The sequence below is a fragment of the Oryx dammah genome, unplaced genomic scaffold, assembly GCF_014754425.2.
Source record: "Oryx dammah isolate SB20612 unplaced genomic scaffold, SCBI_Odam_1.1 HiC_scaffold_8, whole genome shotgun sequence".
NCBI classification, from domain to species: domain Eukaryota; kingdom Metazoa; phylum Chordata; class Mammalia; order Artiodactyla; family Bovidae; genus Oryx; species Oryx dammah.
In genome coordinates this window covers 37,062,925-37,186,802 of record NW_024070192.1, presented here as the reverse complement: position 1 = coordinate 37,186,802, position 123,878 = coordinate 37,062,925, and the positions used below count along the sequence as shown (strand labels likewise).

The 123,878-nt window shown below is 52.6% G+C and overlaps 5 protein-coding genes across 8 annotated transcripts in view; 1 reads left to right on the top strand and 4 right to left on the bottom strand.

The window, feature by feature from the left end:
* Window positions 1-5,325: 5,325 nt before the first annotated feature.
* On the top strand, window positions 5,326-43,014 carry SPNS2 (sphingolipid transporter 2). The gene is made up of 13 exons (XM_040243710.1): window positions 5,326-5,839; window positions 20,985-21,050; window positions 30,825-30,961; window positions 34,941-35,092; window positions 35,329-35,395; window positions 36,924-37,066; window positions 37,364-37,516; window positions 37,641-37,830; window positions 38,157-38,222; window positions 40,047-40,145; window positions 40,241-40,404; window positions 40,830-40,876; window positions 41,430-43,014. The coding sequence occupies exons 1-12, from the start codon at window positions 5,470-5,472 to the stop codon at window positions 40,870-40,872; spliced, it is 1,650 nt and encodes a 549-aa protein (XP_040099644.1). The 5' UTR covers window positions 5,326-5,469; the 3' UTR covers window positions 40,873-40,876; window positions 41,430-43,014.
* Window positions 42,884-58,597, bottom strand: MYBBP1A (MYB binding protein 1a). 2 transcript variants are annotated; one of them, XM_040243707.1, is made up of 26 exons: window positions 57,709-58,597; window positions 57,433-57,531; window positions 56,639-56,722; window positions 56,475-56,549; window positions 56,267-56,374; window positions 55,135-55,310; window positions 54,815-54,982; window positions 54,608-54,725; window positions 53,256-53,551; window positions 52,913-53,023; window positions 52,252-52,377; window positions 51,877-52,044; window positions 51,653-51,752; window positions 49,550-49,646; window positions 49,311-49,462; window positions 48,907-48,993; window positions 48,673-48,828; window positions 48,403-48,579; window positions 48,148-48,308; window positions 46,989-47,241; window positions 46,634-46,759; window positions 46,491-46,559; window positions 45,836-45,949; window positions 45,531-45,632; window positions 44,258-44,406; window positions 42,887-44,095 (listed from the first exon to the last, which is right to left on the bottom strand). In XM_040243707.1, the coding sequence occupies exons 1-26, from the start codon at window positions 58,078-58,080 to the stop codon at window positions 43,513-43,515; spliced, it is 4,227 nt and encodes a 1,408-aa protein (XP_040099641.1). In that variant the 5' UTR covers window positions 58,081-58,597; the 3' UTR covers window positions 42,887-43,512. The 2 variants fall into 2 exon arrangements, with proteins under 2 accessions (XP_040099640.1, XP_040099641.1); XM_040243706.1 differs by having other exon boundaries at window positions 42,884-44,095; window positions 49,311-49,646.
* Window positions 58,598-59,127: 530 nt separating this feature from the next.
* Window positions 59,128-62,335, bottom strand: GGT6 (gamma-glutamyltransferase 6). 2 transcript variants are annotated; one of them, XM_040243708.1, is made up of 4 exons: window positions 61,843-62,335; window positions 61,044-61,246; window positions 60,841-60,954; window positions 59,128-60,534 (listed from the first exon to the last, which is right to left on the bottom strand). In XM_040243708.1, the coding sequence occupies exons 1-4, from the start codon at window positions 61,971-61,973 to the stop codon at window positions 59,513-59,515; spliced, it is 1,470 nt and encodes a 489-aa protein (XP_040099642.1). In that variant the 5' UTR covers window positions 61,974-62,335; the 3' UTR covers window positions 59,128-59,512. The 2 variants fall into 2 exon arrangements, with proteins under 2 accessions (XP_040099642.1, XP_040099643.1); XM_040243709.1 differs by having other exon boundaries at window positions 59,799-59,943; window positions 60,837-60,954.
* An 11,461-nt stretch (window positions 62,336-73,796) lies between these two features.
* On the bottom strand, window positions 73,797-88,762 carry TEKT1 (tektin 1). The gene is made up of 8 exons (XM_040243705.1): window positions 88,661-88,762; window positions 86,779-86,985; window positions 85,101-85,266; window positions 82,655-82,783; window positions 81,968-82,111; window positions 79,452-79,674; window positions 74,857-75,053; window positions 73,797-74,056 (listed from the first exon to the last, which is right to left on the bottom strand). Exons 2-8 carry the CDS (start codon window positions 86,966-86,968, stop codon window positions 73,849-73,851), a joined length of 1,257 nt encoding a protein of 418 aa, XP_040099639.1. The 5' UTR covers window positions 86,969-86,985; window positions 88,661-88,762; the 3' UTR covers window positions 73,797-73,848.
* Window positions 88,763-107,907: 19,145 nt separating this feature from the next.
* Window positions 107,908-123,878, bottom strand: part of SMTNL2 (smoothelin like 2) — a 21,617-nt gene continuing 5,646 nt past the window's right edge. The window contains exons 2-8 of one of the 2 annotated variants that reach the window (XM_040243703.1): window positions 121,135-121,225; window positions 120,382-120,618; window positions 119,664-119,739; window positions 118,573-118,752; window positions 117,451-117,568; window positions 117,011-117,162; window positions 107,908-108,854 (exon numbers count right to left, since the gene is read on the bottom strand). In XM_040243703.1, the coding sequence (XP_040099637.1) occupies window positions 108,728-108,854; window positions 117,011-117,162; window positions 117,451-117,568; window positions 118,573-118,752; window positions 119,664-119,739; window positions 120,382-120,618; window positions 121,135-121,225 (981 nt within the window). In that variant the 3' untranslated portion in view covers window positions 107,908-108,727. The remainder of the gene's footprint in view (window positions 108,855-117,010; window positions 117,163-117,450; window positions 117,569-118,572; window positions 118,753-119,663; window positions 119,740-120,381; window positions 120,619-121,134; window positions 121,226-123,878) is intronic. The other variant, XM_040243704.1, reaches the window with a different exon arrangement.

Below are 123,878 nucleotides of genomic sequence, written 5' to 3'. Positions count from 1 at the left end.
TGAGTGTCTGGGCATGAAAGCAGGTGTTGATAGGGTCTGCATGATTAATCTGTTCTTCCACCCTGACCTCAGGCTTGGAGGGTTGAGCACACACATTGAGATGATCACCCCAATCCTGGCTTGTTTCCCTGCAACACCAGACATCGGTCTGTTTCATTCTCTGAAGACTCTTATCTCTCCTCCATGCCTAGATGAGCCTGTGAGCTTGTTGGTTTAATGCACTCTCTAACAGAGCTGGCAGGAGGCAGTGAGAGGGTGCTGGAGCCAAGCTTTATCCTGTACAGGGAGGTATGGGACTACATCAGTTAAGGTTGTAGGCTGATATGCAACAGAAACTGATTGATAGCTTAAGCAAGAAGGGGATTTGTTGAAGCACATCAGGAGCTCACAGCATCTATGTGGAGATTCAGGAGCCAGGGCTCTTGGGCCATCTTGCTGGGGGACCTTCACCAGAGCTCCAGACAATTTTTCCCTATCCTTTTCCCACCCTACTCAAGATTTAAAGCCCTGAATGGGAGAGTCCGATTGGATCGTTAGCCCATGCCTTGATTTATATATAGCTCCATTAAGACCAGGAAACCAGGATGCATTTAAGAGCATCAAAATAAAACAGCAATGAAAGAAAAAAAGAGATCAAATATATGTATATTTATTTATTTATTTATTTATACAAATACCAATGACTGTGTCCATTACAGTGATCTTGGGCAGGCCACTGGCCCTCTCTCAGATGCAGCCTCTCGTGGGACAGGGAAGAGGCCAGACTCAGTGTCCTTCAAGGGATTCTTCATTTCTGAGAGTCCGAGTCCATGATCAAAGGAGATGGAAGCTTCTATAATTCAGAAAGTGTTTAAAATGTTCAAATAACAGAACAGGAGCTTCTCTGTTAGTGGGGACTCAGAGCCATCTGTTCTGAGCAGGGAGAGGCAGAGACGAAGTGTTCTGAGCTGGGGGGTGGAGGGGCTCCAAGTCCCCTGCTTGGCAACAGCAGGAGCAGAGAGGAGCTATCCTCTCCCTACCGTTGGGTGGTGACCTGTAGAGAAGGTAGTCAAAGGGTGGATGTAAATGGCACATGGAAGCTGATGGAGGGTGGAGTCAAAGAGGGAGAAAATGCCTTTCGCAGGCCAGGAGAGGAATCTGGCTGGTTTCTGAATCACGAAGAACAACAGATACGTGATGCAAATCACCACGCACTTCCTGAGTTGCACCTGCTAAATGTCATTTACCCATTCACTCAACAAACATTCTCTGAGCCACCTCCTCTGCCCTGGACTATGGAGATGAATCAGATAGTGTTTGAACCCTCAAGGCTCATGATCTGTTGTTGGGCTGGTGAGGGGGAGCGGGGGACTGATGTACAAACATAATCAGCACAATGAGTTTGGTGCGATGGAGGGGTACACAGGGTACTCAAGTAGCCTAGAGGAAATGACAATTTCAGTAAGTAGGTCAGGGAGGGCTTCCTGGAGGAAGTCGCATCTGTGCTGGGTTTCTGAAGGACAAGTGGGAGGAGTGAGCTAGGCAGAACCAGACCAAAAAGCCAGGGGAGGGGGTTACCTAGGTGGCGCTCTCCGTGGTCCTGAACCATCATTGTGTTACCAGGACAAGACTTTTGCGTTGAGGGTAGGGGGCAACTAGAGATGATTGCTCCCAATTCCTGCCACTCCTCTGGGCTCCAGAAAGTATCATAACTATGAGTGAGTCTAGGGAGTTCTATTTTCAGTTTGGATGAGTGTAATTTTGAGAGAGGGACAGTAGGATCTGAGGCTGGAGATTGGCATGGGTCATGAAGGGTTGTTGGAGATCATGTTAAGGAACTTTGATATTTTTTTAAAAATTTATTGAAGTATAGTTGATTTACAGTATCATGTTAATTTCTGCTGTACAGGAAAGTGATTCAGTTATACATATATATATATATATATTCTTTATGTTCTTTTCCATTACGGTTTAGTATAAGATATACAGTAGGACCTTGTTGTGTATCCATTCTATATATGATAGTTTGCATCTGCTAATCCCAAACTCCCACTCCATCCCTCTCTCACCCCCTCAGCCCCTTGGCAACCACAAGCCTGTTCTCTATATCTGTGCATCTGTTTCTGTTTCATAGATAAGAATTTAGATATTTTTAGTCTTATAGTAGTGGAGAGCCATGGAAAGGTTTTATGCAAGGTAATGATAGGGTTTGTATGTGTGACTTAGAAAATTATGGCAAGAAATATGAAGAAAAGACTAGAGGGGAATGTTGGAACAGGTGTTGTTGAGCTTTAAAAGGGTCCAAGTGAGACATGAAAGGTTAGAGCTAAGTCTGTGAGCAATGAAGACATTTGAAGATATTAAGAAAAAAGGGAATGGGCCCTAGAAGTGGGAGTTGGTGGGAGCAGGTTGAGGGGAAAGATGACGAATTCAGTCTTGGATATGCTGAGTTTAAGGTGCTGAGGGTGTCTTGGGGGGAATGTGCAGGAAACTGTATATAGACCTACTGTTTGGAGATGAGGTCACATCTAAAGATGGAGGATGGGATGTCCTAGGGATGTGGATAATTGTTGAAAGCCCAAGCACGAGTGAGAGGCTGCCGAGGGAGGGTGTGCCATGTGAGCAGGGAGGAGACTGAGGCTGAGCACTGGAGACACTCCTGTGTAGGGAGACGAGCAGAGATGAGGTGGACTGAGCTCCCAGCTAGCAGACGTGGGGGAGTATTTCTCTGAGTGTGTTCTGCAAAGCCGTGGTCATCTTCCAAGATGTTCTGTGGCTTCATACACATGGGGAGATGGCAGCCTGTACCTCCCCATGGGAGACTCCCAATGTACACTCTCAGATTAAAGGCTCTGGAAAGTTCCTCAGTGAGGGAACCTAATGCTCTATGTTTACCTCACCATTTCCCAAATATACTCACCCTTGGGACATAGACCACTAATGTCCTGTGCCCTATTTGTTTTGAAATTATGATCTAAACTTAATGAATGAATATTAGAAGGCCCTTTAGCCATCATTGACTTCAGCCTCCCATTATGATGAGGAAGCTCTGTCCTGGAGAAGCTAAGAGAAGCTACTGCCCCCATTCCTGTGGGGCAGTAGAGGAGACACTGGATTAGAGGGTAGACACACCCTACTCTCAAGGTTTAGTGCAAGCCTCATCATTTACTGGGCTTCCTTGGTGGTTCAGATAGTAAAAAATCTGCCTGCAGTGCAGGAGACCCAGAGTTCACGCCTGGGTCGGGAAGATCCCCTGGAGAAGGGAATGGCTACCCACTCCAGTATTCTTGCCTGGAGAATCCAATGGACAGAGGAGTCTGGTGGGCTACAGTTCATAGGGTCACAAAGCCAGACACGACTGCACAACTTAACACTTTTACTTCATCATTTACTAGGTATGTGACCTTAGGTATATTACTTTTCTTCCTTGGGTCTCTCTTTCTGGTTAAGAGCTAAAACTGCTCCCTGGGCAGGGCTGTGGCTGAAAGGATGAGGAATTTGGGGGAGTGGGAAGGGGACCATGGTGTTGGGCTTAGAGCCATGGTTCTGCCTTCTGCCAACAGTCCCACAGCTGGCCACATCCTCCGGCTGGGCTCTGTCCTCTACCTGGCATCATCACATCATTATGAAGGTCAGTGCCAGGGCTCAGTCCCAACCCCACAGAGCTCCTAGGTCTGTCCTTTCCTGTTTGATCACCTGCCATTCTGGGCCACCCAGTGGAACTTCCGACATCCAGCTTTGCAGGCCTGCACTCAGCAAGCTGGAAAGAGGCAGCACAAGAACTTTCAGAATGAAATGTTTTCCTAACCCTCTCGTCACAGTCATTCATACCCAACACGATGATGCATATTTTTAGTCACTTCGCAGAATTTAAAACACACCTCGAAGGCACCAAGAAACACCAGCTTGGGGATTAACTCTGCTCACAAGAGACAGTGGGGCGGACGTGGGGAGGGCTGCCTCGTGCTGCATCACCCGTTGCCTATGCCATGACTCACTGTGGCCGACACCTTCACGAGATGCACCTGCCCATGGATGTGGGATCTGGAGCAACCTGTGGTGGGAACTGAGCTCCCAGCCCAGGTATTGCACTAACCCCAGGTCAGTGCCAACTCTGGCACCTGCTAGCTGCACGTCCATGGTGGGGTCCTCTCTGGCCCCTGGAACCTGTATGTGGAACACAGGACATAATTCTGGTTCCCCAGGCTCTGTCTCGTTCTAGCATTCAGCCCTCAGCCCTTTGTACAGGATTTTCTTTTCAGTCAAAGCTGCAAACTCATGAACGGGGGACGGAGCTTACCAGAACCACAGCACCTCTGAGATGCGTGACAGTGGAGAATGTATCCCGAACACAGAAGCTACCCTGCCACTCTCCACAGGGGATGGGGCTCCCCGCTCCCCCAAGGGAGAACCTGAGGGACTTCCAGGCCATCTAAAGCCTATCCTCCTATCTACTCCCAGAGAGAGAAACTGACACCAGTTAGGGATCTTGTCTAGGGTCATGCCACACACCAGGGCAGAACTGAGTTAGGGCCCAGCTTCCTGTCTCCCATTCAGGGCTTTGTCATGCGCTGCTGAAGCCTGATGATTGCGGTTACTGGGCCCTCAGGGTACAAGGCCCCCTTTTAATGCCCTGTTTCCAAGGTGTCCCAGTTGGAGCCCTGTCTCTCCCTGCCAGGGGCTGCCTCTCTGTGGGGCATGGGTAGGGTCTCGGTGTGCACACAGGAATGGGTCCAGGGGGAGGCTGGGGGCTGGATCTGAGTTTCCATGGGGAGGTGGGCGACATAACCTTCTGTGTCTGGTGAAGCCCTGGACCAAAACCCCCACCGATCATGCTTCTCGGTTCTTACAGTAGCCCTCCCTGAACTGATTAAATCATGGCGGGTGCGTAGCTGCTGGAGCGGTCACGGGCTCTCCCACCCGGGCTCGTGACTTAACCATCTGAGACCCTCTCTCCAAGATGTCCACATGCCCTGAGCTCCAGCACCCCCAACTATCGCCCAGACTCTCCCCTGCGGTAGGGGGTGGAGAGGGAGGGCACTGAATGGGTGCCAGGGAGTCCTACTTCCCGCACGCGGCCCCTAGCTCCGTGGTTCCCCACAAACCCCCTCCGGGTCCTCGCCAGCCTCGGCGGCCGCGCGGCTCCGGCGTGACTGCGCCCCCGTCGGGCGGGAGGGGCTCTGCGGCCCGGCCCCCTCTCCGCCCCCCGGGGGCAGCACGTGTGGGGCGGGGCTGTGGCCCGAGCCCGGGGCTGATTGGGCGAGAGCCTGGTGGGCGGGGCCGGGCCGCAGCTGTCAGAGCGGCGGCGGCGGCGACCGCGGCGCATCGGGCTGAAACGGTGGCAGCGCTGCAGCCGGGGCCGGAGCGCAGGAGCCGACGGGGCCCGGCCGGGATGGTGCAGCGGGGGCTCCTCGGCGCACACACGCACTGAGTGGGCCCAAGCTGGGCCCCGCGCCCCCCGCGCCCCCCGCCGCCCCGATCCCGGCCGGCATGATGTGCCTGGAATGCGCCTCGGCGGCGGCGGGCGGCGCGGAGGAGGAGGAGGCGGACGCGGAGCGGCGGCGCCGGCGCCGGGGGGCGCAGCGAGGGGCCGGCGGTGGCGGTTGCTGCGGGGCGGGGGCAGCGGGCGCTGCTGGAGTCGCGACCGCCGACGATGAGGTGCAGACGCTGTCGGGCAGCGTGAGACGGGCCCCTTCCGGACCCCCCAGCACCCCCAGCACTCCCGGCTGCGCAGCGGCTGTCAAGGGCCCGGGCGCGCAGCAGCCCAAACCAGCCAGCTTGGGCCGCGGGCGGGGGGCAGCCGCCGCCATCCTCAGCTTGGGCAACGTGCTCAACTACCTGGACAGGTACACCGTAGCAGGTGAGCGAGTGCCCCACCCAGTCCGAGAACCAGGACCCTATGCCTGGAGGTACCCCGGGGCAGGCCCCCTATATCCAAGCCTTTCATGGGGTCCCTAAGGGCCTTCGCCTCAGGTACCACTGGGCAAGTGATGCCCCCAAGACCTACTGGTCCAATCCTGGGACCGCCTCCGCACCCCCCGGGCCAGGGGTAAGGGGAGTCCCCACCCCTGGAGTAGCCCGCGCGTCCTCGCCAGCCCTTGACGTCCCATCCGTTGTCCTCTTCTCCGAGAGTCTCCTTTGCGTCTCTCTGCGTTCTGGCCTTCGCGACCCCTCCCGCCCCAGCCTCAGGTTCCTGGGCCTCTCCTCCCCTTCCCCCAGCCCAGGCTGGCTGTCCGTCGGTAGCCGGTCAGTTCCTTCCTTCCTCCGCCGCCTCCACTCCCCTACGTGCGTGCCGCGAGTGCGCGCGCCCCTTGCGGGTGTGCGCCAGAGGAGACCAAGTGTGTGCTCGCGGGCGGCGCGGATGTGTGTGTGAGCGTGTGAGCGCGTGGCTGACAAAGGCTTGGGGCTGCGGGGAGTGGAGGGAGGGGCGGGGCGGGTCCGCGGCGCCTGGGGACCCAGGATGCGGTTTGCAGCTGGCCCTGGCTAGAGGCCTGAAGACTCTTCCCCCTCTTCTCTGTCGCTTGGGGCCTGGGGTAGGGCGCAGGCCACTGGGGCAGGAGAGGGACTGCCTAGTCCTCTGTGAGCGTCTCCGGGAGCCAGCCTCCTCAGGGAGGGGGTAGGGGTGGATAGAACAACTGAGTTCTCGCCCGGAATCTGCTCCTCTGTGCTTGGTGTGTGACCTTGGGCCGGTCTTAGCTGGTGTTTAGGTCTCTTCCCGGTTCTGAGGTGGTTGATCCTCAGACCCTCTGGGGATGAAAGAGCCTTCTGGGAATTCTAGTCTGCTGGCTCCCCTCCCCCAGTTCTCAGGGGTCTGTGAGCAAGGACTTTTCCCTAAATTGAGCTGCTCCTGGGTGGGAATGGTGCAGCCTTAAGAGAAAAGGACTTGGGCCAGACTTGCATGTGGGGGTTCTCTGCCATAGGAGAGAGACTAGTGACTGAATCCCTGACCTCCTGGCCCGCTGGCCCCAGAACCTGCCTAACCACAGCTTAGTAAAATCTGCAACTACAAAAATGAAAAAAAAAAAAAAAAAACCAGGGAGAAATTTTGGACAGACTCTACAGAGAACTTTGTGCCCATGACGAGGGGCACCTCCTGGCCTAAACCATAAAGCATGACGCCACCTGGGCCCCCCTGCCCGGGACTCAGTCTCCCTGTCTGTTGAATGGGGTTTTGTGTCAAGTGGAAGGGAGAACTCTGCTGGGAGAGCAGAGGCTTCTGCTTTCCCCGACTCCCACTTTCAAAATCTTTTATCTCTCTGTTCCTCTCTGGGGGAAGTTGAAAGGGGGTACCCCTGGCACAAGTTTCTGGGGCGAGCTGTCCCCAGGGGACTCTTACTTTGGTCTGGTGAGCTGGAGTAGTCAGCACCATCCAAGCACACCAGCCCATCTCATGCATGTGCCATTCTGTCTGGGACCTGGGAGCCTAGGTGCCACCCAAAAGAGGGGAGAAGTCAGAGAACATGGGTGGGGGGCGGGGGGCGGACCTGCGAGTAGTGCAACATCAACTTCTGTCCACAGACGAGCCAACCAAGGCCTTTGTCCACAATGGCTCAGAGAGGGCACGACAAAACTGGCGTTCCATCTAAATCCATCTACTTGGTTCCCACCCTCTCAGCTGGGCAATGAATGGCCTGCTTCTGGCTCTGTCACACCAACTTGTCTTTTCAGGCCCCAGACCCCCCCCAACCCCCCGCCCCACCGACCCACACTCTGACATTCTTAGGGAAACCAACTCTGCTTAGTGGCTGAGGTGGGAGAGTGGGATCAAGGAGGGCTGGTACTTATCTGCCCCCACCCCCACAGGGGTCCTAGAGTCAGAATGGGAGAATAAGATAGGAAATTTTTGGTAAATTGGTAACAGGGGGTAGAGCAGTAGGGAGGAAGGTCCTGAAAGCTCTGTGCAAACACTGCCTGAGCTATGTATCCCCCTTCTGTCCCGCCAGGGAGGGCCGGGAGCTCCTGCTCCACCCCGCCCCCAGCACACAGCACACACAGATTTCCTCTCCGGATAAGCCTGGCTCCCTCCCTCTCTCTTTACTGTTGATTCTCCTACCACCACCCCCTTGTTGCCAAGTTCAGTTTTCAGGAAGATTTACTGTCTCTATGGCAACTACTATGGCTTGATGTGTCTTGGGAGGCGGGGGGCGGTTTGGGGGGATCGCAGGGGAATGGTCATCTCAGGCTTCAGTCCACCTGTTGCTGACTGTCCAGCTGGGACAGATGAGGCAATGCTGATAGTCCATGGCTCAATCATCTTGGATATTTGCACCCACCTGATCCCTGAGAACCTCACCATCTGGCCCTGGCTCCCCCATCAAAAAAAAAAAAGGTGGGGGGGAGATTTCCCACACTCTTCCTTTCAATCCATCCTGTGCATTTCTGTTTTCATGGTATAGACCAGCTTGGTCCAAAAGAAATATAAGGCAAACCACGAATATAATTTAACATGTTCTAGGAGCCACATTTAAAAAAGTAAAAAGAATAGATGAAATGAATGAACAACATTTTATTCCACTCACTGTATCCAACATCATCAACATAGACGCTCCTGATGGGATAGTTTGCCTACTTTTCATGCTGAGTTTCAAAACCCAGTGTGTTTCGCATTTATAGCACATGTCAGTTTAGACTAGCTGTATTTCGGGTTCCCAATAGTCACAGTAGTTGGGGCCACCACGATGGGTAATGAAGGTCTAGAGTCTTTGATGCCAGAGTTCATGTCCAGGCTCTTCAAATTCCCAGCCGTGTGACCTTGAGGATGTCGCCTGGGCCTTCCAGGTGATCACTTCCTCCCCTCTACCACCCAGGGTTGTGGTGTAACTGGGAATGTCTCTTATGCCAGGGACAAGGCCAGACTCCTAGGAGATCTTCACTTTTCCTTGCTCTTCCATGGCTCTGCCCAAGCTGTGGCCCAATCATTGTGCCCTCCTATTTCTCACTTTCTCACAGTTCCTTTTAGGATTCCTTGGCAAATCCCCCGCTTCTTCGGCAGGGCTGTTCTCCATCCTGGGAACTCCGGTAGGTTCTGCCTCCATCCTAGCGTTCCCAGCGCCACTGCCACAGGGTGATCAAGCTAATTACGGCCTCTCCTCTTTCTCCTCCTCCCCATGAGAACCCCCTGAGGGCAGCAGGCCTCAGAAGCAGGTGAGAAGGGCCAGGTTCCCACTCTGGCTTTTCTTACTGAGCGTTGCTTCAGCTGGATGGAACTGAAGTAGCCCAGAAACCACCTCTTAACCCTGCCTTCCACCTCCCTGGGTGGATGGGGACGCAGATGCTGGGAGAGAGCTGGCATTTATCCAAGGTCACATGGTAGGGCGGAGCAGGATCAGAACCCTCCAGTGTGGTCTTCTCTCCAGGGCAGGACAGAGCATGCCCCCCTGCTTCTGACCTGGAAAACTGGACACTCCGCTGGCCAGAGCGGAAGCCCTCCGGGCAGATGAATTTCAGCTTAGTTTAACAGCAGCAGTTTGAGCTCCCCTAGGGCACACGGCTCCCACTCCCAAGGCCCCTGTCAGCCTGGCAGCCACTCACTCTCCATTCTGAGCCCACTTGTGGCTGCCAGGTCAGGAGAAGGGGTGGAGCCTCTCATTTGAGGGTCCTGAGTCTCACCTTACCAGGCAGCACCATGGTGCCTGAGAAGCCCGTGCCCCCGGGCTTCCATTCTTCCATCTGTAGAAGAGAAGCAGAGCTGAGGATGTAGGAGGCAGCATTCTTTCCCTGGAACCAGGCCCAGCAAGAAGGAGTTGGCATGGCCCTGTTCATGGTTGCTGAATGACTATTTGAGAGCTGAGATTCTCCCCTAACTTCTCTGGGGGCACCTGTTCCCTTCCTGAGACCCAGTTTCCTTCCCTTTGATCCAGCCCCTTGGCACACCAGGCACTTGAAATCGGGTGGAGCAGGGGCTGGTGAGGAGGAGAGGCAGAGCCCTGCCCTGGGGGAGTCTTTTCTGCCAAAGAAGCTGAGACTGGTATCCATGGCAACTGCTCACTAACACAAACCCAGAAGGAGAGAGGAGTACAGGGACCCAGCCTGGAATGCAGGCCTGGCAGGGACTGGGGGCTTCCCCAAACACCTGAGCTGGGTGCAGGAAGGGCCGCCAAGCATGGGCTCTTGGTTCTTTTTCTTTTTTTTTTTTTTTGTCGGCTTGGTTGAATCTGTCCAGAGCTAACACTTAGGGGAACGGGGGCTCCAGGCCTTCTGCAGTGTCACCTAAGTGTGTAGAAGCCAGGTCAGTCCCCATGCTCCGTGGCTCTCTCTGTGGATAAGGATTATCAATACCACTCCTGCCCTGCCCCCTCAGGTGGCTTTGTTTGACCCCTTGAGTGGGCCCTGCCTTGGTCACCACCAAGTCAGCACTACGTCAGGTCTGCAGGGCGGGGTGTCCCAGGGCCGCATTCCAGAATGGCTGTCTGATAGGTCAGTGTCCAGGTGCACTGCTGGGCCGGCCTGGAATGTCAGCACCCCAGTGACTAACCACTAGCAGCCCATTTTCAAGCTCCTTTTTCCTCCTTAGGCACTTTCCGGTTGGATCTGTTGGCACCTCCTTTGTGCCATTTTCCTGTTCGAGAAGTGCCTTGAAACTTACTACCTTGGTTTTGGAACTCAGGGCCAGTGACCAGCCCAGCCTGTGCCTTTGTTTCCCCTTTGTGAATGGGGCAGGAAGGCTGCAGAGTATAGTCTGGGCTGAGAGGGAGGTTGCGGGGCCAGAGCTGCTCAGAGAGGAGTTTCGTGTCCCTTCCCTGACAGGAAGTGGCTTTTGTTCCTGCCTGGGTGTGAAGTGAAGTTGCTCGGTCGTGTTCGACCCTTTGTGATCCCGTGGACTGTAGTCTACCAGGCTCCTCTGTCCGTGGAATTTTCCAGGCAAGAGTACGGGAGTGGGTTGCCATTTCCTTCTCCAGGGGATCTTCCCGACCCAGGGATTGAACCCAGGTCTCCTGCATTGCAGGCAGGTGCTTTACCGTCTGAGCCACAGGGAAGCCCTGGGTGTGGGGACCCGAAATCCTGAGGGTAGATGAGGTTGAGAGCACAGGAGGCAAAGAAGACACTGTCTTGATCCCCAGGCCCATGGGGCTGGGCTCCCCATGGGCCCTGACGATCTCCTGGGCTGCTCCTGGCTTTGTCAGAGTTGCTGTGTGACCTGAGGCAGATCCTGACCTTCTCTGAGCCTTGAATACACAGTAGAAGATTTTGTTCCTCTTTTTCTGTGGTCAGGGTCTTGCTCCCAAGGGTACTATGGAGCACGTGACTTGGTCTCAGGGACTCTCACCTGCTAGACTTCAGCTTTGCCAATATCTCCCTTTCCCAAGATAGCCAGGTCTGTTTCCCTGTTGCTGCAGGGGCCAAACTTAGTTTTTGCTTACGGGCCTCAGTGGTGCCTCTGCCCTCCTTCCTGGAAGTCTTCCCTATGTCCCCTCCACTCTGTCCCACATCCACCATGGCACCTACCCCTGTTATAGGCTAGCTGTTTCCCTCCAGCCTCAAGGACTGCTGAGCCTGGTCACCTCTGTGACCCCAGTACATGTGAGGGATGGGCATAGGCTTGGCGCTTGTTGGCCGACTACGTGACAGAATTGAGTTGCCCCAGCCTGGCCTGACCCCAAAGCCCATCCTTCCGGGCTGAAGGGGCACCGGTAGGTTTGGATGACCCTGGACCAGGATAGGCCCCTGTGGCCGAGGCTGGGGCTTCTCTTGTGGTGGCCGGTGCTGCCCTTTTGTGCTGACCAGGGCTCACAATGAGCTACAAGCCTCGTGTCTCCAGGAAGGAAGTGGGGGCAGTGGTCAGTGTGGTCCCTGTCTGCCCTGCCCGCAGACCTGACAGTGGGCTCCCTGGCTCCGTGCTGGGCAGAATGGCTCCTGTACATGCAGGAGGGCACTGGGGTGGTTCTGCCTCTTCTGAAGGTGGGGCACTGGAGGTGCAAGGCTGGTCCCAGGTCACACTGCCAGGTGGGATGAAGCAGGACGCTGGTCCTCTCTGGTCCTGGCCCTCTCTTGGTGGTTGAGAGGTTGGTGGAAGGAGCCCTAGATGAAGATGTGGCTGAGGGCAGAAGCATTTCTTTTAGAGTGAGAAAGAAGCAAGAATGATGCACTAGCCAGAGTTTGGAGGTTAGCGGTGCGGGCCCCATCTCCTGCCTTGCCCTCAGTTCTCTGCCTCCGTGGTGACCTTGCTGGGGTCTTCTCCTCTCCCCCACCCCTCCGTCGTGGAGTCTTTATGATCCCTTCCCTGCCCAGCATGGACTTGCCAAATGGGATCTTTGACTGCAAGGAGCACAGTTATGCTTTATAAACTGTGCCTGGGGTGGGATGTTGTTACTTAGTCACGCACTGTTTGGAGCACCCAGGTGAGAGTGGCTGGTGTGGATGTTGAGAGGGGGCTGGCTGCAGCCTCTTTTCTGGTGTTTTTGGGGGTGAAATGGGGAGCACAGGCCAGATCGGGGAGCTTGGAGGCCAGCTCAGCCTACCTCCCGCCTGGTCTTCTGTGGCCTGTTTCCTTCATCTTCTGAATCTCAATTTTCCATCTGAGAAGTGGGAGTGGGCGTCGCCGGTCAACCTTAGCCCGCTCGCACAGCGTACAGGGAGATGGCTGAGGGTTCGTGGGCTTGAGCCATGCCGTTCCGAGGTCTCTTATCTCTCCCCACCCTCTCTCCCCCATACCTTCTTGGCCTTATCCTGGGTCTGTGTCCACACAGGCCACACCCTCTATGGGTCACGATAAGGGTGTGACCACCTTGTCCCCGGCCCCTGGTGGTCTTGGGAGTCCTTGAGCCAGAACAGGGCCGGAGAGGCTGAGATGGGAAAGGAGTGGCCCTGCAAAGCCCCCAAATTGCTAAGGCTGAGTCCGGTTCCAGGAAAGCCGGCCCCAAATGATAGACCAGAACCACAGGCCAGAGGCCCAGCTGCCTGTCTCCGCCCACTCTGGGCAGAGAGGCTTGGTGGGGAGTAGGGGATGGGGTAGGGTGTTGGGGGAAGGCTCTCTGCTCTCCTCAGGCTGGCAGGGTCTGCAGGCAGGGCTCTGGGTAGGGAGGGGTGCTATGGGTGCTCTTTAAGGGGCCAAGTATGGAGTCTAGGTCTTCTAGGGAGAGGCTGAGACTGTGAGGCTGGGGTCCCATCCTCACGGTCCCTGCAGAGATGACCACTAGCCTGTCCTGACACTGATGATCCAGATTTGTAGGCAGACTTGGGGGGTAGGAGGGAGGGTGTATATAGAACAAACTCGATTAAGATTTAGGATGGACACAGCAGAGATGTCTAGGGATTCTGGGTCACTCTCAGATGGGCAACCTGGGCCCCAGAAGAGAGGCCAGATGCTCCCGGAGGTCACTCAGCTTGTCCCTGGGGGATCGGGGGAGGATCTTGCCCTGTGGACACTCTGGGGGCAGGTAGAAGTGAGTGTGCTTGACAGCCGGGTCCCTGGCTGAGGAGCTGCCTTGGTCAGTCCCTTTAGGCTCAGGAAGGAGGGGGTGGGTGCTGGTGGGGCCAGGCTGTGGTTTCTTAGCCTGAGCCATTCAGAGCCAGGTCAGCAGAGCCAGGCCCTCAGGCCCCTATAATTACCGGGGCGGGAGCTACGGCCCAGTATGGTAGCAGGGGTGAGACTTCCAGACTGAGCCAGCTGTGAGGCTTCCAAAGGGGACCAGGGTCCCTCTGAGAGGGACCAGCCAATGGCAGGCGGCACCCGCCATCTGCCCCCATTTTGGAGAAAAGAACACTGAGGTGGGGGTTCCCATTCTCCAGAGACTCATCACAGGGCGGGGCTCTTGCCCCATGAGTTAATGATCTGTGATCAGGTTTATAAGGCCTATAACACTTATTGATTACCTACTATGTGCCAGGCACTGTTCCAAGCGTTTTACAGGATTAACCCATTTAAACTTCACAACAACTATATAAAGCAGATGTTAAAATTTATTCTTGTTTGGTATATAGATATACATATATATATATGAATATTACTCAGCCACAGAAAAGAACAAAACAATACCATTTGCAGCGACATGGATGGGCCTAAAGATTGTTATGCTGAGTGAAGCGCATCAGACAGAGAAAGACAACTATCATATGATATCGCTTATATGTGGAAACTAAAACAAATGGTACAAATGAACTTATTTACAAAATAGAGTTACAGATATAGAAAACAAACTTATGGTTTGTTACCAAGGGGGAAAGGCAAGGGGAGGGATAAATTTGGAGATTGGGATTGACATGTATACTCTGCTGCTGCTGCTGCTAAGTCACTTCAGTCGTTCCGACTCTGTGCGACCCCATAAATGGCAGCCCACCAGGCTCCCCCATCCCTGGGATTCTTCAGGCAAGAACACTGGAGTGGGTTGCCATTTCCTTCTCCAATGCATGAAAGTGAAAAGTGAAAGTGAAATTGCTCAGTCATGTCCAACCCTCAGCGACCCCATGGACTGCAGCCTTCCAGGCTCCTCCGTCCATGGGATTTTCCAGGCAAGAGTACTGGAGTGGGGTGCCACTGCCTTCTATACTCTGCTGCTGCTGCTGCTAAGTCGCTTCAGTCGTGTCCGACTCTGTGCGACCCCGTGGACTACAGCCTACCAGGCTCCTCCGTCCAAGGGATTTTAGTATATATAAAACTCTATTCAATACTCTATAATGACCTATATGGGGAAATAATCTAAAAATGAGTGGAGATATATGTGTGTGTGTGTGTGTATATATATATATATATATATATATATAAATAAATAACTGATTCACTTTGGTATCACTTAGAACTAACACAATATTGTAAATCAAGTATACTGTAATAAAAATTAATTAAAAAAAATTAATCCTTGTTACAGAGGAGGATACTGGCACAGAGAAGTTAAATTACTTGCCTGAGATCACATAGCAGGGAAGGTGGAGAAGTCAGGATCTGAACCCAGAGCCCATGCGCCTAGGAGTTCAGCTATGCTGCCTGCTACTCTGAAAGAGGCAAGGTGGACTGCACTGGATGATGAGGCAGAAAGAGACCTTGGAATCACGTCCCAACCTTGCATCTGAGGCTGGTCTGAGCTGGGGGCTCCTGACGTCAGTGTGGATTTCCTCTTACACCACAGCCTTTTGGAGGACTCAGTGATGTCAGCAGGTTGGGTTCTGGACCTGGCTCCTCTGGGGGTGATTGAGGGGCCAGCAGTGATGAGGAGTCACTGTGAATATCTGTGACCAGTCAGATGGATGAGTCATCCAGCTCTGGGGGTACCTCAAGCTTACAGGCATCTCTTCACTAAGAGCCCCAAAGGAAGGAGCTGGGGTGTGGAAGAACCTTGGTAGACATGAGCTTGGATCTGGGCCCTGGATGAGGTGGAGATTAACAGGTGGAAATGAACAGCCCAGGAAGAGGGCATGGCTGTGTCAAGGCTTTGGAGGCCTATGGACCATGATGTGCAAGCCACAGGGGTTCAGACTACCCAGGCTAGTGGTTTCCAGTTAGCTGGACAGTGTGTTAATAGATTCCTGGCTCTTTCTTGTAGACAGGGTGATTGTGCAGATCTGGAGCATGGAGGCCTCAAATGCGAGACGAAGTCTGGGCTGAATTTGGGTGGTAATGCAAAACCACTAAACCCTAGTGCGGCAGCCACGCTCAATGAGCTAATAATTTGCTTCCACTCTCAGAACAGTGTCTGGCATGTAGTGAGCCCTCCGGACACATTAACACCCATATTACTGTTGTCGTTAGCAGTAGTATTATGCACAAGGGTCCTGGGCTGTGTATTTTGAAGACCCCTAGGTCTCCAGGAGATAGTGAAGGACAGGGAAGCCTGGTGTGCTGCAGTCTATGGAATCGTGAGGAGTTGGACATGACTGAGCAACTGACCACCAACAACTTAGATGACTCTGAGCCCTGGCCAGAGCTGGCAACTGCTGGGCCACAGCCTTAGCTCCTTGAGTCCAGAGACTGTCTGTGATCTCTGAAACCCCGGCCCAGGACTTAATAAGAAGCTGATAAGTGCTTGTGTGATCAGGCTGCCTGAGGGGTGCTGGGTGAATGGGAGAGGCTAGAGGCAGGGAGTCCAGGGAGAAGATCGGTTGGAGACAAAGAGAGAAAATCCTGGGGACCCATTCATGGGAGGTGAGGGGGTGTCATGGCCGACTCCCAGGTGTCTGGCCTGGGGAGTGGACCAGGTGGTGGAGTCGTGGAGTTGGGGTCCAGGTGACTGTGATGCTGAGGGATGAGAAAGCCTGTGGGACTGAGCCACCAGGAGGTGGTTGGCTTCAATAGAGGATGGAGGTGAGGACATTGAGTTGGGAGGGATGAAAATTCTTCTATGAACTTTAGCTATGGAAATTCCCTGGCAGTCTAGAGGTTAGGACTCAACACTTTCACTAATGTGGTCTGAGTTCAGTCCCTGGTTGGGGAACTTAAAAAAAAAGAAAATAAGAACTTCATCTGTGAAGTGTTGGTCAGTCAGTTGTGTCCAACTCTTTGCGACCCCATGGACTGTAGCCCACCAGACACCTCTGTCCATAGAATTCTGCAGGCAAGGATACTGGAGTGGATAGCCGTTCCTTTCTCCAGGGGATCTTCCCCACCCAGAGATCGAACCTGGGTATTCTGCATTGCAGGCAGATAGATTGTTTACCATCTGAGGCACCCTGTGAAGGAGGGAGAGAAAAAGACCCACTGGAGTGGGGAGGAGGCAGGACTGTTTTTACCACCAGGATCAGTGAGAGGTGAGTGCGTTTGTGGGCTCTGCAGGAGGCAGGAGTGAGGGAGGTGCTGACAGCCCAAGGCAAGCCAGTGGCTAACCCAGGGCCAGCTCCCAGGAGGCAGAATGGGCAGCTGGCCTTGGACAAGAGGCGAGCCCCTTGGAGGTTTGAGAGGTGTAATTAGGGTCAATGGGTAAGAAATTCAGGTGCTCCTGCTTCTCCAGAATGTGTTTTCTTGGCTCAGGGACAAGGACCCTGTGGACAGAGGACAGTCGTGGCTGTGGATTTGGGGTGACTGCCTGGAGCAGCCTGGATCGGGAGCTGTGGCCATGGGTGGGGGGAGCTGTGTGTGGGATGGAAGCCCCACCTTGCACACCCTGGGCTGGTGGAATGGGCTGGGTCTGAGCTGTAGGAGGCTGCTCCTGGGCGTGAGGCCCGTCCTGTGACCCACTAAACCTCAGCCTCCAGGAAAGAGGCTAAAAATAAGGCTGTGGTGAAGAAGGGAGGGGGGTTGTGTGGGTCCAAGCCAGCCTGGAGCCCAGAGGAAAATCTGAGACAACCGTCCGGACTGCTGTGACACACGCTTCCCGTGCCAGCGGCCAGTGGGATCTCACCCGCCTGTGGCAGTGGACCTTTGCAGGCCTGGAAGAGGGAAAACAACCCAGAAAGGCTTGGGCAGGGCCTGACCTGGAGTCTTACAGCCCGCCCGAGGCCCTGTTCCCTGTGGGGGGGGGCGGTTCTCTGACTTTTTGCCTGGAAATTCAGGCCTTGGACCCAAGGCTGGATTGCAGGGGGCTGCTGGGACAGGGGCATTCAAAGCTTCCTGTGCCTTGGGGTCTAGACTGCTCAGGAGTTCCCGGGGGCCCTGGATGCCCATCCGGATGTGGTGAAATATTCCTCCCCCTTATGAAGCACTCTGTGCAGTGGAGGAAGTCAAGGAAGCCTTCCTGGAAGTGGAGGCAAATGCTGAACCTTAAAGTCATGGGTAGGGAAGTGCATCCAGTCAGATGGCTGGGATGTGCCTTGGGGAGGAAGCAAGAATGTTTTGTTTCTTAAAATAACTTTATTTAGGGCTGTGCTAGGTCTTCATTGCTGCGTGAGGGCTTTCTCTAGTTGCCGTCAGTGGGGCCTACTCTCTAGTTGTCGTGCACGGACTTCTCATTGCAGTGGCTTCTCTTGCTGCAGAGCTCTCAGGTGCAAGGGCTTCAGTACTTGTGGCATATGGGCTCAGTAGATGTGGTGCACAGGCTTAGTTGCCCTGAGGTTTGTGGACTCTTCCCAGATCAGGGATCAAACCCATGTCCCTGCATTGGCAGGCAGACTCCCAACCACTGGACCACTAGGGAAGTCCAAGAGTGTTTAGATTTGCTGTGGACACGTGCCGCCTTCATTGTGACCAGTTTGATATGGGCTCCCTACCAGAAAGTGGGCCTGGGGTTACTGCAGAACCACGCCCTCCTCTGGGCTGTGGGTGGGGACCCAGTACAGGACCCTAAGGGAGTGATACCCTCCTACCATCTCTCTTTTTTTTAATATTTCTAATTGGAAGAAAATTGCTTCACAATGTTGTGTTGGTTTCCGCTGTACATCAGTCATATATATCCCCTTCTTCTCCTACTGTCTCTTGGCTCTCCCCATCCTTCTTTTTGCCCAGTGCCTAAATTGTGACAGTCTCTGTCCGGGGTTCTAGAGATGACTTGCTATGGTCCCAGCTCTCAAGGGGCTCATGGTCCATTTGGGGTGGAGGGTGGCGGGGAGGCAGGCACCTGTCCATCTGTCTGAGCTTCTCCCCCACAAACAGTCCCTGGGGGTTGGCTGTGGGCCCAGCCCTGGGCTGGGGAGGTGGGGTGGGCAAGAACGAACCATGCAGAAGCCATGGGACAAAAGAATGAGCTTGGGTTTTTGGTAATAGACCTGGTTTCAGACCTTGCCCCTGACATCTTGTGTGCGGTCTGACAAGCTATATAATTTCCCGGCGCCTCGGTTTCCTCATATGTAAACTGGGGATGATAACTCTAGATCATCATGGGTAGGAGGGCTAGAATTACCCCTTGTAGAGTCGCACACAGTGCCTGGAACTCAGCAGGAACCAGCAACTAGGGGCTTTTTGCTCCTGGCCGCAGGGGGTCCAAGGAGTTCATATCCATGTCCCTGTGTCTTCTCTGTAGAACAAATTGATCCTAGTGTGACAAGCGCTAAAACAAGGATGGACTTGGGAGAGTGGGGGCAACGTGCTCTCCCCCTTTGGGGAGGGGGAGAAATCAAGGAAGACTTCCCAGAAGAGGAGGCATCTAAACTAGTTTTGAAGGAATGGCAAGAATTAATTCAGTCAACAAAATTGCACCAGGGTAAGAAGAGACAGCAGGTTTAGTTAGGGGGGGCCATAGGTAGATTGGGATGGCTAGAGCAAGGGGGTAGGGGTTGATGCCCTGAGAAGTGAGGCTGGAGGGTGATGTTGGCAGGGCTGAAGCTACAGCCCCATGGCCTGATGAAGCCAGGGGAGGCACCGGTGATAGTGATTATGTGAGAGAGGGCTGTGATCAGATCAAAAAGCTACAGGCACGGGCTCAGGACTGGGAATGGGCTGTGAGGTGAGGAGGTGAGCGTGGGTGGCTCCCCGAACTCAGCCATGCCACCCATAGCCTCTGATGGAACTTCAGGCCTCGGAGGTCCCACTTGATGGCTCTGCCATCCACAGACCCAGGATTGGCCCCTGGTTTCTGCCTTCGAGGTAAAATCGCAGCCCGCCCCGGTTATTAAGTCGTTAGCTGGGTCTCACACAGCCTCTTCATTATGGGTAATTATGGTGAATCCTCTCTGGGTATTAACAAGGAGGAGATCAGCTGCTCTTGACTGTCAGGCTGCTAGAACAGGAAATCCCTGGGCATTCCAGCCCTGGGTTTTGGGTCTGGGGGACAGTGGCATCTTCTGCAGTGCCGGCCACTGGACGGGATCTTCATTCTGTGTTTGGCGATTCCACTTTCAACCATTTCCCTGTGACTTTGAACTTGTGGCTTAACCTTCTGTGCCTCTGTTTCCTCATCTATCCAATGGGATGATAGTACCAGCCATCCAGGGTTGTGTGAGGGCTAAATTGATAAAGCACTTAATGCTCAGTAATATGAACCACTGGAGAAGGAAATGGAAACCCACTCCAGTTTTCTTGCCTGGAGAATCCCATGGACAGAGGAGCCTGTAGGTGGGCTACAGTCTATAGCGCCTCAGTGTCGGACAGAACTGAGCGACTAAACAACAACAAAACGACAGTATGAACCACCATCATTTTAGATGCTGGCATCAGCATCATCGTGTTGAATTGTTCTAGGAGTTCCCAGAAGGCAGGCTCTGGTCCCTTCCTCTGTCCCCTGAGTGGGGAGCTCCAGAGAGAGGCCCTGTCTCCTGTCTCCCCTCTTCCTTCCCAGTACAGACGTGCAGTGGTTAGGGGGCTCTGGCCTCCTGTTGTCCTGAGATAAGCTGAGGCAGAGGCCCTGGGGCCTGTCGGGGCGGAGGGTTGTGCTTACCCAGGAGCCCTGGTAGAGGGCTACGTGAGGTCAGGGGGCCCAGGACGTTGCTGGCCTCCATACATCCAAGGCCCTGTCCGTCCACAGCTGTCAATCGTTTCTAATTGTCCTAGTTACCAACCCCACTGACGCTCCTAGTGGGAGTGCAGAGGTGGCTGGAAGTTGGGTGGAGGGCAGACATGGCCTCAAGGGCCCCCATTCCCCCAAGAAAGCAGGCCTGGAGCCCCGCCTGCTTCCCTCTGCATCTTGGCTCCTCATTGGAAAACTGGGGGTCCTATTATACTCCCGAGGCCAGCTGGGGGGACGTGTTTGTGCACACGTGCAGGTGAGCAGGTATAAGCATTGCCTGCATGCTCTCACTACCCTCTCCTTGGTCAGAGGGCTTTCCCTGCAGCTTTCAGAGGCTGCCTATCCACTCTCTGGGTTGTGGGCTTCGGGGTCTCCCCTGAGGGCAGGGTCCACCTTTGGGGTTCCAGCACCTAGTCTGGGGCTGGGCCACAGGTGGGCAAGAGGCCCAGGCTGGCAGTAGGAGGTTTGGTTGCCCTAGATGGGCTGAGTGATCATGGAGGAGCCTCACTTGTCTGCTCCTCGGACCCCACACTGGCTGAGTGCAGGGTTAAACACCGCAGGATGGACGCTTGGCCTCCATGGCCCCCAGTGGCCTGGCTAAACTGGGCAGGGTGGAGTTCTCTAGTTGGGGCCAGGCTGGGCCTGGAGGGGTGGAAAGAGAATGACTGGGTAGAGGCTGAGGGTCACCTGGGTGGGGCAGAGAGGTGTGGGTGCCCTGGGCTCAGGCATCTCCAATAATCACCCTCTGTCTTCTCCTCCCAGGTGTTCTTCTGGATATCCAGCAACACTTTGGGGTCAAGGACCGAGGCGCCGGTTTGCTGCAGTCAGGTGAGGCCCGTCTCCCATCCTGGTCCCCCCACCTGGCTTTCTACCCAGTGGGGATTCCCTGCCCATCTCTTCCGTGGTCCTGACTTGCTGAAAAGAACGTGAGCTTCGTGTCCAACATCCTACCTTGTCACTCACATAAGGCACCACTTCTCCCAGCCTCTGATTCTATTCTTGTAAAACAAACAGCACCTGCCCTCAGGGCTGTGGGTAAGAATGTAGGCACCTGGGAATCACCTCTCAGATGCCAAAGCAGGAAATTCTAGCTGGTCAGCCTTGGAGCAGTTTGCAGACCTAGGGCAGAAGCCTGAGAAACCTGGGTCCCAGATGAGACCTGGGTCTGAGGTTCTCTGCCCCTCTCGCCTGGGATCCTGGCCTTGGGACTGATGGGGAGGCAGGGCCCATCCTCCCTGGGCCAGGGCAGGCTGGCAGGTGATTATGCAGTTATTCCAGCCTCTCTGCCCCTCCCTCCAGGGTCCATGTCAACCTTGCACCTGCTCAGTGGCCCTGTTGGACCTGAGCTCCTGGCCCTCCCATAGGCTGTGGCCCTGCTGGCCGTGCCCTCAGCAGGACCCCCAGGCCGGGGCAGAGACTCGGAGCAATGTTACATCCTAGGGCTGGTCCTGACCCGGCCCTGACCTTGCTGTGTGGCCGGTTCCCTTGGCCCTGGTTTCCTCGGGCTGTGAGGCCCAGTTAGATGTGGGGGAGAAAGTCTGTGGTCTGCATTCCAGTCTGGGAACCCCGTCCCCTCCCGAGCTCTCTGGGGAAGCAGGGGTGGAGTGAGCTGGCTCCGTCCAGGAACCTGCCTGACCTGTCTGGGTGGCATTCCAGCATGCCCAGTGCCAGGCCTCCTTGAGCCACAGCCACTCAGCCAGGCTCCGTTTCTCACTTCCCAGGTGGGGTCTTCTGGGCTTAGAGAAAAGGCAGATGAATAGCTCCAGGGTTCAGTCCTAATAGGTGAGAATGGACAGAGCTGGGACTGGGGCAAGTCTGTGGGGCCCAGCTTCTCCTAAGGGCATCCAGGTCCCCCCTGCCTCTGCAGACATCACCTCCCAAGCCCCTCTGTGGGCTCCTTGCCCCCTCCCTGCCCTTGCTTGGCCTCCTTTGGCTGGGTCAGAGCAAGTCATCCTGCCCTGGAGCCTGGGACAGGTTCCTCCAGCCTCCTGGGCTCCAGGCAATGCACTGACCAGCACTTACAGCCTGGGAGATGGGGGAGACCGAGGTCAAGCCCGATGGGACTGTGGGAGGGAGCAGGCTGCCAAGCTGTGAGGGAAGGGCAGGAGGGAGCCTCATCGCCCATCCTCCTCCCTCCAGAACCCCTGAGTCACTGGGGACTCAGCCCAAGCTTCATCCCCTTCCAGGCTGCTGACTGATCTTCCCCCGCTCCCGCCTCCTCCATTCAACCCCCCATTGATGGAGGTCAGGGCCAGGGCATCCACCCAGGGAGAGGGTGGGAGGGCTGCAAGGGTCGTGGCTTTGCCACAGTTATGCCCTGGGCTGTGCCTTTCTTGGTTAAGAGAGAAGTCATGGCAGCCCCTACTTATCCCTGGTCACCTGGCTGGAGGTGGACAGACCACCCACAGCATCATCATCTTTGATTCGCCCTCCTCCAAGCTCCCTTTGGTCGGCTTCACTTTCAGGATGGAAGCATAGAGGTCAAGAGAGGGGAAGTGACTTGCTTAAGGTCTCATGGTGAGAGAGTAGCAGGCCTGGCATTGGGACATCTGCGTATGGGGTCCTCTTGGCTTGGGAGGGGACACAGACACTCACTGGATTGGTGAGGCTTGTCCCAGGCGTCAGAGTGTCTGGCGTCTCAACATTCTTGGGGTGAGTGCCTCTGGGCCACGGTGAGTATTTCCAGTACTCTCCAAGACCCTCTAGTTTTCGCCCTGTGGTCCTCATCCCACCCCTCACCCTGGGCACCAGCTGGGAGGGCTCCCCAGAGTGTCCTTGCCCTTCTGGCCAACTGAGCCAAGAAGCCAGGTGGGCTGGACCAGGACGTGACTCATTGGGCTACCAGGCACATCATCTAATTGGCCTGGGCCCCAGGCACCTGTCTCTTCCCCAAGCACTGATAAGGTCGGAGCCAGGTGGAGGGCGCCAGCCAGGTGTTGGTGCTTGCCCAGATCAAAGGGCCAGGGCTGAGAGCTAGGTTGCCTGCTTATTTGTGGGCACCAGGGGCTGCCCGGCCAGGAGACAGGGTTGGGGGGCAGGGGCAGAGAGTTTGGCCTGGGCCTGCCCGTGCTGTTTCCCCTAGGGACCAGAGCATGAAGGCTGGTCTGGGAAGAGCCTACTTTTGGCAGCCCCCTCGCGTATTGCTGCCAGCTCTGAGCCGGCCCCTCAGCTGCAGCAGCCATAGCTCAGCCTCTGGGAAAGCCCACAGCAGAAGTACAGCTCTTGAGTCTTGCTGTCTTGGGAAGTCAAGAGTCCCCATAGCCTATACCTAAACGGGCAGCTTTTGCTAAACCTACTGCTCAGCAGACCCTGCGCTAGGCTCTGCCTCGGACTCAGTCCTTGCATGCAGGAAGATTCCTTGTATTGATGGGAACAGAAGACATATTTAGTCCCCACCCAGTGGAGACTGTGGGAGCCTGGGGTGGTGGTGGTTGTAGCAGAGAGCGTGGACCTAGCTGTGTCTGGTGGCAGGTCAAGACTTCCCCGAGGAGGGGACATTTGAGTGAGGCTTTGAAGGATGAATTGGAGTTTGCTCAGGGGAAAGCAGGGCTTCCCAGGTGGCACAGTGGTAAAGAATCTGCCTGCCCAGGCAGGAGACGTAGGAGGCTTGGGTTTGATCCCTGGGTCGGGAAGATCCCCTGGAGGAGGGATGGCAACCCACTCCAGTATTCTTGCCTGGAGAATCCCATAGACAGAGGAGCCTGGCTGGTTATAATCTGTGGGGCCTTTAAAGAGTAGGACGTGACTGAGCGCATGCACACACAGGGGAAAGGACTTCGTTAGCTTGGTGATCTGTCAGAGTTTCCCCCTTCCCAGCTGGATAAAATATGTCAGGAAACATTTAAATGACATAGCTGAGTTTGAAAGCTAAAGCTAGCAGGGACATTTCCAGGTGATAGAAACAAAGAGTTGAACTCAGAAACAGGAGAGGGAGCTGGTACCAAAGCCAAGTGGGGACCAACATATGTCTTAGAAGCTTGTTACAGTATTTTTAATGTAAACATTTTTATCACAAAGACTTTCAGATATACACAAATCATAGAATAATGTAACAGGTTTCCATAGATCTATCACCCAGATTCATCAAAGGATGACTAATCTGGACCAGTTTCCAGACTTGGGGGTATTCTTTACTTTGAAGATTGTGCAGAGCAGATTTGGGTCCCTGTGTTTTTAGTTGATCACCAATATATGGGTGATTCAGTTTCTGCCCGGGGTTTCCCTGATTTCAAGCTATCTACCCAGGCTGATGGACAGTTTTTCCATCTGTGAAAAGACATCGCTTCCTTGGTTCAGCATTTTAGCAGGGAGCCGAGTCTAGCTCGTGCTTTGTACAGGCCTGGGAATTCTACCCACTTCCACAGACAAGCATCTGTTTTCAGGAATCCCAGCAGAAATAAATTCCACACTGCTCCTTAGGGAAGCTGTCATGACCCAGGACTTGCCCAGGACACAGGTGACAACTCCCACTGAAGACAAACCCAAATTCAAAATGAAACAGAGCACACAGGGAAACCCACATTCGTGGGAGAGAGTCCACCAGCTCCGAAAATGGGGAAACCTGCTCCTAAAGAATTAGAACAGACTCATTTGAAAGGACTTTACGTTCGGTATGTTGAACACTCAAAGCTCTAAAGAAAGAGTAGAATTTTTAGGACTGGAATAACACATTATTTAAAAAAAAAAAAGAATAAGGAGATGTTTAAAAGCCCTAAATTTGAAATTCTGGAGTGAAAAATATAAGTATAAAATGAAAAATAATTAGATGAGTTAACAAGTAGACTAGACCCAGTTGAAGAGAAAATAAGTGAACGAGAAGCTGGATCTGAGGACACTGGCATAAATGCAACTCAGGGGAGCAGGGAGTGAGAATGAGGGCTGTGCTGTTGCTGGCTCTGGTGTGAATTTTGTCGTGGGGAGAGCTAAGGTGAGCCACTGGGGACAGCAGGCGTGGTCTGATGGTATGGAGCATCTGGGTTTTGTCTGGAGGCAGCGGGGAGCCAGAGAAGATAGCAGAGCAGGGCTGGTCCCTGCAAGGTATGTGCCTCAGGAGGGTCACGCTGGGGCAGAGTGTGGGAGCGGATGGCGGGGGAAGGCAGCTCAGCGCTGGGGTTTGTGGCATCACGTGGAAGGGCTAGGATTCGGGGGCAGGGGTGCAGGGACAGAGGAAGGGCCAGCTCAGACTGAAACCAGACGGCGCCTTTGCTTTGGGACTGAGTCTCCCTCCCCACTTCAGCCAGCCCAGCAATATCCTCCAGCTTTGGCAAAAACTCAGGTTCTGCAGGCAAAGTTGGGCAGCCCCCGTGGCTGTCCCGCCATGGCCCTCCTGTCTGAAGGGATGCTGGAGAACCTCTCTTCCCGAGGCCTCAGCGGCCAGCCTAGGGTCTGAGGCTGAGCAAAGTCTGAAAGAGGTGTAGTTCCCCTCCTTCCTTCCTCTTGAGTGTGGTGGTTGTCTAGGCACCGATGGGGGTTGGGGGTGGGCGCTGATTTGGGTCCTCCTGGTTATCTTAGCCGGCCTGGGCCTCCATCCTCCATATCCCATGGGCAGGCATAGCCTGACTCCTGCAGCTCCGTGCCTGCCCGAGCTCCTTCCCTGCCCACAGGATGTGGAGGATGGCGAGTCTCCTTCCAATAATAAGTTGGTCGGATCCGGATTTTGTAAAAATAACCCTGGTCCAGCCCAGGCTGGGGTGGGGCTGGACACGTGCTCCAAGGCCATGCTCCAGGACTACCTTCTCAGCAGCCCCAGGGGGTGGGGTGCGGGGGTGGTGGTGGTAGAGGGGTTCCTGGGGCTGTCTGCCAGGGCTCAGAGCTCTCAGCGGGGGTTGCTCCGAGCTGTGGGTGCTGGCTTCCTCAGCAGGCCCACTGGGAGAAGGCTTTCAGCCAGCACCACGAGAGGTGGAGGGTGCCTTAGGGACGCTCTCAAGCCCTGATGACTTCCTGTTGGCCCTGCGAGGAGGAGGTGGGACTTCCTGGCGGTCCAGTGGTGAAGACTCTGCGCTTCCACTGCAGAGGATGCAGGTTCTGTCCCCAGGGACCTAGATCCCACAAGCATGCATGCGTGCGTGCTCAATTGTATCCGACTCTGTGACCCCATGGACTGTAGCCCGCCAGGCTCATCTGTCCATGGGATTCTCCAGGCAGCAATACTAGAGTGGGTTGCTCTTTCCTCCTCTAGGGGATCTTCCCAATCCAGGAGTCGAACCTGTGTCTCTTGCATTGGCAGGTGGATTCTTTACCACTGTGCTATTCAGGAAGCCAGTGCTGGGAGGCAAAAAAATTAAAAAGTAGGAAGACGGCATCGCCCATCTTGCAGAGGAAGCAGCCAAGCTCCAACTCCTCCCACACCGCCCTCCGAGGCCCTGCCCCCTGCCCTGGCTCCCTGCCTGTGGCTCCATTGTCTGGGACCTGTGGGCTCAGCACATGTGAGCTGATGGAGGGCTTCCCCACTCCCTGACCACAGGATGTCCTCGTGCTGGGAAAGCCATCCCTACCGAGACCAGGGGTGGGGCAGCCACTCTGCCCAGAAAGCTCTCCTCGAATAAACAAAGACTATGGGGTTGGTGGTGGTGGGCCCGGGAAGCTTCTAGCCTGGGCTGGTCTTTATTTTCATCAGAGCTTCCTGCTGGCCAGAGAAGGCTCTGGCCCTTTCCTGGGATGTGGGTCACCTGTCCAGGCCTTTGCCCATGCTGTTCCTCCCATCAGGAATTTGTTTTCCTCTGGTCCCGACCTGGTTGTGTTCAGGCCTCTCTGCTGGCCGGTGACATCCCCGAGGGCCAGGAGAGGTCCTTTCTCTTGTCTCCCCTGAGCAGAAGGGGAAGGCTCTCAAGATGGATTGAGTCTTCCTGCTGACCTTGGACTCCCCTGTCCCCAAGGGGAAGGCCCTGAGGAACAAGGGAGGCCAAGGTCAAGAGGGTTGCTGTGTCATCTTGAGCAATCTCCTCCACCTTCCAGTGGCTCCAGCTGTAAAATGGGACTCGGTGCCCTTTGGCAGGATGAGGGTGGGGAAGGGGCATGGCTGCTCCAACAGGAGTCCACCTGCAGTCCTGGGTGCCTCTGGCCACCCAGACGAGCATGCACGAAACCAGTGGGGAAAGTGCCAGAGGGGCTGCCTTCCGGTTCTGCTGTGGACAGGAGGGTAGGGTTGGACCAGGATGGCTGGATGTTGGGCTGAGGCCTGACCCACCTCCTTCAGCCTCTCTGCACCCATCCAGTGGGGGCTTGTCTAGTGCTGCGGATCTCCCACTGCCCACTCACTAACTGCCAGACCCAGTCCTCGGGGTTATGGCCTGGTCCCCATCCCTATCCCCTGCTGCTCCCTCCATCACCTTCCCAGCCTGCAGCCTCTTGCATCTTCCTGCTGTCCCTGACACACCCTGAACTTTCTCTGGCCTTTGGAACATCAGCTGGGATCTTCTGCCTTCCCGGCCTGGCAGTCTGTAGTGTGATTTAGAGCAAGGACTTTGGAGTCAAGTTGGAGTATAAATTCTGGCTCAGCCACACACTAGCTGTGTGATGTCACTCCTTTAAGCCTCTATTGTGTCTTCTGTGAGATGAAGATAATAAAATCAGATTGAGAGGATCTGTGCTTATGTACAGGGTACATCCCTGGGCCTTGCCTAGAATAAATGCTCCATAAATGGTAACTGCAGTTATTAATGGTCAGCATTATGGCTCATTAACAGTCATACGATTTGTAATTGATCTTCTAGTATTCTTGATTTTAAGTGTTATCATCACCACAGTAAATTCATATAGAGCCTTCAATGCCCAACTCTGGCATCACTGCCTCCAGGAAGCCTCCCTTCACTGTCTTGGCAGAATTTAGCCCTACTTGCTGGTTCCTTGGCATTTTAACTCTTTAAGCTGGTCAACCCACAGATGAGGTCTATTCCCTGGTTGGACAGCGGGGGCAACTCCTACTCTGATTTGTCTTCTGCCCACTCCCCACCTTGCAGAGACAGGCATAGAGGGAACGATTCTTCCTTTTTCCCTAACATGTGGAGTCCTCAGGAGACTGCAGTCTCTTTCCTACTCTGCTCTGATCTCAGGCAGATCCTGGGAGACAGACCCAGCAGGAACAATTCTTTTTCTAGATACGAGGAAATAACTTCTACCTTGACTGATGTAAACAAGGGCCCTTTGTTGACCAAGGTTGACCCACTCTGGGCAGGGCATGGCATTAAGCACTTTACGAGCATTATCTCAGTAGTGCCCAGAGCAAGCCGGGAGTTGCTATTTTTATCTTCATTTCACAGATGAGGAAGTTGGCACGCCGGAGGTGGCTTAGACTCCTGAGAGTTGATTGTTAAATTTTCAGGAATTGTGTGAGCTAGTTGTTAAGCACAGACCGTTGTTAAAAACTAAATTACATCAATTTACAATTAAGCAGCATATTAAAAACAAAGGTAATAAACACTCAAGATTCATCACTTCCTAATTATTTTACTGCCTTGTACTTATTATCTACGTTCTTTAAGTTATTTATGTCTGTTGAATCTGGATGGTAGACTCATATACAGCTCTGCGTGACTGCGTATCTATTTTCAATTCTGATTAGTGACATCATGTTGGGAGCTTGAAATCAGGCCACATTGGGAGTATTCGCACCATGCTAACTGGCAGCACTACTCATCAGGGCCCGCCTCCCCCTGCCTTTTAGAGAGACAGTTGCTAAACATTTATCAGCATACCATGGAATGAGGAACAGAGAGGTTGTGACCTGCCCAAGGTCACCCCGCTGGCAAGGAACCCAGCTGAATTCGAGCCTGGGCAGTGTGTCTGGAGTCCAGATTCTTGCACCTCTCTGCTGTGCTGATTCTGTAGCAGGCCCCCATCACCCAGTTGGGATTACAAAGTATCCTCACGCCCATACCACTCTCTGTCTTCCTCTGGAGGATAAGAGACAGTCACGTGGCCTCAGCCTGCCCTCCTCCCTCCGTCTCTCTTCTCCTAGGGGCGCAGGCCTGTGAGGGACCAGCCAGCCCCTGTGAACGTCCAGCGTGGTGGTCAGAGGCCACCCTGTCTGCTCACCCGGCCTTTGTCTGGCCATCTGCCCGTCAGCTGCGGGTCTGCCTTCCAGGAGGAGGAATCGGGGGCTGCCTCTCCGCGTGACCTGGCGCCTCCCCTGCCTTGCTGGCCTCTTCATCCCACCTGGGACCCCCAAGGCCCCTCCCATCCCGCTAGAGCCATCCCCATGGGGTCCTCTAAGACTCTGCTGCGCTCTTGTTCTGGAAGAGCAAAACCAGGTCACCTCACGCCTCTGCTCAGCATCCTCTGGTGTGTTCCTCTCTCACTAGAAGCCACAGTCACCTCAGTGGGCCACCAGGCGCTGCCCCATCTGGCCTTTCCTCCAGGTCCCTCTACATCAGCTACTCTGGTCTCTCTGTTGTTCCACAAATACGCTAAGCCCACTTCTGCCCCAGGACCTTTGGGTTTGTTCTCAATCTAATATCTGCATGATTCATCTCCTCATCTCCTCCAGTCTTTGTTGAAATGTCACCTTCTCTGACCTTTCTTTTTAAAATGTTTACGCTTGTATTCTTTCTCTTACATGCTTTTCCTATCTCCTTTTTCTGCCCTCTCCCCCTCCTTAGCACTTGTCACCACCTGACATACTATATTTTTAATTTTATTTTTTGTTTCTTACTAGATTGAAAACTTCAAGAGGCCAGGAATTTTTGTCTTTGTTGAACGGATGAAAGGATGGATGAATGAGCGAGTTATTGAATTAATGAATGAAATGACAATGTTCCTAACTGTTAGGAAAGCCTCTGTGGCTTACTGGGAGTTAGGGTGGCTGTGTGGTCAGGCCAGCATGACACCTGGGTTTCGAGGTTCAGTTCTGCCCTCTTTTGCTGTGTGGCCTTGGGCACGTTCCTTTCCCTCTCTGAACCTCTTTTTCCAAATATAATAAGGAGAGCGGTGTGGCAAAGTATAAGGAAGACTGGCTCGAGTCAGGCAGATAGGAGATCAAATCCCCACTGGGACATTTACTGCCAGTGGGGCTCTGGGCAAGTCACTTCTCTCTGAGTGTGTGAGAGAGAGAAGTGAGATGGGACGGGGGTCAGAAGGATACACAAGATGGGATGCGGTGAACCCCTAGAACAGACCCTGGTGCATGAAAGTGTTCAATGAATAAACCTTTACTTTTAAAAAGTGAAAGTCACTCAGTTGTGTCTGACTCTCTGAGACCCCATGGACTATACAGTCCATGGAATTCTCCAGGCCAGAATACTGGAGTGGGTAGCTGTTCCCTTCTCCAAGGATTGAACCCAGGTCTCCCGCATTGCAGGCGGATTCTTTACCAGCTGAGCCACCAGGGAAGCCCAAGAACATTAGAGTGGATAGCTTAGCCCTTTTCAAGTACCCGAATCACCTTCCGCTGGGCATTGAAGAGGATGTAGTCGTGCGGTCTCCTAACCCAACGGGGCTGTCCTGTCTCCCCTGGGCCCGGGGCCTGGCCGAGGCTGCCCCTCTTGGGTGGGGGCTGCTTCCCCAAAAGGCACTTGGTCTCTTGCTGAGTGATCTGAGCAGGTGGGCTCTGCCATGGGACCCTCCCACGCCCCTGCCTCACCCCTGAAACTCTCCTCTCCCACGCAGTTTTCATCTGCAGCTTCATGGTGGCCGCCCCCATCTTCGGCTACCTGGGTGACCGCTTCAACAGGAAGGTGATCCTCAGCTGCGGGATTTTCTTCTGGTCGGTGGTCACGTTCTCCAGCTCCTTCATCCCCCAGCAGGTGAGGCCTGCCCGGGCTTCCCACCCGGCATTCCTGTGCATCCTGTCCACGTGTCCTGGTTCCTCCAGGGGGTGGCTAGTCTGATTGACCTGTCCTAGTCTAGACTGGGCTTCCAGCCTGTTGGGTTCAAGTGTACTGTGATGAGGGGGTCTTTGGGTACTTCGATACTCTGGCCTTGCTGATGGGCTGTCCCTGTGCTGGCCTTGAGCTGACGGATTTGTAGCCCAGTGGGACATCTTAACTCTCCCTGAGCTGCTTCTGATTTGCAGAGAATGTGAGAAACAGGGGGAAGCAAGTCAGACCAAGGAGTCAGGACCTTGGGTTCTAGTCTTGGCTCTGCTGTCATCTTGCTGCGTGACTGTAGATACATCGCTACCTTTCTCTGGGCCTCGCACAGTTTGCTCTTTGTCCAATGACCAGCCAGTTCCCTGGATCAAAGTCCTCTGGAAATAAACATCAGTTTAACCTAAGGAAGATGTTTCTGACTTGGCCCCCACAGTTCAGGGTTTGAAGATCCCAGTTCTGTGGCCCATTCAGCTTTGTGATCTGGAGAAACTTGCTTTACTTCTCTGAGCCTCAGTTTCTTCATCTTTAATAGGGGGATAACACTTCTCAGCTTGAAGGGCTGTTGTGAGAAAAAACTGCACTGGTGGATGTCCACACCCTGACACATACATGGAAGGTGTTCAACACATTTTTATTTCTGTTCTTTCTTCCAAAGAGGAGATATGTTGCTCTGATAGGAAGTGAGTGTCCCGTCACTAGGGGTGTTCAAGCAGAGAAAGGACAATCACATGATGGCTATTGTAGATGGAGATAGAGGAAGAAGGGGGAAAATCAGGTCTTATCCTCAGGGAGTTTTCAGCCTAGGGGACAAAAGAGGAGACCCTGGCCTTGGCAGCATCCAGGCTGGGGGTGGGAAGATGTGACAGGAGCTCCCACATTCAGACTTTCAAGATATGCAAAGTGCTGAAAGTCCTCACTGAAGAGAGACAACAGTCTTTGACATCCATATAGTCAGGGAAGACTTCCTGGAGGAGGTGGCACTTGAGCTGGGCAGGCAAGCCAGGCAGGTTTGGCCTTTTGGCGAAGATAGCACGGGCTGAGGGAGCAGCCCTATGGAGGCATAAATGGTGTAGAGTATTGACAGATCAGGGAGGAGAGTGCTTGACTGGAGAGGAAGGCAGGGACCAGGTCATGGAGAGCCCTGACTGCCAATTTGGGAGGCCTGAACTTCTTTCTGGGATCCTGGGAGAGTCTGAAGAAAGGAAGGGTGAGTCAGATTTGTACTTATGGAGAGGAGGTTGGAGGTGAGGGCAGAGAGAACTGGTAGATTTGGGGGTTCCAGCTTTGCTTCATGGGGCAACTTCAAGGAGGAGGGTCAGGTCAGCTAAGCTCCAGACCTGGAGCATCAGGTGGAGTCTCATGGCCAGGGTCAAAAATGGGGACTGGACCAGAAGAAGCTCCTGGCCCCCCCTGGGTCTTGTCCTGCCCACGAGGCTGCTTCTGGGATTGACCAATGAGTCTAGGACCATGATGTCCAGTCTGGGCACCGTTCCGGGTGTGTGGAAGGAAAGGAGAGCTGGGGAGAGAAGATGAACAGAGGCAGAGGGAGAAACAGACGGGTCACTCCCAATTCATCTCTAAATTCACTGCTGCCATGTTCTGAGTCCCGTCGGGGGTTTTGGTGGACCTTGGCAATGTGATTCTGGTTAATTTGGCAGAGAAAATGCCCAGGAACAGCCAAGAGCAGTGAAAGTAACAGTGAAAGGGGCTTTGCCCCATTAGTTATCACAACATGGCTATTCTAACTAAAACAGCAGAGGGATAAACTAAGAGACTGAGGAAGCAGAGTCCTCCTTTTCATGGGAGGATGAAAGTTGCATCTCAAATAAACGGTGTTGGGAGGACTGGCTGTCCATCTGGATGGAAGATAAAGTATGGCCTGTATTTCTAACCACACTTCAAAATAAATCCCAGATAGATGAAAGTAAAGTTAAAAGCAAACTATAAAAATCAACAAGAAAAAGACAAATAGCTCAGTAAAAAAAATAGGCAAAGGATAGTGAGAGGCAATTCCTGAGGAAGATCCCCAAAGGGCAATGTATGTAGGAAGAGATGGTTCTCTTGTTCGGGAGTAATGAAAGCACTGCAAATTAAAACAACAATGAGATGCCATTTCACACCCATCAGATTGGCGGCAATTAAAAAGGCTGACAATACCAAGTGTTATTAAAGCTGCTGGTGGGAGTGTAAATTGGGAGAGCCTCTTTAGAGAGCAAAGTGGCAGGATTTTATAAAATTCTGTGTACACCCCAGAGCCCTGCCTTCTACTTCAAAGTATATGCCGAAGAGAGAAACTCCATCTCATGGACACGAAGTGATGGGTGCATGCAAGGACGTTTGTCATAGTTTTGTAATAGAAAAAAAAAAAGAGACAGGGAGAGAGAAGACAAATAGTCTAAATGATCATGACTAGGGGGATGCCCAGATAGAATGGGGTGTATTCATGCTATGAGATTTTTGGCAGCAAATGAATGAGCTAGATCTACATTAACTAGCTGAAATGGGTTTCCAAAAGATGAAGGGAAAAAAAGCAAGTTGTGGGACAAGATGCATGGAGAAAAACATGGTCATTTGATTTTTTTTTTTTTGAAAGTACACAGGGGACACTAAATGTTGTCCCCTGGTATGTGTACATACAGGCAAAGGTAGAAGTCAGGACAAAATATACAAGATATCCAGTTCCAGGGGGAGGAGTGAGGATCAATGGGATCCTTTGTCAAAGAGGTCTTATCTGCCTGCTCTTGTAACCCAGGAGAACAGGACATCATTCCCATTTTCTTTCTCTTTCTAAAATAAACGCAAAAGATAAGAGAATATATATATTGTTCTGGGATGGACTAGCCCTTCCTGAGCAAGATGTGAAATTCAGAAACCATTAAGGGAAAATCAGCAGCTGGGACAGATTGAATTGAATAACACAAAATAAAGCTTCTGTGTGATGAAACTCCCCGTAAAAAAGTAGAAAGATGATGGTGGAAAATGTTTGTGACCTATCTAATAAACATCAATTCCCATGACATATAAGAAGCTAACAGAAACCAATGCAAGACAGACAATCCAACAGAAAACTAGGCAAAGGCTGTGGGTAGCTGATTCCCAGGGAAAGAAGCACAGGCAGGGGCCAGGGGAAGGAAGTCGGAGAGTGAGAGGGTGAACGAACTATGGAAACGAGAGGCACAGAGCGGGGTGGGCAGGACCAGCCATGCGGAGAGGTCTGGGAAAGAGATGGAGACGGAGAGTGAGAAACAGGGAGACCTGGAGGAGGGTTGGATGTGGGCGATGCTGGGCCGGATGGGTGGGCAGGGTGAGGCCAGGGGAAAATGACCAGGCTTGGTTCTCAGGCCCTGGGCAGCTGGGGGTATTGAGGGGCTGGGTCCACATCAAAGCGGGTAGGACCACTGGCAGCTGGCAGGGCCCCACCCTTCCCGGCTCAGCTGGGCTCTGCTCTTTGATGTGTGATGGGGGAGGGGTGACGAGCTCACTGGGCTTGCCCTGCCCACTCCCAGTGTACACTGGGTCCTCAGTGCCGCCAGGGTCAGCCCAGCGGCCCTGTCAGGGATGGGACTCAGAGTGGGGCTGGCTTGAGGCTCCTGAGGTGGGGCCAGGACCCAGGGAGGAAGGCTCCTAATCGGTGGGGCTGGCAGTGGAGACACAGGCTGCTGCTCCTGCCACACCTACAACTCTCAGCCCGTGAAAGTCCAGCTCCATCCCTGTCCTGGGCCCAGTCTGACCCACTATTCAGAGGTGGGAACTGAGGCCTGGAGCCGCCCGGGGTGTAGTTGTTGCTCAGGCAGTGGTTGGGCTCCATCCTGGCTCCGAGGCCCCGCAGAGGGTGGGGAGCAAAGCAGGGACCAAGGATGAGCAGGCAGAGGAGCAGGACAGTCTCCCAGCAGCCTGCGCCCCTCCCCCACAGCACTTCTGGCTGCTTGTCCTCTCCCGCGGACTGGTGGGCATCGGCGAGGCCAGCTACTCCACCATCGCGCCCACCATCATTGGCGACCTCTTCACCAAGAACACGCGCACGCTCATGCTGTCTGTCTTCTACTTCGCCATCCCGCTGGGCAGGTGAGGGATCCGGGCAGGGTCCCCTCGGATTTCTGACCATCCCCTCTCCTTGACGTCTGGCTCTCTGTGACCTAAACATGCGGGCTGTCAGCGTTGAAAGCCACCGGGACCAGCTCCCTGGCTGGCTGAGGGGGGTGTTGGGGTGGGGCAGGGCTGGCGGCCTCCTGGACTGGTGAGCATCCCCTGACCCCCACACCCCTGCCCGTCCTTGCCTGACGACGTAGTTTTCTCTGCAGCGGCCTGGGCTACATCACCGGCTCCAGCGTGAAGCAGGCGGCCGGAGACTGGCACTGGGCCTTGCGGGTAAGTATACCTCCCCCAGACCAGCTCTTGCCCAGGGTCACCCAGAGATTCGGGGACAAAGCCCAGGCCTGGCTCCCTAGCTTCCCACCTCGCGGACCTGGGCTCTTCTCCATGAGCCCACTTTGAGGTGTTGGGGAGCCAGACTTGCCCCTGCCACCCTCCGGGGCTGCAGTCTGCAAGGACAGAGGAAATTCCAGGTTCATGGTGGCACTTCCTGGTTCAAGCCGGGGGTGGGGGGGCACTGTGCCACGGTGGGACTGAGACAAGACCTCTGTGTGGGGACGCTTCCTGTCCTGCAAGAGGATTCAGCACAAGTGTGCCAAGGCCCCAGGACGGTGCAATCAGAGGAAACAGAGATCCCCAGTCTCGCGAAGGAGAGGAAGCTTAAGACAAAGTGTTTTTTCCTCAAAAGCAGGAAGGAAGCAGCCTCCGTGGAATTTTTTGATGGGGGGTGGGGGAGACTGCAAATGGAGAGGAACTCCCCAGCCCATGGGCTCCCAGGCCTGGTGGGGGTGGGTACAGATTTCCCTGTTCTCATGAGCGGGTGGAGGAGCTGGCGGATTGGAATCCAGGCTCCCATGATGTGCTCCTTCCATCCGGAGAGAGGCCTGGTGCCTTGGAGATTCTGTTCTTGACACTGGGCAGGATGCAAGGAAGACCCAAAGGGGCCCCTGCGCCTCTGTTCTCCGGGGACCCCCATGCTGCTGTAGCTGCTTAGTCGCTTCAGTTGTGTCCAACTCTGTGTGACCCCGAGGACTGCAGCCTGCACCTCTGTCCGTGGGATTCTCTAGGCAAGAGTACTAGAGTGGCTTGCCATGCCCTCCTCCAGGGGATCTTCGCAACCCAGGGATCAAATCCGGGCTACCTGCATTGCGGGCAGATTCTTTACTGCCGAGCCACCCACATGGGCCCCTCCCAAATGATCACCTACCTACTTGATATATTAGCTGGAAGTTTCATGCCCAACAAGTCCCTTCTCAGTGTCCACCCTCCCCAGGGAGAGGAGCTGGCCTGAGACACTTTCCCAGACCCAGGGAGGTGGGTAAGAGCTGGTGTCTGGCCCCTGACCCCAGGAACTCTCCTTTCCTAGTTCTCATCCGCCCACCTACCTGTCTTCCTTTTGTTCCATCTATCACCCATCCATTTATCCATCCTCTTGTTTCCATGTGTTAATTCATCCACCCAGCAATCCATCCATCCAAGGATTCATCCATCTGTCCGTCTATTTAGCAATCTATCCTCCTTCCTTCCTCCATTCTGACCATCCCTCCCTCCTTCCCTTTCACTTTCAGTCCCCTCTCCCGTCCTACCTCTCATCTGGACAGCCCATTTGGAGCCCACCAGCCTTTTGTGCTGGCATCACTCCCGGTGGCTTTGCCCAGTCTGGAAGGCTGGGAAGATATGAGCCCAGAGGAGGAGCCCGGGGCCCAGAGAAGGCATGGCTGGCCTGGTACCCCTTCCCAGTGCCAAAGAGAGACAAAGACTCTGGGGCCCTGGTGTCCTAACTTGGTGCACCCTGCCCCGCCAGGTGTCCCCCATCCTGGGCATGATCACAGGAACGCTCATCCTTGTCCTGGTCCCGGCCACGAAGAGGGGCCACGCCGACCAGCTTGGGGGGCAGCTCAAGGCACGGACGTCATGGCTCCGGGACATGAAGGCCCTGATCCGCAAGTGAGTGCTGCTGGGAGGGGTCCAGTGGGAAGAGGGAGAGGTTCTGAGATGGGAGGACATCCCCCCCTTGCCTGCTTGGCCGGACTCCCCGGCATCTCCACTGTCGACAGTGCTGAGACCACTAGTGTTTATAATTCCTGAAGCCAGAGCCCTTGGCCCCGGAGCCCGCAGGGAAGGCATCTGAGGCCTTCTGCCCTTGGAGGGAGGGTGTGAGGGAGGAAAGTCTGCCTCCTGGGCCCTGCCATCTGCAGGGGTGCCAGCCCCCCGCTCAGTGTCGCTGCCCCGGCCTCTCTCCAGCCGCAGCTACGTCTTCTCCTCCCTGGCCACGTCGGCCGTGTCCTTCGCCACAGGGGCCCTGGGCATGTGGATTCCGCTCTACCTGCACCGTGCCCAAGTGGTGCAGAAGACGGCGGAAACCTGCAGCAGCCCGCCCTGTGGGGCCAAGGACAGGTGAGGCCGGGCCCGGGGGTCGGTGCCAGGGGCCGGGTGGGGGGTGGGTGGAGAGGGATGCAGTCAGCCCCCTTACCGCAGCTCTGCCCCCTAACCCGCACCCCGCTGTCCTCTGTCTCTGCAGCCTCATCTTTGGGGCCATTACCTGCTTCACGGGTTTTCTGGGTGTGGTCACGGGGGCAGGAGCCACGCGCTGGTGCCGCCTGCGGACCCAGAGGGCTGACCCGCTGGTGTGTGCTGTGGGCATGCTGGGCTCCGCCATCTTCATCTGCCTCATCTTCGTGGCCGCCAAGAGTAGCATCGTGGGCGCCTATGTGAGTGCAGGGGGTGGGTGCAGGGGCTCTGGAACAGGAAATGTGGGGGTGGGAGATGACACCCCCCCCGCCCCGCCCCGCAACTGGAGGCTCCAGGCTTCTGTCCCTGCTCTGACTAGGGCTTGGGTGCCCTTCAGGGCTGTGGGCCTGGCTTGAAGCCTGTAGATTATCCACAGATTTCTCAGGAGCCTCACTGCCAGGAGTTGGTGGTGGGGAGGCTTGTGGGGGGCTCCCTGCCAGCAGCCAGGGTGCAGGGAGCAGCCTGGGACCTATAGTGGGTAGAGCGCCCCCTGATGGTTGTTCTGGTCTTCCCCAACCCCGGACAGATTTGCATCTTCGTAGGGGAGACGCTGCTGTTTTCTAACTGGGCTATCACCGCGGACATCCTCATGGTGAGGCAGGCCATGGCTGACCACTCAGGGCAGCTGGGGAGGGTGGGTGAAGGGGTGGGAGAGCTGGCAGGACTTGTGAAGGGAGACAGTGGGGATTTTGGGGGTCTGCACTGGGCCAGGGCCTGGAATCAGAGGGTTGAGCAGGAAGAAGGGAGGGATGTGGGAACTGGGTGCAGAAGGGTAATGTCTGGAGGCCTAGGTTTGTGGCCGGGAGGCTGGCACTGCCAGGCTGGCACCGACGTGGTGCTGTCTGCCAGCGCTCCGCCCCCAGGGTCTGAGCTCCTGTGGACTCTGCCCTCTCTGGCTCAGCCTGGGTCCCGGGCGTGCCTGCCCGATGCCTGTGGCTGGGCTGGGTGGACAGAAGCTGTCTTCACAGGGCCAACAATGGGCTCCAGACCAGCCAGCCAGGGACAAAGGGCTGTCTGAGTGGTGGCAGGGGTTTGTGTCCTTGAGCAGGGACAGGAGCAGTCTAGGAGGGACCCGGAGGGGCCTGTAGCCTTGATAACAGGCATCAGTCTGGGGGTGGTGGTTGGAGACAGGGTGACGTGTGGTCCTGACCTCAGGGACCCTCCAAGTCGGGGCCAGGAGAGGGTTGAGAGGAGGGTGTGTGGGGCTGACTGGTGGTGGGGAGAGTGTCTGGGAGGTGCTGGGGGTGGGACCCTGGGGGCCAGGGAGGAGGAAGGACTCCTCAGGGGCCGCCTTCAGTGCACCTGGTGTTTGCTGTCAGAGTACGGGTCAGCCTAGGAGGTCAGATTCTGCCTGGGTGTCGGGCCCCTGCCATCTCTCCTCCTCCAGGAAGCCTGCCTTGCCTCACCCGAGCTTCCCTGCAAATCTGCTTCACCCAGGGTTGTCTCTCCTGACTAACCCCTGACCGGCCCATGGCTAGAAGGGTGGGAGATCTGACTCAGCTCTGCACCGCAGCATGGTGCCAGGCATGGTGGCAGGGGTGGGGCGGGGTCACTGCTCACGTGGGAGTGACGGTCAGAGTGAGACTGAATCAGGTGCCCTTGGCGGTAGGCAGGACCCCTGCTCTGCCTCTACCCCCAGGGGCAGCCCCAGCTGCTGACAGGGTTTGGGTCCCAGGGAAATTGTGTCCCATTTTATTAGGTGTCACAGCTAAGTGACTAATTATTCCTGGAAATGGGGCCATGCAATCGAGGTCTCCCCTCCCCCTGCCCCCAGTAACTGGGTGCCTGGCAGGCACTAGCTGCTGTCATAGTCTGTCCACAAAGGGTGGGCTTCTGGGGCAGGGGGCTGCCCAGGGCACCTGCTGAGGTGGCTGATGCCCACCCTCTGCACCTCTGCCACCAGCCCTTCTGTCTGGCCTTGGCCTACCCGGCTTTAGAGCTGTGGCTCCTTGTGGGTCCGGACCTGCTTGGTCTAGGCAGGAGGGTGGGTTTTGGGGGCCCAGGGGCTCTGGCAGTCGGTGCTGGGGGTGAAAGTGGAGGTTCTTCCAGGCAGGGTCCTCTTCACCAGCATTGCCCTTCTCAGCCAGCCTGGGCCTCAGCGGGGCAACCAGGATGGGTCTTTCCCCTGCGGGGGAGGTGAGGGCAAGCCTGAGGCTGGGCTTCTGGTCCCAGGGCGGCCATGTGCCATCTCTGTGCCTTTGGGCCTCGGTTTGCCCATGACTGGTGCACTTGGCTCCCTGGCAAGGGCCAGGTGCAGGTGCTAAGGCAGTGTGGACTTCAGAGGGAGGAGGGAGTGGGGAAGACGGGAGGACTTCGTGTGAGGCCATGTGAGCACCAGAAGTGTCGGGCCCCCTGGGATGAGGCCAGGTGGGCGCACCTGGCTTCCCTGGCCTCTGACCCGCCACCTCTTGCACAGTATGTGGTCATCCCCACCAGGCGGGCTACTGCCGTGGCCCTGCAGAGCTTCACCTCCCACCTGCTGGGGGATGCTGGAAGCCCCTACCTCATTGGCTTTGTGAGTACCAGGGACTGGAGGGGAGGGAGTGGGAGGGTGTGGGGGCTTTGGGAGGTGGCCCCCCCCTGACATCCACCGGCTCCCCCACCCCCCAGATCTCCGACCTGATCCGCCAGAGCACCAAGGACTCCCCGCTCTGGGAGTTCCTGAGCCTGGGCTATGCCCTCATGCTCTGCCCCTTCGTCGTGGTCCTGGGTGGCATGTTCTTCCTGGCCACCGCACTCTTCTTCCTCAGCGACCGTGCCAAGGCTGAGCAGCAGTGAGTTGGTGGCGTGGGTTGGGGTGGGCCTGCTGCGGCTATGACAGGGTGAAGTGGATGGGTTCACCTGGCTGACGAGGTCCCCGCCTCCAAGAGGTGCAGCCTGCATCACTAGTGGGAGCCCACGTTGGCACCGGGGTTTGTGTGGTGGGTCTAGACAGTTTCTCTGGAATGAATGGTTTTCAGGGCTGGGCTCTGCTCCTTCATTTTCCTCTCATCGTCTGACTTCTTTCTCCTCTCCTCTTTACTCCCCCCTCTCTCTCCCCTCTCCCCACTCCTGGGCTCTCCCACCTCCCCCTGGGGCTGACGAGGTCCCTGCCCAGCACGTCCGGCCCGCCGGCTCCCGCGATGCGATGCTCCAGAGCAGTGCCCGGGCCCGGTCCCCGCTGATGTGCCACCTTGACCCCCGCCCGTCTCTCCCCCAGGGTGAACCAGCTGGTGATGCCTCCTACATCCATGAAAGCCTGAGGCAGTGAGTGTGGGCTGGGTGGGTGGGTGGGTGGGGGGAGCTTCTTGTGGGAGGGAAGGGGTGGGGATCTTGGAATGAGGAGCTGTGCAGAGGGATGTTCTAAACTCCCTGTGAGTCACCTCCTGCCTGGGCACATCCCAGCCCTGGGACTGGTCCTCTGCCTCCAGTAATGTTGCCTGGATTGACCGGTAGACCCACGGGATGGGGGGGTGGACAGGCTCCCTCTTCCAGTAAATCAGCTCCCCCTTCCTTCCTCAGAAGGGCTGGGGGGCGGGGGCACAGGTCAGGGTAGGGACTGGCCAGGAACTCCCTGCTGTTCTGGGTTCCATTATCCTAAATCCTCCTGGAGGTGCCAGAGCCCAACTCCTACTTGGACCTTCCTCTGGGCCTGGCCTCTGGGGGCCTCAGCTTCCCAGCAGAGGAAAATCCAAGGTCACTGCCCCCACGCCTTGGCCGTGGCAGATCTGCTCTTTCCCTTCCAGTGGGCCCCAGAGGGAGGATCCAGGGGGAGCCCTGGATTGGGTGTTGCACCTGATGTCTGACCCCCTCCCTCCAGGTGCTGCTGGGATAACGAAGGACCCGGACTCCTGCCTAGTCTGGGAGGTGTCCCCCGGCACCCTGGCCCTGCCAGGCTGTCCCGAAGCTTTCCTTGTGACCCACAGCGGGGCTCCCACCAGCTCTGGTCTGGGACTGCCGAGTGGCAGTGGCTCCAAGAAGCTGTGTCCTCAACTAACCTGGAAGGCTGTGTCTGCTGGAGCCATGCCCTGGGACAGGCCACCCCCAGGCCCCGGTCTGGGCCACAGGGGCCCTGGGGTCCTGGAGGAAGACAGCCCCCCATGGGTGTGTGGGGAGAGGCTGGCCTGTCCCCAGCTTATGTGATCCTGGGGCAGTCTCTGCCCTCCCCAGACCCTGGGGCCAGGAGGCTGGACTTTCCCATACAGCTTGCTGGGCAAGGTGCTGGCTGCAGCTTTGAAGACCCAACAGCCCCTGGACTACACAGAAAGGTGGGGGTCCAGGCCTCAGGGCGGCACTTCTGGCTCCCCAAGGGCTGGGTGGGTGAGGACCTCTGACCTTGAGGACACTGGACTCAACCTGGCAAGAGCTGGGCACCCAAGCTGCTGGCGCTTCCCAGCCTGGCTGGCCACTCTGGAGGACACTGGTCTCTACCTTGGGCTGGCTGTCAGCTTGGAGGTCTCCCAGGTGGGAGACTGTGCTGACAAGGAGCTGGCGTCACCAGGAGCGAAGGCCCTGGTGGCAGTGGGACACCACCTGTGCCCCATGCTTGAGACCTTTGGGTGTTCCCTGTCCCTACAGGGCTCCTCAGGTCCACCGAAGCACCCCCACTGCCCATCCCCTGCCTGACCATCCCCACAGATGCCAGGAACTGACTCTTGCCCCCAGGCTGGACCCCTTCCAGGGGCAGCGCCCAGGGGAGTATTCCCAGAATCCGTGGGGCAGGAGCCAGGGCTCTGGCTGCCAGAGGAAACAGCTATCCTCCAAGCTTCCTGTCCCTGGGAAGAGCCTGGTGGAGGCTAAGGTGCATCAGGAGAGGCCAGCACTCAAGAGTCACCTCCCTGCGCATGTCAGCCGCTCAGTTCACACGTTTCCATGTGGCCGAGACCCCCACCCCCGCAGCCACACACCAGGGTACAGCTGCCAACTTCACATCAGACCCCCCACGTCCCCACTGACGCTTGTCCCCTCTGCTCCACACACTCCCTCCCCACCACATCAAGGTGTTTCTGGTCTGGTGGGCCCCATTGGGCTGGCAGGAGACTCTAAGAGCCAGCCAGCTTAGTGCTCCCTACTCAGTTACTGGTTGGCTTGGCTTCAGGGGTGGGTAAGTTGGTGGAGCACCCACTTCCTACCAAGCTCTGGGGTACCCTAGGAGGGGGGCTTAACCAGGGGGTGGGATTCCCCCGAAGACCAGCCTGGCCTCCACTCCCACCCCAGCCTCAGCCCGGGGCCCCAGCAATGTTTTCTTGTTGTACAAGAACCAGGTCCAAGTGCTGCTTCCTCTTCCTTGCGGAAGCCAAACTGCTCCTTTATTTTTTAGAGCTGCTGATTGTGAATCTCAGAGTCTTAAGAGAGAAGCCAAATATATTCCTCTTGTAAATGAAGAAATAAAGCTATTTAAGTCATGCCCTGGTGGCTCCTGCAGCAAAGCAGCCTGGGGGGTGGGGATGAGGGGCATGAGGTGTGGGCACACTTATACTCAACCCAGACAGACACCAGAGCCCTGGGCCTGGCCCACAGCATCTGGGAGCCAAGGTCCCAAAGGTGTTGTGTGCTCAAGAGCAGCAGCAGGGCCCAGCTTAGAGCTGGGGTCTCTCAGGCCATGCCTGCTGCAGCAGACCCACTACCCCCAGGATAGAAGGGAGAACCTTAGACAGTAGCTGGTTTATTAAAATCATGGTGAAAAAGTCTCTAGGGTGGTGCAGTGGGTAAAGAATCTGCCTGCAAGGGAGGAGCTGCGGTTCGATCTCTGGGTCTCGAAGATCTTCTGGAGAAGGGAATGACTGCAACCCAGTCCAGTATTCTAGCCTGTAAAATCCCATGGATAGAAGCAGCCTGGCAGGCTACACACAGTCCATGGGGTTGCAAGTCAGGACTGAGCACAACAGGGTGACGGGGGTCACTCACAGCTTTTTCGCCTTCCTCAGCTGCACCTTCTTGGCCCCACTCTGGAGGAGGCTGGGGCTCCTGCTGGCCAAGGACAACCTGGCCTTTTTCCGAGGCAGTGCGGACTGTGGCGACTTGCCTGAAACTCCCTTTTGGGGCAGCTTCTTCTGACGCTTTTTGGCAGGTGGCTCCTCGGGGGATTGACAAGGCAGGGGAGTGGCTTCGTTCATCTGGGACAGCTTCTGGCTTTTCTTCTGTGGCTTTGGGGTCTTGGCGGGGGTGCTGGGGCTCACAGCAGGGGGCTCTGGGGTCGGACTCTTGGCAGCAGGTGTCCCATTCACCTGGGACTGTGCTGGGGACTTGGTCTTCTTCATCTTCTTCTTCTTCTTCTTCTTCTTCTTGCCGGCGCTGTGGGGCTGGTCCCCACTGGTGGCTTCGGACTTGGCCGCCGCCACCTCCTCCTGCGTGGTGGCCTCAGGCTTACGTTTCTTGCGCTTCTTGGTCTCTGGCAAGAAGCCCTTTTTCTTCCGCTTCATGCTAATGGGGCTCTGCTGTGTGGCCTGAGGGGCCTCCTTGGTATCCTTCTCTGGCTTGGGGCGCCTGGGGGGAAGTGAGCAGAGTAAGGAAACTTGTGGCCAGGGCAAGGGTGACCTGCGCCTCTGTCATCCTCAAGCTGCCTGAAGCTCCCACAGTGGGGACAGAGGACATCAGAATGCACGCAACAGGAGGGTCTTTCCAGCGCCCACCCTCCCTGAAACGTACTGGACTCCGAGGAACTTCATGGCCTGCCAGTAGAGGTCGTGGAGGCGGCTGGACCCGGCCGAGTGCTCCCCCTGCTGTAGCCTCTGCTGCAGCCTCGGCTGTTGGCTCTGCAGCACGCCCAGGATGGCGGTCAGGTCCATGGTCAGCTTCTGCAGAGGCGGGCAAGGCTGTGGCTGCAGTGGGGACCAGAGGCACGGCCCCTCCCCAGCTCCCGGTCCCCATCCCTCCCACCCTCACCCACCCCTTTATGGCCCCTCAGCCAGCCCTTCAGCCTGTGCCTCCCTAGCCTCTCTCACCTCAGGGAGAAAATAAGGACCCCAGGGGCCAAGTCTGTTCTCTCTTCCCAGGGCCCAAAGCCCACCCACCTCAGGAGGCACCACGCAGTGACCTTCGGGTCGCCAAAGGCCCTCTGCTCATCTCTCCTTCCCTGTCACGCACTGAGTGGGGTGTTTTTGAAAGCCACTGGCTTCCAGAACGGCCCCTCTCCTGGCTTTCTGCTGTCACTCTGGGTGTGGCTTCTCGGGGTCTGCCTGCTGCTCAGCACCTGCCCCCGCGGCACCTTCCTGGAAGCTAGAGCACTGGGGCTTTGATCAGTGTCTATGCCAAGGACCCCCACACCTTTCCCTCTGGGCCAGATTGGGGGAACCGGAGAGTTGCCCACAGCCGCCCTGTGACCCTCACGCATCTCACATGCTATACCCCCGCTCTGTCTCTGCCAGTCTAGGAGCCTGGGTTCCCACCTAACAGCTGTCTTCCCGTGGTTGCCAGCCCTCCCAGCCCCTTCTCAGCTTTCTCACTGGAGCTCGGCAATAGCAACCAGCTCACCCTACCCTGGCCAAGCACAGGATATAGCACTGCTGCTGCTGCTAACTCGCTTCACTTGTGTCCGACTCTGTGCGACCCCACAGACGGCAGCCCACCAGGCTCCCCCGTCCCTGGGATTCTCCAGGCAAGAACACTGGAGTGGGTTGCCATTTCCTTCTCGAATGCATGAAAGTGAAAAGTGAAAGTGAAGTCGCTCAGTCGTGTCTGACTCTTCGTGACCCCATGGACTGCAGCCCACCAGGCTCCTCTGTCCATGGGATTTTCCAGGCAGAAGTACTGGAGTGGGGCCACTGCCTTCTCCGTAGAGCACTAGCCCGCCTCAAATAAAGCCCAGTTTCTTCACCCTGGCATCCAGACCCTTCCCCAGATGGCTTCCCACCTGCCCCCCAGCCTCTGCTCAGACTGTGCTCTGCCCGCCTGGCAACCTCCTGCTGTGCCCAGTGCTCACCTCGTGATGGAAATTCCTGAACAGAGTGTTGAGCAGCTCCAAGGCCGCCAGGTCCTTCTGGTGCCCCGACTTGGTCTCAGCCTCGCCCAGTGTCCGCAGGATCTGGGGGAGAAGGCGGTTGGGCTGAGCACTCCGGAGAGCTGCTCGCAGCTCATCTCCCACGTGACAGACTAGGGTCCCCAGGGAAGAAACGTCTCCTGGGGGAACCCCAAACCCACCCCGAGGCACAGGGTCCAGCAACCCTCGCCCCTGGGTTCCCAAGGACCACAACCGGCCGGTAGGGGAGGAGAGCCCAGGGCTGTTACCTCGGTGACCTTCCCCAGGGTCTGGCCCAGCAGCTGCTTCCACTCTGGGTCCTTAAAGCACACGCGTAGCTCCCGTGTGGGCAGGGTCTTCTGGAGCAGCAGGCAGGCCTGGACCTGGGGTGGGGGCAATGTGGTCACCAGGAGCCTTGGCATGCTGGGCGACCCCCGCGAGCTCCAGGAGCCTGAAGAGGGGGTGCAGGTGGGGTTGCCTGCTGCGCCCAGCACAGCCCGCCTAGGCTGTCATCACCGAAGCTCTGGGCTCAGCTGTCACCATTGCCTGCTCCCACTCGCTCTTCTCAGGTAGTGGGGAGACCTGAGGCCAAGGAGGGCAGCAGGGCTATCAGCTGGACACGGTTCCTGGCCCCCTACTAACTCAGGCACCCTCTTCCTACCCTGACCCTCAGGCATACCCATCAGGCCAGGGCGTGACCTCTGAGGAGCCGGAGGACTCAGGCCATGTGGGAAGTGTCCCCCCATCTCCACTTACTCTGGGCCTACAGTGGCGGGGTTGGGGGGTACTGGCCAGATTGGAGGGACAGGCTCACCCCACCCTGTCCCCCAGGGCACCATTCCTGAGTCTCTCAAACAGCCAACAGACGTTAAGTCAAGCAGGTAATTCACACAAACCTGGGGCTGGGATCAGGGAAGGCCTTACCTGATGGCGGGGCCGCGTGTGGCTTGCCACGTGCTCGACCACGATGGGGAGTAGGTTCTTACAGAGCATCTGTGGAGGAAATGGTGGGCAATGAGGATGGGGCTCAGCAGGGGCCCAAGGGGGCGGCCTCACTCCACACTCACCGGGTGCCGGGCGAAGAGGCTGAGGAACATGGGGACCGTGAGGGGGCTGTTGCGCTTGGTCAGGAAGGAGCTCAGCGCTGACGAGTAGATCGGGGTCACAAGGCTCAAGTCCAGGCAGCTGGCAGCCTGCGCCAAGGGAGAAAGCTGCTGTGATGCCAGGGAGGGGGGGGGCCTGGCACGGGAGCCCAGCCTGGGCTGCCTTCAGACGGTTGAAGGCTGGGTCCCAGGGAAGGTGTGGCCTTGCCTCCCCGTCTGTGAAACGGTTAAGCTGGCTGCCCCACTGCCTCCCAGGACGCGCTCCCATCTAGCGGCGGTGGGCTTCCAGGCCGAGCCTCCCTGGGCCAGGTCTGCTCACCTCTGGGCCCTGGGGCTGGGAGCTGGCATCTTTGCTGGCTTTCTCCTTCTTCTGGGCCTTGCGGGCGGGCTTGTCCACCGTGCTGCCCCTCAGGACGCGGAGCAGGTAGAGGGAGGCGTTGAAGTGGTAGAGGGCGACGCAGGAGTCAGCCTGTTGGCCGGCCTGCTGCACCAGCTGCTCCAGCCGGGCGTACAGAGTCTCCACGCGGTCTCCCGCCGTGCGGCAGTAATGCCGGGAGCGGCACAGGTGATGCCTGCGGGAGGCGGGGGCAGAGCTGGTCGCAACGTCCCCCTACCCCAGCAGACCCGAGCCCCACTTCACAGGCGGAAACAGACCCCTAAAGACAGGGGTCTGACTGAGGCTGCGGGGGGAGGCCCGGGGCCACACACAGATCTACCCAGGAAAAGCCAGAGGGAAACTGGCTCCCTGAGTGACACCCCAACACCCCGATGTGGTCCTCAGGCCCATGAGCACCTGTCTCTCAGGGGACAGTGGCTTCCGGGCCCTTTGTAAAGCAAAACCAGGGTCGGTGTGCTCAGGACACACTGTGTGTCTGGGCAGAGAACTGGCTGAGAACGTGTGACCTGGGCCGGTGAGGTGGGGGCCCTGGGGGCACCCCCCCATCTCAAGTTCTTGGTAGGCCTTTGTCTCCACACTGCCCTCCCCCACCCCCGCCCAGGAAGCAGGGCTCTACCTGCTATCTATGTCTCCGTTGCTGGGCTCCCTGCTCCAGCAGTGCCCACCCCGCCTCACCCCACCTCTGGGGCTCCTCAACACCGAGGTGGGCCAGGCCACAAGCTGCTTATGTTCTGACTGTGTCAGACATGCCTTCCTGTTCTGCCTGTGGCCTCTGGGAGGATAAGCGAGCTCCACAGCTCCCAGCACTGCTGACACCTCTCCCAGGAAGCCTTCCTGGTCCCTCAAGACCGGGTTAGGTGTCCCGTCTCCTGCCCACTCGCCGCCACAGCCCCGGCCTGTCACAGTCGGGCACCGAGTCTGCTTTGCCAACTACAGGGGCCCTGAGGGCGTCGAAGGGACTGGGGGCCCTGTGCTGAGCACTGCAGGAACAGATGGGTGAAGGCTCCTGAGTGATGTGGGCCCTGGCTCCCACCCCTTCCCTCTGGGAGCCGGCTGTCCGGGCCCAGCCTCCCGCCCTCACGTGAAGATGCGGGCCGTCTTGTGCAGCAGGTCCTGCTCCTGCTTGGCGCTGCTGTTGCTGCGCATGCTCCGCCGGATGACGAGCAGCAGCGGCTCGAGCAGCTCCAGGACCAGGGGGTTCTCGGGCTGCTTGGTCACCAGCACCTCGATCAGGTCTAGGACCTGCAGTGGGAAGGGTGAGCTCAGCCAGGCGTGGGGGCGAGGGCGGGGGTGGGGGCGGGGGCGTGGGGAGGGGGAGGGCAGGGCCGGGGCTCACCCGGATCTGGAAGTCCCGCCGCAGCGCCTTCTCCTTCTGCAGCTTGTTCTTCTCGTCCTTCCGGGCCTGGATGCGCAGCTTCTGCTCAGCAAAGAGGCTGGCGAGGCTCTTGTCCAGGGCCATCATGGCCTCGTCCCCTAGCTCCTCGTCGTCGTCATCCTCACTGTCCGCTCCGCCCTGGGGGGTGTGGGGCAGGGGGACAGAGGCCTGGTGAGCAGCCCTTCCTCATGCAGAAGGAGCAGAGGGACGGGGGGCCCGGCCCCCACTCACCAGCGCCTTCCCGGCCTGCAGCACCGCCATCAGCTGCTCCCGGAAGCCCTGGTCCACGTCCCCATCTCGGTCCTCCTCGTCGCTGTCGTCGTCGTCGCTCTCCTCACTCTCTGAGCCTTTGCTGCCCTTGCTGTCCTCGCCGTCCGAGCTCTTGTCCTGTGGGTGGGCCACGTGTCACGCCTCCCCGTGGCCCACCGGGTGTCCGCCCACCCCCTGCCCTTTGCTGACAAGTACCTCCGCACCCCCTGGGGGCTGCTCCTCGGAGTCGTCCGTCACCACCACGTTGTCGTCCTCGTCCTGGCTCTCCTCCGGGTTCAGCACCTGCGGGGAGTCCCAGGTGGCTGTCGTGTCTGCTGTCCCTGCTCCCTCACCACCCCCTCAGGCCCTGGGACCTTCTCAACTGCCTTCCTTCCCCCTCCCGTCCAGTCTTGGTCAAAGGTCCCCATTTCAGGGAGGAAGATGGAGCCTGGGAGAGATCCAGTGTCCTTGAGAGACCTGACCCCAAGTCAGGGGTGCATAGCAGGAGACTCTGAAGGAGGCCCCCACCCCTCAACCATGCAGGTCACAGCAAGGACACAGCAGCCCTGGGCTCGGAGAGCCCCATCCTGGGACCCACGTCCCCAGAGGCCCCCACTTACATCCAGGATGAGCTGCAGGGCACGCAGGGTCAGATGGGAGCAGATGTGGCCGAACACGCTGCGGGCCACCTGGCGCATCAGGTGGCTGGGCTGGGCCAAGAGGGAGAGCAGGATCTCCACCAGCACCTCCACCCACGGCGGCTCCTGGGGGTCTGCAAGCAGGGAAGGGGTGAGCCTGGGCAGGGTGCCAGTGACCCATGCTGTTTGCCCATCACCCCCCACCAGGGACAACGACCCACTGGTGGCCTTGGAACGGGTCCGGCGGGTCTTCTCCCCCAGGCTCTTCTTGATGCAGGTCTGGATGTCGCCCAGGAGGTCACAGCTTTCTGCGGGGGACTGTGTGGGACAGGACAGAAATCAGGGGCCAGGCCCCATGCCCAGCCTTTGCTCAGCTGGGAGAGGGAGTGACCAAGGGGGCGGAGCTGGTATCAAGGCCCAAAGACTCCAGACTGTCCTGGCCAGTCCCCCTCACAATCTAGAGCAGAGGGCTACAGCCAGACCCCAGGAGCTGATGACCTAACATCCAGACACACAGTCTATGAGCCTCACAGAAGATGAAGCCCAACCTCCCCACCGGTGCCCAGGCTGATCAGGATCACAGGGCACCAGCAGGTCCCAGACTCCTGATCTGCAGTTCTAGATTCCTCCACGACACCTGGCTCGACATCGTTACAAAAAGAACCGGAAATGACTGATTTCAACAAATTTAATTTCAACTAAGTCTATCTTGGGCTTCCTTTGTGGCTCAGCTGGTAAAGAATCTGCCTGCAATGTGGGAGACCTGGGTTTGATCTCTGGGTTGGAAAGATCCCCTGGAGAAGGGAAAGGCTACCCACTCCAGTATTCTGGCCTGGAGAATTCCACGGACTGTACAGTCCATGGGGTCACAGAGAGTCGAACACAACTGAGCAACTTTCACAGTCCTTTCAAGTCTGTTTTGCTGAAGGATAAGACCAGACTCCAGCTACTAGCCACTGAGTTGAAAATAACCTGTTTGACCGCTGGTACCAAAAAGGCAGACTTTCCCTCCTTAATGTTGCAGGGCAGTTTCAATGTTTGGGGTGGGGGTAGTGGAAGGAAGGCCAGAACAGGGGCTCAAAAGCCTCGGGCATCCTTGCCTCTAGCGTCCTGGCTGTGGCCGGGTAACTTTCATCCATGTCAAGCTCACAGGTCCAGGGTCTGGGCAGCCCCTACTGGATGTCCAGTGCCAAGGAATGGAAGGGGCATGGTGACAAACTGTTCCCCACACTGCTTGTCCACGAGCTGGGCTGAGTCCCCAAGGCCTGGAAGCAAAAACCTCAGCCGAGAGGCCAGAAGGGAGTCCTGTCTCCTGAGGCTACTAAAGACCTGAAGCAACCTACAGGAGGCTTGTACAACTTGAGGGGAAAACCTCCAGAGACCTGGGTTCACAGCCAGAGGAAACCACAAGGGTCAAAAGCGCTGTCGGCAGTACGCTTCGCACACGGCCAAAATTTCTTTGTGGAAAGAACAGAAAAGGAGATGGAGTGGGTTTTAAAGAACCGGTTATGAGAAGAGGTACCCATGACATGAGAAATATAGTTGACAGGACACAAGACCCCATGGGAGGGCGGTGCTGGAAAAACACCCACTACCTTCAACTCACCACTGTAGGTTCCAAACGGGCAAGAGCTAAACAGAAAAATCGCGGCTCCACTCCGAACGGACCACAGACAGACAGAAGAAGCGTCCCCATGGTCGACGGGCCTGCCCAGAGCCAGGCCCCGCCCTTCTCGACATCCACCACCCTGGCCAGTAAGGTAGTTTGGGGAGGTCCTATGAGATAGCGGAGTCAGAGCCCCATGTTTGAATCCCAGCCAAAAGCTGTGTGGCCTGGGGTAAGTTACTTGACCTCTGTGAGTCTATTATCCCACCTGTTAGAAATGTGCCTGCCTCCAATCTGTGGATAATACCAACAAGGGACACTGCTCAGAAAGCTCAGGATAGAGCGTGTGCATTAGCTGCTCAGTTGTGTCTGACTTTGCAACCCCATGGACTGTAGCCTGCCAAACTCCTCTGTCCATGGAATTCTCCAGGCAAGAATACTGGAGTGGGTTGGCATTTCCTTCTCTAGGGGATCTTCCCGACCCAGGGATTGAACCCGGGTCTTTCACACTGAAGGCAGATTCTTTACTGTCTGAGCCACCAGGGAAGCCCAGGGTAGAGCTGGTGTCCAGTAAGTGGATGGAGTGGTTTTTCCCTTGAGCTGTACTTCCAACCAGGAGCAGTCAGCCTAGGAAACCTGTCACGTTCAGCTCCACAGAGCTGTTCCTGGGCCCCGCAGACCCTAGGTCTGTAGCCCCCTCCACTTCAGGCCGCCGTACCTTGAAGAGGTGGATGCCCACCAAGAGTAGCAGGTGCTGGAAGGCAGTGGCCTTGGCCTCTGAAGAGAGGGTGTCCAGTTCCTTCAGCGTCTTCAGCATCCTGGGCGAGATGAGCGTGCTCTCAGGCCACTGCAGCCAGCGTCAGACCCCAGGGGATCCCACCCATGTGTTCAGTGTCAGACCCCAGGAGGTTCTACCCACGGGTGGCAACCACACCCTCTCACCGGTCCCAGGCTTGGCGCTGCTGCGTGGTGAAGGCTGTCAGTGGAGCCACGTTGCGGCTGTGATTCAGCAGTACGTCTGCGAACTGCACCAAGTGGTAGGTCCAGGGCCGCCCATCTGCCGTCTGCTCCGGCGCCAGCCTGAACTGCGTGCTGAGGGTCTGCAGCAGACTGGTGGTGGTGGGGTAGGCGGGGGCCGTCAGGGTCATGGGCTGCGCTGGTAGACATGGCCACCCGACTCCATCCCCAGGCTTTGAGCCCCTGGAACTCACGGGGCCTCAGATGAAGAGCTGGAGAGAGTGGCGCCCATGCTGCCCGAGGTCACCTCCCCGCCCACTCGCCCACCCTCAGGCCTCTCCCGGGCTGCCCGGTGCCCACCTGAAGAAGGCACTGCACACCACCTCCCGGGTCCGGCCATCCAAGGCGAGGGTGAAGTGCTGCTCGGACTCAGGGATCTGCGACGTGGGCTTCTTTGTCTCGAAGAACGAGTGGAAGAAGCAAAACCTGGGGAGGGGGTGAGGGTACCCGCGTTCCCTCGGTCAGTGCCACCATCCTCACCAGCCACTCTCGGGTGGCCTCACCGAGGGCCTGGTGCCAGGAGGCGATGACGACAGAGGGGACGTTTCCCAGGCCTGGACCCCCGGCAGAACAGAGCCCAGCCCGAACCGGGAGAGGACCAGCATCCCTCCCTTGGAACCAAAGACGCGAAGCTGCGTGGCCTTGGCCAGGTCACCGCCACTCCTGTCCCTCTCAGGGCCGCCGTGAGGGTGAGTAGCAGCGGCAGTGTCGTCATTAAGGACCCCCCAACGTCGTCGATACACAAAGGCAGTGGGGGGAATGCTGAGCCAGCCTGAACCTTGGAGCTCCCCTGCCCCCTTACCCAGACTCCCTGGGGAATTTCCCCCAATCTCCTCCTGCCCAAGGGGCGAGGATGACTTGACCCTCAGGCTTTTGGCTCCAGGGGGGACCCAAAGCAGGTCAGACATGAGGCCGTTGCATCCGTGGGAAGTCAGGGTTCAGGCACATCTCGGGACGATACCTAGCCACCTCCTCGATCAGCGCCTCCTCCTTCTCCACGTGCAGGTTGTCCACGATGCTGACCAGGCGAAGGATGATCCACTTCCGCAGCCGGAACACAGCTCGCTCGGGCCTGTGGGCAGGAGACGAGTCCCGGAAACTGCTTAGAGGTGGTGAAATGGGTGTCTCCCATCCTTGAGACGGGAAAATCAACCAAGGCTCCCCAACACCCTGATCCCCAGCACAGGGCCACATGTGAGGAAACTGAGGCCTTTAAGAGCAAAGGTGTGGCTCCTCTCTGGCCCGAGGAACCAAGGTATTTGGGAGGGAGGGTCCAGGCCTTTGGGCCCCACAGGCCCACTCACCCATGGAACGAAGCGTCTTGGGTTTTCTTCTGGTTGTTGGTGCTGAAGTCCACCAAGGAGTCCAGGTCAGGCTGGAGGAACATGTCCCGCAGCCAGGCCACGTAGTCCTTGAGGGCGGTGGGACTCAGGAACTGCACAACCCGCCAGAAGGTGGGCACCACAGGGAGGCCCTGGTTGGTGATGGACGTGAAGGCCACTACCAGGGCCAGCTGCCGCTCGGGGTTGTCCTTGCAGCCTTCCAGGAAGGCCCCCACGTACTCGTTCATCTCCGGGGCAAACTTGTACTGCTTCGGGAGCTGCGAGAGTCGGGCACAGCGCTGGGGTCACCAGCCAGGAGGGGTCCAACACACCCCCAGCCTCTTCCACAACAAGTTCCCTGGGGCCTAGGGAGTCCCCTCCGTTGTACCCAGCTGGGTTGCTCAGGCGCCCCCACGTTTAGTCTTTGGGACAACCTTTGTCCTGGCACTTCTAATTGTTTTGCAGATGAAGGAAAATGAAGCATAAGAAAGCCTGGAAGCAACTTCTGAGGATCACAGGACTAAAAGTGGTGGAGCTGAGACTCGGCCCCTGTCCGTCTGGTCCCCCAGCCAGTGGAGCTCTTAACCCCTGCGCTGAACTCAGCCTGTCCTTCACTCGGAAGAGGGGAATGGCAGCTCTCCAAAGCTGGTGGTAAAGATGGAATGAGCTAAAAGCAAACCCAGCAGCACTTCCTGCACACCAGGCACTACTTTAAGCGCCTGTGGATATTAGCCTGGTTATCCTCACAACGACTCTAAGGAAGGTCCTGCTCCTTGGCTCATGGACAAGCAGGGGCAGGCACAGAGAAGGAAAGCAACTTGCGGGAGGTCACACAGCTAGCGGCGGCAGAGTCAGGACGGGAACCCAGCAGTCTGGTCCCAGGTTCCCTGCTCTTAACCACTTCTTGAGTCCCCTGTCGAGCACTTAGCTTAGTGTGCAGCATGTGGACAGTACTCAAAACAGCATCAGTGGGTAGCATTCCTGTAACACCAGCTAGGGCTGGAGAGGGGTCTGGACAGATTGCTGGCTGTACAAGCCTGGGCTGAGCGGCCTGGGAGCAGAAGGGCTGACCCTGCTACTCTCGGTTCGTAGGGGAAGATGCAGGGGTGGGGGTCGGCCCTCAGGCAGCTCCCTCTACCCAGAGGTGGGGGACACCCAGGTCCCCAGCCCCTCCTCCCAGGGGCAGCTGTGTTTGCCCATCCCAGGCAGGACCACTGACACCAAGAACCACCCTCTTTTCCGGAAGCTGGCTGATCCCTTCCATCCTCTTGGCAAGAAGCAGCCCAGTCACCTGGCCCTTTCCAGCAGGGTTGGGCCGCGGGGGCAGCGCTCACCTTAGCGGTGACCATGTGCTCCCCGTAATGTCGGATCAGGTCCCCTTGCATCACCAGCTGCAGCTGCTCCTTGGACAGCAGGGGCAGGGCTGCGCCCAGCAGGCGGAAGCACAGGTAGCTGAGGGGGCACACGACAGGGTCTGGTCAGAGCCCTCGGTCCCCTGAGCCACCCCTGCTCAAACAGGGAGAGGTCAATCGCCCACGCACCTGGCCGGCCAGAACTGCTTCTTCAGGAGCCCCTGCTCCACAACCTCCTTCCAGAACCATGGGAACTTGTCCTCCTGGAGAGCCAGGCGGAGCAGGTCCAGAGCCACGGTGGGCAGCTTGCGTTCCTTCTTCACAGAGTTGGCCACTGTCTTTAGCACAGTCACCAGCCTGCAGAGGTCGGGGGTGGGTGGGGGTGAAGAAGACTCAGGGGGCATTCTCCAGCAAACAAGGGCCAGGCGCCTGGGGCCACATGGACCCCCAACCCCGGGTCATGGTGCAAACCTGTGGATGGAGGGCCCACCCGCCCACCTCCCTCACACCTGGGGATGTTCTCGTCCGAGAACAGGTTGACTGGTCCCATCAGCTTCTCCAGCTTCTTGGGCACCTTCTGTTGGGCCAAGAGGAAGAGCTCCAGGTGCTCAGGGGAGCCGAGCACTGAATTCAAGTCAGGCTTGAGGACCTTGGGCAAGATCTCCTGCAGCGTGGTCTCTGGGACCTGGCGGTGGGGGAGACAGGTTGGGGGTGCGGAGGGTGCCCTCATGGCATCCTTTGTCTCTCCTGCTGTGAGCTGAGCTCTCTGGGCCCTGTTCTATCTCCCAGGCTCCCCCAAGGCCCCTGGCACAGCAACAGCCTGAGACGGGACAGTCACAATCCACCTTGTCAGGCAAGAGAATCACCAGAGAGGGTTTCTTAAAAAGCGCAAATTCCCAAGTCCTTGGAAACTGGGTTTAAATAAGCACCCCACTGATGCTGACTAGCCCAGGACCACCCTTTTAATTATTCCTCTTTTGGGTTTTGCAGGACTAGCCTTTTTTTTTTTTTTTTTTAAACAAGGAGTCCCCAATGAAGATCTGGGATTTGAATTCAGGTCCTTCCAGCTCTGTGGCCAGGGTTATGCAGAAAGCCTTGGCCTGGGATGTGCCAGTCCCTGGCTTTTTCACCACAGCAAGGATTCTAGGTACTAGCCCACCTCCCCTCCCAAGCAGGGCAGTGGGGACCCCAGCTCTGCCCAAAACAACAATGGCAAACATGTTTAACCCACTGGGCACATGTCAGGCGCTGTTCTACAAATGCATGGTCCAATATGGAAGCCACTGGTCACATGTGGACACTGAGCATGTAAGATATGCTAATCTGAACAGAGATACACCGGTGAGTATAAAATACACTGGATTTTGGAGACTTACCACGATAAAGAATGTAAAAAACCTCCACAGATTTTCTGATACTGACTGCACATGAAAATACTTTAGATGTTAGACTAAACCATGTTATTAAAGCACATCTCTTTTCCTTCTTACTTTTTAAGGGAAGTTACTATAAAACATCGTGTTCCATTTATGCTTCCGTGGGACGGTACTGCATTTCCATGCATTAACCTGTGTCTTCTCCGTGCTCTTCTATGACGGGTGGCGTTAGTTACCCAAGGCTCCACAGCTGGTGAGCCCATACCTGAGAGAGGATGTCCACCAGGGCCTTCTGGGGCTGTTCTTGAAGGTGGTTGTAATGCTGGCCCAGGGCCTGCAGCAGCTTCACTGACTTCATCAGTGCTTCTGAGTCCTGGTGGTCCCAGGGGCAGAGAGGGTATGAGTGGGGCGTGCCACTCTCCCCCACCACTCCAAGCCAGTCCACATAACCCCAGAACCCTCAAAGCTCTTACCTTCACTAGCCTGCCTGACTGAAAGAGGGCTAGCACCCCAAACAGGTTTCCAAAGAGGGCAGGTCTCATCATCCCCTAGAAAAGGATTCCAGGCACCCGTGAGAAGGACCCAAGCATTTCCCACCCTGGGGACTGCTGATATCCCCGGGGTTGCTAACTCTCACCTTCTTAACCTTCTGCAGGTCATGTCTCTCCTGTATTTGCTGCAGGATGCTGCCCAAGGGGATGTCTTCGAAAGACTGTAACAGCTGCCAGGAGGAAGAGAGGGGCTCAGGGGGGGTGGCCCTGCCACATCCCAACAGATGTCAATCTCTTCCTACTTCTCCCTTCAACTTCTGCCCTTGGGAGCAGGCCTTGGGCCCCTGCTCCCACCCCAAGGATGCCTCTGAAGCTGCCTACCCGCCTCCGAGCAATGCTGATGATGGAGCACAGCTGTGAATGGAGCTGACCCCCGTCTCCCTGTCCCATGCATAGCTGAGGTGCTTTGGCCACTAGATTGTGTTTCCCAAACACGCTGTCCCCACAGCCAGCTCTGAGCTCCCCCTAGACTGGTCTTCAAGGACTGGGTCTCTAGAGGCCTTCCATTTGTCCAAGCTCCTTAGATATGGCTTATAATTAGCTGTGTGCCCCTTGGGAGAAGAGGGTCCTGAACCCTGCAGAGGTAAGAGAACTCACCCCAGAGCTTACCACCCCCGAGTACATGTACCTCGGAGGCTGGTCAACCCAATAGCAGCCTCAATCTCCCTCTCTCCGCCTGCCTGGGCTTCTCTGCACAAAGGCCTTGCTTACACAATTTTCTCCGCATCCACGTGGGCACACCTCCCATCGGCTCGCCTGAGATCCTACCCCTACTTGTCAGTTCTCACGTCCCTTGCAGCTGGGACATCTGCTCTGCTCACTCACTCCCCCACCGTTCTGACCAACACAGGTGGACCCCTTCCAGGGGCCACCACCTCACCTGTGCCAGGGCCAAACTGTAGCAGGGCCGGGCTGCTTCTCGTCCACCCCCGAGCCCAGTGATTAGGCGCTTCAGGGCGTACTTCATCTCGGAAGATCCCTAAGGAACCAAGCACATCCCCAGGTGGACCAGTGAGAAGGGTCGTCTGGCACCGACCCATGCCCGCTCCTCGGCGCGCGCTCACCTGGGGCGTCCAGGTTCGCGACCACGTGACCCCAAGCTCGCCGCTACTAGCCAGGATCTCTGGTGCTCCTGCCCCAGGCCCCGCCACCATACCTTCGGCTTTGCGCGCAGATACTCCAGCAGTTTCTCTGTGGCCTCAAGCCGCGTCTCCTGCTGCGGCTTCGCAATGTCCCAGAAGAAGTCCAAAAACTCGCGGCTGTGCTTGAGCAGGCCATGACGGTCGGCAGGCCGGGCGCCGCTCTTCTGGGCCTCTCCCGGAGCCAGAGGCTCGGTAACTTCCATACTCCCCGGCTCCGCCATGCTCGTCGAACACGTGGGCTCGGAAGACAGCCTCTTCCAGGTCAGGTCGGAGCGCATGCGCAATGAATTGGGTCGGCTGGGGGCGGAGCCGGCTGGAACGGGGGCGGGGCGGACGGGGAGGTGTGGCTCTTCCTCTCTCTTGGCGCTCAGGAGTTCGGAGTTCATTCCGATTGTGATAGGAAATCACCGGAGGGTTTTATGCAGGCACTAGCCTTGGTCCTATTTAACTGCCCCGACGCCCCCCGCCTTGTCGGATTTTATTTTCCAGACCAGGGATGGGTCAGGGATGGAACCTCGGCCCTCCGCAGGGAGAGAGCCGAGTCCTAACCACGATACCTCTAGTGAAGTGAAGTGTTAGCGACCCCATGGACTGTAGCCCGCCAGGCTCCTCTGTCCACGGGATTATCCAGGCAAGAATAATACTGGAGTGGGTTGCCATTTCCTTCTCCAGGGCATCTTCCCGACCTGGGGATTGAACATCGCGGGCAGATGCTTTACCGACTGAACCATCAGGGAAGCCCCAGGGAATCCCCCCATTCTGCTGCTGTGTGGAGGATGAATTGAAGGAGAGCAGAGGTAAAAGCAGGAATACCAGCTGGATTGAACCAAGTGCTGAGAAAATTCCAGCTAATCTGGAACAGGTGGGAGGTGACAGAAGCGAGAGGGATGCTAGGCTTGGGGCTAACATAAGCAGGTAGACTGTGGTACTGTTTGGGCTGGGGAAGAATTCTTTGTCCGGGAGTTGAGGGGTGAGCAGCGGGAGGGAGGTGGCGGCACTGAGTTCTAGTAAGTCAGAGATACATTCATTTTACAATGTGGGGCAGGAGTGCTAATGGCCACTCATTTCTTGGTTTGAGAACTGACCTATGGAGGATTGTAGTTCAGAGAGAACCCAGCCCTCTTGGAGGTGGGGAGGTGAGGGCCAACCCGGCCTTGAAACCGCACATCCAGCTCCAGCCCCCTCTGTTCCCCCTTGGGACACCTCCTACTCACCATCTCAAACCCCTTCCTTGCTCTATCAGTTTCAGAAAGTGAAAACTGGTTTATCTTGTGTGTGCTGCCCCAGGAGGCAGGGGAGTAGAGCAGGGAGGAGCAGAAAGACACTAGCCTGGTTCTGCATCCCTGGGTGGCAAGTCTCCTGTGTTCCCTGTGGTTGGAGCCCAGACGCCTCAAAGGCTGATGTGAAATTAACCAAGAAGCGAGAGTGGCACATGGCATCCAGGAGACTTGATCTTTATTTTGTTTCCAGCCTGGTTGAGGGAGATCAGTGGCGTGTGGCCTGGAGGGAAGCACGGAGGTTCCAGCATGCCCCCAGGATCTGCCTGCTCTGCCCAGAGTCTCGGCAGGGGTGTGGCTTTCTTCCATCTGTGCTTCCCAGAGCTGGATCTGAACTCAAGGCTGTCCCCAGGTTCCTGGTGTTCTTTCCTCATTATCCTCAGATTCTTTAGCTAAAGAAAGAGCCGAACTCAAGTCCAGACAACAGTCAGGCCGGAAGTGAGCCAGCATTGGGCACAAAATGGATGTACACTCTTTATGCACACCATTGCTGCTGGGCTCTCTGCCCTCTCTGTCCACCCTTGCCAGACACTGCCCCACCTTAAAACCCCTGGAAGGGGCAGCAGCCACTGGGGACACTGGAGACATGGGCATGCTCTGTGTGGGCTGCCACCTGGAGCAGGGTCCCCTGGCCACAAGCTCTGGGGCTCTCTGTTGGTCCTTGCTGGTCTGGGGTTTGGGGCCCGGCCAGGTGGCTGAGCAGAGCGTGAGTCATGACTCTGGCAGCTGCAGGGGTCCCTGAAGCCACCAGCCCCAACACATCGACCTCTGTGTCATCTGAGATGCCACGAAAGATGAGGGGACAGGCCCAGGCGCCAGCTGCAGACTCAGCCACCAGGTTGCTGAGTAGAACCCCGGTGCTTGGGGACAGGTGTCCAGAGCCAAAGGAGCTGTTGAGCGAGGAGGTGAGAAGGAGGACGGAGCCACCGCTGTCCACGGTGGCCAGGACACTGCTCCTGGGGGCTGCAGCAGCTTGCAGGAGTGCTGGGCAGGGTGCAGGGCTGGGCCCTGCGGACTGTAGAGATGCTTTCAGCAGCTCCAGCAGTTCTGGGCCAGCTGAGGGGCTGGGGGTGGTGAACAGGATGCCCTGGGGCACAGGTAGCTGCAGGGCTGGCTCCAAGGTGGGCCTGGGCCCAACTGAGGGGCCCTCCAACCCCAGGTCTTCGGCCAGCAGACTCAGCAGGGCATCCCCGGAGAGGTCTGGGGTGGGGGCCAGTGAGGCCTTGTGGAGCACAGCTGCCAGCTTGGTGTTGGTGACTCGGGTCCCGGGGCCCAGGGGTGTCCCGTTAGCATGGCAAAGTAGTGGACAGAGGTCCTTGGTGTCCTGGGCTGCCAGGGCGCTGGCCAGGGATGTGTCCACCAGAAAGCCCTTTTGAGCCAGTGAGATGGGGCCCACCAGCAGGTGTGGCCAGGGCAGGCGGCCGAAGTGAGTGTGCAGCATGTGCAGGGCGGGCAGAGCCGAGGGCAGCCCCAGGCCGGGGGCCAGGGTCTGGGCTGGGCCCGATGTCAAGGCAGTGGAGTTGCCCGAGGAGCTATTGTGGAAGAGGCCCCAGTACATGGCACCTGGGAGGAGACAAAGGGGCCACACAGGGGTCAGGGGCACTAGGTAGTCCCAGGTGAAGTGTCAATGACTTAGCCTAGGGTTAGTGGTTACTGACCAGGCCTGGAGATGGGGATCAGTAACCAGGCCTGGGGTCAAGATCACACTGATCTGGGGTCAAAGGTCACAGCCTAGGGGTGGGGCTACTGCCCAAGTCCTAGGTCCTGCTCACCAGCCAGCCCTGAGGTCAGGGCTGCTGACTGCCCGAGTTCCAGGTCACTGCTGAGGCCCAGGGTTGGGGTCGCTGTCTGGGGTTGTGGGTTACTGACCTAGCCCTGTGGCGTGAGGATGGACCACTGCCAGACACAAGGCTGCTCCAACTCCAGCATCCACGATGTTGCCCCCGGCAACAAACAGCTCTCGACCCAGGCGGGAGCACTCAGCTGCAGTGAGAGAGGGGACTGTCTTGAGGTGGGGAGCTGGGACCAGTAACCCCGCCCCCTTCTTCCTCTGAGCTACTCCTAGCACTGACCTGCTGGGCTGATGATGGCGCCGTGGTGGTACATGCCAGGCCTGTGGGAGTGCCCGCTGGCTGGAGGGGCCCCAGAGCCCAAGGCTCCTGGAGAGGCACCACTGCTGCAGAGTTGCCTCACGGCCAGGGAGAAGCCGACGGCCAGCAACAGCAGGGCAGCCACCAGTTGGGCCCAGGCCCCGGGCAGATGGCCAGCCTTGTTCCTGCAGAGAGCGATGTCCTAAGCCAGGGCCAGGCAGGAGGACATCCACGAACCCCTGGAGAACCCAGGGACTAATTCCCAAAAGGTTTGGTCATGCTTGTAGGAGGAGAAGTTTGCCAAGGAGAAAGGGTCTCCTGGCAGAAGACACAGCCTTGTGAATGGAGACGTGGAGACGGGAAGGAGCTTGGGGAGGGTCTCTGGAGAAGAGGGGGTTGCACAGGTAGGGTCCAGCCAGTCTGGAGGGATGCCTGAGCGGGGCTTGGCAGGCTCCAGGAGCCAGGCCCGGCCAGGTATAGCCAGAACCAACCTGCCCAGCAGGTGCCTCCTGCACCAGGGGGTGGGGGCTGGGAGCCTTTGGCAGAGCAGCCGGCAGGGCTGACTTAGTACAAATGTCCCTTTGGTCGCACAGACCTTGGATTGACTGGCACTGGCCAGGCCTGGGGCTGAAGCTGGGGGAGGGGGTCCCTGCCTTCAACCAGAAGATTCCTGGGGCTGGCGAAACAAAGAGTTGTCTGGCCCTCCTTAGAGGCTCCGGAGGGAGGAACTTGCCAGCCTCAGGCCTGAGTCACTGAGTGCCCAGACCCCTCCCTGACTCACCCAGAGGAGTCGTGGGGCCTGGAGGCATCCGGAATGAGCTGCTCCGAAATCTCCTCTTCCTCCTCGGACTCCAAGCTCGGCTCCCAGACCTGCAGCTTCTGGTAAAGCACAGGCCCTGCTTCCGGTTCCATGGTTCCACAGTGCCTGCCCTCCTGCCTGCCAGTCTTCCAGGCTGAGGAGGCTCTGCCTGGGCTGGTGGGTGGGAGGTGGAGGAGCCCTGGGGAAGGGTGGTGTGGAATCTAGAACAGGTCTGGGCAGGGCACGGGGCCAGGGAGGCTGTGTGAACCCGCCCCATTAAGGCACAGGGCCTGAGGGGCTCTCGTAGCAGGGGACCTGGTTTAGGGGATGCAGGGGAGGAGGAGCCTGGTCCTGGGGCCACAGGCCCTGAGACCCAGGACATCTGTGGGCCCCTCCCTTTAGGAGGAAAGAAAGTGAAAGTCACTCAGTCATGTCCGACTCTGTGACCTCATGGAGTATACAGTCCATGGAATTCTCCAGGCCAGAGAATACTGGACTGGGTAGCTGTTCTCTTCTCTAGGGGATCTTCCCGACCCAGGGATTGAACCCAGGCTTCCTGCATTGCAGGTAGATTCTTTACCAGCTGAGCCACTGGGGAAGCACCCCTTTAGGGGGTACAGCCTCTAAATCTCTCCTGTCAGGCTCTAATCTAGGGACAGGGGAGAAAGAGGACGTCAGTACATTGACTTGGATCAGGTTCCGGTATGGGGGGGGTGTCTGGTCTCTGTCTGGGGTCAAGGCTCAGCCTGAGGCCACTCCAGGGATCCGGGCTTCCCTATTTGGGGAAGCAACTTGAGTGGTGAAGGTATCAATACCTCTCTGGGCCTGTCATGAACATCTTGTCCAGCAGGTGGCGCCATAGACCTTTTGGGGAGCCCCTGCCTGGAAACCAGGTGTCCCAGACTCCTTCACTCTGGGGTTCACGTTAAGGAGCTGTTTTCTGGCAAAGCTGTGTAACTCTAGAGAGTGCTGCAATCTCATTCCTTTTCCAGTCATCTCTCTCCTGACCACGCTCTACTATGAGGGCCTCAAACCCCAAACCATCTGCCATACACTCTCAGCAGACTACCTGTCCTTCTTCACATAACAAATCAAAGGGGACACACAAAGACCCCCCCTCCCCCAATGTCAACCCCCAACTACAAACCCACCTTCACATGGCTCCAGTCAAAAAGCCGATCTCTGCCTCTGGTTCTGGCCCCGAGCCCTCCCACTTCCTGCCTCTTGCTTCCCCAGGGAGCTCACTCTCTCACTAACCCCTTCTCTCCTGTAGTTTCACGTCTTCTCTACGGGTTCCTTCTCAGCATTTAAACAGGGGCCAGTCTCCAGAAATTCCCTTTGCTAGGTATGTGCCCAACAGTCACGTACTAGAATGTTCATAAGTGCACGAATTGGAACAGTCCCATATTCGAAAGCTCACACATCCATTATCAGGAGAGTGAGTGGGGTGGTCACATGGGGAGTACTCTGCAGCTGTATGCGATCATGTAGATGGATCTTACGGGCGCACGAGGGCTGGCAGAAGCCAGAGCAGGAAGAGCACATCATATTTGTTTCTGGTGTGGCGGTTTAAAGACCCTTGGCAGGGGAGTGGGGGGAGGTCGCCTGTCCACCTTGTCTTTTGGGTTTTCCTGGTGGCTCAGCTGGTAAAGAATCTGCCTGCAATGCGGGAGACCTGGGTTTGATCCCTGGGTTGGAAAGATCCCCTGGAGAAGGGACCAGCTACCCACTCCAGTATTCTGGCCTGGAGAATTCCATGGACTGTATAGTCCATGGGGTCGCAAAGAGTTGGACACGACTAAGCAATTTTCACGTGTAAATTATAAGAACAGATGAAACCAGCCTCTGCCATTACCAGTCAGCAGGAGGAGGCAGAGGGGCGTCTGGCACACTTGGTGATACTCTGTTTCTCCGTCTGAGGTTGGTTACCTGGGTTCCTGATGGTGCAAGTGCATCAGCTGTCCATGTGATGTGTGCACTTTTCTGGAGGTGTATTGCATTCCCATAAACAGCTTTGAGAAAGCTTGAGTACTTTCTACACTAGAATCACAGCCACAGATATCATCTTTTCATCTCATTTGACTCTCCAGCCACTCCTCTTTCCCGCAGACTCTTCACAAGGAGGTGGAGTGGTTCTCTAACTGGTGTGTTCGGAGTTAACGCTTCCCAGGTGGTGCTCGAGGTGAAGAACCTGCCTGCCAATGCGGGAGATGTAAGACGAGAGTTTGATCCCTGGGTTGGGAAGATCTGTGGAGGAGGGCATGGCTACTCACTCCAGGATTCTTGTCTGCAGAATCCCATGGACAGAGGAGCCTGGTGGGCTACAGTCCATGGAGTCGCAAAGAGTCAGACATGACTGAAGAGACTTAGTACGCACAGACAGGGAGGGGTGTGTTAAAACCTGATTGCCCGGCTCCACTCCCAGAAGTTGTGATTTTGTAGGTCTGACGTAGGGACCAGAAACTTGCCTTCTGAGCTCCCAGGGGATGCTGCCACCGCCAGTCCTGAGATAAGCACCTATCTACAAAAAATATACACCTGCTGTCGCCTCTTCCTTGCCTATCTACCCACCACCACCACCCTGCCACCCACTACAAGCTGGTTTCCACCCTCAACCTACCAGAGAAACCTTCAGTTTCTAGGTTTTGTGATTTCTTGGACCGATAACTCATCAACCAGCTGGAGATACCATCATAGGGTGGCCAACTTTTTATTTTGCCAAGGGTTGAGTGAGGGGGTTATGATTATGATCTGAGCTCGTTTTATAAAAATAATTTCACTTCCTGTTAATACAATGTGGGAAGGTTGCAAGGTCACAATGAAAGTCGGTCCTTCCTTCCGAAGGAAAGGCAGCTGGGAACCCTGTGTATCTACCGCCCCGTCCTCAGCCTGGCCTCTGGGCTGCTGGCACTGTCTCCCTTCACCCAGCTGACATTCTTTGGTGCCTGTCCAGCCAATCTTCCTCTGTCCTTAGAACTATGCCCTGGAAAACTCTCTGGGACCAAGACCTCCACTGACTGGGTCTGGGGGAACCTTTCCTGGGTGCTCTTTATCACTCCCACAGCTCTGGGCCTAGACAGCACTGCCCACACCCCCAGAGTCGCTTATTAGCTAAGCTTCAAGTCGATGCCAGACAGGCTCTGGGGATGAATGGCGGTCAGGCCAATGAGCAGAGGGTGCCAATCATTTCCCTGGGAGTTGGGAGTGGAAGTAGCTTTTGGAAACCAGGGTTTGGTCTAGTTTCTGCCACTGACTTGCTATGTGACTGCAGGCAAGTCGTTTAACCTCTGGGTGTCTTGACTCTATTTCTGTAAATAGGATCCTCTGTGGGTCTGTCCTCCCAGGATTGTCATGAGGATTTGACAAGGAAGTACATTTAAAGCATTTAGGCCAGTGCCTGGTACCCAGTAGACTTCAGTTCCTAGGACTTTTCTGGTGGTCCAGTGGTTAAGACTTCGCCACCCAATGCAGGGGGCATAGGTCCAACCCCTGGTTGGGGAACTAAGATCCCACATGTGGTGCAGCGAGGCCAGAAAATTAAAACAAAAACATGAGTCCCTTCCTCTCTGTTCTATGGGCCTCTGTTGGGCTGTAGTCCGCCAATCTGCAAGCCTCATAATTGCCCAGCCATGATACCAAAGAAAGAACCCAGAGATGGCAACAGAAACATCAGTGATTTACTGGGAAGGGAATCTTATAAGTCCAAAGCAAAGTCCTGGAGCAGCATCCCACCATGGGCACCAGTTGGGAGGCAGAACATGGCAACAGTCTGCAATACTCAAGCAAGAAGGTGGCTACCATTAATAGGGGGAATTGACATCATGTTGGTTCATCAGTTAACCAGGGAAATCAGTGGCTGGGGCAGGGGGTAGGAACGTTATGATTAAGAGGACTAGATAGTCATGTGAAGTATGGTGTAGGTGAGGCAGAGACCAGACAAGCAGAGGATGTATGGAGAGCAAGAGAAGAGTCTTCTTGAGTGGCCTGACCATTGAGGCCACCATCAATCTATAATGCTAAAATGATATGGATAAGCTTTACTTCTTCAACTATACATACACACATGTAGACACACACATACCAGATGCCTCTAAGTGTGAAGTGTAGGACTATAGTTTCACTCACGCCTTCATCATTTTTTAAATTAAAGTATAGAGGACAGGGAGGCCTGGTGTGCTGCAATTCTTGGGGTCGCAAAGAGTCGGACACGACTGAGCAACTGAACTGAACTGATAGATGACTTACAATATTATATCAGTTTCAGGTGTACCACACAGTGATTCAGTATTTTTAGTCATATTGCATTTAAAGTTGTTGCAATGACTACATTGATGACTTCATTCTCTTATCCTAATAGTTCTCAACTTCATCCTAACGGTTCTATGCATTAGAATCACCTGTAAGCTTAAAAATAATACCCAGGCAGGCCAATTAAATAAATCAAAATCTTTAGGTTGGAGATTCATCAGTTTTTAAAAGCTTGCCAGGTGTTTTTAAAAGCTTGCCAGGTGTTTTCAATGTACAGCCAAGGTTGAGAACCTCTGTCTGATCTAGCCTGCTAGTTCAGGGATTACCAACGTGCTAATCCCTTCCCGTCCCCAGTCTCACATCAATGGAGTCAGCATCTCTGGAAGTGAGCTCCGTCATCAGGATAGTTTTTCAAGCTCCCCAGGTGGGCTTCCCTGGTGGTCCAGTGGTTGCATGTCCACCTTGCAATGAAGGGGACTGCGGTTGCCTTCCTGGTTTGGGAAGATCCCACATGCCGTGGAGAAACTAGGCCTGAGTGTCAAAACCACTGAAGCCTGCATGCTCTCCGGCCGGCGAGCCTCAACTATGGAAGCCCTGAAGCCTGTGCGCCTAGAGCTCTTGCAACAAAAGAAGCCGCCTCAACAAGAAGCCTGAGCACTGCAACCAGAGCACTGCAACCAGAGCGCAGCCCCAGCTGGCCGGAACTAGAGAAAGCCTGCACGCAGCAACAAAGACCCAGTGCAGACAGAACCTAGTTAAATAAACGAAAATTTTAAGAGAGATTCTTAAAAAAAGAGCTCCCTAGTAGGGTCTAATAGGTGGTCAGATTTGAGAACTGCTTCCTCTACTAATAGGTGCATTTATCAGGCGCTCACTGGGTGTTGCTTCTGCTGAGGGCGGGCAGTGAGGAGCCTGCAAACAGCCAAAGGTGGGTTGTCCTCCAGCACTCCTGGCTGCTCCTACAAAAGGGGCAAGGAAGGATATGGGCCCAACAGCCAGTTTTTTTCCAGTCCCCTCTAGCTGACTTTCCTGCTCACTGTCTCTGGCTCAGACCTGCCGTTGAGTGTGCATACTCACCCACGCATGACCTTATAATTGGACCCTGGGACATACTGAGATTCGACTCTAATTATAAACTTGGAGGCAATGAAGTGTGGTAGGGGGGAAAGAATTGGCTTTTCCTTGCAAAATGACTGTGATATAATCAGAATCTGGTATTTTAAAAATTACAAAAATCAGCCCAAGTGATTCCAGTTGCAGATAGCACCAGAAAGGGCTTCTGAGCAGGTCAGGAACAGCCTCAATAGACAGTGTGCACGTGCTCAGTCACATCCCACTCTGTGACCCTGTGGACTGCAGCCGCCAGGCTCCTCTGTCCATGGGATCCTCCGGGCAAGAATACTGGAGTGGGTTGTCATTTCCTCCTCCAGGGGATCTTCCCGACCCAGGGATCAAACCTGCGTGTCCTGCGTTGTCCGGTGGATTCTTTACCACTGGGCTCCCCAGAGGAGGCAGTATTAGAATGGGTGAGCCTAGCCCACTTGTGTGCCCCTTTCCATAGAGGAAGAGTTCGTCTTAGAGCCAGAAATGGAATTGGGGAACTTCAGCTCCAGTAGGAAGTCATTACATGGTCAGGGTCTTTTCTGAATATTTCTAATCAGAAGGCCCGAGTCAGGAAGCACCTCTGTTGTCCCCTTCCTGGCAGCATCTAGTTCTGTAATTAACTAGATTAAACTGCTTTAATCTCTGTTAAGTGTTCCAGTTGCCTGTGGGTGCCAGTCTTCTCCTGCTGCTGAGAGCCTCATTCATCTCTGATGTTACTTCCGGTAGTGGGTCTGTCAAGTTTTAGGCTGCCTCCTCTCTCTACTACTTCTTCCTAACGGCACCCAGATTTTTTCTACTGAAGAATTATTCCTCTCCACCCCCATGATGTGTGGATGTGTGCTGATCGAGGAAAAAACCCAGGACCACTAGATGGTAGTAGCACACAACGAGCTGTATGAGAGTGACTCCAGGATGGGCTTGCAGTTAGGGCAGGCTCCCCACGGTGGGGGCCCGCCTGGGGCCGCCTCCTGGAAAGGAAGAGGGCAAGGGGCTTCCCCAGGGAGAAGGGACTATGAGAGGGAGTTTACGTGTCTAGACGAGTCCCTTGATCAGAGAATTCCAGAGAGCAGCAGTGGCGTTGGGGCCTTTGACAGCTCTGGGGTTTGTCTTACCTATGGCCGGTAGATGTTGGGTGCAGTTTTACAGGGTGTGTAAATCAGGCAGGTGCTAAGGGGCTTGAAAATACGATTAGGGTTACATCTAAAGCACCTGGGTGTGTATAAATTTGAGTCTGGCTCCGGGCTGGATGGGAGTGGTAGCTTTTGAGCTAACGGATCCCAGCCTGCTGTGAAGTCAACACCATAGACGCCAAAACACAACACAAGGGCATCTATAGCATAAAGAATCGACCGCAAAGCAGGAGACCCCCTGTGGTGCTGGAGCCCCGGGTCCAATCCCTGGGTTGGGAAGATCCCCTGGAGAAGGAAATGGCAATCCCCTCCAGCGTTCTCGCCTGGAGAATCCCATGGGCAGAGGAACCTGGCGGGCTACAGTCCATGGGGCCTCAAGAAGAGTCGGACACAACTTAGTGGCTGAACCGCCGTAGCCCTTTTATATGACAGCCTAATAATATCAAGTGACTGCCTCCCCCGTCTCTCTCTCACTCCAGGAAGGGAGCAAGCAGATCTTTCCTCAACCCACCCTGCTAGTAATATAGCCAAGGCTCCATGTTTTCTGGGGTTAACAGTTGAGAGAGACGCACACGGAGAGAAACTAAAACCCTGTACTAGCTGAAACTGCCTGGAGCCAAGTGTGGGAGTGCTGCGGGGAGCCCTCTCTTCTTTCTCTTGGGGCAGCAGCTTCTGTTTTCCCTCTCATTGCAAACTGGCTGTTTCCCATCCATGTGAGAGACAGCAGCTGTCACTCACCCTCCAAAGCCTACATCGCCTCTATTGAAGAGAGCAGCCCAATGGAACTGAAATCTCCCAGTGCCAAATGCAAATTCCTCAGGGGAGCAGGGCTCACTCCTGACCCACCCAAATGGGCTGGGCGGTGTAAATACGGTGGTTCCAGATGAACCATATAATCAAAGCCATGGTTTTTCCAGCAGCCATGTATGGATTGTTAGAGTTGGATTATAAAGAAGGCTGAGCGCCGAAGAGTTGACGCTTTCGAATTGTGCTAGAGGAGACTCTTGAGAGTCCCTTGGACAGCAAGGAGATCAAGCCAGTCAATTCTAGAGGAAATTAACCCAGAATATTCCTTGGAAGGGCTGATGCTGAAGCTCCAATACTTTGGCCACCTGATGAAAAGAGCTGACTCATTGAAAAAGACCCTGACGCTGGGAAAGTTTGAGGGCAGGAGAAGGGACGACAAAGGATGAGATGGTTGGATGGTATCATTGACTCAATGGACATGAGTTTGAGCAAGCTCTTGGAGATAGTGAAGGACAGGAAAGCCTGGTGTTCATGGGGTCACAAAGAGTCACACACGACTTAGCGACAAACAATGACAACACCACCCAGTAGCTAAACCTTTGAGATTTCCCCAGAAGGTTCTGAGAAACATAAGGAAATTTTCAGACAGAGTGATTTACCTCTGCCAAGGACTTAGCTCTCAGAGACCCAGCACGTTTCACCCTACGCTACTCACAAAATAATAGACCGCAAGGCCTCAAATACAGAGGATTTTACTATGGTATTGGTAGACTGAGAGAGGACAGAGTGCGTGCCCTGCTTGAGAAACAAGTGCTCCTTGATTTGGCTTGTAACTGATGGGCTAACCTCTCTGTTGATGTAATGCCATCCTTTCCTTAATTTTAATTCTCTCAATAATTTTGAGAGACACTAACTCCCTCCATTAATGAGGCTTCGTACCTAACTGAGATGGTCCACTTCAGTGCCAATCATGATTTAAGGAATGCAATGAGAAATAAATAGTTCATAAAGACATTGGCTGCTTCTGGGATTTTCAGAACATGCTGAGGCCACACTTCAACGAGGCTCAAACGAGGCCAGTATCTGTGCTCCGTGATAATTACGTACTGATGTAATTTATGTGTAAAGGTAAACACAACCGTAGGTATGGATGGGAGTTCATCATTTGGGTCTAGCACTCTGTCCCTTCCTTCCTGGGCTTCAGCTTTCCTGAATGCACAATGACTGAGTTGGACTAGACACTTTTCAAAGTCTGCATTTGCAGCTGCAGGGTTTATGACTTCCAGGACACACTGATTTTTCAAGGACATGGGCCAAGATGAGAGAGATTGATATGGCATCTTACGATGTTGACTGTAGGCTCATGTGGAGAGGCTTCCTTATTTCTGTCCCACCTCTCAGCTTCTTGGTCCTTGAGGCAGAATATATACCAGCAGAGAACAGTGGTTAACAGTGGTTTAAAAACTTTTTTTTTTCTTTAAAGTTGCACCATTCAGCTTATGGGATCTTAGTTCCCTGATCAGGAATCGAACCCATGCCCCCTGCAGGGGAAGCAAGCAGTCCCAACCACTGGATCACCAGGGAAATCCCAATTTTCTTTTCTTAGCACATTCTGAGATAAGCATCTTTGAAAACTCAGCATCTACACTTCTTGACTTCTTTCTCCAATATCCTGTTGAAATTGCCTTTGGGACAGTGTTATTGGTGGTTGCCTAATTGCCAAATCTGGATGATGCTTTTCCTTTCTTGGCTGACCCTGGAGTGTTTGACCCACTGACCACCTTGAAACATTCTATTTCTCCTACTTTAGCATTCGTGATGCTATGCTTTCCTGGCTTCCTTCAGCCCCTCGGATGTTCTATAAGAGGTCTCCTTGTTGGCCTGGTTCTTCACTGAACCGGGAAGTGCTGGGGTTTGCTGGGGCTCAGGCCCAGACCACTTCTTTGAGCTCTTCCAGCTCTGATGCCTTCCTTGGTATCCACCACCACCGCCTTTCTCCGGGTGTCTCCCAGCTTCCGGCCACAGCTGGACTTTTCTCTCGACCACAAGGTCCTCATTCTCAACGTGTGAACTCATCACCTTCCCTCTCCCGCCCCCACTCTCCTCCTCCCACGTTCCCTCTCAGCAGAAGGTGCCAGGATTCAGCCTGCTACTCCCACCAGAAACCAGAGAGCCATCCTCGGCTCCTTCCCCCTGCCCCCTACCCCGTTCTGTATATCCAAAGCAGCCATCAAGCCCCAGAGCTCCCAGACTACCTGGACTCCGTCCCTTCTCTGCCTGCTTCTCCCGGGACAGGCTCTGTATGAAGCCCCTGCCCAGGGATTATCTCACCCAATCTCCCATGGGCTCTGGGAGGCAGGTATGCTTGGAGACCTTGAGCTGACATCTGTGTGGCTCCGGAACACAAACCCTTAGCCACTGACTTGTATCTGTGGTAAGAACGTAATTTTTTTCTTTTACTGTTACATGAGCATTAACAATACTACCAATGATTACTAACTAGTCAGAAAACCAACAGCAAACTCACACTCTATTCACATTCATCAGAGAAAATGAAAGCCGGAAACACTTTTCATGTGGCGGTGCTGGGACAGACTGGGACCTGGGATCCTTTGCTTCAGTGCTTGCACCTGGACACACCTCTTCTGGAGCAACAAGATACAAAGAAACTATATGGGACTAAAACTAACTGCGTGCACGTGCAGCTGGGACAAATTCTGGACAAAAGATAAAAAGAGACCAGAAAAAGGAAACCCAAACCCAACTGCCACTTTTGAAGTGCCTGGAGCCAAAGCAGGATACTGAACATGTCCACTGCGCACATCACCTCCTAAGGGGCTGGCAAAATGCCTGAGCCACCCCTCCAGCCCACCCTGGGCACACCCCTACCCTCATCCCGCATGAGGAACAGTTTGCTGTCCCCTCCACCTTTGGAAGCGAGCTTGTTTGTCTTCGCTTCCCCTGCTGCAGCAGAGACCCCAATAAGGCCTTGCCTGAATTTCTTGTTTGGCCTCCGGGGTCAATTTCTGTTGATTGCTGTGTATGTGTACTCAGTCCTATCCAACTCCTTGTGACTCCATGGACTGTGAGCCGCTAGGCTCCTCTGTCGATGGGGTTTCCCAGACAAGAAACCTGGAGTGGGCTGCCATTTCCTTCTCCAGGGGATCTTCCCGACCCAGGGATTGAACCCACGTCTCTTTGCACCTACTCCTGCATCGGCAGGCGGGTTCTTTACCAGCTGAGCCACTGGGGATTGATTGGGGAAGGTCAACAACCCTGGTCTTGTTAGGTCAGTTAGGTAACTGTGCGCCTTCAGGAAGGCCTGCTGGAAAAGCTTACCTCTTTACTTCTCTCCCTCCTTCCCAGACTGACAATCTTGAGACTAGTTTCCTGGGATCTGAACACCTGCCTAGCGCCCTCTAGCTGAAACCAGCTCGCCCTTGCTCGAGGAAGGCAAGAGCACCTGGGACTTGCTTTTGCTGCCTTGTGCCACAGCACAAATCCCAATAAGCCTTGCTTGAATTTCTCATCAGATCTTCATCAATTTCTATTGACTAAAGAGCCCAAGGACCCGAGTTGGTAAGACCATGAGCCCAGAAAGCAGCCACCTGGCTGACCCACTCCTCAACCCCTAACTTTCTAAGAGCAGAAGGGCCCCTTGGATCCTAGCCTTCCTCTTCATTTTGTTACTGACACAGGTTCTTGGACTCTTTAACTGATAGAAATCAGTAAGGAGCCAGACAAGATATTCAGGCAAGGCTTTACTGGGACTCTGACTCGAACTATAGTAGCAGGGAGTGAAAACAAGCCCCAGGTGTCCTTGCTCCTCCCTGAAGGGGCATGCAGGAGCTAGTTCCTTAAATGGGCTAACAACAGGGGCAGGTCTGTGGGCTGGGTCAGAGGGGTGACTCAGGGGGTCTGCCCAGGCCACTCGGTGGTGCCCCTGTGCAAGGATCACGCTTTTGTTCCCAGCACCTCAGGAATGGCAGTTGGTCTGTGGCCTTCCAGTTTCTTTGTATTCTGTTGCTTGGGGAGATGCTTGTCCAGGTACAAGCATTCCACTAGAGGGTCTCAGGTCCTAGCCTATCAGCTGATCTCAGTTTCAACTGAGCTTGGGCTTAGTTGCCCCTCAGCATATGGGAATATTAGTTCCTTGACCAGGGATTGAACCCTTGTCTCCTGCATTGGAAGGCAGATTCTTAACCACCTGGAGGAAGGTGGGGGTGGGAGGAAGAGGCCCAGAGAGATGTCCACAGGTGTCAGTAAGTCTGAAGGGGACTCCTCACCCAGGGCCGCGCCACTCCCCTCTCCTCTCAGTTCCGTATGACCTGAACACTCATCCTGAGGACCAACCAGGGACCTCAGTCAGCAATCACCATCTTATTTTCCAGGGAAAAGGAATCTTGAGAGCCAGGAGAAATATTCACCTTCTCCTAAGATGGGCATGGTCTGAACAGGCGAGCCAGCCCAGCTCCTCAACTGAAATAAATCTGAGCTAAGATGCCTCGGACCCTTCCCCCAGGCCTGAAGTTCTGTGATAGTATAAGAAGAGCCTAAGTCACAGAATTTAACCCTTGAACAACCACAGCACCGCCACCCGCAGCAGAATAGAGCCGGATCTGAGGCCCTGAGCAGGCCTGACACCCAGCTAAGAGTTTTGGGTGGGCTGCATGGAAGTTCTGCCGACCTGGAAGGACAGTTCTGTGCTCCTGTTTTAGGACATGGTTTAATGAGAAACGGCATAATGAGAATTCTCCATTCAGCAGACAGCCTCGGGATGGGAGCCCCCGGCCCACTCTCCGTGGTCATCCCCGTCCCGAGGCGGGATGGACTTTCTCATGGGCATACACAGCACCTCGTCGATGTAGATGGTGTTCTCCTTGATCTGGATCTCTTCCTGCAGGGCCAGCTGCCTGCAATTCAGGCCTTTCAACTCTGCTTGAGCTCGGGCTAGTGTTTCCTTCAGTCTAGAAGAGGAGGAAGAATGTGAGGGAACAATGAATGGCTTCCTGTCACTGCTTCAGGGGGAAAAGTGTATTCGTCTATTAGGTGCTGGACTCAAATTGATGTGTCTGCTTCCTCTCTCCTCTTTAAGATACAAATTTCCAATCGGTGGCCCTGGACCAGATTCACAAGCAGACAAACCTGTGAACTTCCGACAGTTAGAACTAGAATTTACCTAAACATCTGGATTTGGCCTTTAGAAAAATGTCAGCGTTGGGTCTGTGCCCTGCATGGCAGCAGTTGGTTGGAGTAGGTTCCTCTAGAAAGGAACCTCTAAACATGATAGCTGCAAAGGGCAAACATCCTTATGCCCAGCTGGCTTCACCCATGATGACATTGCCTAGCCCTGCTCACAGTTCAGGGTTTTGTGTGTGTGTGTGTGTGGGGGGGTCTTCCTTGCTATGTGTGGGCTCTAGAGTGAGAGGGCTTTAGGCTCTAGAATGCTCAGGCTCAGTAGTTGCGGTTCATGGGCTTAGTTGCACTGTGGCATGTGGGATCTTAGCTCCCCGAACAGGGATCGAACCCTTGACCCCTGCATTGGAAGGCAGATTTTTAGCCATTGGACCACCAGGGAAGGCTTCACAATCCAGGTTTAAATGGAGCCCCAGTAGCTCTTTGCCTGAGTGGTTAAGTCGCTTCAGTTGTGTCTGACTCTCTGCGACCCTATGGACTGTAGTCTGTTAGGCTCCTCTGTCCATGGGATTCTCCAGGCAAGAATACTGGCGTAGGTTGCCGTGCCCTCCTCTAGGAGCTCTTTGCTTACCTTGCAACATTGTGGGTGATCTCACCGACCTCCTTGATCAGCCTGTACTGTGCAACATCTCGACACAGCTCCACATTAGGCCGGTGTGTCCTGGTCTCCAGGCGTGTGTGAGCCACCTTGGCAGGCCCTTCTTGGTCGAGGATGGCTTTTTCAAGAACCATAATGTTTTTCTCCTGGGAGGCGATCTCTTCCATGACCTTACAAAAAGGGTTAGAGTAGGTGAGGCCAGGCTGTGTTCCTCAAAACTCGACAGCAGACGCTCTTAGGGAGTTAGGAGGAGGGGATCTCGGATTATCTACCCACGCAGGCCACCTAAATCGGTCTGATCTCTTTTCCCTAGAGCAGTGACTGCTGGGAGGTAAGGTAAGTCACCCAGCCTTAGAATCTCAAGCATGGAATGGATATGGATGGCCATTGTTGCCTCATCTCCTTCTCAAATATGTGGATTTCCTAGGGAAGGTCCCCAGCAAAGGCTGGAGGCTGCCCATGTACCTTGGTGTGTGTGTGGTAAGTCGCTTCGGTTGTGTCTGACTCTTTGCAACCCTATGAACTACAGCCCGCCGGGCTCCTCTGTCCATGGGATTCTCCAGGCAAGAATACTGGAGTGGGTTTCTGTGTCCTCTGCCAGGGGATCTTCCCCACCCAGAGACTGAACCTGTGTCTCTTACATATCCTGTACTTTTGGACCATGAAAGCTGCCTCTGCCTGTTTCCCTACCAATCCACCCACTAGGACCAGTTCTGCCCACTACAGGAGTAAGTAGTTTAATCTGAGTTTTGTTAATTTCTTTGATGGTGGCTTTGTGCCAATAAAAGATGCCTTCAAGGTACTTGGGTTTTTAGATTAATATTTAACTAGTTCAGTATTTTATTTCTTCCTTTTTTTTTCTTTTTAAACTTTGCATCATGGGAATTTCTAAACATACATGAAAGTGATAGTAAAACGAATCTCACGGACTCATCATCAATTTAAGTGATGATCATTCATTGATATATGGCTGCTTTTGAACTATAGCAGCAGTTAAGAAGTTACAACAGACGATATACATTATGCTCTCACTGCTTTGCACTTCTGTCCAGACTATGAATCCCAAAGACACGGTAATAACTTGACAGCTTTCCAAATGCTACATGTATCATCATACTGTGGCATCTTATTTTATTTTTTATTATCAGTGTATGTCCATCATGTTAATACAAGAAAAGTGGGCTTTGTGGGTTGTACTTGTAAGGCAGAGTGAAGTTTAGGTTTTGCCCATCCATTGGAGAGCAAAGCACTGTGTTTATTATGCAAGGACACAACAACCGTACTGAAAGAATACACTCAACATCAACGGTACCAGACTAAGCATTCACCACAACATTCCCAACACACAGGAGAGCAATGATCAGAAAAACTGGAAATTTAAAACAGTATCTCATCACTGCAGAATTTCTTCACACAAAGGAAAATGAGGCTTCTATCAAAATAAGATTCTAAGCGGCTCATGTGTTAGCCAAGTAAGGAAAGCCATTTACTTGATGGTGAGCTAATTAAATCATGTTTGATTGCAGCAGCTGAGAAAGAGTGTTCAGGGAATATAAATTATTTTTAAGACTGTTAAGTCTGCAAGGATAGTTGCTCGAAGAGTTACGGACACAAGGAACAACTATAGTTAATTAAAAGCACACAAAGCACGTGAGTTTGGGAGGTTTTCTTCTGCTTTTCGTGAGTTGGCGGGTGTTCTGATCCTGTTCAATGTCGTTTATTGAAGGAGTCAACGCTGAGTTTGAAGTAACTGAAGAATTAGCCTCTATGAATGGCTGCATGAAATAATTATAGGTGAGGATATTTTCAAAAAGTTAAGGAAACAGGAACTCAGCACAACCTGAAGTGGAATCTACTAAGTGTTAGAGCTGATGATGATGTGGATATATGTTGACCACAAAAAGGCTTAGCTGAGCATTTTCGCAGAGCTCGTGGAAATGTAAGCGTTTTAAGGACTGTGGCTGCTTTATTCATTAGAAAGTGCTTTGCAGAAGAGATGTGGATCTATCATGTGTTATCGAACCAATAACGTCAACAGTGAACCATGAAGTTCACTTGGACTGGCTTCCGTGGACTTGACTGTCTTCATTTCTGTGCATTTTTGTCAGAAATAGAAGTTGGTTATCCTCGCTTGTCATACTACTCAGCAGTAAAATGGTTTAGCCATGGTGAAATGTTCTTGTGGTTTATTTTAGCTTGGGGCCAAGATTAAAATTTTTCTGAGCAAGAACAACCTCTGTTATCAAACATGGAGTGGCTTTGTAAGTTCACTTTTGCTGCACACTTAAAAATATTTCTAAGTGAGTCAACCTAAAATCGCAAGGCAAGACAGCCTTTTCATATACTGGCTGCGATAAAGTCATTTCAACAACTGACATGATTTGCGTCACAAGTAGAATCAAGTTGCTTTCTTTGCTTCTTGTGCTGCCAAAAGTTAAAACATGAAGTAAGACCTCCATTCCCCCACACATTTGCCAAAGAAGTATTCTTCCAAGTTCTGGAAATTTTCTTTTTGGACATCAAAGCAAGTGCAAAGGAAATTTCCATACTTCAAAATTCACTTAACTGTGCAATTAAGAGCTTCTAACTACCGTTCGACTGGGAGTGATTAATCTGATATGTAATGAGGTACTAAAAGACAAATACTGTACCAGGAGAACAATTTAACAGGATTCTATAAAGGTCTTCCAAGCAGTGAGCGTGTTCAATTAAAATCATATGCTTATAGGTGGCTATGTCTATGGCAGTGCCTATCCGAATGAATGGATGCTTTCAAAGATGAAATATACAAAATCTCATTACAGGTCAGCATTAACAGGTGAACCTCTGCAATAGTTTTGGTAGAAAATACTAACTTTGAATCCCAACAAAGCAATTGTTTTCTTCCCCCCCAAAAAATGAATCCCCTTCTTCTCACCAGAAGACCTGTAAAAACAACACCCAGTTATAATTATTTATACTTTTAATTTTACCAATAAAGAATTTGTGGAAATTTGTCTTCTTATTATATTAATATCTATGTAATATCCTTGATCTTGCATCTTGGCCCACAAAAACAAAAATATTTACCCTCTGACCCTTTACAGAAAAATGTTGCTGACTCATTAAGGTAACTGAAGCCCTGGGTTAAACATTCTCATACTAAATTCTAAGTATAGCTGGAGTTAAAATACGTTTTGTTCAATAAGGAAATAATTGTGTCACTGAAATAAAAATGGGGGCCACCCTACCCTTTAATTTGAAGGTCGTCTCCTCAGTTTGTCAAGTCTCCTCGTGACCACGGAGGCTTCTGACCAGACGATAAGCAGGTGGAGACTTCTGTCATAGAGCTAGGTCTCTATCTCCAGATGAGGGCAGGGAACCTCACCTGAGTTGTTCCAGTCCATCATTCTGGCCTGCCCAGACCCTTTTTAAAAAAGCTAGTTATTACTTTTCATTTTTATTTCATTTTCACTGGGCTGTGCCGGATCTTAGTTGCAGCACGTGGGATCTTTAGTTGTGGCACATGAACTCTTAATTATGGCACAGCATCTAGTTCACTGACCAGGGATGGAACCCGGGCCCTCTGCATTGGGAGTGCAGAGTCTTAGCCACTGGACCACCAGGGAAGTCCCAGGTGCTCATTTTAGATGTGGCTCCCAAGGCCTCAGCCCCACAGCCCCCAGCTCCTGCAGGGATCTCCTCTGGTAGGATGGAGCTTCTCACAGGCCTCTGCAAAGACCGGCCTCTTGCCTTTTTCCTTACAGTGGATCCTTCCAACCTCTGCCTTCCTATCTCAGATCCATCTTTTGAGGCCTGGACTAAGTTCTTACTCCACTAGGAAGCCTCTTGACTATATTTGGCTATGTTTATCATCGTTACTATTATTGTTGTTGTTACTATTATTAGTAGCAGCAGCCAATTAAAAAAAAAATGTTTATTTTGCTGCACCAGGTCTTAGTTGTTACATGTGGGATCTTGGGATCTGGTTTCCCTGACCAGGGATTGAACCTGCATCCCCTACTTTGGGAGCACAGTCTCAGCCACTGGACCACCACAGAAGTCCCAGCAGCATAAAGAATGTGCCTGCCAGTGCAGGTGACATTAGAGATGCAGGTTCGATCCTTGGGTCGGGAAGACCACCTGGAGGAGGGCACAGCAACCCACGCCAGTATTCTTGCCTGGAGAATCCCATGGACAGAGGAGCCTGGTGGGCTATAGTCCACGGGGTTGCAAAGAGCCGGACACGGCTGAGCAACTTACACATGCGTGCATGTGCACGCACAGAACTTCAGGGTCATAAAGAATATCTACGAGTGTACACTGCATCTCCATGCTCCACAAAGGAGGAGCTAAGGCCTGAAGCAGGGAGATAGCCTGTCCTTTGCAACAGTGAGTGACAGAGGAGGCCCAGAGCAGTGCCAAGACCCTCTCCAGTCCTCCAAAGTCCAAAGCCTGCTGCTAAGACGGAGAGAGGTGAATGACATTTACTCCTTAGCACCCAGGATCATAAGCCCTAAAGGCCATTCTAGGTTTCCAGAGTGAAACCTTCTGAGCGAGTTCGTCCATAGTCCCTCCAGGAAGCTCACCTTGTCCAGATGAAGAGCCAGTTTGTCCCTGGCATCCTTGGTCTCCTTCAGCCCATTCTTGAAGGCGGTGTCCACCACATCACACTGCCTGCGCAGGTCATTGGCCGTCTGGGACAGGATTCGGTCCACCAGGGCCTTCAGCGTCAGGGAGTTGTTCCTCTGCTTGTCAGCCTTCTCTACGTTGGTGTTGGAGAAGTCTAGCCAGTCTTCCAGACTCACGGAGCTGAAACGGGACCCAGGCACTCATTCATAGCATATCTGGACTTGGTGTGGGGGTGCAGGGGAGGGACCAGTGACTGGAAACCAGTGGGAAGTTAGGCCTCCCTCCACCAATGGAAGCACCTAGAACATTTCCCCATCTCTAGGCAGAGTAAACACTGGTCTGTCAGTGGCAATAGCTGCCACTCTAGGGAAATCTGTTTACTCTGTGCCAGGCATTGGGCTGGCACTTTACAGACACTCTCTCATTTAATCCTTATGCTGGCCTAGTGAAGTGGCTTTCATACCCCCATTTGAAAGATGTGGAAAACAGGTTCATAAAGATGGAGTAACCTGGTCAACATCACATAGGTAGGGACAAGGTATTTTGATAATTTATTTATCAAAATAAATTATAGTAGTCACAGATTATAATGTGAGTGTGTGTTCAGTTGCTAAATTGTGTCCAGCTCTTTGCGACCCCATGGACTGTAGTCTGCCAGGCTCCTCTGTCCGTGTGGTTTTTCCCAGGCAAGAATACCGGAGTGGCTTGGCATTTCCTTCTCCAGGGGACCTTCCCAGACCAGGGATCGAACCCATTATCCTGCATTGGTAGGCAGATTCTTTACCATTGAGCTACCTGGGAAGCCCACAGATTATCATACACCGAAAAAAATAGTATAATCATGAGTGTATCCTGAAATGCTATAAATAAAAGAATTGCTAGTTTGACAAGGAATTGCTTTATATAGCACTGAGGAGTCTCAAAATAATGTTAATTGGGAGATTCAACATTATGGAATGTTGTATACTTTGTCATATACTTATGTATACTACATATATGACAAAATATACACCATTCAAAATATGATGCTATTGAATAAATGCAGAAGCAGGCAGAACAAACCTATTAGAAGCTGGGAGTGTGGTTCTTTTTGGGGGAGGAGAGAAGGGGCATTGATCAAGAGGGGGCGGGTTGGAGGTTTTGGCGTCAGTGGTAACGTTTTCTTCTTGGCCTGGCTGGTGGTTACGTGGAGACTGTTTGCCATCTGGGATGGCCCCTGATGACCCCCCATGTCTGCTGGTGTTCACACCTTTGTACAGTGCCTTCCCCTTGAGTTGTGTGATGAACTCATTTCTCACAAATAGATGTGATGAGAGGTCATGTCTGAGATGAGGTTGAAAGAGGAAGACTATGGCTTCTCTCTTGGATGCCTTCTCTCTTTTGCTTCCTCTTAGATCAGCTGCCATGTCGAGCCTTCAGATGAGACCACAGTCCCAGTTGACAGGTTGACTACAACCTGAAGAAAAGTGAGCCAGAGGCGCCCAGCTGAGTGATGCCTGGGCTCCTGACCCACAGAAGCTGGGAGATAACACGCTTGTTGTTTTAAAGCTGCTAAGTTTGGGGGTAACTTGGTAACAGCAAAAGATAACTAAAATGATGATAATTCATTAAACCATTGATTATTATTTGTGCAATTTTCTTTCTTTTCTGGTTTTTTTTTTTTTGGCTTGTGGGATCCTAGTTCCCAAAAGAGAGGCTGAACCTGGGCCCGGGTAATGAAAGCACTGAATCCCAATCACTGGACCAGGAAATTCCTATGCAGTTTTCTATATGTATGATTTACCTTAAAAAAGGAATTCTGGTGCAGTTTTCGGTATGTATGTTTTACTTCAAAAAGAATGTTTTAAAAATTAGAATGAGTTAGGTCTGTGATGTAATATTACTTGAAAAAATGTAAATCAGATGTTATAGAAAAGGTAAAGAGTATAATCTCATTTTTGTAACAAAATTATTTGTATACATGAGTGTATATGTATGTTTGTATGAACATACAGGAAACACTGGCTATCTCAGGGAAACTATTACCTTGCTCTTTATACATTTTCAAATTCTTCTAGTTGTTAAAAATGCAAATAGGTAAATGAATAAATTTGAGAGGTTTTAAGATTTTATTTCAGGGACTTCCCTGGTAGTCCAGTGATTAAGACTCCATGTTTCCACTGCAGGGGGCACGGGTTCCAGCCCTGGTTAGGGAACTAAAATCCTGCACCTCACAAAGTACAGCCAAAAAATACATATATTTTTTACATCAGACTTTCTTAAAGTAGGGCCTAGCCTGGAGGACTGGGGCACCACTGGGTCCTATAGGGTAGTCATTGCTCAGCACCTGCCTTTGCCTAAAACCTGCCTCTTCCTAGCTCCCAGCCTAAGGTCAGGATGATGTCCTAGATCCTGCTGGCCTCTCCAAGAAACACTGGGGCATCACACAGTGGGGAGAAGGACAGCGTGGCCAGGCCAGCAGGGACTCACTCACTTTGGTTCAACCCTCACGACATTCTCAGAATACTTGATGTTTGGTGAGTTGTTGTTGAGTGAGAAGCAGATATCATCAATGGTTATGGCTGTAAACTTGTCCCTCAAATCCTTTTCAAGATTGTACTTGGCAGAGCGGTTTAACCTGAAGGGAGAAGGTAAATTGGGTTTCTTCTTCTCGAATGCCCGAGTGGCACCTATGTCAGGTTCTTGGGAGACCCTGGAAAACGAAGCTAGTCTAGAGTAACACGGCAGCACTTCCTCCCACCCTCTCGTCCACTCAATACGCACGCACGCACGCACGCACGCATGCACACCCCCCATTAACGCCTGGTGACCAATTAATGTATCCAGGCCTGGACTTCGAAATCCTGCTTTCAACTGTGGCCTTTTCTGATGTCACCACTGTGGCATCCTGTTTCTGAGAAGTCAGCCCGGGCAGGAAATGGCTCCAGTGTCCTCCAGTTTCTAGTCAGGGGTGAAATCCTGCCACACCCCAGCCCACCGCCAGAGAACAACTGTCAGGCATGAGAGGTTGTCCAGGTCTCCTTCTGAGTGTTCCCTGGCCACCTTGGGGCATGGAGAGTGCTTTTAGGATATTAAACCCCATTCTTCCTGTGCCAGGGAGCATGGTCTTGCTGGGCACAGCTTTTCCTAGATACGCCCAGTGGAGATGTGGGGGCAGTACCTGATTTGCTCGCATGTCTCCTCCAGGGTGCGGGTCAGCAGGGTCATTACTCCCCGGATGATCTCATCTTCCTTGATCAGCTCCTGTTCCACCTCATCATGGACCAGGTCAATGCCAACCCGCTTTTCCCTGGCCGGGAGAAAAGTGGCCAGTCATCCCACGTGTGGAGGGAGACAACTCAAAACTGCTGACTTTTAAAACTATCAAGACAACTGAACCCAATCCATCTGGACAGTGTGACAGAGGGTGTACATTGAAAGTGAAAGTGTTAGTCACTTAGACGTGTCTAACTCTTTGTGACCCCATAGGCTGTAGCCTGCCAGGCTCCTCTGAGCCTGGAATGGATAGCCATTCCCTTCTCCAGGGGAATCTTCCCAGTTCAGGGAACCTGGGTTTTCTGCATTGCAGGCGGATTCGTTACCATCTGAGCCACTGGGATATACATTAGTTGGTGTCTATTTGACTTCAAAATATCCAAAACACAAAGAAGAAAAATAAATCAGTGATTGGTCACTTGGTCTGAAAAATGCCAGCTGGACTTTTTTGCCTTAATTTTGCCATCAATTCAGAAGGCTTTTCCTTCTTACCTATTTATTGGAAAGACTATCTTTTGACTTAGAACTTTAAAGACATATGTTTTCTTCCTTGAGCCCAGTCTTGTTTTTTAACAAGGGTTGAATTGAAAAAGATGCTGTATAATAATAGTAATAATAATAATGTCAAAATTAACAGTACTCCATTACTGAGCACTTACAATGAGACATGCACTGTACTGAGCTTTTCATGTGAAAATTCATTCTCATTTAACCTTTCAATTACAGGTGAGGAAACTGAGTTTCAGAGAGGTTACAGATCCTGTGTCACAGAATTGGGCATTATACATGCTTTTAACCACTTCCTCCCAAAATTGGTTGGTCACCATCTGATAGTTTGTTCTTTTCCACCTGCCTGATAGTGCTTGTGAGGAAGGCTCCATCACTCACCAGCTGTGTGGGCTGAGGCACATTGTATAATTTATCTGTGCCTTGGTTTCTTCTTCTGTGAAATGCGTATACCTATCAGTACTTCCTAGGGTTGTGGCAAGGAACAAAAGCGATATGAAAGCAGACAGCACGGGACCTGGCACAGAGCAGCAGGTACTCAACCCACTTAGCAGCACCTACCTCCTACTCACCCTTAGGTGTGGAATTGAGCCAACGGGATGTTGGCTTCTCTGAGCACCCGCTACTTTCCTTTGCTTTACCACCTCTCTAAATCTGGTTGAGTTGCTGCCTGGTTGCTGCCGAGGGTCCTGGTGAAGCTCACTGAGGCAACAGGGCTTTCTGAGAAGGAGGAACAGAGTGGACAGAGCCACAGTGCAAGCAGCTCAATGCGCCAAGCGCGTCCCCCTGTTGGGGATGAGATGCAGGAGCGGATGGAGAGCTCACTGGGGGCCCAACCGTCATGGACCTCGTTTTTGAAGCGAAGAAGTTTGAATTTGATCTTGAAGGTGTTAGGGCATAGGGTGGTAATGAAGGGATTTTAAAGCCGGGGAGTGACCTGGAAAGATCTGCACCGGAGAAAGCTCACACAATAGCCAGTGTAGACGATGCACTCTACTGGGAGGGGGCTATGCTGGCAGCAGCAAGACTTACTAGGGCGCTCCAGAAGATTTATGGGGATGAGCTCTGTGACTCAGAATCACCCCAAAGCAGAGAGGAGCATCCTGCTCATAGTACTTACATGAGGGAAATTATAGTAAAAAGGTACATTAGCACAGTGCTCCCTGGATTATGAAGTGCTCCCATGTGCTCTGTGTATGGGAGCAGGCTTGACCTCTAGCAACTGTGTCTGCTTTGTCTGCCCAAAATAAAGACCACCATTTCTCAGTTTCTGTTGGGGTGGCCATGTGACTAAGCTCTGGTCAAGGAGGCGCAAGTAGAAATGGTGAACGCTGCTGCTGCTGCTGCTGCTGCTGCTAAGTCTAAACCCTAATTATTCCTACTTGTTGGAATGCAGACATAATGGCTGGCACTCTAGTTGTCATCTTGAATCATGAGGTAACCTTGGGAGTGAAAACCAAGCACAGGGAGCAACCAGATAGTGGAGCAACAAGATTACAAAGGCCTGGAAGCCTGACACTGTGGCGTACTATGCCAACCCTGAACTAGCTCCAGATTCCTTAAATGTGAGAGGTGAAAGGTCGATGTTATTTTCTCCCTTTCTGATTATCCACAGCCAAACCCAGTCCTAACTTATACTGAAGTTAATTAAGAGCAGAGTTTAGACATGAACCAAGTCCAGTGCTTCTTCTGCTGCCCAGCACCATGAGTATGCTGAGATAATTTCAGGCTCTAAAAGAACACATGCTTATTGGTTTCATTCTAACCCACCACCAAGCACAGTCAGTTTTTACTACGCAGCATTTCATTTCCCAGAAGATTCTTAGAGGAACCATCCCCCCTACCTGTATTCCAAGCATTTCTCTGTGATGCGCAAGGGCTCTTTAAAGCTCTCGAGGGCTTTCTCCAATCTGGTCTGATAGAGGAGTAGATCTTCAGTTGCGTACACCAGCTGCTCAAGTTTGTCATCTAACTCCTTCTTCCAGAACCTGACTTCCTCAAGTCTCTGTTCTGAAGCACACACAGAAGTCACTCCAGGATGACTCTATTCCCAGTGCAGTCAACTCTTAGATTAGAAACTTGAAGACTATTGTGAAGCTACCGAGATACTTTCTTTCCTTCTCAGAATGGTGCTACTTGGGGTATCTATACATCTTTGTGCTTATTAGAACAGAAGGAAGGAAGGAAAAAGAACATATTTCTTCTTATATTCAACATCAAAGTAATCCAAAGATCATTCTACACTCATTGACTCTAATTCTTTAAGGCACCCTGTTTTAAATAATTTTTAATTTTGTCAAAGACACAAAAGTATATTGTTTGAAAAGTTCCTGGGCACTACTTTGAAATTGTGTTCATAGGAATGGGATTGTCAAGGCAGCATTACTCTTTCTTTAAGACTCAGCTTAGGACTTCCCTGCTGGTCCAGTGGTAAAGAATCTGCCTGCCAATGCAAGGGACATGAGTTCAATCCCTGGTCTGGGAAGATTCCATATGCTTTGGAACAGCTAAGCCCATGTGCCACAACTACTGAGCCTGCACTCTAGAGCCTGGGCTCCACAACAAGAGAAGCCATCATAATGAGAAGTCTGCACGTCACAACAAAGAGTTGCCCCTACTCACTGCAACTAGAGAAAGCTACAGCATAGCAATGAAGACCCAGCACAGCCAAAAATAAAAATTAATAAATATTAAAAGATTCAGCACAAATATTCCTCTTTAGGATGTCTTTTCCAACTCTCCAGTGTCTACTCCACCTTCACTTCTGTACCCCTTCCCACAGCACCTATCTAGTTATATTCTGATTAACAATTTTTGTATCTTTCTCCTCCTCAATCTGAGAGCCCCTTAAAAACAGAGGCTCTGATATCCCTGTGATATCCATAGTGCTTAGTCCATGGATGCTCTTAGATGCTCAACAGATATATATATCAAATCAATAAAAGAATGACTGATGGATGACTACAAACCAGACTGGGTTACCATGTCTCTTGTTGTTGTTCAGTCGATAAGTAGTATCTGACTCTTTGCAACATCAGGGACTGCAGCACGCCAGGCTTCCCTGTCCTTCACCATCTCCTGGAGCTCAAACTCATGTCCATTGAGTCAGTGAGGCCATCCAACCATCTTGTCCTCTGTCATCCCCTTCTCCTCCTGCCTTCAATCTTTCCCAGCATCAGGGTCTTTTCTAATGAGTCAGCTCTTCTCATCAGCTGGCCAAAGTACTAGAGCTTCAGCTTCAGCATCAGTCCTTCCAATGAATATTCATGGTTGATTTCTTTAGGGATTGACTGGTTTGATCTCCTTGCAGTCCAAGGGACTCTCAAGAGTCTTCTCTAATACCAGTTCAAAAGCATCAAAAGCTTGTCTCTTAAGGCAATGAACTTAAAGACAGAATCTGGAGAATACATGTTTCTCTCTAATATTTCAAGATAATACACTGCCACTCCTGAATAAGAAATGCTAATGACAATACAGTATCATGCAAACATGTTTACAAACATAGCAAGTGTGTTATCTTACCTAGTTTCTTATTCACATCGCTTTGAGATTTTCTTGTGGTCTTTTCAATTTCATCCACAAGTCTTTGGCTTTCTGCTACCAGGCGTTCAGACCGGGACCTTTGGGCTTCTGCTCTGTGGTACTGGTTTTTGTTAGCAATTTGCCACTCTGAGCGCAGGAACTTGGGTGGCTGTTGTAGTAGTCTGGCCATTTGAAGTTTCCAAAGTCCTGCTCAAAAGTAGATTTTTTTTATTTTAGATTCACTGAAAGCAAGTTGTCTTGTTTTTAATGTCAGTTTTTATTAAAGTGTGACATTCATACTAAAGAGTGCACAAACCATAATCTGTACACAAAATGAAAAATTCAGTATATCCAGCACCCAGACCAAGAAATAAACATTACTAGCACCTCGTGCCTCGTTCTGGCCACTATTCTTCACCCCAGCCCCACACAGTAACCACTATTCCAATTTTTACACATTAGTTTTGATATTTTTGAACTTAACATAGAATCCCTAAGTACTCTTTTTTCCTATACAACCTTTTATCTGACTTCTTAATAAACAGGATTATGTTTGTAAGATTTATCAGGATTGTTCATATAGTTGTAGTTTGTTCATTCTCACTGCTGTGTAGTATACCATTATACCACAATTTAGCTCTCTCTCTCTTTTTTTTTTTTACTGTTTTTGGATATTTGAGTTTTCGGTTTGGGGTTATTATGAGAATGCTATGAATATTTGCATTTAGAGAGAATGTGTATATTGGTGAACACATGCATGCATTTTTAGAACTCATTTGAACTGCTAGGTCATAGGGCAGTGTTCTATTTTAGTAGATATTGCTTAACAGATGAATCTAGGTGTGTTTTCTAAAAACGAAGAGCAAATGTGACATCTGTAAACTGACAACTGGGTACTGAGCCTATTCAGCAGATAACAGAAACAAAAGTTTCCCAGGACAGAGAACAGGAGAGAACAAGAAGAGAAACCCATGAAGAGATAGCAGGCAGAGGCCAGCAGCAACAGAAAGACGAGCATGTCTCTTCCTCCTCTGCACACAGCGGGCTTCCCTGATGGCTCAGATGATAAAGAACCCACCTGCAAAGCAGGAGACCTCGGTTCGATTCCTGGGTTGGGAAGATCCCCTGGAGAAGGGCATGGCAACCCACTCCAGTATTCTTGCCTGGAGAATCCCATGGACAGAGGAGCCTGGCGGGCTGCCGTCCATGGGGTCGCAAGGAGTCGGACACGACTGAGCGACTGACACACACACACGCGCGCATCTGCACACAGCTCTGACTGTGAGACCTGTCTTCCTCAGACAGGGCTGAAATCTGCCCCCACCCATGTGCATGTGTGCTAAACTGCGACTCCATGGACTGTAGCCCACCAGGCTCCTCTGTCCATGGGGTTCTCCAGGCAAGAATACTGGAGTGGGTTGCATGCTGTCCTCTAGGGGATCTTCCCAATCCAGGGACTGAACCAGTGATCTATGTCTTCTCCATTGGCAAGTGGGTTCTTCATCACTAGTGCCACCTGGGAAGCCCCATCCTCATCCAAAACATACGAGTGCCTGCCCTTAAAGGCTTCTGAATCTCTGAAGGTTGGAACTGAAGTCAGATCTTGACCAGGCTGAGTCTCAGGCCTCGGGCCCTCTCTGACAACATGGGTCTCCTAATCCAGTCTATCCAATGGCCTCTGCCAATTTTGTCTGAGTGTGGGGCTCAACATTTAACCCCAGATTTCTGGATAAGTCTGAGCAGCTCCCAGAGAAATCGAAATTAGGGCTAAATGAGGTCGAAATTAAACCTAATTTTTGGCTGATTCCAATGGGCACAAGGCATTGGATAGGTCTGTGGACTTCAGTTAAGAGTTGGTGGGGTGGGGCCGAGGCTTACTTACCTCAGCGCCACAAAGAACTACTTCACAACTTGGGGATGGGAGCCTCCTTACTCCAGCGGGAGCTCTGGGCCTTTGCAGAAATGGGACGTAAACAGCTCAGACTCTATGGCAACCGGTAACGCGTTACCAGGGCAAAGGGGGGTGGGGTCTGCTGCGAAGCTGCGTTTACTTCGGAAGGCTTTGCGCAGGCGCGAGCGTCCTTTCGCCTGCGCTAGGACTTGGTGATGTGGTTTGGGAGGCCTCTGGCCAGACAGATATCTCAATCGTCCGCGAAGATGCGGGACACCAAGCTGGGATTCAGGAGGCCTGCTACTGGTCCTGCTGCGGGCTGGGCCACCTCGGGCCGCACAGCACTCACTGGGTCTCCGACTCCCCAGATGTACCGTGAAATCGGGCTGGACGATGCCTCCAGGTCCTCGCAGCCGCAGGCCGGCCTGGGGCCACTTAAACTACACACCCGACGCTGCATGGAGTTAGCGGGGAGAGATTCCTGGGGTTGCCGCGACCGCGGCGGTGGGGAGTGGGGGTTAAGAGGAGGGATGAGGAGGGGCACCCGGGCCGGTCCCTCAGCCTCCAGTTGGTGGCCGTGGCCAGACCGAGGGCTAGGAGTCAGGAGTGGCTTCTCTATCTAGAAAATGAGTGGCTTGAAACTCCCAAACTAGAGTACAGCGTTCGGAATATGTTCTTTATGATTGTAGTGCTGGTAAAGCACCCCAAGGGTTGGAGGAGGGGATTAAAAAACAAAACCCCTGAGACCCTCACGGAAGAACTGATCCTTGTAGTTGAGGCCAGCCAGCTGGACTCTGCTCTGCTGGTTCTGCCCTCTGAAAGTCCTAAACTCGGATGCTGTTGTCTCTGTTGATGTATTAACAAAAATAGAAGAGGAAAAAAAAAAAAAAAAAAGAGCTCTCCAACTATTTATTCTGGAGTTTAAGTAAAATATTTTCAAAAGAAAAACTTTGTTTTGCACCCACATAGGCCAGCAAAGGAATGAGTCCAATAGAGAAAGTATGGAACAGCTTATTATCAATATTTAACTCAGTGTGTATCTGGCATCAGTATATGGGTAGGGAGGAGAATATATGGGTAGGGAAGAGAATATAAAGCAGATATTCAGCTCAAGGCTTAGAATTTGCTAAATTAAGAAGTGTACAACCAAAGCTTATATTCAAAGTAGGAATACTCAGGCAAAACACACTGAAGTTTTAAGTGATTTTGAAATTTTTGTTAGTTGGAATAAAACCGTGTTTCCCAAATACAACGAGTTTCCTCTGGAGTTGGCGTAGCTCTGTTTCTGCAACCAGCCTCTTCTCGTGTGGGAGGCCTGAATAGGCAGCTCTGAGTGCAGGTATGGGGAGGATGCCTTTGGCAAACCAACCCAGGTCACTGTGTCCACTGGGAGACGGAAAATACAGGGGAAAAATTAAGTCTGAGAGGATAGACTCAGGAGGTTTAATATTTGTCAAGTGGACGTCCAGAAGGGGAAAAATAGAGAACAGATGAAGGAAAGAGAGAGAAAATGTCCTTGAGCTAAAGACGCAAGTCTTTATTTCTCTTAATTAATTAAAATTTTACACAGTTTTGAAAGGTTACTTTCTATTTACATTTTGTTATTGCAAAATAGTGGCTCTATTCTCCATGTTGTATTAATACAATACATCCTCGAGCCTGTCTTACACCCAGTAGTTTTTGCCTCTGACACCTATATTATTTCTCCAAGTGGTAACCACAAGTTGTGTCTCTATATCTATGAGTCTGCTTTTTTGTTGTTGTTATACTCACTAGTTTGTTGTATTTTTTTAAAAATTCCACATGTAAGTGATATATGGAATTTAAGAGTCAAGTCTTTAGATCGAAAGACCCACCTGAAATAATTATCTCCACACACATACATATCACACATACATACACATTATATATGCACCTATTCTCTATCTATATACATCCTATTCTAGTGACATTTCTTTTTCTTTTTTTTTGCCTTACTGTGTGGTCTTAGTTCCCTGACCAGGAATTGAACCCACACCCCTTGTAGTGGAAGTGCAGAGTCTTAACCACTGGACCACTGGGGAAATGTCATTATTCAAAGAGTAAAGGAAGAAAGAAATGAATATGTATACAGCTTTTTGTCTATAACATAGATTCCTAGAAATGATGCTAGAATAATGTCTTCAAAATTCTAGAGGAAATGATTTCAAATCTCAAATTCTATAACCAGCCAAAACACCTCACAGAGCAAAATAAAGATATTTTTGGACAGCTCTGAAACTTGAACATGTACTCTTTTGGAAAAAAAATTACTGGAATAAAAGTGAAAAATCGAGAAAGAGGAAGATATTGACCATAACAAATAGAGGAACCATAAAGAAAAGATACGATAGCTGTATCAGTTCTGGAAAGCTATCAGTTCAAATTATAACTGAAAGTCAGAAGAGTTCTTGAAGAATTTAAGAGTTACACAAATTATGTGATTCATAACCCAGAAGTATAACTTCATGCTCTTGGTGAGCTGAAATTATATGTCAAACAAGAAAGACAAACAAAGTGGGGACAGCATTAAACTGTCATTTTTAAACTAAAAGAATTCTGCAGGAAGCTTATGGAGGCAGCATGGTGTAGTGGAAAACACACTTAGCCATGAGCCTGAAGTCTGGCTTCCAGCCTGGTTCCTACCTACCACTTAGCTGTCTCAGTGTTCTCATCCACATTAATAATACCTGTCCTGGAAAGCAGCATGGAGGTTTCTCAAAAAGAGGAACTACCACGAGATCCAGCAATCCCATTTCTGGGCATATATCCGAAAAAAAAAAACCCCAAAATCTTAATTTGAGAAGATACACACACCCCAATGTCCATAGCAGCATTATTTAAAATAGCCAAGATATGAAAGCAACTTAAGTTTCTATCAACAGATGAATGGATAAAGAAAATGTGGCATACATCTGTATATACATATATACACATACATATAACAGAATACTACTCAGTTATAAAAAAGAATAAAATTTTGCCATCTGCAGCAACATGCATGGATGTGGAGGGCATTATGCTAAGTGAAATAACTCACACAGAGAAAGACAAATTCCATACAATATCACTCATATGTGGAATCTTAAGAAACACAAAAAACTAAATAAAACAGAAACAGACTCACAGATACAGAGAATAAGCTTGTGGTTATCAGTGGGGAGATATCTGTGGGAAGATGGGATGGGCAATATGGGGGAAGGGAATTAGGAGGTACACACTACTAGATATAAAATAAGCTACAAGGATATATTGTACAACATGGGAAATATAGCCAATATTTTATAATAAATTACAAACAGACTATACCCTTTAAAAATCATGAATTGCTGTAATAGATTGTAACATATAATATTGTATAGCAACTTTATTTCAATTAAAAAATAGTTATTTTTGTTCTGCTTGGCTTATGACAGCCATAGGAGAGTTTTATGGATGCAAAAATGCTACCAAAACATCAGATGTTATTAACTTCTTGTTTAATTTCCTACAGTGCTACCATGACCCTGGAACTCTGTTTTCGTAGCATTGCCAGTGGTGTTCAGATCCGTGTTGGTTTCTCTACCCAGCTGCACCTGGATGAGGAAAAAAATCTCTTCCTCCATACAAGGGTATTGTTAAGATATGAATTGTTTTCTATCTTAGGCATCACTGTGGAACAGTGAGTTCATTGAGAAGAAATCAGTTTTTTATTCTCAGCATTCTTAAATTGTCTCAATATCATAGGCCATTGTGTTGAAGCTGATTATTCAAGACCCCCGTGTCCTGGGTCTGTATCAGGAACTTGCTCCTGTGTTGCACAGTTCTATTGAAAAATCAGCAGCCAAGAAACATGATAATTTAAAAGCTTTTTATTGGCATTTTAAAGTTTGGCTAACTACCAGATGACTTCTGTGTGTTTCTAAGAGGTCCTTCAGAGATAAGGAGGATGTCAGGCGTACATTTCTCTATCGAAATAGCCTATTTCCACTGCCAGTAGGCCTGAGAGATGTTTTCAGCCATCTTTCTTTCTCGTGGTCACCGCACATCCACAGCTCCAGTAGTCTTTTCCCCATGTCTACAGTGCATAGTCACCTCCACCAGTTCTGGCTGTGATTCATAGCAGCATCTGTAACGTGGCTGGCCATGAAGCTAACTGGACTTCCCGGGGATTGAACCCAGGACCTAGCAGATTCTCTGCACTACAGTGTGTGTTCCTGGAGGACTAGGGTACATTTGTTGTGCCCAATAAATGTATTTTAAAATGTAAAAATGTTTGTACTATTTATTTGTTTATCAGCATTTGGCTGTGCTGGTCTTTGTTGCTGCACCCAGGCTTTCTCTAGTTGCGGTGAGCAGGGGCTACTCTCTAGTTTTGCCACGTGGGCTTCTCATTGCAGTAGCTTCTCTCGTTGTGGCTCCTGGGCTATAGAGCACAGGCTCAGTAGTCATGGTGCATGGGCTTAGTTGCTCCACGTGGAATCTTCCAGGACCAGGGATCAAACCCATGTCCCCTGTATTGGCAGGCAGATTCTTAACCACTGGACCACCAGGGATGTCCTAAAATATTTTATTTTTAATTATTTATTTGGCTGTGCTGGGTCTTGGTTGTGGCACAAGGGATCCTTGATCTTCGTTCGGGCATGCAAACTCTTAGTTGTAGGCATATGGGATCTAGTTCCCTGACCAGGGATCAAACCTGCGCCCCTTGCATTGAGAGCAAAGTCCTAGCTGTTGGACCACCAGGGAAGTCCCCCAATAAATGTGTATTGAACGGGTGTGCTCTAATCAATTGAGCTGTCCAGGCTTTATGAAAGTGAGCAGCATTGACATAAGAATGCAATTCTGTTAAGTGGAAAGGGGATGTCTGAGAATGCGTTATTGCCTAAATTAATGTTAGGAAACAAACTGCTCAGTAAAGAAATCAATGTGCTTAGCTCTTTCTTATTTATGTTACCCAATCACTATTTACTTACTTTTTGTTGAGTACCATTTTATTCCATCCAGGAAAAGCTATGGAAAATAGATTCTCTTTTATGCTTACTTTTTGTTCTCCTACCAAGAGTCAATTTAATTATAAAGGTTTTTAAAAAGATTATTATACATTCATGAACACAATCAAAAAACTAAAATACTTCAAGACCTTAGAAAGCATGAAATTTGAGTGTGATTTTAAAAAATTGCCCCTTGGATTACCTGTTTGGGGCTTGTGAAAATCAGCAAAGGATGCTATTGAATGTGCTTCATCCCAATACTCTTCTTATTTTGATGGACATTTCAGAGTACTTAGGTACATCTTAGAGTTCTAGTCCTTCAAACTTTCAAAGCATTCAGTGTACATGGTACTAGAGTTTCTACTCATCTTGATTTCCCTGTGTCTGAAAGAACATTAGGAAGAAATTTTGGTAGTCTTTAAACCTATAGGTTTACTTTTGAACTTTTGAGGTATCCTTTAAGAGAATCTGACTCTTAGAATTGCAAGGAACTTGAAAGATTATCTAATCCAATCTGATGCTGAAATGCTATAGTCTCTACAGCATTCCTGCCAAATGGTTACCCAGTGCTTGAACTCTCCTAGTGATGGGGAACTCATCACCTCTCCAGTCAGTCCTTCTTTGGGATATTCTGCAGGGAAGGCCTCCCGATGGTTTTCATCCATGAGTACTAGTTTCTATGTTGGGCCATACAGAATAAAGAGAAGTTTATATATATATCACATTTTCTTTATCCATTCATCCGTTCATCAGTGGACACTTAGGTTGCTCCCATGTCTTAACTATTGTAAATAATGCTGCAATGAATATAGGAGGTGATATATCTTTTTGAATTAGTGTTTTTGTTTTTTTTGGATAAATAACCAGAAATAAAATTGTTGGATCATATAGGAGGTCTATTTTCTGTTGTTGTTTAGTTGCTAAGTTGTGTCTGATTCTTTGAGACTCCATGGACTGTATGTAGCCCAGTAGACTCCTCTGTCCAGGGAATTTCTCAGGTAAGAATCCTGGAGTGGGTTGCCATTTCCTTCTATTTTTATTTATCTATTTTTATTATTTATTTTTATTGGAGTATAATTGCTTTACAATGTTATATTGGTTTCTGCTGTACAGAAGCATTCTCTTTTAATATTCTTTTCCATTATGGCTTATCATAGGATATTAAATACAGTTCTCCGTGATATACAGTAGGACCTCGTTGTTCATTCTACATATAAAAGTTTACATCTGCTAACCCCAACCTCCCGCTCCATCCCTCCCCCAACCCTCTCCCCCTTAGCAATCACTAGTCTGTTTTCTACGTGTGACAGTTTCTTTATGTTCTATTTAAAAGTCTAGTTCAGGATGCTAAACATATGTTTATTGTTTATGAATATCTATCTACTAGCATTTATGAGGGCCAAGCAAGGGCTGACTGAGCCAAACCCTGGAAAATGTAATTATTCTTTTACTATGCTGTCATAGCCTTGTGCTCCTGAGAGCTTTAATGCTATCTGCTATTGAATCTTGGCAGACACCACTGAGTATTTCTCAGAATGTGGGCAACCCTCCAATAATCTGCATCAGAAACCCCTGCGGTGCTTGTTAAAGTGTGGATTCTCAGGCCCCACCACAAATACGCTGGATCAGAACTTAGGTCTAAGATAACGCTGCACCTTCGTGGGACCTGCTCTGTCCTACCAGTGGTCTTCCCTTGGGTTTCACTTTTCCACAGGAAACAGAACATAAACCTCAAATTGTCTTTGTACTTGGCCCTGTTCCCTTTGTTGATCTGATACAAGAATAGCTTTTTGTGGTGCAACAGTGAGTTTGTTGAATAGACCCCTTGTATTTTTAGGAGAAGAAATTTAGTGCTTCATTGCTCACCATCTCTACTGGCCCTGGTAGCTCTAAGGATAAACCAGCTTGGGTTTCACCCTGGAGGATTAACATTTCAGAGAGCACACAAAACCCCTTGAACGTCAAGATGAGACAGGGCAGAGAGTGTGCTGGGTTCTTTGTGTGGTTAGTTTCTTGTCTTTAGCCATTTGTCAGGCACGGCAGCTGAAGGTGCTGAATTGGATGAGGTAGCAACATTCAAGACTCAAACCAGGTGCCAGGTGCTCCCTGGAGGGTGGAGCAAAGGCTACTAACTCACCTCCTGTCCTTCTTGCAATGATCTCCACACCTGGGAGATAATTGTAGGAAAGAAAAAAATGTTTCCCCTCTTTTATGTTCAGTATATAGGGATACGCAAATTAAACTGGCAAAGCTTAGCAGAAGGAAAGGTATATGATTTTTATTTATGTTAGTATTTTTGTGTGCATGGGATTGTCACATACACACAAAAAAGAAGTGAAAACTCTTAAGAAGCAGCTAGAGGGACTTCTCTGGCAGCCCAGTGGTTAGGGCTCTGCACTTCCAATTCAGGGGCCATGGGTTCAATCCCTGGTTGGGGAACTGACATCCCATAGGCCATGCGGTACGACCAAACACAACAAAGCAAAACAAAAAGCCCAAATAAACAGTTTAAAAAATCCAATTAAAATTTTTTTTGAAAGAGCAGCTAGACTTGGGGCTTTTATACCATTTTAACAAAGGGCAGTAAATTGTGGAGAGTTGGCTAGAAAAAGGAAAGAAGATTTGGGTTTCTGGGGTGATAAATTCTAGGAAAGTGACTAGGGAATGTATGGGAAACCAATGAAAGATAAGGGTATTTTTATAAGGTCTGTTTATGCAGATTCATCTCAGTGTGACTCCAGTCTCTGGTGATCAGAGTTCATCTCTTCTTCCTGGTACAGACCTTCCTCAAAGGAACATCTATAGCCTACATTTAGGCAGATAAGGGAGGGCAGAGAACTTTTCCTGCATCTGTCACTTTTCAGTTACCTTCAGCTCAAAAATAATCCTTATGCCAATGTGGCATATTTTGGGATGGCATACCCTGGCCCCCTTCAGGATCATTAGCATACCCAGCTGGGTTGAAGCCCAGGAGCTGGCACAGAAGGCTGACTTCAGGCAGTTTCTTTGAGTTCTAGCTGCATCCCCTGTGCAGAACAATTGGCCTGGGTCCTGTGAGGCCTGCCCTCTCGCTCCACCAGATTTGCTATGTTCTAGTTTGAGAGCAGCCCTCTAAACCCAGAGGGACCATAGGCGTGGGATTGAGGCGCCCACCAGGTAGAACCACTCTGCGGAAAGGTAGATTCTTAGACAGTGAAAACCAAGCCTCATAGTTCAATGGATTGAAAATTAAATCACAAGTAATTTTTTAAAGTTTTCTAAAATATGTGGATAAGCCATATCTTCATATAAGCCTAATACTATGAATAATAATAAATGGGATACATACTACTACATATAAAGTAGATAAACAACAAGGACCTCCTGGGACTTTCCTGGTGGCACTGTCAATAAGAATCTGCCTGCCAATGCAGGGGACATGGGTTTGATCCCTGCTCTAGGAAGATCCCACATGCTGCACAGGAACTAAGCCCGTCCGTCCACCACAGCTACTGAACCTGCACTCTAGAGCCCATGGATCTCAACTACTGAGCCCCTGAGCCACAACTGCTGAACCCCACGTGCCTAGAGCCTGTGCTCGGCAACAAGAGAGGTGACCGCAATGAGAAGCCCATGTGTCGCAACTGGAGAACAGCCCTCACTTGCTGCAAATAGAGAAGGCCTGCGCACAGCAACAAAGAGCCAGTGCAACGAAAACCATATTCAATATCTTGTAAAAACCTATAATGGAAAATAATCTGAAAAAGAATACATATACATATATATGTATAACTGAGTTACTTTACCGTGCACTTGAAACACTGTGAATTCAATTAAAAAAGAAGAAAAAAATCTAAGCCACCTAAAGCAAGAAAATCATTATGTTCCACTAGAGGGCACTGTGGTAACAATGTAGTAAAACATAAAATAGGCTTGTAAGAACAGAGGGAGTTCGTGATTGGTTTGTAAATTTGTGACCACAGCTTTGAGCAGAAACAAAACTCAAGTACCACTTTCACCACAGGGGGTGACACGAAAACTACTCAAGTGGTTGTTTTTTCTTTTTAAGTCGGAACCACAGGAAAAGAAAAGGCAAGTTGACTGAACTGCTTTCTTTAGTTGCTATGTTGTTCTGTTGCTATGTGGTCTAATAGAACGTACAAACATAATCAAGGCGATCACATTTCCTCTGCCTCAGCCATTTGAAAAGCTTCATACCCCTAGAGTCTTCATCCCCAGTTGTGCCCAAAGCAACAAAGTTTGCCCGAGGCTTTAAATTGGGAATGATAGTAAGAGTGATAGCTAGCTTGTTTTGAACGCTGAGTGCTAGGCTGGGCGATTCACGTGGCTCATCTCTTTAATCCCCACAGCAGCGTTATGAGTTAGGTTCTATTATTATCAGCTCCATCAGACAGATGAGGAGACTAAGCCCATGGAAGACCGCAAACCAGCGGCAGAGCTGCGATTCAGATCCAGGCAGGTTGAATCTAGGTCCCTCATCCAAGCTTTTTCCATCTCCTAGTCTATTAGGGGCAAAGACAGAACTAGAATGCAAGTCTCTTTGTTACAAATTAAAGAGTGACTTTAGTGTTGAAAAAGACATGTATGGGCAGGAATAGGTAGAAGAAAACTTTAGAAGAGGGCTGACTCACGTGTCAGCAGGATGATTCTGCCTGATGCGTTGAGAATAAACCGTAGCGGGAAGAAAGACAGAAGCAAGATGTGATTGCAATTAGAAGGCTATTGCTGTGATGCAGGTGAAAGATAACCACCGTGCCCAAGAGGATGATGGTGGCTTGGAGCAGGGTGTGAGCAGTGGAGGTGGTAAGAAGTGAGTGGACTCTGGGCAAACATTGAGGGCAGAGCCGGAATATTTCTTGACATAATAGATGTGAGGCGTGAAAGAGAAAAGGCAAAAGTGGCTCCGAGATTTTGGGTCTGAGCGACTGGGAAGATGAACCTGCAGTCAAGTGGGATGGGGAGACAGAAGCTGGAGCAATGACCCTGTTATCCACTGCTGAACTAAACCAGACTTTGGTGGCATAAAACAACCACCATCACTTATTATTGTTTTAAATCTATTTTTATTTGGATGCATCAGATCTTAGTTGCAGTTCTTCTGTAGTTGTGGGGCATGGGCTTAACTGACCCACGGCATTGGGGGCATCTCAGTTCCCAGAGGGGAGGTCAGATAAGCATCTGCTGCATTGGAAAGTGGATTCTTAACCAGTGGACCGCCAAGGAGCTGCCCATCATTTATTAGTATTAGCTGGGCTCAGCTGGGCATGTCTCACTTGCTGGTTAGGACCAGGGTTACTACAAGAAAGAATAGCTAGAGGACAGACCAGCTGCGGCTCCTTAGACATCCATCTCTGTCTCTCTCTCATGGCCTCGCCCCAAAATATCTCCAGCACGGTGGCTTCAGGAGAACCAGACTTCTTACTCGGTCACCAGAACTCCACAGGGTGTGTCCCAAGACGGAGCAGGACACACCCTGGGCCACCAGGGAAGGCCCCTGTTTGACTTTCTAACCTATGTACTTGTGTTACTCTGATCAAAGAATTTTTAAAAGGCTGTAAATTTGTTCACTAAAATATATATATTTTAATGTATAGGAAAAATACCCAATCTATAAGGCAAGGGAAAATTTTAGAAAATACCCCAACCCAGCCACGTCTCCACTCTGAACCTTCTCCTTCACGTCTCTGGCCTGAAAGAGGACTGAGACCAACCCATTCATGCTTGTGCTGTCCCAGTGAGGACCACTGCAGCTTCCCTGGTTTTGGATCATCTTACTAACACCCCCTCCCCACCCCTTTCAAAGGCATCCCTGGTAGCCCAGATGGTAAAGAATCTGCCTGCAAGGCAGGAGACCGGGTTTGATCCCTAGGTCGGGAAGATCCCCTGGAGAAGGGAATGGCAACATACTCCAGTATTTGTGCCTGGAGAATTCCATGGACAGAGGAGCCTGGTGGGTTGCAGTTCATGGGATTACAAAGAGTCAGACATGACTGAGTGATTCACACATTCACTTTCACCCCTTCCAAGCCTGTAGAGATGGGCTGATGTCCATTTGAAAGAGAGAGAAGTATGGCTTGGTGAGTTCACCTCATTAAAAGTCACTAAAAGACAAGACTTGAAGTCAGGTGTTGTGGCTTATGCGGCAATGGCCTCTCCAGGCTTAAATGTCGTGGTTGCCATTGCTGTGGGTTCTCCTGGCAGCGTGGGTGAGGGTAGGGAAGAGAGGGAACAGTTCTTGGAAGGAAAGTTCATCTCTCTAAATTAAGTGCATTATTTCTCCTGAATAAAAACACACCTGTCGTGAAATTCACTGCCCCCAAAAGATACTTGATACAGTGACTGTGATGGCCCCTGGCTGAAAATACTCCATTTCCCCTTAGTCACCCTCCTCGGGTCAGCGTAAGCTTGCTGGATAAAGTAACAGAAAGAAACAGAGCTCCTTTGGGATGAAATTCCTAGGCCCAGGGGAAGACTGCGAGGGAGGGGGGCGGTGCATAGTTCAGCGCAGAACCCTGGGTTTTCCCTTGGGGAATCAGTCCCTCTCAGAGGGTGGGTCTGGTGTGCCAGAGCCCAGTCTTGCCCTGGGGGGCAGAGGGAAAGTCCCCAGTGGGAGACCAGACCCTTGTAAATCGGCTGCTCCATTGCAGACCAGGGACCACCAGAAGGGCTCACTCACCCCTGATCTGTGCTTAGTTATGCACTGAACCTGTTCTAGTTACATCAAAGCCTTTATCAGAGGCACAAAGCGGCTGGGTGTGCCCCAAACTTGCCAACGTGCAAAGCGATTTTTACCATGACAGTGGAGTGGTGTCAACGGGTGGGCAGGTGGTGTGTCCCAGTCGGGTCAACAGGGCCCACTGAGCACCTACTGTGTCCAAACTCTGTCCGAGGCCAGGATGGTGGTGGAAATGGATGAGCACACAGCTCCGCCTCTGTCCCTGGAGGCTCGGTGGACCAACTCTGTGATTCTGCCATGTGACATGTGGTTAATGCCATTAGCTTAACTACACTGATTACACTGTGTAATTACACAGTTAGTTACCCTGTGGACTTCCCTCATAGCTCATTTGGTAAACAATCTGCCTGCAATGCAGGAGACCCCAGTTTGATTCCTGGGTCGAGAGGATCCGCTTGAGAAGGGATAGGCTACCCACACCATTATTGGACTTCCCTTGTGGCTCAGCTGGTAAAAAATCCGCCTGCAATGTGGGAGACCTGGGTTCAATCCCTGGGGTGGGAAGATCCCCTGAAGAAGGGAAAGGTTACCCACTCCAGTATTCTGGCCTGGAGAATTCCATAGATTGTATAGTCCATGGAGTTGCAAATAGACACGACTGAATGACTTTCACTAACTACTCTAGGACTTAGCAATTTCTGTACTCTGCTGTGTGCAGGGTTTTAGTCATTGTAAGGTGCCAGACTGTGGGTCCTGTATTGAAGGGGAGCTCTCAGAGCCAGGGGAGGGGCTGTGGCCTGCTTTCCCCTCCCTGGCTTTGCTTTCTGACCGAGCACAGCACAGGCTCTGCAGTGTTCTCAGCATGTCTCTGTTCTAATCGAATTTGATTTTCTTTCTTTCTTGTCTCATGATGATGACTGAAGGGCAGGAGGCCTTTGGTGGACACCTCGTGACACTAATCACCAAGTGTCACTACCCTCATCCAAGGCGGTGACGATGCACTCTGGGCGCTGAAACCTGAACCTTTTCACCGATGGTGGTTCTAGCTGAGTCTGGAGGAGCTCAGTTACTGCTTGTCACCTTCAGCTTCATTTATCAACATCTGTTCAATAAACAAACACCTAACTCTGCTCTTCCTACTGGCCTCCCAGAGGCTCTGGAGATTGGAACTGAAGCACTGTTGGATTAGAATGTCCCGCTGGAAGGAGAGAGAGCGGCACCTGATTAATTCTGAAAGGAGGCTCTTAACCTTCAGAAACTTGGTCCGGGTGAACAACTGATTCATTTGGCCCATTCCTCCCGTGCTCGTCTGGCAAAGAACGACCTGCCCGCATGGCAGCACTGCCCATCTGTTCAGGGAGTACTCATGGAGTACCTACTGTGCACCAGGCTGTTGTTAGGCCATGGGCGCCCAGTAGGAAGCCAGCCTGGCCCTCTGCCCTCCCGGCGTTTACGGTCTAGTGATAAAACAAGAGTGCTGGGTGAGAGGACAAAGTGAGTTTCTGGTGCTCTGTGGACAGAACTGTCAGTGTGGGCCTCCCGGAGGAAGTGAGGTTGAGACAGCTCTGAGCAAGTAGTAGGAGAGAGTCAGGTGAACAGGCTGAAGGGACAAGTTGGGGACAAGGGTAACGATGAGTGCTGGAGCCAGGTTGGTGGTCTTCAATACCCTGGTAAGGAACTGTTTATCTTCAGGTTGTTGGGAATCCATTCAGTGGAGGAGGTGATACGATCATGCTTGCCCTGGAAGGTCACTCTGGTGGCCGAGGGTAGAAAATGGGTTGTAAAAGGCCAAGAATGGAGGCCTGGAAGCTAGTTCTAGGAGGTAATTGTTCTAATCTAAGTGACAAGAGATATGCGTTATGTAAGGTTACTGTGCAGAGTGGATGGAGGAAATTGGGGTCAAGAATACAGAACCCCAATGTTCATAGCAGTTGTTGTTGAAAATTGTTTAGTTGCTAAGTTGTATCCTACTCTTTTGCGACCCCATGGACTGTAGCCTGCCAGGCTCCTCTGCCTATGGGATTTCCTGGGCAAGAATACTAGAGTGGGTTGCCATTTCCTTCTCCAGGGGAACCTCCCGACCCAGGGACCAGACCCACATCTCCTGCTTGGCAAGCAGGTTCTTTACCACCGAACCATCAGGGAAGCCCCCGTTCATAGCAGCACTATTTACAATAGCCAAGATAGGGAAGCCACCTAAATGTCCATCAACAGATAAATGGGTCAAGAATATGCGGTCTCCATATACAATGGAATACCACTCAGCCATAAAAAGAACAAAATTTTGCCATCTGCTGTAACATGGGTGGATTTGGAGGGTGTTATGCTAAATAAGTCAGAAAAAGAGAAATACTGTATGATATCACTTACATGTGGAATCTAAAAGACACAACCAACTAGTGAATATAACAAAAAAGCAGCAGACTCACAGATATAGAGAACAAACTAGTGGTTACCCGTGGGGAGACGGAAGGGAGGAGGGGCAATACAGCGGTAGGGGAGTAAGAGTACAAATTATTAGGTACACAGTAAGTGGTACTGTATAATACAGGGAATACGGCCAATATTTTATAATAACTGTAAATGGAAAGTAACCTTTCAAAACTGTATTAAAAACATAACATTTAAACGTTTTTAAAATAAAATACAAATTTAAAGATACAGAACCTTCGTCATAAGAAAGTGTTAGTCACTCAGTTGTGTCAGCTATGAATTTCCTTATTATTGTTCAGTCACTAAGTCGTGTCCAACTCTTTGCGACCCCATGGACTGTAGCCCGCCAGGCTCTTCCGTCTATGGAATTCTCCAGCAAGAATACTGGAGTGTGTAGCCATTCCCTTCTCCAGAGGATCTTCCCGACCTAGGGATCAAACCTGGGTCTCCTGCATTGCAGGTGGTTTCTTTGCCACTGCGCCATCAGGAAAGCCCAAATCAACTATAATTGAAAAAAAACATACACGCTTTTCAGCTCCCAGTATAATCACAGAGTCAGGCAAAGATCATCAGTTGATAATCTCAACATACAATCTTAAGATTCTCAAGGCATTGCAAAGCAGGATACTCACATGACCTCAAAAGCATCACCCACAGATTTCTAACTAGTTTTAGAGGGAGAGAGGACAATGGAAACGTCTGGTGAATGCCCTTCCCCACAGCATCAACCTTCCCATAGCCAAGAGCAGGCAAACCACAGCATGTGCTTCTGACATGGGGCTATAGAAATATCCACCACCTGGGCTGTATTTGTGCCAAACATTCTTCACCTGAATCTACTTGGGAGAAAACAAACACCAGCAGAGTGGGGAAAGAGGCAACGGGCCTGGGCTCTTCAAAAGAGTTAGAAGGGTGGGATGGTGTGCGTGCGTGCTTAGTCATGTCTGACTCTTTGCGACCCCATGGACTGCAGCCCGCCAGGCTCCTTTGTCCATGGAGTGTTCCAGGCAAGAATACTGGAGTGGGTTGTCATTTCTTCCTCCAGGAGATCTTTCTGACTCCGGGATTGAACTCGCATCTCTTGCGTCTCCTGCATTGTCAGGCAGGTTCTTTACCACTGAACCCGAGAAGCCCTAGGGCGGTGGTGGTTTGGCAGAGAGGCTCAAGAAGGAGAGGGTATATGTACGTGGATAGCTGATTCACTTTGTTGTGCCGCAGAGCTAACACAACATTGTAAAGCAATTATACTCCAATAAAAAAAGAGTTGAGTGAAAAATTGACAGTAAACAAAAAGTGGAGGGACTGTTTTAGATGAAAAGCAATTGAAGAGACATAACCACCAAATACAGGGTATGAACTTTCACTGGATCCTGGATTTTCAAGAATTTTTAACAGCCACAAAAGGCATGTGGAAACAGTTAGGGAAATTTGAATGTCGAGTGTAGATTAGATGAGTAAATGTTCCATTTTTCAGGTGTGCTAGCATTATCGTGCTCATGTAGGAGAATGCCCTTACTCTAGGGAGACATTCGCTAAAGCACTTAGGGCTGAGTGTCATGATGTCTGTATCTTACTTCCAAATGGCTCAGAAAAATGGAGACAGACCACAAACAAGGCAGAATGTTTAAAAAGCAAAGGAAAACAATGTTCATTGAACTCTTTTTTTCAAGTTTTCTGTAAATTTGAGGATTAGCAAAATAAACCCTTGGGGAAAACTAATAGCTCTGATGCTTCAAGACACTTGGGTAGAAATCATGGGGCTCCACTAGTGAGAGTTTTGCAAATGCCTGGTTTACAATATGTGAAAGGAAGTAGGAGAATCGCTTGGGCAGTCGGTCCACAGTGCTCAGGGACAAGGTGGCTTTCAGTTCCCTGGCATGGACAGTGGGGAGTGATCATGCTGCTGTTTGCTATATTTGAATAAATACAGGAGAAGGAGCCTGTTTTAGAGGGAAAAAGAAGGGAAAACATTCAATTTGGACATCTAGACTCCCAAAGCCCATGCCGGTCCTGGGTTATGAGCCCTTGATATAGAACATGGGGCACAGGGTATAAGACACAGCACAGGGGAGTAATGGACAGAGGGAAAGGAGGTCATGGTGGAGACTGGGAAGAAACAGCTAGCACAGTGGGGGGGACCTGTGAGTATGGGTAAGGTCATGGATGTCAGGAAGAGGGGTCCAATAACACACATGCCAAACTGAGATACAAAACACACAAAGGACACTTGTAACTGTGAGTGATGAAAAATTTGGCTTGTGAAAAATATAGATTTTGCCCCTTGCCTACGTGACACCATTGGATCAACTCAAGGGACCCAGGTAGAGAGTCAAGTTGGACCCAAACATTGTTTGGCATCTCTGGGGTGTCACCATCCATATCGAGGCCCCTGCTGATTCCAGGCCTCCATCAGTTCTTTATCGCATCAGGTTGCACAGTCTCCCTCCCACCAGGGCTGCCTGGGTACCCCAGGGAGCACAGCGTTCTTGGCCCCATCCTTCCCAGGTGTGTTTTTTGTTGTTGTTTGGTGCTTTCTAGGGAAGGGGCAGGCCCAGGCACGTTTAATGTGCTCTAAGGACGATGAGGGCTGCTTGATGTCAAATCAAGTCCAAGAACCAAGTGATAAGAGATCAAAGGCTCTAAAAGCAAGCCCAAACCAAATCTTAAAAGAGAGAGAGAGAAGATGGGTAATAACCCTCCTGAGAACATTCATCATTTAGCTGAAGGGGATGACGTGTGGGTGTGAAAGCATGGCTCAGGGAGCGGAGCAAAGGGGAAACACGTCCATCTCAACCGGTGTGATCCATTCATCAGAATGAGCTGGTCACCAGTCATCAGTTGGAGAAACCCAGTCCAGAGCTGGTTCTGCTGGGTGGCTCAATGTTCTGCCTAAAACTGACCAACTCACTCAACACAGCTAGTCTGCCATCCCACTGTCTGGGGCTTCCCTGGTAGCTCGCTTGGCAAAGCATCTGCCTGCAACGCAGGAGACCCCAGTTCAACACCTGGGTCAGGAAGATCCCCTAGAGAAGGAATTGGCAACTCACTCCAGTATTCTTGCCCGGGAGGAGAATCCCACAGACAGAGGAGCCTGGCGGGCTACAGTCCATGAGGTCGCAAGGGTCCGGACACGACTGAGCGACTAAACCATCATCCCATTGTCTGGAGTCACACAGGCCTGGGATGGCAGAAAGCAGCCTCTATGTGCGTGCTTCCTCCAGTGACAGAGTGCTGACCAGTGCAGTCAGGAAAGCTGAGAACTTAGTCACTGAACACATTTGCGAAATTCACTGGCCTTCACAGACTGTTCCCCTGAACACCTGGCCTGAACGTTCTCCTCTAACCAGCCTGTGTAGGATCATGTTCAGAAAGTGCTTATAAAGCTCTCACTTGCCTTGGGAAAAAAAAAAAAACACCTCCATCAGCTGTCAGAAAAGCTAAAACCCGTCTTGGCTCTGGTGACACATCCCCTTCAGGGGAATGCACACAAGCCAATTTGGTTCAGACTTAATAAGTTTTAACAAAATCCAGGTGAAGGGATCTATCTGGAAAAGCAAAAGAATCTCACAGGCAGCTCTGAGAAATAATTCTCTCAGGAGAGATAGGGGGAAAAAAACATGTGAAACCATTTGTATCATGGCAGAAGGTGATTTGAAATCCAATTTCACAAATGGGAATTTTCCGTGTAACCCTGATGCAAAACGATGGTTTTCCAAATGTCTTGAGATTGTGTGGCCTGCTTGCATGCCCCTTCATCCCCCGCTCCCAGCCACCATCCCCTTCCATCCTCCCTGGGAATCCTCAGGCTTTGTCTTGGAGGTAATCAAGTTTAAAACCCCTTAAAGCTTATGAGCCCTCATTTGCCCCTCCCCGCAAACCACAGACAAGAACATCACAGAACCCACTTTAAAAACACCTAGTCTCTATGACTGAATGTGAGACGTGAGAAACACCATTGCTCAGTTTAAGAGGCATTCTTCCTTTCTCCAGCAGGATCTGCTCTGCTTTATGTGCAGAGGTGCAAGGCCATGTCTGTAGATCAGGAGGGTTCCATTTAACATGTGCAAGGACTCCGTATGGTATAGGCATGCTTTTTATAGAGCCCCTGTGATCCCAGATTGGCTTTAGGTTTGAAACCCTAAGCTTCAGTATGAAAAAAGACCAGGCACAGTGTCTTTGCTAATAATAGGGCTCACCTTTTGGAGCTGGACAGGGGGTGGTTCCCACTGACGGAGAACTCAGAGGATGGAATAAGCCTTCAGTCTGAACAAACAAACAGGGGCTCCCCTGGCCGCTCAGATGGTAAAGAATCCACCTGCGATGCAGGAGACCCAGGTTCAAACCCTGGGTTGGGAAGATCCCCTGGAGAAAGCAATGGCTACCGACTCCAGTATTCTTGCCTGGAAAATCCATGCTATGGACAGAAGAGCCTGCTGGGCTACAGTCCATGGGGTTGCAAAGAGTCAGACACAACTGAGTGATTGAGTGGGGCAGCTCTGAACAAACAAATCTGCTGAGACTATTTATCACCCAGCTGGCAAGCTCTATCATGTTCCTCTTGACACCCTCAAAGAGCTCTGACCCCCAACACAGGGGACCACAGGTGACTCTGAGAAGGCACCCCGATACTGGTGGTTTGAACCTTCTGTATAAGCTGGAGACACATACTAGCTCCTTACAGGGAAATTCTCCAAGCTCATGGCTAAAATCCAACCCAGTTAGAAAATGCTTCTTGAATAAAGCTAATGTCTGTGGCTTTATAGAATCTAAAGATGTCTTACTAAAAACCTAACAGTTTTTTTTTTTTTTTTACAAACAGCTGTGAAAATAAACCAGTGCCCTTCATTGGACTCCCCCATGTGTGGGACCACCCCACTGCTGATCATGGATCTGTCAGTCAACTTCCAGGACACAGAACTGCAAGGGGGGGTACTTTCTGGCCACGCTCCTTCGATGATATGGAGACGGGTGACCAACAGGCAAATGCAAAAAAAGCAAATGTGATTTTCAACTTTCTGGCTGGTGATTTTGGTACAGAAACAATTAAGCGGGGGCGGGGGGGGGTGCAGATTTAAGTAGATTTTCTTTTGGCATGTATGTGAAAGTTCTTATTCCCAGATGAAATAAAAAATCCCAAGCAAGGTGAGACACATCATTTTATGTACAAACAGTCAATGGTACAGATGGAGTTACTTTTTATAAATATCTGCAGCAAATCCCCTAAAAAAAAAAAAAAGCTGTGAATAAAACCACCTCACAGCACCAAGGGCCTGTCCTTCCCTAAAAGTGTTAACTTCCCAAGAGCCTATTCTTAGCCAAACACTTGTGGGGCCCTCTTGGGAAGGATAGGACCAGGCAAGAGCCTTCCCCTCTCCCCAGAGAGCCGAGGTGACGTGTAGGTCATCTGCTGCTCAGGACCCTGGAGTGATTAACCGTTTCTTCCCAAGACTTTAGTCATCCTTGTCAAGCTTATACGTCTCTCTGTTTCCTGGCAGGGGCCCAGAGCAAGGGAGGAAAGGAACCTACAATAGTGGGGGGAAGTAGAAAACTCTGGCTATTCTGATAAAAAAAAAAAACAAAAAAACACTTTGTAATCAAGGCAACGTTGTAAAGCCAATGGATCCAGTTCAGTAGAAGGAACACTGTGGTTCAGGCTTCCGGAATCTACAGACAAGCATTTTTTTTTTTTAAGGAAGAGAATTACTTAGCACCAATTTTTCTCTCTCTCTCCAGTAATACTTCCTTTTCCTCGGAGCCCTTGGCTGTAATGAGTCGGAGCGCAGTTCAGTGGTACTTTCCATCAGTAATGAAGCCGGGCAGGTGGGGGGCGCGGTCACTCGGCACAAACAGCGCTCTCATACCAGTATGCAGCTCTGCTCAAGGGGGGGCCTCCTGACTCGGGGACACCGGCGGCCTCACCGTCTTCTCTGGGGGCTGGCTTTCCAGCCCCAAGGGGCTTCACTCAAAGCGACGCAGGTGGTTGTACAGAGACTGGACATAGGTGAAGACGCACATGGGGTCTGGCTTGCGGCCCATCACCATCATGTCCTCCACCTCAATGAGGCGCTCACAGTTGGCCAGGTTCCTGAAACACAGAAGCCCCATTAGAAGTCAGCCCCAGCCACCAGCCAGCATCACTGCTGGGGAACACAGCTCAGCCCAGAGCTGGAGGCTCCTGAGTGCCCCCCAGTAGGGAATTCACTCCACCCCACCAGAGTTGGTGCAGTCACTCTCTCTAATGCAATGCTTCCGGAACTCCCACATGGAGGAAGCACCCTTCAGCTCATGTTCTGACTTGACTGTTGTCTTCCAGTCTCTCAGTCCTGCCCAGCTCTGTGACCCCATCGACTGCAGCCCGCCAGGCTCCTGAGTCCATGGGATTCTCCAGGCAAGAATACTGGAGTGGCTTGCCATTTCCTTCTCCAGGGCATCTTCCCAAACCAGGGATTAAACCCGCATCTCCTGCACTGGCAGGTGGATTCTTTACCACTGAGCTACCAGAGAAGCCCTTTAGTTAACTAGTGAGTGAGTGAAAGTCACTCAGTCGTGTCCAACTCTTTTCGACCTCATGGACTGTAGCCCACCAGGCTCCTCTGTCCATGGGATTCTCCTGGCAAGAATATTGGAGTGGGTTGCCATTCCCTTCTCCAGGGGATCTTCCCAACCCAGGGACTGAACTGGGATCTCCTGCATTGCAGGCAGATTCTTTACCATCTGAGCCACCGGGGAAACCCAACTAGACTTCCTTTAAATTTTCAATGAAATTCAATTTCCCTTTCAGGTTTCACTAAATATTAAGTTCTGCTAAAAAAATTTCAGTTTTTACTAATTTAGTCAAATTTATATGAATCAAAACATCTAGCTCTGAAATTAAATTTCACTAAAAAAATCCAATGTGTATCAGCAGTGTAAGGAGAATCAGCACAGACTATGAAAATAAATGTAAAATGAATCAGGTAAAAAATAAATCTACCCATATGCCTCCTAAAACAGTCTTTAACCTTTTTTTTTAACCATAACCCATAGTTAGAGATCTTTCATGATTCAGCATACACATACCTGTATGCAGAAATAAAGTTTCACAAAAATATTGACCCTTTCTACTATTCATATTTTCTCTAGATTTTATCTTTATTTCACTCCCCACTTTTTTTTTCAATTTTTTAAATGCTGGTCATGAGCCACTAAGGGGCTTCCCAGGTGGCTCAGTGGTAAAGAATCCACCTGCCAATACAGGAGATGCGGGTCCCTGAGTCTGGAAGGTCCCCTGGAGGAGGAAGTGGCAACCCACTCCAGTACTCTTGCCTGGAAAATCCCATGGACAGAGGAGCCTGGTGGGCTACAGTCCATGGGGTCGCAAAGAGTCAGACACGACTAAGCATGCATACAACACAAGGGTCACGACAACTCAAAGGTTTAAAAATTGCTAAAAATCATCTTGAGAGCCTCCCTCAACTCTGCCCTAGGCCTCATGCTCTGGGAAATACTGATTTAACTTCTGGCCCACTGGGGTAGAAGAATGTGGAAATGGGCCTTTCACTGGGCTGGAAAAAAAGCTGTTCCCTCCACTGTTCCCAGCTGAGAGTGGGAACTGAAGGTACGGGCTTCAGGGTCTCGTGGGGATGAGCATGCACCCAGGAGTAATGGCAAGGGTCCTCTGTGATGCCCAGCAGAGCCCCTTTCCCACCCTGCACCAGAGGGGCCAGACCCAGAAGGCCTAAAAGGAACTGCACTTGGTCCAGTCAGCAGTGTCCTTCCTTCAGCAACTGTGTGCCCTCTTGTTCCAGGGTCCCTGGTCTTTTTGCCCCCATATACGAGGGGCTGGATGAAGCACAAGCTGGAATCAAGATTGCTGGGAGAACTATTAATAACCTCAGATATGCTGATGACACCACCTGTATGGCAGAAAGCGAAGAACAAAAGAGCCTTGATGAAAGTGAAAGAGGAGGGTGAAAATGTTGGCTTAAAACTCAGCATTCAGAAAACTAAGATCACGGCATCTGGTCCCATCACTTCATGACAAATAGATGGGGAAACAGTGACAGACTATTTTTCAGGGCTCCAAAATCACTGCAGATGGTGACTGCAGCTATGAAATTAAAAGACGCTTGTCCCTTGGAAGAAAAGCTATGGTCAATCGAGACAGCATGTTAAAAAGCAGAGACATTACTTTGCCAACAAAGGTCTGTCTAGTCAAAGCTATGGTTTTTCCAGTAATTATGTATGGATATGAGAGATGGACCATAAAGGAAGCTGAGCGCTGAAGAATTGATGCTTTTGAACTGTGAGTTGGAGAAGACTCTTGAGAGTCTCTTGGACTGCAAGGAGATCCAACCAGTCAATCCTAAAGGAAATCAGTCCTGAATATTCATTGGAAAGACTGTTGCTGAAGCTGAAACTCCAATACTTTGGCCATCTGATTTGAAGAACTGACTCATTAGAAAAGATCCTGATGCTGGGAAAGATTGAAGGCGGGAGAAGGGGATGACAAAGGATGAGATGGTTGGATGGCATCACGGACTCTATGGGCAAGAGTTTGAATAAGCTCTGGGAGTTGGTGAAGGACAGGGAAGCCTGGCATGCTGCAGTCCATGGGGGTCCCAAAGAGTCAGACACGATGGAGTGACTGAACTGAACTGATATGAGTGTCAGCACTCACACTCCAGCTGCATCCTTCCAGCTACATGATTTGAGCAGAACACAACTTCTTGGGGCCTCAGTTTCCCCATCTGGAATAACAGCCACTTCACAGGGTGGTGGGAGGGATTAATGAGCGAATCATGCAAAGCAGTTCGAGTGGCGTCTGGCATGGACAGTTCAGTAACTGAGTGGTGATCACTGTTGCTGTTTGTATCATCATGGTTCTCTCTAAACATCAGAGCGGGTCATCAGGGGAAAGTGGCCCGAACTGGAACTCTAAAGAGCTGGGTTCAGCTCTTGGCTCTGCTCGTTGCTCCACCCTTCTGTGCCAATTCCTAGAGGCAGGGTAGAAATCAGCTTCCCACTGCCACTCCCCTTCCAGGTGGACTTGTTCACGGCCAGTACCCCGAGAGCTTTCTACCAGTCCCTACCGGCTCCCCAGCTTGCTTGCTCCAAGACAAGCTGTGCAATATCAGCACGGGCCATTCTTTGGTGCTGGCCTGATACCAGGCCTCAGATCAGAAACCAAACATCAGGGTGAAACAGAGATACTTGTTCTGGATCCCACTGCTGCCTCCCCCTGGGTCTGGAGTGAGCAGCTAGTAAAAAAATCTGATGGGTTGATGGGGTGGCGAGTGCTTCTGGACCGATGAGCGGGCACCCTTGCTCTCCAGGATGGGCCAGGGTGGGGCTCAGTGTCAAAGGGGTTGGCGCTCTGACAAGAGTGTGCATGCAAAGGTGCTTTGTTGAAAATCTGAGTTCCTGGGGAGGCCTTCAACCTGAGTCCAACTCCCTGAACTATCAGGTAGCATCTGAAGCCTTTTCCTCACCTGCAGCACAAGGAGAGATTCTCTCTCTCCCCCTCCCTCCCAGGGCTGCAGTCAGAGGATGCCAAGTGTGTGCCCAGGTTATCACCTCTGACAGTAGTGACCTCAGTAGTCAGTCCCTCCAGGGAATGTGAGTACCATTCAAACCCTAAACCTCAACCTTGGAAGAGAACTGAAATCCCATCCTCCAAACACCAACCCCCTGGTGGAGGCCCTGCCTAGGCTGTGCTCACCTCCAGGTCCAGGGAAGGGGCCCTAACTTCCTTCAAGGATGGTACCAATCACCCTGCTCTGACCATGGCAGGCTCTGACCACGAGGAAGTTCCTCCTAGCATTTCTTATGCTATTTTGCCTCTAAGTCCTTTCTACCTATTGTCCCCACAAGGCTATTCTCAGTCTAACTTTTTTCCCCACAGAACAGCCTTTTGCATGTTGGAAGAAAATCTTTTTTCTTTTTTTTGGTTGCTCTGGGTCTTCACTGCAGCTCATGGGCTTTCTCCAGTTGCAGCACTACGCTTACTTGCCCTATGGCGCATAGGATTCCAGTTCCCCAAATAGGGATCAAAACCATGTCCCCACGTTGGAAGATGGACTCTTAGCCACTGGATCACCAGCAAAGTCCCAGGAGAAAATCTTAATATCCACATCTTTCCCTACAACTAAACATGTCTGCTTCCTTCATTGTGCCCACAGTGGGTACCTGGGACCTCTGCCCTGAGCTGGTGGTTCTGGTTTCTCTCTATCTCTTTTCACGGAAGAGCACCCAGAATCGCTGGCATGTTCTGAGTTTTGTCCAATCTGTGCTTCATTCTAGAGGCTGCGCTGGGTCTCCCAGTAAGGACATCCCTGCCCCTGCCCAGGGGTGGCCCTCAGGATGGGCGCTAAGGTCTGAACCTGGCATCACCCTCTACCCCCCCAGACAGGAAGCCATGGGCAAGATGCTGGCTTCCCCAGCAAAGAACCAGGGGACTGAGCCACATCTATTTTGTCCCCACCCCACCAGCCATGACAGTAACGACAAGATTCCTATTCTAGCTGTGGACATAGCTCCTTGGGATGCGATGTGAGCAAAGGAAAACGGTGATGTGCAATGACTTTTATAAAAACATTACAGTCTCAAAATATTAGGGGCCCTGATTGCCTTTTAAGTGAAAACATGACTGCTTTTGTGAAAATAATACAAGCTTGTTTTAAACAGTTGGAGCAGCATGGAATAATAGTCCCAAGGAGAAAGTACAGATCATTTCAAATGTCACTGCACAGCAAGAACCAGAGTTACCCTCTACCTACTACCAATTTTAGATGGATTTACTCAGCCGCACTTTGTTTGGGGTTAAGAAAGGGTCAGAGGGTTTTCTCCTATTACTTTCTATTGTGATCTTCAGTACCTACAGGGCTGTCAGGGAAATGGAGGAGGTGTGTGAGGGGCTATTTTTATTTGTTTAAGCCTTTTCTAAATGCAGCCTGGGATACCAGGGCTTGACTACAGCCCCTATCTGGTTTTTCAGACACATGGGCACTACAAATAGCCTGGAAGCTCCTCAGCTGGGCCGTAACCTGAGAGCAGGACACATTCTCCGCAGGGCAAGGGGGAGCTTCAGGCACAGGGCCCGGGCCGGGCTTGCACAAAGCCTGGAGATATGGGGAGAAGAGCGCGGAGGGTCACACACCCATACTATGGGCCGGTCCTCCCGCTTTCCAAGCCCTGAGCACCTGTCCAATAAGGGGAGCTCACTGAGCTGTCAGCACCACATCACTCACACAGATTAGGCCCCCAGAATCTCCGGGGAGGCAAATTATTGGGAGAGGGGCACACAAACCCCTCTCACTCCCCAGGTTCTAGAGGTGTGTGCTTTTAAGACCCCTTGCTCACTGAAGGGTCTGGAAACATCTCCTTCCTGATGTCAGGGAGCCCTGACCCTGCCGCTTTCCCTCCTCCGGTTGCTCCCCAGTGCCGCCGCAGACTGCCTGTCCCAGGTCCGTCCTGCTGCCCCTGTGGTCTCCGATGGCTTCTCATAGCCCTGTGGGTCTGCTAGGCTTTTGCTGTCTAACCCCAGTGTCTGTTAAGATGCTGATAATCAGTATTCTCCTGGAGGTCTCCCTGTTGTTTTCTTTTCAGCTTTTTTCTTTTGTATCATTATTATTTTTTTAGTTTATTTTTCTCAGCTTAAAAAAATATTTATTTATGGCTGTGCTGGGTCTTCACTGCTGTGCGGGCTTTCTCTAGCTGCGGTGAGAGGGGGCTACTCTCTAGCTGTGGTGCACAGGCTTCCCACTGTGTGGCTTCTCTTGCTGCGGAGCACGGGCTCTAGGCGCCCGAGCTTCAGTCGTTAAAGTTGTTACAGCCCGCGGGCTTCAGCAGCTCTGGCTTGTGGGCTCTAGGGTGCAGGCTCAGTAGTTCTGCCCACAGGCTTAGCTGCTCCACAGAATGTGGAAGCTTCCCCGACCAGGGATTGAACCCCCGTTCCCAACACCGGCAGGTGGATTTCTTAACCTCTGGACCACCAGGGAAGTCCCCCTTTCCAGCTATTCTAACCAACTTATTGTCCAGGAAACTATGTGAGCCAAACTGCCATCCTCCCAGGAGGCCTCGGGCAGGCAGGCCCACCCCCCAGCTTGCTCCCCCAGGTACCTGGGAGGTGATATCCCAGATGACTCATGGGGGGAGGAAGCTCAGGCCTGCTGTAGTTGCCCCTCCCATACCTCTCGAGTCAGCAGAAAAGCAAGAACTCATCTCAGGGGCCCACAGACCATCCTCCCCTCCCCAGCCAGCCGGGAGCAGGCTCAGGCCACAGGGAGGCAAGGCCAATTTTTACCTCGTTGTTTGCTCTGGGTAGGAGAGAGGCAAAACCTGGAGCAGGCTTCCCCCACTCCCGCCCCTGATTTGAAAATAGAAAAAACATCTGGTTGGAGTCTGCAGGCACTGTGAGCTCAAACCTCGTGCTGAGCCACGAATCTCTCTGGCTCCGGCTGCCAAGGGAAGCTGTATTCCCTGCAAGCTGGGGTGTACGGCCACCATCCCAGGGCCCCCCCTTTCCTGCACAAGCCCAGCCTGGTCCAGGGCTTAGGGTGACCAAGGCAGCCAGGACATGAGCTGGCATGGCCTGGCCCCCTGAACTTGACGGGTCAGCCAAGGGTAGCCTTACTCTGCATGGGTGGGACTTGGGGTGCCCACATCAGAGCTCCAGGCCCTGCACCCTCTGACCATGTGCTGTTTTGACAGCCACCCTTTCTAGGCTTGCAAACAGCTGGATCTCCTCCTGGGGAGACGCCCCCTTCCCAACATGGAGCTGTTACACTTGGCTTTCCTTCAGCATCGTCTGGACTCAGTTGTGTAACACACTCCGTCCAGAGCTGTTTCTGCAATTAGGATGACAGCAAATCCCAAGCAGCCAAGAAAGGAATGACTTTCAAAGTATACAAGGGGTTCTTGTGACCCCAAGGGGACCGAGGAGCCACGAACGTCATCTGGGACAACCCAACGGGGCAACACCGGGGGCCAAGCGATCAGACTCAGGTTCTCCGATCTGTCCCCCAGGGCGAGACCCTCGGTACTGGGCTCCGGGATGTGACCTGTGAGCTGCAACTCCTTCTCCAGCCAGGCTCAGGGCCAGGGCGTGGGGGCTGGAACAGGCTGATGGGGGCAGGCAAGGCAGTAGGGAGGGCACCTCCTGGACACAGGCACCAGGGCTGCAGACAAGACACGGAAGGGGCCAGGCACACCCGGATGGCAGAGGCTCACCCCACCAGGCACAAAGGAGGGCGGGTAGGAGAGAACGATAAATGTTCCCTCCAGGAAACTCGGGCTCCGGGGAGGCCTTACTGCCCTCCAACCCTCCACCCCTTAATTCCCAGCATCAGGCAGCCCTCAATACCCTCATCTCTACCCCGGTGCCTGCCCTGGATCGGGGTGGGGGACTCGATGAACTGCGGTAGCAGCTCCCCCACCCTCTGCCTCTGTGTTCAATGCACAGGAGGCCCTGGGGTGAGGGCAGGAGGAGGGGGCAGGCAGGGTATTTATTCCCTAACCCTTCCTGCCCGGTCATTGTGAGCTTGTCGCACCCACCCACTGCCCCAAAGCACGGCTCTGCTAGCCAGCCCTCTGCGTAGAGCTGCTCTCCCCAGCCCGAGGGTATCGCAGGACACCTGGCTCCTTCCCTCACTCCAGCCCACTCATTTACAAGGAATCCCTTTGTTAAACTCTCTTGCCTACTCAATTTGAACGCACCCCCGCCCAACCCCCACCAGAGCCCTGACTGGTACACCCCTCTTTGCCACTCTCCTGACGCCCTGGGGTAGCCTTCAACCTAGAGCCAAATCCCAAGCTCCCCAGCACCTCCCGACACCAGAATCACCCCTCACCCCCTCCTCTCCCTATGTGAAAGTCCCTCAGTCGTGTCCAACTCTTTTGCAACCCCATGGACTGTAGCCTACCACGCTCCTCTGTCCATGGAATTCTCCAGGCAAGAATACTGAAGTGGGCTGTCATTCCCTTCTCCAGGGGATCCTCCTGACCCAGGGATCAAACCCAGATATCCTGTACTACAGCCAGATTCTTTACCGTCTCAGCCACCAGGGAAGCCCCTCTTCTCTCTATGAGCACGTCTTAAGAAGGTAGGCAATTTTATAATCAACGCTTTTGATCACATTTGGGGAGCAAAATGGACCCACTGGAGAAGTCTGAAATGTTCCCCAGGCAGATATTACTCAATTTCCTGCTGTTTAGCAGCTGGGGCTTCCAAAGCAACCACGCCTTCCAACCCCCCAGACTCACTCGGCCATTGTGAAGGCCAGCTCGAAGTTCTGCCGCCGCTGTGTGGGGCTCAGTGCGTTGTAGTCAAAGGCGTCAGGGAAGAAGGAGTGCACTAGGGCGCAGAAGGCCATCCCATCGCTCCAGCTGGAGGAGAAGTTCTGCAGGTCCACGTGCTGTGAGGCCAAGGCAAGGGGATGAGGTGGAGAGGGCGTACAGTGCCGGCCTCAGCTCCCCCACCCAACCCGACTCAGAGGTCCTCCCAGCCACTCCCCAGGCAACCATCCACCCAGCTCAGTAACAAGTGCCCGTGCTTGCTGGACTCCCAGCTGGGGACCCATCGGAAGGGCATGGTTTCTCTAGCTCCTACCCCTCCGTCCCAGCCTGGGGTTCCTGGAACGACAGCCGGGGGCGATGCCCACTCCAGCCTCTGGTCGGGGTCCCAGTGGCCCAGCTGGGCTCACCTGGTAGCCGAGCGTTTTGCTGCGGCACCACTCGAGCAGGATCTGCTTGATGCTGCTGGCGCTGGCCACGCCGAAGCTCTGCGAGCGCTTCAGCTTCGCCCGGGTCTCGCCTTTCCCCCTGCGGACAGAGGGCAGGCCTGCTGGGTGGCGGGCTGCCCCTCAGCTGCCATCTCCTCGGAGACCATGCTCCACCTGCTCACTCAGATAGCACGCACCCTCCCGACCCCACACCCTCGTCCAGGCAGGAGCCATGGATCCCAGAGCACAGCCTGCCTCGATGGGGTCTGACGGACCAGCTTTTACTCACCACACTGGTAGTCTGGGGGCAGAGGGCCTGAGCCCACCGGCCCGTGCTCCTCCCCTCTGCCTGGAGCATCCGCTCCACTTCCCTTCATCCCACCCTCCTCTGAGGCTCCTTCTTGGGCTGCCCTCCTTGATGGCTCTTTCCTAGCCCAGACGGATAGTTTTCTCCTCTGGGTCCTATGGACACTCCTTGATGGCCAAGATCAGGTTGTCAGGGTCAGTGGGACACTTCCTGGGTCTGTCCCCCTCACTAGAGACAGAGCCTTGGGAGCTGGGACTTGGGGTGCGGTTATCATCACACAGGCCTGGGCCTACCATTCAAGCAGTAGGCGTTAGTATCACCAGAGGAAGGAAGGCTGGATAAATTTGCAAAGTTGGACTCGATCTCTAAGGGGGTGGGGTTGGGGTGTGAGAAGGGGCTGGCGGGCCCTTGGGTCTCGTTGCGTCACCTCCCAGCTCCTACTGGGAACCCCAGGGACTGCCCTCTGGTCTCCCCTGTCACGCCCTGAAACCAACTTCTCCAGTTGGGTGAGGAATGTGGGTGAGAGGGTGGCCAGAGGCCCCTCTGAAATGCAGGGAGAGGGGCTGGGCTCTCACCAGGCCTTGCCTGGCCCATCTGCCCCCTCCTCTCCTCCCTCCATTGGGGCTGCCTACCCCTCAGGGCCACCCCACCCCGTCGTTGGCCCTGACCTTGTGTTTTGCCCAAGAGGTCATATATTGGGGAACAGAAAGGGCCAGCTTTGCTGTGCCGTGCCTGCCTGACCCTGGTCTGAGTCCTGGCCTCCTCTGGGGCCTGACTGATCTGGAGAGCATCCGTACTTGCCGGCTGTATCCTGCTCCCATTTCTCAAACAACGCCTTCCGGGCCTGTGCTCCCGAGGTGCGGGGCAGAGTCTGTGACCTCACCAACTCCCGGCGACGCTCCCCTGGCCGATGGGCCTGAGTCGTGGCTGGCGGCTGCGGGGATGGCGGTGACTGGGGTGGCGTCACCAGCGGAGGGCTGAGTCAGGGAGGGAGAGAACCACTGAGTCAGGAACACAGACCCGCCCACTGCTAGCTCACCGGAGGGCCCCCCCCTCCTCCGCCGTCTCCCACCCCAGGTCCCCTGCCCCACTGAGTGTGAAATGAGGCAGCAACCGGGCTCCAGGGAGAAAGGAAACATCACTGGCTCTAGTCCCCAACCGGTTCTGCAGGTTTTCTGAGCTGAACTGTTCTCTGAGGCAGGCCAGACAGGCCGTGGGCCCCCCTCTCTGGGAGTAATTACCCCTTGGCAGGTGTCAGTGCCTGGGGTTGGGGGGCATCCTCCTTGTGGGAGGTGAACCCAGAGCCACTCCCAGGACCAGGCCCCCTCTATGCCACCACTGAAAAGCTCCCCTTTGTCTCCCCCAGAACATTTCGCCAGAAAGTCACAATCCTCCTTTCATTATTAAAAGGAGGTGGGGGGTGGGGGAGGTCAAGCCAGCCCCGCCCCCAGCTCTGATCACAATCCAGTGGGCCTGGGGGAGCCTGGGGACCACTGTAGGCCAGGAGGCGGCAGACCTGCCCCAGCCTGGGGGTCAGTCCCTCCAGGGACCTCCTTGGCCAGGGACAGGAAGCACCAGGCTGGAGAGGAGGGGCCCACCCAGGATGGATGAATAGAAAGCAGGAGATGGTCCCACGCTCCATCTTCCTGGGTGGACTGAGACACCCCTCCCGTCTGTGCACAGACTTGCTTTCAAGGATCCTAAGTGAAACCAGTCTGCGGCCATAAAACCCTCTACCTCCTAGCCTCACTGCATTATTTCCCTGGAGGTCAGCACAGGGAGCTCCCTGCAGGGGCCCAGGCAGCCTGGGTCCAAGGCAAAGCCCAGACGCTTCCTGGGGAGGGACGACCCCTCCCCACCGGGGACTGGGGCCCTGACTCAGACTCACCTGTCATTGCTCCTGCTGGCCGTCATTGCTCCGAAGCCAGAGCTGGACAGAGACCGTGGGAGGGAAGAATTCTTCTCTGAGGGACAAGGCAAGAGAGATAAATAACAAACCCTGGCCTCAGGGTGTGGGGGGCACCACTGCCTGCCTCCCTTCCGCTGACCTGGCCCTGTGCCCTTTACCCAGCGTCACTCCAGGGCATGGGCGGGATCCCTGGGCTAAGCTGGCCCTGCCTCAGCCAGCAGTTGAGGACAAACGATGCTGGGGACATAGAGCAGTAACATAAAAGAGGCCTTTTACAGTGTTCCCTCCTGCTTTTGAGAGTACAGAGCCCAGGGCCTCTTGGGCTGCGGCCCATAAACACTTTGATCCCGAGTCTTCATTCTGGAAACCTACACAGCCCAACCCCAGGACTTGCCACTGAGGCCTGACTCCAGGCCCCAGGGGCCACACCAAAGTGTGCAGGGTGAGAGGCCGCCTTCCAGTCACAGCCTTGACCTGTAGGAAAAACCACGGTGGTGTCCTACAGGGTTGATGCTACTTCACAGCATCTCTAGCGGAGGAGTCAGGAAGGAGGGGCCCCATATGATGGAGCCGACGAACTAGGGAAAGGGGTCACGGCGACAGGCTGGGGAGGCTGGGGCTTGGCCAACACCCCCACCCCACCCCAGCCCCTGCCCTCCCTCCCACGCTGAGGCCATGCATCCCCTCCTGCTCCTACCACTGGGACTGGGAGTCCAGGGGGTGGTAGCCTCGCTGGGGCTCGAGCTGAGAGCCCCCAGGATGGTGGCAGATGTCGGAGACATGGCTGAGGTCTCCCCAGAGAATCTCTCGGAGACTCGCGTGACGGCTGTGACTGGCTGGTGAGGCAGCCGCAAGGAGAGGCTCACAGGGCGAGGCTTGGGGGGCTCTGGTCCTGGGATGGTTTGAGTGGTCTCGGGGGGTCCATCACCTGGATCTGGAACACGTGACCAGCAGGGGTGGAGCCGTCAGCTGTGGCATCCACAGGGGCTTCAGACCCTCCCTGGAGGACTTTAGTCTCTGAACCCTCTTCCCACCTCCTCCAGGAAGGTCTCCCCAATCACTCCAGTCTCCCTGACCTCTCCCTGCCGCTCCAACCAGAGCTGGCATCTGCTGCAACTTTCAATAAACTGCCTGTTTACTAAATGGACAGCTCAATAAATAGTTGCCTCTCTTTCTACCCAGTTCAGCAGTTAGATGATTCCTCAGCCCCTGCTTGCTTTCCTCCAGAAGTGAGGAAGCTCACCACCTTTCAAGAGCTCTCATTTTTTCCCCTGTGTTTACAAAGCTCTACTTCACCCTGAATGAGGCTGCTCTCCTGTCAGCCTCTCCACCCATTGGGGTTTAGGCGCAAGTCCTCTGTCCCAGGCAAGAGCTGGCCTGGCACAGAGGCATGGCCGAAGCCCTGACCCTGAAGCTACCCAGCTTGCCCTCCTCTGCCGTCAGCCCCTACCTGCCCCGGGCTGGTGCCCGTTCTCGATGATGCATGAGTTTGAGGTCCTTCTCATCTCCAACTCACTGGCCTCGTCATGGTGGTCCACGCTCTATAAAGAGACAAACCCCGCCAAGACCCAGTCAGCTGGGGCCAGCTGCCCCTCCCCCAAAATCATTGCCAGAGACCTTCCCTGATTCTGGCAGGACAAACATTTTGAGAGAGACAGTTCTGGGGTAGGGAGGGTGTTCAGTGATGGGCCCCTATCATATAAGAAGCTGACATGGACTCAGCGTCACCAACTGAGCCCCCAGGATCCTGGAGGCAAAAGCCTCCACCGGGCTCATCCCAGACCATCAAAATGCTAGAGTAAAGGTCCTGACTGGGAGTTCCAGGGCCTCCTTGGTGGCTCAGTGGTAAAGAATCCATCTGCCAATACAGGACATGGGTTCAATCCCAGGTCAGGGGAGATCCCACGTGCCATGGAGCAGCTAAACCCATTACACCACAAGTACTCAGCCCGTGCTCTGGAGCCCATGAGCCATAACTGCTGAAGCCCCCAGAGCCTGCTGCAACAAGAGAAACCATTGCAATGAGAAGCCCACACATAGCAACTAGAGAGCAGCCCCTGCTCGCCACAACTGGAGAAAGCCTGTGCGTAGCAACCAAGACCCAGCACAGCCAAAAATAAACACATCTTAAAGAAAAAAAAAAGAGGCTGGGAGTCTGAAGGAATACGCAAGGCACCCAACTCTTTGCCCAGGCTGGACCAGATGACTGGGGTCAGGAGAACCTGGCCTGGGGCCGTGTCAGGAGCCCAAACCCAGTGACCTAAGTAAGGTCCTTCTGGGCCAACAATCGGCCCTGAAGCCCTCATGCTGAGGTCTTTTCATTGGCTGCAGGGTCACAAGATTTGCCTGGATGTCCAGAGTACAGAGGCCTTATTGGTTCCATCGACCCCTCCATTCCCTCTGGCTTGCAGCAGTTGGGGGTGTCATGCGGAGAAAGAGAGCCAAGACCAAGAGCCAGGTGACCCAGGTCAGATGGTTGTGCCCCCTCTGGGTCAGTCTCCCTACTGGAGATGGTGGGGTAGGCTACGCAAACCTCCATCATTTTGGCGCCTGCCAGGCCATCAGGCCCTTTGCTCGTGCATGCCACTTATACCACTTTTCTTCTGTTGTCCCAGGTAGATGCTAGCACACCCATTTTACAGATGGGACCCAAGGGCTCAGAAAAAGGACATGCACTGTCCAAGGTTACCCAGTAAGAAACAACTAAGATTCGTGGTCAGGATAGATGTTCTCTTCAGCCTTGGCCCTGCCCTTCTTACATGGAGGGAGGTTGGAGAGTACAGAGTATCTGTGAGCCTGATGGGGTCTGCCTGGCAGGAGAGGGACAGAGAGGCAGACCCTGATCAGGGGCTCTACTCAGAGTCCACGATGAGTGGCTTGAGAGGTTGGCCATAACTCTTCTTAGACACCGCCAGATTGGCCCCCTTGTCTACCAGGTTCCCAGATGACAACGGCCCCTCCCTGGGCCCCAGTGGCTCAGCTATGACTGTAATGAGTACAAGAGGTATCCACCCTGCCATGAGGGGATCAGTGTGGTGTGGGAGCCAGGACTGTGGGCAGATGACGTCAATCCAGCACGAAGGTGTGTGCCTAGGACAGACTTCATCCAGCCCAGCGGGTCAGGGAAGCAGGGGTGGCTGAGCCTGGCGAGAGTAAGCCAGGTGGACCAGGAGTGGAACGACAGACATCGCACATAGACATCAAGGCACAAAGTGTTCTGATCTGGTGGGTGGGGAGGCACTAAGCAGCTCAAGGGGCCATCCTGGAGAGCTTCGACTTGACTCCTTGGACAAGAAAGAACCGAAGGCCGTCAGCTCTGTTTTAGAAACATCCTTCAGAGACCAATGAGACAGTGGCATGGAAATGGGTGACCAGATGGCCAGTCACCTCCCTAGTCTCAGGTGGGGATCTGGGAAGCAGAGATGGGGCAGCAAAAGAGTGGAGGACAAAAAGGACTCAGCGGTTTGGGGAGAGTAAGTGGATGTGGAGGTTGGGGGGAGTCTCACATCTTCTAAGCCTGGGCTTTGGGCCTGGGGAATGTGACTACGGAGGGAGAAGCGGGGACTGGTGGGAAAAGAAGGACTTCGATTTGGGACGTGAGTGTAAGGAGCCCCTGAGGCATCAGGGAGTTGAGGTCAGGAAGTAGCTGGATATTTGAGTCTGAAGTTTCAGAGGGAGGATGGACAAACAATAGAGAAGCAGGGGTCTCACGTCCAGAGCCCAGCAGAAGAGCTGGCTCGGGGCTGAAGAGGCCTGGGATGGGCACCATGTTCGGGGGCAGAGGAGGCATCTGCAGAGGAGAATAAGGAGCAGCAGCCAGAGGGAGGAGGAAGAAAACTGAAAGAACACTAAGAGGCAAGTGGAAGTATAACAAGAAGGCTGGCGCGTCAGCGGCTCCCAAGGTGGCCTCAGGTCAAGGAAAAGAAGGTCAAGGCAAGATCTAAAAGGGTCCATTGGGGTTAACCCAAAAAGAGGTGCTGGGTGACAGTTTAGGAGCTGAATCAGAGGTGGAGGTGAAGGCAGGAGACAGCCTCGGGTTGAGATGGAGACACAGGAACTGCAACCGTGGCGGGGTGGGCGCGGGGAAAGGGGTTGGAAGGGCTCACCCAGGCGGAAGAGGGGAACGATACTTAGAGGCTGAGAGAAAGACTCTAGCAGGGTGATGGGACCCTCTGTGGGCTGGGGACCCTGGGG

Bases quoted from the DNA above. Each gene is read 5' to 3' on its own strand.
- SPNS2 (XM_040243710.1), top strand. From the start codon at position 5,470: ATGATGTGCCTGGAATGCGCCTCGGCGGCGGCGGGCGGCGCGGAGGAG. The intron at 21,051-30,824 runs GTGAGGCCCGTC...TCTCCCACGCAG, and splicing joins CGCCGGTTTGCTGCAGTCAG to TTTTCATCTGCAGCTTCATG. The intron at 40,405-40,829 runs GTGAGTTGGTGG...TCTCTCCCCCAG, and splicing joins CGTGCCAAGGCTGAGCAGCA to GGTGAACCAGCTGGTGATGC.
- MYBBP1A (XM_040243706.1), bottom strand. From the start codon at position 58,080: ATGAACTCCGAACTCCTGAGCGCCAAGAGAGAGGAAGAGCCACACCTC. The intron at 51,753-51,876 runs GTGAGAGGGTGT...CATCTCGCCCAG, and splicing joins CAGCGCCAAGCCTGGGACCG to GATGCTGAAGACGCTGAAGG. The intron at 49,647-51,652 runs GTACGGCGGCCT...TGTCCCACACAG, and splicing joins TGGGCATCCACCTCTTCAAG to TCCCCCGCAGAAAGCTGTGA.
- GGT6 (XM_040243708.1), bottom strand. From the start codon at position 61,973: ATGGAACCGGAAGCAGGGCCTGTGCTTTACCAGAAGCTGCAGGTCTGG. The intron at 61,247-61,842 runs GTGAGTCAGGGA...CGCTCTCTGCAG, and splicing joins AGGCCCCACGACTCCTCTGG to GAACAAGGCTGGCCATCTGC. The intron at 60,955-61,043 runs GTCAGTGCTAGG...CTCTCACTGCAG, and splicing joins CGCCATCATCAGCCCAGCAG to CTGAGTGCTCCCGCCTGGGT.
- TEKT1 (XM_040243705.1), bottom strand. From the start codon at position 86,968: ATGGCCAGACTACTACAACAGCCACCCAAGTTCCTGCGCTCAGAGTGG. The intron at 79,675-81,967 runs GTGAGTGAGTCC...GTCCCGTTTCAG, and splicing joins GTCGTGAGGGTTGAACCAAA to CTCCGTGAGTCTGGAAGACT. The intron at 75,054-79,451 runs GTGAGCTTCCTG...CCTTTTTGTAAG, and splicing joins TGGCTCTTCATCTGGACAAG to GTCATGGAAGAGATCGCCTC.